Raw genomic sequence first — 128,037 nt, 5'->3', positions numbered from 1 at the left:
CTGTATAACGTTCAATTTTAAGTAATTCTATCTAATAGTTTGTTTTTTTAGCTTCTTTTTCCTTTCTTGAATGCTTGTGTGGAACTTCTTACTTCAAGATTTTGATATTTTACTGTAAAATGTTTTAATTAAAAAGAGTTGCATGGACAGATATTTTAAATATTTTCCAGTGATTTTCTTTTTAAGATTATATTATTTTCTTGTTTTTAGGGTTACCGTTACCTCTTTTTTCACCATACTACATTTGGTCTCAAGTCAGAACTTTTTGCTTTCCTTTGGCACTTTGAGGTAATCCATTTAAACATGGGACCAAATATCACTTCCTCACATCAGCATCAAGCCAGGTTTCCACAGGTTCCTATTTCTATGTAACCCTTGTGCTATCCTAGGCACTTTAACATTGGGAGTTGGGTCATCTATACCCACTAGACAGTGCTCTGAACCTTTTTTATTCAATGATTTGTGATCTTCACTGGTGTTCATGGATTACATGAAATCCTCTTCACCTTTATCCACCTGTGTTATGGTAGGGATAACACGTCAAAGTAAGGATCGGGTCAGCTGGACCCCATAGGATAGCACAAGGGTTAAGATGTATTCATGTGTCTTTTTATGTCTCGTTTTGTTGAGGGAGAGGTCAGGAGGGTGAAAGGGATTCTGTGTGTTTCACAATTTTGTTTTGAATTGTTTTAAATATTTGGGTATATTTTTGCAGGTCCGGATTTTCTGTAATGTAGTCTGTGGACCACCTTAAATTGTATTAGTTATTTTGCATGTGAAGGAAGAACAAAGAAAAATCCGGTTTTAAAAATGATGCCAAGAATAGATGCAGGTGTCCTGAGATTCATTTTAAAAGTTAATAAATGTAGTTTTGTGTAATTCAGGATTACTTGACAAATAAATCTAGTTTTGCAAAATGAAGTTTCATTAGTTTGTTGCAAATATTGGGGTCTCCACTGGGTTTCCTTAGTACTTTATTTAACTGTAGTGCTTTATTTGTTTTGCATGGTTTGTTGCAATGCCTTCATACTGGACACTCTGTGTCAATAAGATAAATTTTTTTTTTCAATCGTGGCTCTTTTGCTAATGCACACACAGGTAAAGGAAGTACTCTATTTGAGGTGCCACAATATCAAATATTTTTAACAGTCAGACAAAAAAAGATTTCATTTTGGTTCTATTAGCCTAAAAGCTTTTATGTTGTTTCTATGTATTTATGAACAGTTAATGCTTTTAAGAATGAAATGTCTGACGCACCTTTTCTTTTGTTTTGTTCTGTAAAATGTCAGTTTTTTACTTTGCCAGTTTAAATGCAGCACTGCTGTTTAATAGGACATACCTTTGGCTGACATTTCTCAACAATGGATGATGAAATGTCCAAGCAGTTGAAAAACAAACATTCATTTTTTTACCCTCAAAACATGTTTTCTAAATGTTCCAGTGAAAGTGGTGAATGTCTTCCACAAAAATGCATTTAGTTTCCAGATACTTAGCGTCTCTGTGGGTTCTATAACACTTAAGGCCCGACAAAGACATATTTTTGTTGAAAAGGTGTTATAAACTGGAAAAGACAAAATTGTTTGGCAGCATCTAAATTTATGCCTGAAATTCTGTGGCAGTTAATATTGATGAGTTGAGGATTTCATCTTTTACAATCCCAGTGATTCAATAAAGGTTATAAAAATTACATGTATTTGAATGTCAAATTACAGATTGCTTCTATTTAAGTGTAAAAATATTTCTAAAGTTGGAAGAACATAACACAGATGTTGACTTGTACAAGCAGGCTTTTCCTTTTGATATTTATTGATCTTACTTTAAATTGTGCATTGATTGTTTGCAGTCAGTTGGTCAATTATTCTGGAGTGTAAATTTGTTTTTATCCATTTCTGAAAATATACCTGCTTGTTTTTTGTGTGACAGTCTTGCACTTCTGTCTGTCGGTGTTTGCAGCCCACGGCTCTGTCTACTGCAGGTTAACTCCAGGCCTCCTCATGCCCCAGAGGTTGTTTAAGTGTCCCTATCGGACCACAGTGGAGAGGAACAGCAGATTAACCATGATCCTATCTGCTCGCCACTAGCCCCTTCATACGCTCTGTTACACTGGTTTTAAAAAGAGGTGGGGGTGCCATTCAGACCTGTGATATGAGTCCCAGACATGGGGGACAAGAACAGAGCTTTCAGCGCCGTTTCACAGAAGACAGACCCTATTCTGACACCCTCTAATTCTGTTGCTATGGGCTTCTGGGCTCAATGGCAGACTCCCGTTGTGTGGGCACAAAGCCCCTCAGTCAACCGGCAATGGTTGCTAGGGGAAGCAGAATGTGTGGGGAGGGACGGGCCACCGACGTCCCAGACGAAATGTCTCTCTTAAAGCTGGCGGGATGTGGTGATTGACAGGAGGCTACACGCTCCACTGCAAATCACCCGGGAGGTCCATGAGGCCTGGTCTCTGAGTGCATGACTGCCTGTGTGTCTTTGAAGGCGGCGCATTTTCATACCTGTAGAGGAAGCAACTTCTGCAGACATCATAGACCCTGGAGGTCCTGGAGAACCCACAAGAGAAAAGAGTAACACAAACTTAAGAAAATTTAGCAAAAAGCTTCTCCTTTTTCTCATCGAGATTTTTAAAGGTGTTTGTTTTTTGTTTTTTTAACTTTAGATATGGATGCATTTTTTAGTAGAAAAACAAGACAATTTTAAAGCGTTCAAAAATTCTATATCTACTGTCAATAAATAAATAAAAACTTTTTTGCCACATGTAATTTTGGGGCTTTTTGCACAAATAACAGTACAGAAGTATAAAAAAAAGGATATCTAATATACTATTATATTATATTATATTATATTTATACTATTTTATTTTTATAAAAATAAGAAATGAAACGGGACAGTTTCAAGAGCTTCACTTGTACAAAAGTTTTAGAAAAAACCCCAAGAACAATATCCTGATATAACATATATGGAATATGGAATGTGGTTAAAAGCTTGAGCCATCGCTGAGCTGGTCTGTCTAGGCGTCAGTGGCTTCATTCCTCCCTCCAGGGCCAAAGAGGCAATGGGGGGAACAAAAAAAGGGGATCGAGCATGACACGGGGTCCCCTTCCCTAGACGTCTGGGACTGTCTGGATTCTACACTCCCAGACAGGAATCCTTTCCACCCATCAGATGCTGTCCTGCTGATCCACCCCCACCACCCACATCCACTTAACCTTGACTTTGTCACCACAGCCCTGCAGACGGTCAGGGGTCAAACATTGAACTCTAAAATCCGAGTGTCGTGGAATGTGCTTCTCTTAGAGGTGAAAGACTTGCTGTAAAATATGCAAATAATTACAAATATTTTTACCTACATTTTTTATTAAATTTAACTTCTAATAATTCAAAAAAGATCCAAAATATTTTCTTTTACTTTGTAGAAATTGATCCAGTTTTCACCTTTTACCTTTGACTGATGACGCGCTCCTCCCTTCACCAATCACAATCCCGCCGCTGCATCAGGGTCACGTGGTCTCTTGAAAGAAGCCACTTCACGGGGCTCCGACAGCAAACACGTGCCCAGTTTATGATAGAGTGTCTATTCCTGAATTTTTGTTTCTCTTTTATTCTTATGTCTACGTGCCGTTTTTTTTTTTGTGCTTTTTTTTCCCTTAAAAACCGATCTACTTTTTTGTTGTTTTGTTCTCTCAGAGTTCTGGTCCAAACGTTTTTTTGGTTTGTTTCTTTTTTTGTTTTATTGGTGAACATTTTGTGATCCAAAAGTTTTTCTTCTCTGACCTGAATCTTTTAAAAAACAAAGACACATACACATCTGCAGAAATTCAGCATGCACAAAAGACTTAGAGGTTTAAATCAAATTATCCTTGAAGTAGTGGAAAAGGTATCATTTATTCATTTGAATTGATTTTAATTAATATATTTTTGATCCAAAGGTAAACATAATTTTGTAAATGTAAAAGGGAAAATTTTATTTTTAATCTTCTTAAATTAAATCTTTCTATTGTAACGAGAATGGTAGACTACAGACCACTCAATTTATCATCCTTTTTTCAATAATGAAAGAGTCGAATTTTCTTCAAATTTGGTCTATAAGTAAAGAAAAGAGGAAAAAATTAGCAGTTTAAGTTTTAATTCATTCTTTTCCGGGCTCAACCTGATGTTTTATGAAGCAATTCTGTTTTTGGTGGACTGACAGAAACGTGTGTCTCTTCTGCAAAGCGACAATACAGTTAATAAACATTTAATACACGACCGTGTAATAATGACTGCTGTCCGAAGGCGCGGCGCGCTGTGCACTGACGCTGACGGCAAAGCGAAGCTTCTGCTGCAAGCATGCAAAGAAAAGTAGATACTAAAAAAATCACCATCCGCTATAGCAATATATTATTTGGTTTAAAAAAATCTTACATTGTTTCCTCTTTCAATCAGCAAATTATTCTCCTGGAATATTTTTTAACTATTAAGCAGCCCGAAAAAAAGCTAAAAGTGTAAATAAAAACCTCTATATGAGGCGGATTTCTATAAACTAAAACCAAGACTATAAAAATAAATTACAAAATGCTAAAAGACTAAAATCCATAGGCTTTTGCAGTAATTTTCACAATTTCTGCTTGGCGCTGTCCTTTCAGCACCCCTTGATCTGAATTTACACAGAAGTCCAAATAGCTTCACATTTTTTGGGGTTCATTTAAATTATTTATTTTCATGGTTGTTTTTCAAACATAAAAGAAAATATGTGCTGCTTTAATCTATTTTTTTCATTTGATAATACCATTGGAACGTTAAGTTCCACGTTAAGTTACATAACTTTAAACAGTCATTTAAAACTATTTTATTTGTTTGGCAAATCATTTATTTAGCAAAAAGATTTACAGAAACATAATATTCACTTTTGTACTGTTTGCTGCCTCCAAGTCTGGATTAAGCACCAACTCCTTTGAGGAGGAACCAATTGATTATAAAGAGACCCAGACTGTGTGGAATGAAAGAGGCTCCCTGTTGTTTCAAACCAGCTTCTGGGTTCTGAAAGTGCAGGAGGCCCAGACTCGAGCTGAGTGGCTGCAGTGAAAGGCTGCACGGTGACTCTTCTGAAGCAACGGTGGGCTGGCTGATGAGAAGAGACTTGTAGGATGCATTAAATCAGCCTGATTAGAAGTGTAGGCGAGGGCAAGTCTCAGGTCTGTCTGAAAGGCCGTCGGGCAGCCCTTGAGTGATACTATTCACATCCTGGGAGAGAGGGGTCAGTGTCAGAGGAGTTCACAGGCCCCCATCTCCATTCTTATGCTAAATTATCATGCACATACAGGCTAATACCCTTTCAGGAGAGACATACACGGCTCATGCCCTCAACTTCTTTCCCTCCAAAATATTTGAATTCCAAAGCTCTGCTTTTCTGTTTCTTGAAGAAAGCCTAACTTTATTTTACTGATGGAAAATCCAAATATCACGTAATTTGCCCCATACATAAATAAATATAACTCAAACCTGCTTATCTTTTAACCATAAACACCCTTAAAACTCATCAGTTTGCTTTATATTCTCCCTTCTAGCATCTACTGTTCTAAACATTTTTCCAACTCAAGCAAGTTGATTAACTCGTTTTAAACAGTCTTCTCAGTGTATTTACTTGTCTCTCTTTGAATGCAATGGTCACTTGGGAATAGCAGGAAATCGCCACTTAATTAGCCGCTCTTGACCTCTGGTTCAAGCTCTGGCTGCATTTGACCTTTGCATCGCTCTGTCCTCTTTATTGTCCTCAGGGGAACTGTCCACCTCAGGACCTCTGGCCCCACTGCCGACCGGGGATCCCACCAACAGGCTGCCCACCGCAACGAGACATTCATCAAATTTTTTACCTCAACTGAAGCAACTGAAGGGTGTCAGAATGCAGGGAAAAGGGTGCCATATTTGTTATTGCACCACTTGTGTTTGTTTTCAGATGGAAACATGTGCTAAGCTTACATTTATGGAGCTCATGGAGGAAAACCAACAGAAACAGGTTTTAATGATGAAGATCACAGCAGTGTAACAGTTTTTACAACATCATTGGAACATTTAGGCTTTCCTTCCAAGCCAGCTTTACGGAGGCTGATCCTACTAATTGGTTTCCTTTCATCCAAAGAGGAGAACTAATCACTGGAATCAGCTGCTGCGATATTTGGTTGGATTAAAAACATGCTGACTCCTGTGTGGGCCTTCATAAGTAAGGGTGATTTTTGATTTGAGGACCAAAAATGCACACTTGAACTGCTTCTACTTCATCGACTGCAAATTTCTTTTATTCAGGCGAGCGCGTTAACCCTTTCTTTAACCTCTTTCTTTATGCCATGTTTGTAAGGTGACAAACCTTTCTGTTAATGTTCTGTTTCTCTTGCTCTCATGGCGATTAAACTGGAAGGTTTAGGTTGATTAAAAATACTAATTTTTAGACTTGGTATGATACTAAACATTATACATAATTAAATATCTATATTATATGCTGACCCACATAGGCCATAAGTAATTGTAACATCTCAAAAATCTAAAAAAAAACTCACACCACCACCAATTTATCCATTGAAGAGATGAAAATAATTTTCATTTAAAAGTGTGTGTACCAACTCTAAAATAGTCTAAAATTCTGATTATGTTAAGCAAGGCCCTAGTGTGCCAAAAAATGGGATGTTTTTAAATGTTAAACATTTTCTGCACCTATTATTTCTTTTTATTTTATTACAGCTAAATTAAGTCTATAATAGTTTTTTTTACATTTTCCCTATTAAACAAAACATAGTAAAAACATTGGTATACAGTACATCCAACAAGAATAGTGTGGATAAGGTTTCTTTTGGTTTGTTTATCCAAACTGTTTATCACAGATTATTTTATCAGTTCCTACATCAGGTAAAAGTGCTTTATTATGTCAATCTGTGCAACACAATAGAAATAACACACAATTGTCATGAGGGCAAACATAGTTTATTTTGTTTCATTTAGAAAAACAAAATGCAGATTTTTGCACATTTAGGCCAAGACAACAAAAAAAATACATTGAAATAAAATCAGTTAAATTGTAAAACAAACTAAAGACAGTGTCACAATGGTGATTTACTTAGCTTATTAAAATATGAGGATTTTATCACAAAACATTTGTTTGGAATTAAACATTCCTTCAAAAGGCATAATCCCTGCAATAATACATATTTTTAATCCGGTTTTGCTTTGTGCTTTAAAATAAGTCATGACTAACAGGATTACTGTTCAGTATAATAAAATAAAAATCCATGGTTAGTTTTAAACAAACAGGGAGCTCCTGATGCCGGTTTATATTTCTCTATTACAGAACCTCAACATGAATAGTTTTTTAGGTGACACATCCTGGGTTACACATTCAGAGTGCTGTCAAGTTTGATGTTTTTTCCAGTTGGTCCTTGACATCCCAAATTAGAGAAGCGGAGATGGTCACATGGTTTGATCCATCCTAAAAGAAAAAGGGGCAATCATCAGAAATACGAACAAATCCTACATGTTTGGGAAGAGGAAGAGTGAACTTAAAGTCTGAATGGATGAAGATGACAAGCTTTATTGTTATCTTATTATTATCTTTGTATGCGGACCTGTTTTATAAACAGATAATGTGCAGAAAAATTGCGTCAAACATGTTTGCTAAATAACAAGAAACAATAAACTCAAATCAAAGATATTTTTGCACGCCAAGCTTTTTTTTCTGTTTTCTTTGCACTGGTGGCTCTGTTTTTGTGTGAGTACATTTGTTGATGTCCATGATTCCTCCCTCCATGCATAAGATGCTGGAGGAAGTGTCTCACAAAAACAAACTTCCTTTTCATGCACTGTAAAAAAAAAAAAAAGAAGGAAAAAAAGGCCCCTGTGCTCGGCATGTTGTACTTCTCCTCCATTTTCAGGCTGTGCGCACAGACAGATCATAAAGCTTTCATCCCCACAGGGAACCAGCTCCAACTCTTTCTCTGTCAATTTTCACCCACTCCCCAATTCAGATGAACCTGTTCTCCCACCGAGCCCACAATGAAGGATTTGTCCTCGTTCTCTTTGTCTACCTCTGATATCTTTTTTTTTTTTTTTTTTTGACTGCTCCCTCTATGCAGACGGCATGCAGCGTATGCAAATACGCGCTCTTTTATGCGCGAGACCCCTCCCCTGAATGAATGCAGCCTTAAATGAGGCCACACTCACACCCGTTTACACAGGGGCCAGGGAACATGCACAAATTACAATCGGTGGATTTGCATGCCCACTCTCACACGCCCTCAGTCAAACATCAAACGCTCAGCAGCTGAAGGAAGAAGACACAGAAGCACGTGGTTCACTGGTGTTACAGTTTATCATCCAAAGGTTTGGGAAAGTGGAAGGATGTGATAAAGCAAAAATAAAGAATTTATGAAATCCATTTTTCAAAATAAAATTCTGTGTTCATTTAAAATTATGTCAATCCTATTTAATCTTCTGAATTACTCATACAAATGTAAAATACTACAATTTAGGGACTACTTTTAGTTAAATCGTTTTAAACATATTAGATATCAAAGGACAGACCTTTTTTTAAATATTAATTTTCCTTTTTTAAAGCGGTTTTCTGCATGTTGTGATAGACCCAAGCCCATGCAGTTGGTGAGAATAAGTAAGGCAAGCAGCAGAATCCACTGAAGAAGAGTTCCACGGTTCATCCAAAGTCTGGATGAGTTGCAGCAGACTGATGAGCAGAAAGAGCTCTAACATTTCCAAGCTGGCCCGTGCCATCTGTGAGCATGTGTGAATAGTTTGTGTGTGTGTGCTGGAAGGAGGTTTGAAGCCTGCAGGACAGCTCTGGCCTTTTCAAACTTAGATTGCTGCACCTACCGGCCTCTCTCCCATAGCAACCCCAGCAGAGGTCAAAGGCTATGTACTCTTCACACACATCCACCACCACCACCCTGAACTCCGTGACAGGCTGCAGACACACTATGAACATGAACTTGACTCTACCGAAGCAAATCGTGGGGAAAGTGAATAGTAACATCCCTACTGCATACCACTATGTTTACATTGTGTCAAACTAAATTTAAGTGGGATTTATTTTTTATTGTTTGATTATATTACACCAGGCTTAATATGAGACAACTGAGAGGTTTTTCTCCATTGTTACCTCCTCATCAGAAAATTTGAAAATTTACTTTTCTAATTTTTTAGTTTTTTTGTTGTTGGTAACCATAACCCAAACATGGAGGTTTGAACCAAATGAAAGTGAACTGCTGTATCCCTAACACATAGCCAGGAGGTCACTCAGGAGATGAACATTTCATCGCTACCATGGATACCAAGCTGCACCCACACAGAGTGAGAAGCATTAGCTTATACGGTATAAATTATTAGCGCTTAAGATTCATAAAAAGCAAAGAAAAACGTTTTCTCCTGACATACCCTTCCTTTCAAATTAAAAGCACCCAGGTACTGAGAGCTGACTTTGGTGGTTGAATTGGAAGTTCAGGCGTTGTCAAAGCTGCTGACCTCTGACTTCTGTCAGTCTGGTTTCAGACTACGTTGACTGAAGATCATTATAGTCTCAGAGCAAACATACCAGAGGAATTTCTTTTGTTTACCCCTTTAGTTACGTAAGACACGTGTATTTCCCTACTATGTATCACAAGACTTTCAGTTGGGAATTTATGCAAGTCACTGTTTTTTCATCATCATATCTGAAGGAGGAATTTATTTTCCTGACAAATCAGATCTGTCTTTGACCGTGTCTGTTTGCATGCGTAGCTGCAGTCAACACACACACACTCTCCATGCTCAGCGCCATGCAGATGGATTCAGGGTGCACAAGCTAGCTCAGACAGCACGGCGGCTGAAACATGGCTGCCCATGTGCTACACCTGCCGTCTCCTTTCCACCCACATTTTCTACCTTTAACCCTTTCTTCACAGGCAAGAGTTTCAAATACAACGACATGCAACTCCTTTTTTCTCTGCAGGTGTGGCAAAATTAAGTCTCTACCTTAAGTGTTTGAGCTTTTTTTATATTTTCTTCCCTTTGTCCAACCAGCTGGAAGCTGTGCGCTTCATCACAGATGAGCCAAACAAATGCAATAAGGAATATAGCTCAGGCTTTCTTCTGTGAATGAATGTTCCTTTGACATGTCATCTGCACATGCCTAACACATCTGGTGAAAGAACTTACACAGTATAAGATTCATTAATAATCATTAAATGCGGGTTATGTCATTGAGCTTGGAGGTGTAGTCGCTGAGTCATTCCCTGTAAAACAGTGTGCCATCAGTTATTTTCTTGGGTTTTTATTACGCTTTTGTTTCCTTTAAGAAAGAGGGGGGGAAAAAAAATCACAATTAAACTATTGGAGTGCATGACAGATGATGTACTGTCTGCCATCAGACAGTTTGCTTTCAAATGCATGTGTGCATGCATGTCTAATGGATGGGTTTTAATTCCTGGGAAATCCCTGTCGTTTAGCTGAAAACGAAGCATCTCCCTGATTTTCAGACATAGGCAAAGCAGCCTGAAAGGACTAATGAACGATCAGGTGGTGCTCCGGGAGCTAGACGTCGACCCCTCCCACTGCACTCATACGCCAACATGCACAGACTCGCACATTAAACTCAGAGGCTCGCCCAACCCTGGTGATCCACACGACAGTCTTATGTCTCAGGCATCTGCTCATGTCTAGTCTGGAGGGTCTTTCCCACCCTGCCCCCCAGTTAGAGCCTGCCACATCACCCACCAGTTCCCACAATAGTGGGAAAGGAGGCTTTTGGAGGGGAAAAGGGTGGGTTGGGAGGGGGTTGATGGGCAGACAGCTATTAAAGACGGGGTGTGGGGGGAGTCAGAGGGTACAGGGCTGAATGATAATGTGAAAACGCACGGCGCTGTTCATTAACGCACAAGCGGTGCAGCTGCATGTTGGTCTTGGACACACGTGTTCCTGACAGGCTTGGTGCTGGAAGAAATTTGAATGGTTTGCACGTTTTAGCATCATTGACTTTGAGAGATGGTGACAATTTTTGGCTGCGTCACGGCAAAAGTTTTAATAAAACTTGATGCAAAGAGATCTGGCTATGCTGGAACAGTTAAAGTCTCACTCCAGTCTTCTTTTAATCTATTGTTAAAACGTTCCCATTGGTCTTTTAATAATGATTACGGTATGCCTTTTGTAGCCAAAATAAACAAAAACTTGTCATTTTCTAGGACATAATTTCTGCAGACCGCCAGTAGTCTATTAGAAATATGCCTGTTGGTACAAAGTAAGCCTGCCTTTATTTACCATCATCTCTCTCCTGCTAGCTTACAGTCACTCAAAAACCCCAACTTAACATTACTGCTGCTACAAAAATGGCGAGCAATATTGGAGCTATCCAGCCGTACAGTTTAGAGCCAGATGCCAGCTCAGACGAGAAAAACAAAGACGTAGATGGATCTACAGTGTATTTGTCTCCATCAGAATGGAGCAGAGCAGGGAGCTCGAGGCTTGTTGATTGTAGTTTCTATGTAACAACCTTTTTCAAATGTCTTTTTTTTTGTCTGCTCCTGATGAACAACTTGTATAAAGATATTCTCTTTATTCAAATTTTAATCATAATGTTGGTCTTTAAAAATGTGCATTCAGGCTGTACTTGTCACAAAACTTACACAAAGAAGTGCACACGTGTAGCTGCAAGCTGTGCTTCAACGGAAATATTAAATTTAGCCTCAAGGAGCAGCTTTGCAAACCAAAAATCATACGAGTTTGCATTGAAAAATCAAGAGATCCCGGTGCTTCCTTGTGTTACTCAGTGATTCTGTGTAATAGCACACTTTGAGGTGATGAACTAAATGTCACAACTTCACGACAAACGCAGTTTTGCATGAATTAATCGATGAAGTTTGTCAGGTGGAAACGACGCCAGTGCCTGGTGTGCATCAGCGAGTAAAGAAGTACCATGATAAGAGAGGGTGGCAGATTTCCTTCAACCGGTGCCAGCTCATTAATTTTGTTTGCTGCCTCCCCACATCACCACCACCACCACCACTAACCATCACCACCCATTGTCCCCCCTCCTCCCCTCCCTCACATCACCCCTTAACTGCTAATTAGCAGAAGCAGAAGAAAAACGAGGGGCCATGTGTGACTGGGGAGGAAATGGGAAAGACTTCTCTCCCTTGTCATCCCTTCCCCCATCGCACAGCCTCACCTCCCAGCCACCAGCCAACCCTGCCACCCCAACAGAAACACCGTCACGCAGCTCACCTCGAGTGCCAGCCCAGCCATTTTGGGTGTCGCAGCAAACATCTTCCCAAGATGGCTCCTGCGAGTGCGGCCATCCTTCAGGGATCTGGGGAGGCTCTTTGTCTGACTCCTGGCACGGGCAGAGAGCCTCCGCTGGCAACGCAGATGGCATTGGTGGCTCTGAAACGGGCGAGGGTGGGAGGAGGCGGTAAATCCGGACCGAGCGTTTTTCCCTCCTCTCTTCTTGTTTTTCAATGACGCCTCTGTTCAGAAATCGCAGACCTTTCAATGTTAGCAGGAAGGCTGCTGCAGGAGCGGAAAAGAGAAAACAAGCCAGTAAAAAAGTGCATTGTACATGTTAATGCATTATTCTAGCAAAGAAATTGCTCCTATTTGTAAAAAGAAATCCTTTTTTTTTTAAAGAGACCCAAACATTCTCACATCAAAATGTTAAAACCGCCAGAGAGCAATGGCCTTCAGTGTGTTTCTCAGCAAATAACTGAGTGTTTTTGCTGAAATAAAAGCGCCAAGAGAATCGGGAGGGCTACAAAGGTTAAACGGACCGTCCCATTCAAAAAAAGTTCAAGTGTTTTTACTTCCATTCGTTAAGGAGGCACGCCAGGTTCACACACAGGAAAGCTTAGAGGAAAAAAAAGAAAATATCCGAGCGCGGCCTTTTCACACAGCCAATATCTGACTGTGAAACGAAGCAATTAGCCTGGCTTGACAGAGAACTCGACTGCAGTAGGTAGTTAACAGAATGAATAAAACTCATCTCACTTTGGCACTCTTTAGGCTTTAATGGCATTCTCTGAGCTGAGTGTGTGCAGCGTATAGCGCTGAAGTACCAAGTTGAAAAGTTCAGCTTCTGCCTGCATTGAGCGGAGACACAATGTAAACCAAAGGCCTCAGGATGTGCTGCCGCCTTAAATACACACGCCAACTTCAGTTTTTCTTCACTTTAGCTCACCTGCATTATTAGAGATTCCATCAAGACTGAACAAAGACTGTTAGTTTGCTTTTTTTTTGTCTCTGCACCGTTACAGGAGACACTAAATATAGAAAATTGCAGTAAAGCAAATTAAGGTGATAGAGAAACGAGCTGTTGAATTCATTTTATATTTAACCAAGACTCGTTTTTTTTAACAGTAAGTTAGAATAGTGTTCCTTTTTTTTAGGTATGAAAGAAAGAAAGAAAGAAAAAAGCAAAGAAGATTTAAATCCTTATATCTAGCACATTTAATTTATTTATTTAAGTAGTTCCTATTATATATTTCCATCATCTTCTGCTTCTGATTTTAAAAAATTAGTCAAATAAAACTACGCACTGCAAAAACTGAATCTTAAGAAACTAAAGTTGTCTTGTTTAAAAAAAGGTCTTATTTTCTGTTCAAGAAGAAAATTAATCATACAAAGAACGTTTTTCAAAAGCAAAATAACATTAGTATAACACTAAATGAGTAGATTTTTCCCCCTAAAATAGATTTTTGGCAGAATTTTTGTTTATTTAAAGAACTTTTGACTTATTTCTAGGGTACAAGTTTATGGCAATGCACCACTTTTTCAGCATGAAAAACTTTTTCTTACCTTTTTTCAAAATAAAATCTTTCTGAAGATCTTCCCCCTCAGGAATGAGAAATATAGTAAAAGTCATTTCTACTTTCGGTTATCTAGCTTTATGACAGGTATTTAACACTCATACAGCTAGATAACCAAAGACAAAAACGACCTCCTTCATTCTCACGTGCACGCATGCACGCATGCACGCTGCAGCCCTGCAGCCCGGAGCGATGCTGACCTGCGGGGAGGCAATCAGCGTCAGGAGGCCGCAACTACACACCTGCACACATTCTTTGTTACGAAACGAAAGGTGTTGTTTACGCATAACACAAAATGACAGAATAACACGATTGTGTTATTATGGCCGCTTATGGAAGGTAAATTATGGCTTTAATATCCTACAGTTTGGGCGAGATTGGAATTTATGCTGTAAAATTAAGATCAATTTCAAGTAAATAAATAAAAAAGCACGATTAGGGTTAATCTGAAAACATGAATTTCCTTTGCTACATAACACGTGGGGTGGCAATTTTATCCCGTGACACATTACAGATTAGATATAATTTAGGTTAAATAAATGACGGTGGGGATGGTTGGATTTCTTCACCTTAACTGTTTTTGTGTCTTTTAACCTAAATTGAATTTTTTAAAAACATAACCGATCTACTAAATAGGAAGGTAGTTTTTCAAAGTAAAAGACGCAAAGTGTTGCGTTTGACATTTCAACGTTTCCAAATAAAGGTTATTTTTTAATACATTTTTTAAGGAATTTGAGATCTGATTAGCTGACTATGGTGCAACATCAGCACGCCGACTCGAAAATAACCAAAACTAAGAAAACTATTCTCTTCTAAACTGAAGTAAGTGGCTTTTAGTCGCTCTTCTGTTCTCCTTGGGGCAAATTATAATTGGAATTGCGATTGTCCCACTTTTTTTTAAGTGTCACATAAATAGGAATATCGCGCACAAAGCTATTACAGAAACTCATTTGTTCCTCATCACAACAGGAGGCCGTAGAGTCAGAAGCCTCTAACATCCAGATCATCTTAGATAAAGGTTTTTTCCCCCCCAATAAAAGACCTGTTTTCCGCCATCTTTTACTGCTCTTATAAACAAACTATTAATCAATATATATCACATATATATTTGCATTTATACATATGCGTATTTTGGACACATCCAAAGCTGGTTAAATGGGATGCTGTTCATGCAATAATAAGCTCCATTTTGAGAGGCGTTTCTCACCTGAGTGGTAGAACCTTGATTCTTGTCGTCCCTGGTTTTTGATCGAGCCGAATTATTCGGGTTATTGATTATGTCTTTTCCCGCCGTCATGTTTTGGGCCCCGTGGAGAAAGTTGGTGTCGTCGCTCCCACGCGCCTCCGGCAGCATCTTCGATCCTCCAGCGTCTGTCTCATCCGGAGCCTGCACGCCTCCTCACAACAGCTCTCGCGTTGACGTCACAAGGGGACCAGGGCGGCCTCTCGACCAATCAGAGTCCACCGAATCTACAAAGATTGTGCAGCAAGACGTCTTACTCCTAACCCATATTACTGCATTATCAATGTTTTAAATAACTATTTTTCATTGTAGACGCGGCTATGAGTGGAATAACTTTATATTTTACAGTAAACAGATGCCTGCAAAAAAATCGTTTTTTGTTCCGGCACAAATTGTGTGTCTTTAATTTTCTAATTTTCATCACCTAAAATTTTTTAAATTAGAAATTTAGATACAAAAACCCAAACTATGTTATCTTATCTCTAAATGAGATTAAATGTATTCTTCATTTACAATTTCCTTAAAAAAAAGATTGATTTTCAGATATCAGAAAGTATGGAACGAAAAACATAGTAGTTTCATCTCCCACAAAAACGCCACCCGCCATTGGTAGAAACAAAATTAAGAAATTATCAATGTGAAAACAAATCTTATCTCATTATTTGTTAGTCGTACAATTCTTGCAATCTTTGCCAGGGAAAATCAAATATTTGTTAATCAAGTTATCATATTTGGCCTTTTTTTATCACAAAGATTGTTTTGATAGATATATGGAGTCAAGTTGTGATCAATAAACCCTTTTTGCTACAAATTTTGACATTTTGATTATTTTAAAACCTTTGCATGCCATAATAAACTAATCTGAACTCTGATTGTTTCTTTTTTTGGAGAGGAGGGGTGATCTTTCCCGCCAAATAAAGGATCTTTGAGATGTCCCGCTCTCTAAAAGTCTGACATTCTCCAAATCATAATGAATGAAACGGAAAAGTTAGCCCGGTGCATAATAATACTCATCTGTTATCAAGAATAAGACGTTTGTCACAGAGTGAACTGGAGCTTCAGTGGCAAAATGAATAAATATAAAATCGTCTCTTACTTCTAGTCTAATTTTATTTTATAACTGTTCAATTTTCACATATTTCCCCTGAAAGATTTCTCGAAGTTTTTGATCTATTTCAACAGTTTTGACTTTACAACAGTTTGAAAAGAGACAAAGAAGGTGAGAACAAAACTGCACTTCAGCTTCACTTCAAGTGTTTTACATGTAAAATTTCCAAACCAAATAAGAGATAAGCCAAGCAATTAAAAAGTACACACCGGAAAAAAAACACAAAAAGAATAGGAAGGACAAACACTGCACAAAATTAATGTTTAAAATCTTTAAACGATTGAAATTATTTTAGTATATGATGAATAAATAAAAAATAAAAAACACACAAAAGCTTCTCTTGTGCTTATGATTTATTGACTTTATTGCTGTTTGACAATTGATGTTAAAGTACAACAAATATCCTGAAGTCATGGCAGCTTTGAATCCTACAAATGGCCACCTGCTGGTCCAAATGCAGCAGAAGGTTTTCACAGGAATCCAAAAAGGATGTTCGGCTAAATAAGGTTGGTAAAAAAAAAATCATTTCTCAACATCATAAAACGAGGATAAATGACGGTGAACGGCAGAAACTCACACGTTGAAGGAAGAGATCTTGTGTATTGGAGCTTTGACATGTAAGCTGACCGTTCTGTTCTCCAGCTTTACAGCGCAAATAACAATGGAGGTTGACCACTTGGAGGGAAAAGCATGGAATCACGAGTAACTGCAAGCAGATTTATTCCACAGTATTTGTAGGACTACTACGTTTTTCCCAGTGGACAAACGTACTACACGTTTTGGGATGAGACTGGGTTGTATGTGATGCATGCATCTGCAGAGCAGGCACAAGCCTCACCAGCCATTCAATCTTCAACGAGAAGAGAGCGGTGAAGAAGAAGATTGTCCAGATCAGGGGACAGATGATGAGGCCCAGCCAAAATATTCTTGCTTCTGTTTGTGTCCCAGTGTTTGGGGATCTCTGAATAAATGCACAAACATTAAAGTTAAACCCTTCAAAATTAACGTGAACTCTTTCAAAATGATACTTACTTTTTTGGCCTCAAATACCCAAAAACTATTCCCATCCTCGTCTATCTGATTCCACCAGTGCAGCCCCACCAGCAGTCGGCCACTTACATTCTGAAACGACAGGACTGTGAACAATCCACATCAGCAAAATCAAACAAAAAAGGAACTAAAATGTGTGTGGAAAAAGTAAAACAAAATGTGCCTTTAAAATGATTTCTTACCTTGACGTACCAAAAGTCTAAAGACAACAGACCAATGATGGTAAAAAAACAGGATTCAAAGTTCTTGCCATCCCAGTCACACAGCAGATACATGACAAGGGCAACCAGACGAAAGAACAAGTGGAGAAATGAGGCCAGGGGCTGCCTGGAGACAAAGGAGTTGAAATAATGGCTCATCAATATATTTGGTTTCAGCATAAAATCAAAGTTTGCCACTAAAAGCACAAAAAGGATCAACAGAAAGAATTTTACTGAGACAAAGGGACATTTTTGATGAAAAAAAATGGCTTTTGAAACTCTTTTTATTCAGAACAAAAGCATCACAGAAATTTCTACAAAACTCATAATGACTAGTTTGGTCATACTTTTACAATTTTTCCTTTAAAAACAGTATTGCTGCTGTCCCTACAAACATTTTAACTTTTACATGTAATTTTCTTTCATGCAAAAAAGATTATTTTTAAAGAACTATAACCAAAAAACAAAGAAATACAAGCCAATATTTTAGTTTTGACTTGACATCACAGGAAAAAAGGAGTCATGCTGGGTGTGTTTAGATTACAATCATTCTGCACACCTGCATGCAGTTTGCAATTCAAATGGAACATTAATTTCAACATAAGAAATTAATCAGATTCAATGTTTGAAAAATCTGGGGCATTAAAAATAAAGTAGCTTGAAATGACAGAGGTTTTGGTGATCATTTTTATGTCGCTTTGTAAGCTGTCCGGCAAACACCTGAAGACGGCTCCTCTCCGAGCGATTTCCTGCTCCTCATCATCGGTATCCAAATTCAATTCAACTTCAACTGTGTCGTCCGCCATCCACTGTTCGATAAAATACAACTGTAAACACACTGCAGCCAAGCGAATGATGAAGGAATTACCAGCAAAAGTTAGGGTTAGGACAGTTTTATCTCGGGCCCAAAAGCATGCGCAGCGTCTTGAGTGTAATCGACAGCGACTGTTTCATCTTCATTAACACGCAAAAAGTAAAACGCGCAAGCTTGCAAAAAATTCGACCGCGGCAGGACTCGAACCTGCAATCTTCTGATCCGAAGTCAGACGCCTTATCCACGGAAAATGGTTAAGCTTAACTCTCTTAACTTTTCTCATTCATTCTCTATGGTAGTTCTTAACACTACGGATGTAATATACTTTTCCACCACTAGCGGGATTTTGGGGGCGCTGTTTCCACATCGCCTTAGTAGTAAGGATTTTACAGGAAGAGCAGACAGGAAGAGAAAACAACAACAATCCTGCGGCCAGATTTGATCCGATCGCTGTTAAAACACAAGAGCACAACAAGTTAAAGTCAAGTTAAAGTCTGATGTAAGTAAAAAAAAAAAATACAGGACAAAGTTTCTAATTTGAAGACATTTCTCTTTCCGTCATTTTTCGAACATGAAACTCCAGCGGTGAGGATAACAGCTGGATAAGAAGAATGTCTAACTAGAAACTTTGAGCAGTTAAGTGTCTGTGTGTGTGTTTTCAAAACCTTTTTCATTTTACCAAAGGTAATGTGGAGGTGAACAGGGGTTACATTACATTTTCTATGCTATTTTTAATATGCATCACAGGGGTTACAGTATTTTATGATGCATTTAATGGATTATATACATGCAGATATATTGTATGGCAGGAATATGCAAAGTCAAAGATTTGAGGAACTATTTAGCTGAAAGATCAGCGGAGCCACCTACAAGTAGTGAGGACAACCAGCTGGTTGGATTTGGTGTGCATTCTAAGAAAACCTGGAGGGATGTCTGAGAGAAAAGAGAACATGGATATGCATCATTTATCCTCATGAAACAGTGTGTTTCAGGCAGCAATATGTTCCTGCTCGAGCAGTACCTGAAGAGGAAAGAGGCTCAGACTCAGAGTTTTTCAGCTCCTCTTTTCTTCTAGTCCTCCAGGTCTGTGGCAGACTAGACGTTCATGCTGACGTTCATGAAAACGTTATTAAAGATGGTAAAAATGATGTTTCCCATCTTTTCAGTGTCTTTCTTAGAAATGGAAGATGATGAAGAGTTGGAGATAATGATGCTCTCTGTCTCTCTATCCAAACTCCTCCCTTTCCAAGGTAAAACTAAATCACACACAAGTACACACTGAGTGTTAATTACTACATCTAATTCAAACCTTTTTTCTTATTTTTTTTTACTAAAGAGCAGGGACATGTAGTGAAGAAGATGACAGGCCCAACGTATTTACCAACAATCCCAACCCAACCAAGTAAGCAGCACCAACATGCATCATGTGTTGATTATGTTTCTGTATGCAGAATAGTAGTACTAGTTGTTGAAAAAACTGATATTAGACTACATGTTAGTCTTAGATCAGTCCTTTCTTTACACTCAGCACTTTTAAATGTGTCTGTTCAAATAGAAGAATATTCATATGTTTGCTTTATTTTCTTTCAGGTTCACTGAGTACAGGTCTAGCTGCCGCCGCTGCCGCTGCTACCTGATGGTTCTGTCATAAACCAGGATCACCTTTTCCTATCTGCTGTTTGCTGGTTGGCCACGTTCAGGCCTGTTCTAATGCAGGTGTTTTGTGTGATTGCTTTTGTGATGCTGAAAGTATTCATTGTTCGTCATTGAGGGTAAATTCAGAAATATTTTATTTGCATGGGTTTGGTATGAAAATGATTGAAAGAAGCCAGTCTTAAAAAGCAGAATTACAACAAAAGTACATGCCTTAACACGTCAGAGTAAAGTGGTTACACATGGATTATTACATCATAATGGTCCCTTTCCTGGTCAATCAAAATATAAAAACAGGAAAATAATTATTCATTTATTGATTTTCATACCACACCTGTTCTATTAAGCAAGTTTTCTTAGATGGTTTTGAGTGTTTTGCACAATTACTAACAAAGAACTGTAAATAGTGATGGATATTTGTGTTTATCTGAATCCAGACCAGCCTGAGAGGTCCAGCTGTGCTGCTGCTACACATGCAGGTGAGTGTTGAGGATCATTTGTCAGCTTTCCTCTGCTGCAGCGTCCTGTCTGTTTCTGACTGTCTTTTTTTATCAGTTTCTTTTGCTCCAGTGAAGACTCCTCTGCCAGTACCACCAGAGTTCCTCGCTTTGGAACTGCCTCAAAGTGTCCAGGATAAAACCTACAGTCAGTGCATTAAGTTTGACTAAAATTCAAAGTACTGTATTCATTTGGACTTAATGAAAATATTTTATTTAACAACAACTCGTGTTATTTTTGCAGCAGTTGTTGGAAGACCCTCAGCTCTTTCTGCAGCTCCTCCTCCTGCTCACTTTCAGCCAACGCCTGCTGCTTCACCACTTCCATGCTATGACCAAGATGTCAGCAGCTGGAACTGCTCTCCCCAGCAGAAGGTCTGGATAAAAACAGAGATGGAAGCCTTAGGACTGTGGCCTGGGTGTCCACCTGTGAGACCTGCAATGAATATGATCTCCTTGTGGCGAATCCCACCTCAGAACATCATTTACCGTAAAACCTATGAAGACCCAGCAGCTGTGGTATGAACTCACTCAAGGAAGTGAAACTGTTACTGTGCCAGTTGTGACTCTCCCTCATGCTTAAACCAGAAGAAGCTCCTATAACTAAGACTGACGTTGAAAAAACGGTGAAGGAGATTGTAGTTTAGCAGCAACAAGAGCAGAAACCAGGGAAAAAGATGACACACAACTGTGTTGCTTGTGGGCAGCCTTGTTACCTTGAGGATGGATCTTCTGTTCATTTCTTTTATCAGTCTGGGGATGTGAAATACTTCTACATCTCTCAAAAAGTACACCAGATCTATGCAGCAGAAGGCCTTACCAACCCCAGGATGCCATTTGCAGATTTTGCTGCCACGCCATATTTTGACCGAGTTAAAGACTGCATTCATGGTCACACACTGATTATGATGAGACTCCTGATGTTATCCTTCAATGTGAAGATATTTGTAATTTAGTTTGTGAAATCTATTATGTGAAGACAATTTTCTTACAGTTTTGTTCTTGAACTGTTAAGTTTTGATAGAAAAAGCAACAATATTTACTTCTACCTCAATTCATTATACATCTTTAAATTACTTGTATTAATTTTTGCATATTTAATTCCTAATGCCCTTTAATTGTAAATACGTGGTTGAACACTTTGTGTTAAATACTGTTTATTTATTTATTGCATGTTAATATCTTAATAAAGCATGGTTGAAATTGAAATGAGCAACAGATCATGACTGTTTTTTGGCACAAGGAAAGACAGAAGTAGAAAACAATAATTATGAAATGTCATATTCAGTTTAACAAAAACATTTATTATACCACAACTTCTGACTGACATCACTCTAACCGGGGTTCGAACTGGAGACCAAAGGATTTCATCAGCTTGGACAGCGCTACACAAGCCACAGTTTGATTGGCTGACTATGCTGCAGCAGCTGCAATTTGATTGGCTGTTCCGTGTTACAGGTATATACGGCTGGCCTTCGCGGGCCACGCGGCCGATGACAATGTCACATTGCCGTACTTACGACTAGGTATTTCACTACTTATATATTTTGTGGACTGACAGGGAGCGCATGGGTTTGTTGTGTAGGGAAATCGATCCGATGTTTAAGATTTTTGATGGAACATTTAAAAGATAACACAAAATACCTGATTATACAGTCCTCAGATGCTGTGATCATCCAGACCGCGTGATGTCGCTGCAGTATTGTTTGGCTCTGTGTCTGTGAAGGCTACTCACTTCCTGATGTAGCTGCATGCAAATGCGTTTAGTTACTGGACAGAATCTACCTTTTAAAGATTTTTTTAATGGAAGCACGAAATGCACGTGCTGAAAACTAATGAAATGGAATTAAAGATAAAGAAGATAGACGGCACAGAAAATAAACGTTTACTCTGTTTTCAAAGTTAGCATGTGCAAGTTTTAGTGTTCACAAAACATTCACGTGTTTGGTGGTGCAGCAGCTACAAAAACCTGCAAAACTACGGTAACTTTTTATCTTTTTTATTTTTACAACCCTTCCTATATTAGAACATAACTTTTAGTTAGACGTGCTAAACGTTAGTTGTCAAGAGGACACATGATGATCAGAAAAGGAAAATAGCTCTGTAGTTCTTTTTTTCACTTAAACCTCTTGTTTGTTGTTATTGATTGTAAAGAAAAGTAAGAAGTGTTTCTTGTTTTATCTTTATCTTCCAGCTCTGTTGAGAAATCCTCATGTGGTGATGCAGTCTTTATTATTACGCTGCTCTCTGCAGAGGACTCTGTTCTCTCTTCGATGGAGGAATCCACAATATTGCTTCTCCACCAAACCTCACTCCATCCAGGGCGAGGACTCTGTTGAGACCCGTTTGAACCCCCTCAAAATTCAGATGCTGTCAAAAAATCTCCATGAGCAGATCTTCCGTGGGGTAGTGCCAGAGTACAGTGAGGAGGCTGTTGAGCGCAGCATAAAGCACTTGCAGAAGCACCAGCTGTGGGGGAAGGAAACGTCCCTGTTGCCTGACGTTGAGCTTAAACTCCCCCAAATGTATGGCAAAAACATCGACGAGCACTTCCGCATTTTGGCTGAGAAGCAGAGCCTTCCTTACCTTGAAGCTGTCACCAAGCTGCTCCAGGCGGAGCTGCCATCCATGCCTCAGGAGTGGAGTTGGGAGGTGGGCTGGACTCGCTATGGCCCCAATGGGGGGACTCAGAAAGTTGATTTCCCAGATGAATCTGCTCTAGTGTTTGATGTGGAGGTGTGCATGACAGAGGGGCGGTGTCCTACGCTGGCCGTCGCTTTGTCTCCCACAAACTGGTGAGAAATGGGGCAAAATTAGAACATGTAAAGTGGGAGAGATGTGTTACTCAAAATACCAAATGGAATTCTGGGAAGGAGCATGATTGCAGCTGTCTGTCTTCTTAGGTATTCCTGGTGCAGTAAACGTTTACTAGAGGAACGATACTCCTGGTCAAACCAGCTAAGTCTGGCTGAGCTTATTCCTCTGGAAACACCTTTAAACTCATCTCGTCCTCCAGGCGGTCAGTGGAAGGAGAGGCTCATAGTGGGCCATAACGTCAGTTTTGATAGATCCCACATCAAGGAGCAATACCTTTTAAAAGTTAATAAAAGTCTTTTATCAGTTTTTTTCTTTTTTTTTACTTCAAAGCCTGTCTGTTTTTTTATGGAGCCCAGGACATGACATTAAGAAAACAACCAAATGGTTTCCTAAATTAATAATTTGTGTCTACAAATTAGTATTTTGTCGCCACGAATTAGCATTTAATGAGTTTTTACACAAAATATGAATTTGTCCCCACAGAAGACTAATAAAATACTCATTTGTGGTGACAAAAATACTAAATTGTGGCTACGAAAGTGCTAATTTGTGTGCACTAAATACTGATTTATGAGCACAAATTAATAATTAGAGGGGAAAAGTGTTTCATGTTGTGTCCAGGACTCAGCAGTTTTTTGTCTCTGTTGTATAAATCAGTTGACTATTCTCTGGCCAGGGTTCAATTGTGCGCTTCCTGGACACCATGAGCCTTCACATGGCCATCTCAGGGCTGACAGGGTTCCAGCGCACACTGTGGATGGCCAACAAGTTGGGGAAAAAAAGGGGTCTACAAGAGGTCAAGGAACACATTAAGAAAACGGGCCAGAAAAGAGACGGACCAGTGGTTTGTACACTTCACTCTTGGACATTGGATTCTTAGGTTTCAGAAAAATAAAATCTGTCTTTTTTATTTTTTGATTTTACTAAAAAGCCTTTTTTGTGCATAGATTGGCTCTTGGGACTGGGTAAATATCAGCAGCATTAACAATCTGGCTGATGTCTATGATCTGTATGTGGGGGGTCCACCTCTGCAGAAAGAGGCCAGAGAGATCTTCATCAAAGGCAACATGACAGATGTGCGGAACAATTTTCAGGTTAGAGGGGTTCTCTCCCATGAAAAGCATTTCTCTCTCAGTTGCCACGTAAAACAATACGTACAGCTCAAGGTGCTGTACATAAAACAAGAATGCAGAAAACACCAATCCCCATGTAGTGATGAGTTTGCTTTTGCCTCCCCCTACAGGAGCTGATGCAGTACTGCGCTCTGGATGTGGAGGCCACACACCAGGTGTTCACAGAACAGATGCCTCTCTTCATGGAGAGGTTTGGACATTCCATCCCACGGTCACGGTCAGTATGTTTTTGCTGTATATGAAACCGTTCTTCTGTTCGTAAAAGGTGCCCCCATCCGGTGACGTTTGCCGGAATGCTCGAGATGGGCGTGAGCTACCTCCCTGTCAATCAGAACTGGCATCGATACCTGGAAGACTGTCAGGATGTTTACGATGATCTCCAGAGAGAGATGAAGAAGTCACTGATGACTCTAGCAGACGATGCTTGCCAACTCTTGCAGGATGCCAGGTCAGACAGCGGACATTTTCCTCGTTCTTGACTGTTATGGTTTGTTCTACGATTTGTTCAAGATCTTCATGCTTGATGCTTTAGTCTACACTTGTGATTTGTGTGTTTTTTTAGATACAAAGAAGACCCCTGGCTTTGGGATCTCGAGTGGGATGTGCAGGAATTTAAGCAGAAAAAAGTGCCAACTAGTAAGAAGAAACCAGCTAAAAAAACAGCTGAAGCCCAAGTGTCCACCCCTCTTCCAGACTGGGAGGATGGTAAAGGCCCAGAAGCCTGTGGAGAACTTATGTGGAACAGATGAACAACAATGCAAATGGATGTTAATCAATCATTTGCGTTATTGCCATTTTTAGATCCAGGTCCACCATCTGAGGAGGAAACGGAGGGGCTCTGCCCCAGCAGGCTCGCTGTTGAAAAACTAAAAGAAACAGTAAATCGACTTCCTAAAAGAAGACAGCATTTGCCCGGACATCCGGGGTAAATCTCCACCAAGAAGATCCACTTCATGTCAAAGACTTCCTGTGTTTTTATATCAAAATGCGATTGCATCATCTTTGCCCTGATTCCTTCCGTTGCAGGTGGTATCGTAAGCTTTGTGAGAAAATGTCGCAGGAGGACGGCTGGTCACCAGGAGCCAGCCTCATCAGTCTGCAGATGAGACTGACACCCAAACTCATGGGTCTGATGTGGGACGGCTTTCCCCTCCATTACACAGAGAAGCATGGGTGGGGCTATTTGGTTCCTGGGCGGAAGGATAATTTAAGTCCCGCAGGAGAAAACACTGACCCTGTATGCCCACACAGGTACTTTGCTGTAGCATTACACTTTGGTGAAAATAGAACTTAACAGATATTTAAGCCATGCTATCTTTACAGATCCATCGAGAGGATTTACAAAGAGTATTGTGAGCAGAACAGGAAGGTGCAGCCTAAGTCTTTGGATTCTGGTGACTCTGATGATCTTATATGGACTGACAGTTCAGTGTGGGAAAAGGTGCTCAAACCCTAAAATATTGGTGTGTTTAAAGCATTTTCTTTATGGAGTTGATTAGATGAAAACTAAATATTAAAATTCGAACAATTTCCAGGTCCTTGAGGCTTTCAGTTCTATAAAAAGGATAGATCCTTTAGAGATATGTGGATTTTATTCATATCTTAAACAAAAAAAAACACATATTTGTGGTTTGGAGTCTGATTTGTGTCACCCCGTGGTGAAACGTTAAGCTCCTTAGTACGGCTGGGTTTAAAATTTTGAGTCATTGAAGTAAATCCATTTTCCACTCAGAACATATCATTTTGTAAAATCAATGTTTTTGTTTTCTTTTAAAGGAGTTTTAGTTTTTGTCAGAAGAATGACATTTAATGGGGAAATGTCCACCTTTTGATTAGTTTTTTTAGTTCTTTTTTTTAACTGTAATTCCCTTGTCGTGAAACTGTTTTCATAAGCAAACAAAATGACTTTGAAATGCAAACTAAAAAAAGAAAAATTACTATTTAATTTTGTTGAATTGAGTTGTGAAGTTTTAATCTGAAATCAAATTCATTCAGTATTCCGGTGGTGATACTCAGCCGCATTTCCAAGATCTTACACACTGTTTGTCATCTATGAAAGGTGGAGGAAATGAGTTCTTTGGAGAACCTGTCAGATGAAAACGGCATTGGAACAGTTCAAAGTGACACGAAGAGGAGGAAGGTGAGCATCTTTGGAATTATATTGAAACTGTTTGTGGTTAGGTTTTCAAAAAGTTTATGCTTTTTTTTTCTTTTTACACGTCCTTAAAAGTCTCCAGATCCACTGTTGTTTCCAGAGGAAAGTCACTGCCATTATCACCATGGAAATGGTCCCTACAATGATATAAACATTCCAGGTTGCTGGTTCTTCAAATTGCCCCATAAGGTGGAGAGAAGGTTTCGTTTTACCCCTGGGAGCCTCTGGAGTATTTCTTTTTCTTGACTTCCTACTTCTGCTCACAGGATGGTAACCACAACAATGTCGGCAGTCCCTTTTCAAAGGACTTTTTGGTGAAGATGGAAGATGGCACTCTTAGAGCAGGAAGAGGCGGCACCAACGCAACCCTAGCCCTGGAAATTAACAAAATGATGTCCTTCTGGAGGAACGCACACAAACGCATAAGGTCAGTTACCTCCACTGTAACCTTCCTCGTCTTTGATGAAGCTGAAAGTACATTCCTCCTTTTGCTTCAGCTCCCAGATGGTGGTGTGGTTGAGGAAGGGAGAGCTTCCTCGTAACGTCAGCAGGTTTGAAGCACTGATTATTAATGGAAATGTAACTCTTAATTAAGTTCTTTTTGCATGTGTAATCAAGACTTTGTCTCCCACAGACACAAAGATTTTGATGAAGAGGGCCAGTATGGTGCTATATTACCTCAGGTTGTCACTGCGGGGACTGTAACTCGGAGGGCCGTGGAGCCAACATGGCTGACTGCTAGCAATGCTCGGGTAAATGTGTGATTTCATATCTCGTTCAGCTTGACTTATAATAGTTTATAAAGTTGAGAAATGTAATTTTCATGTCATGTTTGGTCAGAGAGATCGAGTTGGCAGTGAGCTGAAGGCCATGGTGCAGGTGCCTCCTGGATATCACCTGGTAGGAGCAGACGTGGACTCTCAGGAGCTGTGGATTGCAGCAGTGCTTGGAGAGGCTCATTTTGCTGGCATGCACGGTAATGTCCACCCCTTCCAACTGGTTGCATCATCAATATTGACCAGCATCTACATGTGAGGTGTCTGTGGTTCAGGTTGTACGGCGTTTGGCTGGATGACCCTTCAAGGGAAGAAGAGTCAGGGCACAGACCTTCACAGTCGCACTGCCGATGCCGTGGGCATCAGCAGGGAGCATGCAAAGGTCTTCAACTACGGACGCATCTACGGTGCTGGACAGCCCTTTGCTGAGAGGCTGCTGATGCAATTCAACCATCGGCTCAATCAGATGGAAGCTGCCAGTAAGGCCAGGCAGATGTACGCCTTAACCAAGGGGATACGAAGGTCAGCTCAACGAGTAGATGTGTTTTATTCATGTAATCAGTGGAGCACTTGGTCTGCATTTCAGTATTTCCCTTTTTTATTTAGATATCATCTGTCAGAGGAGGGCGAATGGCTGGTGAATGAACTAGGAATTGATGTGCAGAGGGAGGAGGATGGAAGCGTCTCTCTGCAGGAGTTGCGGAGGATTTCTAAAGTGGCCTCACACTCGTAAGTTTGCAAACAAAATAAAACAAACTCCTTTTTTTTTTTTTTTTAAACAATTTTTGAGTTATTTACCTTTTTAACTTCCTCTCTGGGCACTACAAGGTCCCGGCGGAAGAAGTGGGATATTGTTGGTAAACGCGTCTGGGCTGGAGGCACAGAGTCAGATATGTTCAACAAGCTGGAAAGCATCGCTCAGTCAGCCCAGCCAGCCACTCCCGTCTTACACTGCAGGATCAGCAGAGCTCTGGAGCCTAAGGCTGTTAGAAACGAGGTGAGAGATTTTCAGCAGTAGAGCTGTAGCGATTGATTGATTAACCCACGATTTGACTTAGATTCCTATGATCCAACTAGATTGATCCGATCAGAGGCAAGTTTTTATTCAAATTGACCTGCACTGTTCAGTGCCCAGGTGTTTGTCTCTGAGTCACACTGGTTGAATTTTCGGCTAAAGATCTAATGGATCAATTTTAGGTCAGTGAATCGGAAGGTTTAAAATGAACCAACGACTATAAATCGTTTCAGTAACTAGTAATAATTTGAATCGAATCGTTAATCGCTATTCAGCAGCATAACTGTTTAAGGACTGAGTGTCCTTAAACAGTTACTGATCATTTAGGATGTGGATGATATAGTTTATGTAATTACAGCTTTGCAGTTAATTCAAGTGACCTTCGTGTTTGTTCAGTTCATCACCAGCAGAGTTAACTGGGTGGTTCAAAGCTCTGCAGTGGATTACCTGCATCTGATGTTGGTGGCCATGAAGTGGCTCTTTGAAGAGCACAACATCGATGGCCGTTTCTGCATCAGCATCCACGATGAGGTGCGCTACCTGGTCCGGAGCGAGGACCGTTACCGGGCAGCGCTGGCTCTTCAAATCACAAACCTGCTCACCAGGTTGGATTTGAGCGTCATGCATGGTCCCTTAAATCTAAGTGAGACTGACGTGTATTTGCTTGTTTTTCTCCTGCAGGAGCGTGTTCGCACATGCTTTAGGCCTGCAGGACCTGCCCCAGTCTGTGGCTTTTTTCAGCTCAGTGGACGTCGACCAGTGCCTGAGGAAGGAGGTCATCATGGACTGTGTGACTCCATCCAACCCCACAGGACTGGAGCGGAGATACGGCCTTCCGCCCGGTGAGTTCTGGGTCCTTTTTTTTCAAAGCAGAGCTGGTTTGAACCTCTTTGCTATCCTCTTCATCACGTTATGCATCTTCCCTGTACTTCAGTCTCCCAAAAAGTAGAAAAATAGCAACTATATTAAAATGTGAAGTGCCACTATGAAGCAAAAGAACAAACAATCCCGTTTGGTTTGAAGAAATGTTTAATTAAGTGAGAAATACAGAAGAAAATAAAAATGTTTGATACAGAAAGTGCACAAAAATGTTAAAGTTTTGTAGTCATGAATATTTAAACTAACCCTGACAGTTTTGCTTTTCATCTCATTGGTCACATGTGGGCGGAAATGACCTGCAGTCAGGCTGCTAAACGGAAGACATTTATGTCTGTGAGCAAAACAGGAAATAATCGAAAACACAAGAGTTATATAATGATAAAACAAACAATTAAAAGCATATTTTTACATTTTAGGATGAAAAGCTTTTTCATGACACCCTGTTAAAATGTGGACAGGAAATAACAGAATCCTCCTTCAGAACAAAGATGTCATTCTAATTGTGTTGCATGAGATGAAAAATGTGTGCACCTTTCAACAGGTGAGGCGCTGGACATCTACCAGATCATCAACATTACTGACGGCTCTCTGCACAAAGGAAGATAGGAGCATCTAAACAAACAGAACACAGAACTGCAATAACCCCGTTCAATCCTTGAGTCAGCTCAGACTTTTCTTTTCTTCTTTTTGGGTTCCTGGGTTCCCTCTCCGTTTTGTGTCTCTGTCGTCTGAAGGATGAGAAGAAATGGGACATGAGGAGCACAAGAAAGAAAAGACATTTAATGCATCACACATGAGGAGCCATGTTATTTATTTATTTTTGTAAGCTCATCTGATTTCTGGGCAAAGTTCTGATATTATTTTTAGGTTAAAAAGAGCAAAGCAACTGTGTGAGAAACATCTTTTAGGCTCTGACCTCCTGGCTGTGGTCCTGCTCCTGCAGAGCTGCCTCCAGAGTCGTAGCATTGATGCGGAAATCTCTTGAAGTGCTGAGCTTCATGTATTGCATCAAATTCACCTGGATGAACATTTGTACAGAGTCATGGAACAGGTGACGGCATATTTTGCATAAAGATTGTCTCATGTGATGTAGCAGTTGAGGTGTACCTTTGACTTCTTTGAGAGTGTAATAAGATATTTCTCATACTGTTCAATACTGAAGATCAAGTTTGGGGTGGCTTTTGTCTCACGCAAAAGCTTTGCCTGAAAGGAAGGAAGGTTACGGTGTATTCCAAATAAAAGTTTTTTAAACCGTTTTTGACCTTTTTAAAGTCCTTACAGAAGCAGCGGTGTTCACGTCATTCTTTCTCTTTTTCTTCTTCTCATCTCCTTCGGCGGTTTCTCCACTCTACCCCCCCCAAAAAACAAGGAACAAGCTCTTCAAAACTAGAAAGGAGAAGGTCTTAACAGATACGGTTTGAGAGTCTGGATGCCGGCTCTACCTGTACGTAGGTAATAAAGGCGTAGCACTGTGGTGTTAGGTGGGAGCCAGACAACTTGACCTGCAAACAAATCATTAAATTCAAGCCATGAGCAATGTTGCTATCCGCCCCCGCCACTCCCTTATGACCCCTTAGTGGTGAAGTGTCTGCTACATGCCCCTCACTCCCCCGTGTCTGCCTCTGGCAGCTGCACAAACTCAGGAAAAAACAGCACTTTTTTTTCCAAAGTGGCTGCTTTTCTGAAAACGTTTTTTCCATAGCAACCATTTTGTTTTTTGTCCACCTGGGGGTGACGAACAGGTCTGTGTGAATTTTAGAAGAATTGGATTTTTGGATTTCCTTTGGCAACAGAAGTTTTTTCTTAATCCCGCCCACACTACTGATGTCTTCATATGGTGATATCATTTTGTTCAGTTTGAGCGATTCTTGTATAACATTTTCACATTCTGGTCAGATTTGTGTGAGGGACAGGGAAATGCCACTTTTGCGAGCTTGCTGTGCTAACGCCGTTCAAAATCTACAAATTTTAAAAACAATTTTTTTTTTCCCAGGTAGCTTCCAAATGATGCTCCAGGAGTTATAGGGTGATAGCTCAAAATCCCTAGCAGGAGTTTTAGATTTTGTTGTTTTTTTATTCAAGATGGCTGACTCTTCCTGAGGTCAAAGTTCAACTAAACGTCTGTTGGGATTTCAGACTTAATCTGGCGGACTGTGTATGAAATTCACAATGAAAGATTGAACAAACTAAAGTTTTCTTTTCCTATTTTGAGCAAAAAATTTCACACTTTGCTGCACATCGCCAAGCCATAAGTCATGTGGCCATCCCATAATAATTGTAAAACCAATTTTGGACAAGTGAGTTTTTGAGTATAAGACAGGAGAACATTTTTTCGCTCCAACGTGCAGCAAGAAAGAAGAAAAGAAGAAAAAAATAGTAATAAATGGTCCTTGGCGTCCAGGACTGCTGTGGTCCATAATTAAAGCCACATTACGAGATAACAGGAAGAGAAATAACAACCTGGACTCACCAGTTTCTCAAAACGAGCTGGAAGTGCACTGTGCTGACTCGTACACACCTGGATGTACTAATAAAGTGAGATAAACAAATGCCTTAATATTGGAGGGTGTCAAACATTCTCAGAGGGATTTTTGTTCAGGCGGCGACTCACGTATTTGACTAGAGTTGCGAGGATGCTGTAGGTGCGACTCAGCACTCTCAGCAGAGTGATGGTGCAGTTTCCCGGCTGGAGAGACGTCTGGACCAGTTCGTTTAACGCCGTCACAAGCGTTCCCAGCTGCAGCGTCACTGCCTTCTCCACCGGATCCTGCTGGCCTGCAGACTGAGTGTCCTCACCTACGTGACAACCCCGAGGGTTTGGCTCAACTGGTAGCACTACTCCTCCTCCTCCGCTCTAGTTCCATATAAGAGGTTTCTGTCTTACCGCAGTTGAGTTTATCAGAGGCCGCCTGACTTTTCTTTTGGGCAATAAGCCACTCCACTTCATCCAGAATTTTCTCTACTTGGGAAAGCACAAACACCTGGAACAAGACAGAAGAAGATTGTAAATGCGTTAGTCAAAAGGTTTTGGTTGCAGCAAATCAGAGGACAGATAGTGTATTTGGCTTTGTCTTGAAAAAAAGTGGAACATTTGTAATACTTACAGCTGCATTTGAAGCCGTTTTCATGTTAATAATGGCGAAGATATTCTGCTTTTCCACTTCCACATCCTGATATGAAAAAAAACTGACTCAGACTCAGGTATAAACGTTAACTAATGAAAAGACTGTCGCAAAATAACATTAAAGATAATGTTTTATCTTTTTATAGCAACACCACATAAGATTCATTTTTTGTTAAACAATATCATCTCAAGCTTTCTTTTCTTTAGATACTTTTCTAATTCAAAGATAAACAGACATTTTGGGTGTTTTCTGAGTTTAAATGTAATAAGTAGGATTTACTCCCCCCCCACTTTTACTATATACATTTTGGTAATAGATCTTGAATGAAATTAAAGGCAGAAATATTTAAAACAAAGCTTTGTTTGAAAATGTTCCCTAAAAACAGAATTAGAATTTCCTTTTATGTCACTGTACGCACGACAAAAGTTGTGAGGCTCTCCAGGTTTTTAAAAGAATATCTTGAAGTCAGGTTTGAAAATAAAAATACATTTTAAATGTAAAATATAAAAAAATCTATATATACATCAATTGGACCTTTCTGAACTGAATATTGGCCATGGTGGTAACATTTTAGTGTTTTTTAGAGATAGTATAAATAAGGCCTATAAGGCCCTACAAACTACAAGTCACTTGAGATGTTAAAATTTACATTTTTCCTTATTTTTTTTTAAGTTTAGCTCATCCATCAGAAATGATTATTTTAGGCCTAAAGAGCAGTTCATGTTTTTAATTACGTAAATCTTACGCACACTTCATTTAACTGATCTTTAAGTAAAAATAAGAATTGCTGACTAATGTACCTCATCAATATCTCCCAGCTGGCTGTGAATGTCTTGGCAGAGTTCAAGCAGCAGGCCGACAGGAGACTTGTAGAGAACATGGAGGTTAAACAGGAGAGAGAGCATCCCCTTAGAGAATGCAGAATCCTCTAAAAAATACAAATAAAAACACACATTAACCATCACAAACGATCGCTCAAGACAAATTCAAAGATACTTCAGCAGCAGCATAAAGTTACAGAAAAATGTGCCTCACCAAAACTTGTCTCCTTGCAGATTTTCACTGTCCATGTGATCATCTGTACAAACTGTTTAAAATGAAATACAGAGAAGTTGGGGGAGACATCCTTCATTGTAATGAATAATGAATATCAGTGAATTTCACCTGTTTGGAGGAGGGATTCAGCTGCCGTGAGAGCACGCTCAAAATGCTGACCAGCAGCTGAGCCTCTCTACTGTTGAAATCCTCCTCACCTCCACTTAACTTAGTGAACAGCGCCCTCTGTTGGCAAGTCAAAGATGGTATTTTAGTCCAAAAAGTTTCCAGTCACGAACGTTTAATATTAAAGGAGAAAAAGAACATCCCTGTCTGTACCTGAAACTGTCGGATGTAAAAGTAATTCATCTCTGTAGCGTCCTCTTGCTCTGCTTCATCCTCTGCAACGTCTGCAAAAAAAAAAAAAAAAAAAAATCTACATTGAATTTTTTGGTACTTCTTCCGTTTTTAGATGGTCCAGCTTTCAGAGTCCAACCCATGGTGGAGAGGAGCTGGGCCATCTTGTCTGGGTAGCGCAGCTGGCAGGTGGTGAAAATCCTGAGCAGACCCTCCAAACAAAGCTGGGACAGGCTGCAGCGCTTGTCTTTCCTCCCTGCCTCCTCCACCGCACTGGGAATGTTTGTGTACCGCCACATCAGCACGCTGGGACGACATTTAGACAACAGTCACCTCCTGCTGCTCACTCAGTCACAGAGAAGAAAACCCATGAGGGGGACCGAAGGAGACTTCAACCTTGTCATGTCACAAAGAAAACGGAATGTCTTTTCTGCACTCTGTCCATCCGGACCATCCGTTTGTCCACTTTCCTCCAGTTGCTGGATCTTCTGCACAACTACGCTTAACGCATAACGTACAAATTCTGCATTGGAGCGAAGCACAGAGAGGGCTTCCTCCCTGCTTTGGCTGTTGTCTCTTTAATGGGGAGAAAAGAAAAGCAATTTATTTAGTTAAAAGTCATCAAGGAAGAATATTTTACTTAAAAATGTTCATTTAAATATGTAGAACTAAATGCAAACTACAAATACTCTAGAGAGCTTTACTTGAACAGAACAGTGATGAGAGTTGATGCGAAACCCATGGAGAGCAGACTGCGGGGCGTCTTGTGTGACGGAGCTCTGACTTTCCCCGATTTCTCTTTCAGGATCTCTGACAGCTTGTTGTAGCAGTTGAACAGACCAATAAGCTCCTCGAAGTGGCTCTTACTGCAAGACAGAGGTGACATCTAAAAATGTACACGTTCTTTAGCAGCACACATTTAGATGCTGAAGGTCGATGCGAGGTGCTAACTGAAACATGGGCATACATATCCCTTGATCACAGGTAGACCGCTCTACCTCTGTGCCAAACATGTATGCTAAACCATAACAAAGGTTGATACACACAGACCGTCTTACTTGTATTTGGCTTTGATGAAGTTGTACTCGATCAGAACCTCGTAGACTCCCATCACCAGCACGGCGTAGATGTTATTCTTCACTCCAACACTGGATCCCATTGAAAACTCAGCAGACTTGTCCTGATCATAAAAACATGCCCTTACAGAGGAAGATTCCACTCTACAGACACACGGTTTACAGATGAAAATTGTGTTTTTAACATGTTCGTGTAACATTTTTCTCAGGATGGAGGACAGAAAATTAAGCTTAAAATTGCATTTTTGAATATTTCTTGATTCAAATTGTTGTGAATCAGGAGCAAAAGAAATAATGCTAGGTTAAGGTTGTGAGGGGCTGTAAGCTAGCGGGATATCGGAATATACAGGCGGGTTTACTCCACGCCAACAATCCCGCTCACAGGCAAATTTCTAAAGAACTCCTCGGCAGAAACTATGTCCTAGAAAACGACAGTGTTTTTTTTTTGGGACTAAAAACGACATAATCATCATAAAAACGCTTCTACAATAGATCCAAAGATGATTGGACTGGGACTTTAGGAACTAACAAGAATAGAAAGATGGAGGAGGACCCACTCAAGAGAGCAGTTTCTGATCTGAACTCCATACCAGCTCAAAGTCCTCCAGTTCACTCTTGACCATGCGCCGGGTCACGCTCTCCAGCATCGTCTGCAGGTGAGACTGATACCCCTCTCCCTCTTCCTCATCGTCGTCGCTGTCGTCAGCGCTGTGATTGGCCGACTGTTGCGTGTTCTGCAGCCACAGCAGGCACTGCACCGTGCAGCTCACCAGATGAGCCTAAAAACACTACAGGTTTAGCTTAAAGCACACACCAACAGGTGCACCTGTATTCATGGGAGCAAAGGAAGCACCAGGGGCTCCTGAAGGTAGACTTGGTCTCCGTGAGCAGTGATGCAAGGCTCCAGTTTGACCGGAGGCAGCAGGTCTTGTTCTGGCTCGTAATACCGCGTCAGCTAGAAATATATTTTTAAAAAAACGTCAAATACATTCTGATCTAAACAGTTTGCTTAGAACATGGAGGGTGTACACATGCATACGTGTGAGAGGAGGGTCTGCATGATGGAGCTCGCTAGTTGAGAATTGCGGCGAAGAACATCATAGAATCCCTGAAAGAAAGAAATAACTTAAATCTTTTTAAATAAATGTAAAAAAAAAAAAAAAGTTGAAAAAGATTTGAGAGGAAATGAAAAAAAAAAAAAAAGATTTTTAGGCTTTCCAGCAACCCCGTGACCCTGAAAGTGCTTGAACTGGTTCTGCAGAAGGACGGATGGATCCTTGTGATAAAATTTGTCACTAAACCGCTTTGACCGGAACTTTCAACAAAAATCAGTGGGACCTGTCATGCAAAAAGCAATGCTTATGCCTTTTTAGTGTGGAGATACACATGTCTGCAATCAGAGAACAAAGAATGACCTCTGACCTCGTAAAGCATCAGGCGAACATCTGCTTGTTGGCCCAGGCAGCGGCGTAAGCTGCTGAGGATCTCCAGGCAGAACGCCTCGTTGGCAGCAGAGTTGTAGCGAGAATGAACATCCACTTGGACCTACACGGGAAACACGGTTAAACAAAGTTGAACAGATGAGGTTTAATGAATCATCTTTAAGTTATTAATGTTCTCCAAAAAGGACCTGGCTGGAGGAGACTGCCTGGCTGCACTGACTTGAAGCCAAGCTGCCCAGAACTTTGAAATTCTTCAGCAGCAACAGGAAACCAGCCACTGCAGACTTTCTTCCATCCAGCTGGCTAGTTTTTTCATAAAAAAAGGAGAAGTAAAGCAAATATGTAAGATTTGTATTTGTTTTGACCCAAAACTCATCTTTCTTCTGAAGAAAGGCACAGAGGGACAGACCTGGAAAACATGGCCTTCCGAAGAACCAGAATTAAAGCATCTTTTAAAGAGATGCTGACTTTGAGGAGGGGCTGCAGATTGAACAGAATAAAAACAGTGAACAACAGAAGTATTCCCTTTAAACTTTTCCTGAATCCAGGTGTCTGATACCTGAACAGCCTTCAGAAGACCCTGGACCGTGGCTAAAGGCAGACACGACAGATGGTCAAACGTCTCTATAACCTTGGACGACGACTCAAGGAGGATCATCGGAGCGGAGACCACGATGTCTGAGAAAAGATCTGATAAAGCAGAAACATCACTGGATGGTTTCGCAAAAAAATAATAATAAACTGAAAGTCCAGTGTAAAAGCTTGTGTTACCTAAATAATGACTGACAGGCGAAGCCGTCTTTGTGACCAGACGATTCAGCACCTGCTCAAGGATCTCTCCTCTGATTGGCTCGTGTATCTGGACACATGCAGCGAGGAGGAACCGCGTAAACATGAAGTCACGCTCTGCGAAAACTGATGGAAGAAGAGGCGCGTTACCTTAAAGCCATATAAGAGGACCTGACCCCCCAGCTTACAGGCCTGCTGAGTGGGGGTTCGGGTTGTACCAACAGGTCCCTCTGTGGTTTTGCCAAATGGTCCCGGTTTGGGTCCAAATGTGTCCATGAGGAAGAATCCCAGCTGAACCAGACCCTGGGTGACGTGATCCCACCCAAAAACACTGCAAAACAAGAAATCAATCCGCATCAAAAGTTGCATTAAAACATTTGTTTGCACTAAAAAATTGCTTTAGATTTAAGGTCATCAGAAATCTGTCAACTGATACAAACAGTTACAATTCTCTATCCTTATTAGTTCTAAAGCCAACTTCACGTTTGCAGGGAGAAACCAGAGCAAACATTCAGCTGTCACACAAAACAATAATAACTACCAAACACTTTTTTGGGGCAGCAAACCTGTTCTTGACGGTGTCCAGAATCATGTGAGCGACACTGCAGTGCCTCGGCAGCAGGTCCTGTAGGAACTTTGACCCTTGCTGAAGATGCTCGTCCTTGTAGCTTTTGATCACTGCACCTTTCAAAAGGTCAAACACCTGCACCAAGACAGGAAGTCACCAAAAGAAAAACAAAGCATCAGAGAAAGTTTTTTCATTATTTGTTACAAGAAAAAAAAGCAACTTTTCCCACCTGCTCTTCATAACGCTGGATACGAGCCACTGACAGCAAAAGGGCAACACTGAAAGGACACATGTCTGCGTAGGAAGTCTGCAGAGCACAAAGGCAATTTCAGATCGATGGCGCAGGTTAAATAAATCTGAGAAGAAACAAATATCATCTGAATAACCTTGAAGCTTTTAAGAAATTCTCTGCCAAGTTCGTGGTCCAGCCGAATGGCAAAGACGATGTGCAGAATGACTGTCCCCTCCACATGCCTCAGCTGGTCCTGAGGGATGGACTGAACTTCTAGATCCATGTCTCTGAAAAGGGAAGGGACTTTAAGATTCAACAATAAACAGTAAAGATAAAATATCTTAGCTAAGTAACATCAACCACTTACTCCCCACAATTCTGCTCCTCTTCCTGCCGTACGTCCTGCTCTTTGAAGTAACTAATGATTCCATCTAGGACTTGTTTCTTAGAGCCCTGACACATTTGTGAAAAATATGCATTTAGCCATCTATACCATAGAGTGAGTGAAGACTGCAGGGCCGTGGCTCACTTTAGCAGACAAAAGCAGCAGCTGGTAAACAAGCGGTGGGATTTCCTGCAGATCCAGTTTGGTGAACATCCTCAGTGTCTTCTCCACCAGGAATTTTAGTTCGTCCGAGGACAAGGGGACATCTCTAAACGGAGACACACATTGATCAATCTGAAGCACAGAGAAGAAGAAAAATGTGTTTTTAATAATTGTCTGGAAGAGTTTACCTGAACATAGTTGTCAGATGAATTACACACTGCGGGTCCCATCTCCAAAAAAAAAAAGGAAAGAAAACCAAAACTATTAGAATCACAATCCCCGCCTGTAAAATTAGTACATAAATGGTAAAGCATTGATGTTTAATTGTTTCAAAATTAAAATTCCTCACCTGCTTGAGCACAAACTGTTAATCAGCTGTTTTTTATATTCTTCACCACTGAGTTCACCTAAAATAAATACCATAACCTTCAAAATGTTCAAGTTGCAAACGCCCACGTTTTATCTCTATTAACTTCAATCGAATCCATATTCTGTAGCTGCAGGAATGACACGTTACCTTTTCCGTATGACAAGGCCTCACATGCGGCAAGGGCAGTGAGAATAGTTGGAAAAAGCTCCAGAGATTTTCCACTTCCCATTTTACCCACTTTGATGGAATCAACATATAGATTTGCCAGCTGTGCAAGAGACGGCCCGGACAGCGTGTGAGTCTGCAAATGAAAAGAAACGCAGAGACAAACCAAGAATTAAACAAGGATTTTGGTGCATCAGCAAAGCAAACTCTACCTAAATCTGAGGAAAAATGATTGAAAAATAACTCAAATCCCTCTGAGATGTTACAGATGTGAGCATTGGAAAGTACAGAGAATATGATCCGTGTTTTTATTCTATGTATATGGTTTTACCTCCAGCATGAGAAGTCCAATAATATCAGCTGCCACTTCAGTCTGAAGGTCTCCGGACTCACACAAAGGTATGCAGTGTTGATACACAGCAAGCCTGCGATTGGACCCCTCACTGCAATTGGGAGGAGAACCTAAAGAAGCAAATTATAATTATCAATGTGAATAAGTATGATCGTAATGGTGATGGTATGATGATAATAACAATAACACTAATACTAACCTTTTAATATGCCTTTAATCAGGGTAAGGACGTTTTTGCCCTTTAGGGCACTATTGGTTATAACAGTAATAAGCTGGAAATGAAGGAGAAAATGATCTTTAAACACGTGACTTTATTTTAACAACAAACCAAAGAAGTTCATCAAATAGTATTACTTACTTGGTCATTTGTCAGAGAGGACAGGTACTTCTGAAGTTCGGTTGTAGTGTCCTTGTCTGACAGGAGCACAATTTTATCCACCTCTTTCATAGTTAAAACTAAACTAACTAAACTAGCCAATAAAATGTAGGTAGGTCGAAACTCCGTTCAGTGTGTTGCCAACTCCAACGAATTTAGCTGCTTTTGAGGCGTCTAACAATAGCATAAATTAGACATTCGCTGTAAATAAACGTATCTGACGCCGTTTCAAAAGCGACTTAGGTAACGTTTTCGGTTTTCCCGCCAGGGAAAACTTCCTGTTTAGTTTTGAGGTTGCCATGTTCGTCCCCGAGAACAAATTTAAGCGGAATTAGTGAATTCTCAGTGAATGGTTTTGTTTAACAGTGATCCCCTCAGTTCTTCCGAACATATAGTAAGCAATAATTTAACTAGAAAGAATAGGCTATTCAATAATATATAAATAATTATTTATAAATAAAATCTGGTATGCAATCAGGTTTTCTCCGATCCCTGCTTAATTCTTTCAAACCTGACAACCACGAATCTGGAACGCCCAGGTACACCTCAGGAGGTTGGCCTTTTCCTCGTCCTTTGCCCCCGTTGCTAAAGCTTACTAACTTTTAATAATAATGGCCTAAGATATCTATCTCAATAATTAATTTCGGGGAACAAAAAAATCGCTTACATATTATGTATCTCACATGCTCTGCTTCATGTTTCGGATCCACACATTTTGTGAAAAGGTATTCAATTGTAAGATAACTGTGACAGACTCAGACTACGTTTTTTATTATGTCTGACATAGTATAAAGATTTAATATATTTATTGAGTCCATTCTAAAGAAAAACCAACATCTTCTAAGAAGCGCTTGGGATTCGAACACGAGAACTTGACGATCGGTAATGGTCTTTACAGATGTAAGCTCAAGAGCTCATTGGTGGGGATGTGCAATTCTTGTTGGTCCTGGTAGCAGGGAGTGTTTTGATTGGATGGCCACCACATAAGCGTCGAATCCTAGCAGTAATTGGAAGGTAGTATTTGAAGAAGAATCTGTCGGCGGTGTGGTCCTCGGCGGGCTAGTGGCGCAATGGATAACGCGTCTGACTACGGATCAGAAGATTCTAGGTTCGACTCCTGGCTAGCTCGTTACACTTTTTTTTAGTCTGACCACGGATCAAAAGATTACAAGTTCGTTTTATTTATTTTTATTTTGACTATGGATCAGAAGATTCTACGTTCGACTCCTGGCTAGCTCGTTACACTTTTTTTATTTCTTATTTTGACTACGGATCAGAAGCTTCTATGTTCGACTCGTGGCTAGCTCGTTACACTTTAAAAAAAAACAATATTTTGACTACGGATCAGAAGATTCTAGGTTCTACTCGTGGCTAGCTCGTTAGAATTTCTTTTTAGTCTGACCACGAAACAAAAGATTACAAGTTCGTTTTATTTTATTTTTTATTTTGACTATGGATCAGAAGATTCTAGTTTCGACTCATGTCTAACTCGTTACACTTTTTTTTGAGTCTGACTACGGATCAGAAGATTCTAAGTTCGAGTCCTGGCTGGCTCGTTACACGTTTTTTTTTAATCTATCGTTTCTTTTTCAAAATGTCTGAGCCTACAAGACCCAAAAAAGTAACAAGGGTTTCTGTAGTCCAGTAATTGTAATTAATTAATTTGTAATAAATAAATGTGTACTTTCTATGCACCCATCTTCATTTATTATTTGAATAATTTGTTTCTGAAATAAACATTAACGGCTTTATATTAGTTTTATATGTTTTCTACACAATAACTCAGATAAGGCAGGAAAAGTTAACAATACCACATTCACATTTTTTGTATAGTTCTCATTTCCAGGAGGTAATTTTTTGTTTCCCTATATTTATGTAGTCACTGAGTCCATGTGTGGTTGCTGTGTGTATGTTGTCTTATACTGAGACATTGTGCCCAGGAACTTTAACCTGATTCTGGCAAACAAAACGTGTATTTAGTAGCAGATTTAACCATATTGGTCCTCCCAAATAATTAAACACATTAACACAATAAAAACATCAAATGTAAGGTGTGTCTTATGAGTTGACATATTTTATAACAATGCTTTGGAGAAACAGCCAATGTGTTTTAGCCCATCTATCAACTACACTCCCCACTGTCCTTTTTTATCTATGACATAATATAGGGCTTACACTCTAACTTGACGTAATCCTCCGACGGCACCTTAAATCCACGTGGCTTGGGAATGCAAGAGGGAAGTGAAAAGTTTTAATGTGGCAATGTAGGATAGAGGTCAGGCACTCTAAAATTTTTTATGCAGACTCACACAAGGGACAGATGCAGTTTCAACTATTAAAGTTAGTTTTCCTAAATTATATAAATATAACAGAGAGCAAGAATAAAACCTGATAACAACAAATAACATAGAGTTCATGCTTAAGCAGATGTGGAGGGGTGAAACCAATGAGCCCCCCACTCATGTGCACCTAACCCACACAAGCAATGAAAGGAGGGAAGCACATGCTGGCTCTACGTGAAAGGAAAGCATAGTTTCGAAACACAAAGTTTTTTAAAAGAAATTGCACCCTACAACAAAGAATCCTGGTTGGAATGCCCAACTGACAGGGCAGAAGTCCAGACAGGTGGAAGCTCTTGCAGCTCCAGCACCACCACCCAAGCAATCATCACTCAAGAGATTTACAGCACCTGCACCTCAGGCAAAATCAATTCAGGCCAAACAGAGGAGAAAAGTCACGCCTACTTTGGTTTGAGAGACTCTCCTTGAGAAAAAGGCTGCACCCAGTGAATCAGTGGCTTCACCAAAACCTAAAGGTCTGACTTTTTTCATGAGAAAGCTGCACCTTTTCAGAGTTTTCATTTCACTGTCACATTATTGTTGGTAAATAAATAATAATTTAATGACAGGACTTTTACATTTAATGGATTCAGAGTGTTATGTATTGCATGTATAAGTACAAATGTGTCTATTTAGTATTAGAAGTAATTCTAATGGCATAATTTGCATGTGCATGTGGCTATTGTGTCAACATCTGCAACACACAAATGTATATATATATATATACATGTGTGTGGGCGCGTGTGCATTGTGTCAATATGTATATTGACACATTTTTTTATTTTCCAATCACGTCATTATTAATCCTCCAAAGTTTGATAGATTTGCTAATTATCTCTCTGTTTTTGTTTTCTTTAGTATTTTGTTTTGACTGACTAAAATAAACCAATTTTGATTCATATTCTAAGTTCAATAAAAATAGTCTATGCATGCACATCAGTCAGACAGACACATACACAGACAGACAGACAGACAGACAGACAGACTTTATTTATTTATCCCACAAAGAGGACATTTATTTTTTACTTAAATTTGTAAATGTAGAACGCTTTGACAGTCCCAAAAAGTCAGTTAAAAATAACTAACAAAGTACAGCAGCTTGTACTAGGAACTATACAGTACCTTTATTTATTTATTTGTATTATTAGTATTATTATATTATTATTATTATTTGTAGTAGTAGTATTTTGTCTTTGTTACTTGGATATCAAAATGGAACCTTTTTATTTAGCTGTGCGTCCAGAAATATAATGTTGTTAATGCGCACACTGTCAGTCTGTTAAGTCCTTTATACTCCATCACTAATTTAAGTCAGAACATTTCTTACATCCAGATGTGCATGTGAGCCTTTCCTCCTGCTTCTCTTTGTGTTTTTTTAACTTGCATGGTATTTTACGCAAACCTTAACACTGCATGCATTCACAAGGGGGCTGCGACTCCACAGCCAATAGGAGAGGATAGACAAGAAAAAATGACCTCATATCCTGTAGATAAATAGTTATTGTAACGTTTTGTTTTGCATCATACAGACCTCTGTGAAGCTCTGTTGAAGGTGGAGCCATTTTTGTTGCACTTTGCTCTCCTTCCCTGCAGTCTCTCCACAGTTCTCTCTGAAGCGAAGACCATGGCGCTCCGTGCAGGACACATCGAACTCTTTCTGCTGCTTTCAGTCCTCAGTGTGGCTGCAGATCGACATGGTTTGTATCCATACATTCATTTATTCATTCATTAGTTCAGTATGGGCTCTGAACTTAGTCAAAGGAAACTCCTTTCGTCTTCTTGTGTTTTGTTTTTGCTGTTGCTTTTCTAAATGTGTTACGTTCAAGAACAAACTGGACAAAGCAAAACTTTTCTAAAGCCTTGTCTGTGTCTGTGAAACAGAAATAGGTTACTTTGGTGTAACCTAATCCAATTCAGGGCATTAACACTGGTTACCTTTTACCTAAATTGTAATTAAGGCCAAGGGTGACTGTTACCGTTTATGATTATATGACTAGTCATTATTCCACATCATCATCAGGGTGTAACGATTCATTTTAATGATGATTCGATCAATATCATGATTTGTGATTATCGATACAATTCATAGTCGATTTTGGGTCGTTTTGAAAGATTCAATGCACTGACCTAAAATGGATCCACGACATCTTTACCCAAAACTCAACTAAACTTCAACCAGTGAGACTCAGAGAAAAATACCTGGTACTGAAACGTGCAGGTCAAGTTCTCCAGATAACCATGCATGGTGGGATCGTAGTGGATTAATCGTTACACACCTAACATATACAAATGTTAATTGCGAATTGTTCTAGACATGTACTTTTCATAGAACTTTTTTTTATCCGTTTTAAATCTTCATACAAAAATCCTTTTATTATTACTCTTCTACTTGTTTCTTTCAATTAAAATCAGGTATTAACTTGAGATACTTCTGATGTGTGTCTTGATATCCTGACACCTCCTGAAGTCCACACAAAGCTTGGCAGTCTCAGAGGGAAGTATGTGAGCGTAAAGGGGAAGGAGTCCGGGGCCCATGCCTTCCTCGGTGTCCCGTTTGCCAAGCCCCCTGTTGGCCCCTCCCTAAGAATGGCCGCACCACAACCTGTAGAGGGATGGAACCGCATGAGAGATGCAACCAAGCAACCCTTCATGTAAATGGAAACTGATTCTCTGAAGAAAAATCTAATAAAAAAGATTCTGGTGTTTGTTTCCTTAAATTTTAAACAATAAAAGAAAAACTTAGCCACTGAAAGTGTTGGTACAAATGAATTTGATCAGGTAAAGTAGACCATCTTAATCTTTAAAACAGAAACCTTTATTCAGATTTAGCTTGTTTTAGTTTCAACCTTGTTGATTTGCTAGGAATATTTTGGAAAGTTGATGAAGAAAAGTTCCCTTTTTAATGAGTAATACTCAGATTTGTTCTGGTTTGCAGGTGCATTCAAAGCAAAGACATTGTCGTGGACCTCCTGAAGAAACTTGGTGACCTGATGGTAGAAATCCCCGATATTTCAGAAGACTGTCTGTACCTCAACATTTATGCTCCTGCAAACCGAGCTCAAAATGCCAAGCTCCCAGTAAGCAGCCTCCGCTCGGTGTTCAAATATTGACATGCAGCTTTTAAAAAGATCAAGAACGGGTTTGAGGTAACTTCAACGTCTGTACATTTTTAAAAAACATTTTCCAGGTCATGGTGTGGATCCACGGCGGAGGCCTCAGTATGGGTTCTGCTTCAATGTATGATGGTTCTGCCTTGGCTGTCTATCAGGATGTGATTGTGGTTCTGATCCAGTACCGACTAGGTGTTTTGGGGTTTCTAAGGTAGAAATGCTTGTATGCTTTAGCCCAGTTCCTTATTAGCCTGTTTTAGAAATAATTCTGACTTCTTTTGTGCAGCACTGGAGATGAGCATTTGCCTGGGAACTTTGGTCTGCTGGATCAGATTATGGCTCTGAGGTGGGTCAAGGAGCACATCAGCAGTTTTGGAGGAGACCCAAACTCAGTCACTGTTTTTGGGGAGTCAGCTGGTGGAGTGAGTGTATCTCTTCTGGTAAGTGGGGACACTTCATGATTTTTTGTTGTTGTTGCAGAAATGTCTTCTAACCTCAAAATCTTTTTCTTTTATCCACAGCTTGTCTCTCCATTGGCTAAAGGTCTGATTCATCGAGGGATTGCTCAGAGTGGAACTGCTGCAATGGACATCCTTGTGGTTGATCAACCTTTACCAGCTATGCAGGTTTGCTTTCTTTTATTTTTCTGAGTATTTTAAAAAATTAAAATACTTGCACCACACATTTGTCCTCAGATGGTAGCAAATGCATCAGGCTGCAGCCTTGAAAGTACAAAGATGATCGCTGATTGCATGAAACGGGTGGACCTTGATACTCTGATTTCATTTACAAGCGTGAGATTCTCTAAAAAATGCTGACCTATTATTAGTTTTAATTTTGATCTATTTGACCAGTGTTTGTCATTTAATGCAATTAACTCTCTTAATGTATTCTAGAATCTAAATTTAAGACTTCCCGTCAATGTTGACGGACACTTCCTGAGAAAAACTGTGCAAGAGCTGTACCAGAAAGGTGAAGTCCTCAATGTGCCGTTCATGACCGGTGTAAACAATCATGAAGCAGGGTGGTTGCTTTCCAGTGTGAGTGCTACAGATTTTGTAAGTATTCCTTATGAAATTTAATTAGAACATAACTTGCAATTTGTCCATTTTTACTTAGATCTATGCTCCTCAAAATTGGACAGAAGGCATGGACAGAGAGCAGATCGTGAACATCGTATCCATGTTCTACTCTGACGTAAGGCTCTTGCTGCTTGATACTTCATTAGTGCTTTAAGACTTCTAAACAGACATGTCTTTTTCTCTAAAGCCTAAAGATGCCTATATCAGAGATTTGATAGTGAATGAGTATACTGGAAGTGGAGAAGATCGAGTCAGAAACCGAGATGGATTCACAGAAATGCTTGGAGATTTGTTTTTCACCATTCCTGCCATTAAATCTGCAAACGCACACAGAGGTATGTTTCTCCTTATAATAATCTAACATGTCCCACTGGGCGGCGGCCCCGGGGAAGACCCAGGACACGCTGGAGAGATTACGTCTCTCGGCTGGCCTGGGAACGCCTCGGGGTCCCCCCAGAGGAGCTGGAGGAAGTGGCTGGGGCGAGGGAAGTCTGGGCATCTCTGCTTAGACTGCTGCCCCCGCGACTCGGTCCCGGATAAGCGGAGGAAGATGGATGGAGATGGATGGATCTCACATGTACAGAAAACTGAATATTTTTTACTGTTGACAGATTCGGGCGTGCCTGTGTATCTGTACGAGTACCAGTACCCTCCCTCCTTCCTGCAGAAGACCAGGCCTAGCTTTGTCAAGTGTGACCATGGAGACGAGCTCTTCACAGTCCTGGGATTTTGCTTCACAACCACTGATGTCAAGATAAATGGTTGGTGTGATGTACATGCAGAATATTTACCAATGTTGTAACTCCCTAAAAAAAAGAAGAACAATTCTCAATAAAAATGAACATTTAACTAGACATATACCAACATGAATAAAAGAGGCAACTGTTTTCCGAATTGATCTAAAATCTTGTAAAAGGCCTTCCGAAAAGATCTAAAGCTTCATTGGAGAGAAACTTCCCTTTAAGGTCTTGGTTTTTATCATCTTAAAATAAACTCTACTTTAAAATCTTTGTAAGTCTAACAACCTTCCTTTGATTATTTTTTTTCTTTTTTAAGTATAGTACCTGAGTAGTTTTTTTTGTCATTTCAGCAAAATGCACCTCAGAGGAAGAAGAGCTGAGCAAACTCATGATGAACTACTGGGGCAACTTTGCACGTACAGGGTAAGAATTGGTGTTTATTAAAGAAATAAAAGTTATATTGTGCACAAAGGATCTCATTTATTTTATATATTTAGGTCTCCTAATGCCAAAAATCTTGCCCACTGGCCGAAGTATGGAGCAGATGAGGAGTACCTGATCATTGCTTTGAATAAGCAGACGGTTGATCAGTCTCTGAAGAAAGAGCGCTTTCTTTTTGCCACAGAGGTCCTACCAGAGAAGATTCGCCAGCATAAAGGGAACGAAGAGCGCAGCGAGCTTTAACTGTGCTTATACACCGAGCCAACGAAGGGAATTGGGATTATAATTACAAGGGCCATGAAAAAAATCGTCAGATTCTGTAGCAAAAGCTGATTCCAATAGAACCATAAATGCCACACAGTTCCCATTTATGCCATATTTATAATGGAACATTGAAACTAAACTTGGAACATAAATGCATGCACTTACAAGACAATTGGGAATACTACTTGGCTTCTTATAGCTCCACCCCTGATGAAATTGTACTAAACTGGTGAAAAAATTCTAAACTGGTGTCTGAATATGAAGCACAGTGAAGCTCCTTACAATAAACTGATGTGACAAAAGGCTTTGCTCATTTTTTTATTATTATTGAGAACAGTACTTAAGCTGAAAGTTCCCTGAAGATCAATGTGAGCAGTGCAACTGGATTAACATACATACTCCATGAAATCAGGCATATGGCATTTACACTGACCAAAAAATATAAACGCAACACTTTTGTTATTGCTCTCATTTTTTATGGTATGAACTCAAAGATGTGAAACATTTTCCACATACACAAAATAACTAGTTCTCTGAATTATTGTTCACATATCTGTCTAAATCTGTAATAGTGATCACTTCTCCTTTGCCAAGACAATCCATCCCACCTCGCAGGTGTGCCATATCAAGATGCTGATTAGACAGCATGATTATGGCACAGGTGTGCCTTAGACTGGCCACAAGAAAAGGCCACTCTGAAATCTTCAGTTGTATCACACAGCACAATGCCACAGATGTCGCAAGTTTTGAGGGAGCGTGCAATTGGCATGCTGATATCAGGAATGTCCACCAGAGCTGTTGCTAGGGAATTGAATGTCCATTTCTCCACCAGTAGCCGTCTCCAAAGGCGTTCCCGAGAATTTGGCAGCACATCCAACCGGCCTCACAACCGCAGACCACGTGTAACCACACCAGCCCAAGACCTCCACATCCAGCATGTCCACCTCCAAGATCGTCTGAGACCAGCCACTCGGACAGCTGCTGAAACAATCGGTTTGCATAACCACAGAATTTCTGCACAAACTGTCAGAAACCGTCTCAGGGAAGCTGCATGCTTGTCGTCCTCATCGAGGTCTCGACCTCACTCCAGTTCGTCGTCGTAACCGACTTGAGTGGGCAAATGCTCACATACGATGGCGTCTGGCACGTTGGAGATGTGTTCTCTTCACGGATGAATCCCGGGTTACACTGTTCAGGGCAGATGGCAGACAGCGTGTGTGGCGTCGTGTGGGTGAGCGGTTTTCTAATGTCAATGATGTGGATTGAGTAGCCCATGGTGGTGGTGGGGTTATGGTATGGGCAGGCATATGTTATGGGTGAAGAACACAGGTGCATTTCATTGATGGCATTTTGAATGCACAGAGATACCGTGACGAGATCCTGGGGCCCATTGTTGTGCCGTACATCCAACAACATCACCTCATGTTGCAGCATGATAATGCACGGCCCCATGTTGCAAGGATCTGTACACAATTCTTGGAAGCTGAAAACATCCCAGTTCTTGCATGGCCAGCATACTCACTGGACATGTCACCCATTGAGCATGTTTGGGATGCTCTGGATCGGCGTATACGACAGCGTGTTCCAGTTCCTTCCAATATCCAGCAACTTCGCACAGCCATTGAAGAAGAGTGGACCAACATTCCACAGGCCACAATAGACAACCTGATCAACTCTATGCGAAGGAGATGTGCACTTCATGAGGCAAATGGTGGTCACACCAGATACTGACTGGTTGTCTGAGTCCCTGACCCCCTCAATAAAACAAAACTGAAGATTTCAGAGTGGCCTTTTCTTGTGGCCAGTCTAAGGCACACCTGTGCAATAATCATGCTGTCTAATCAGCATCTTGATATGGCACACCTGTGAGGTGGGATGGATTGTCTTGGCAAAGGAGAAGTGCTCACTATCACAGATTTAGACAGATTTGTGAACAATATTTCAGAGAACTGGTTGTTTTGTGTATGTGGAAAATGTTTAACATCTTTGAGTTCATACCATAAAAAATGGGAGCAATAACAAAAGTGTTGCGTTTATATTTTTTGGTCAGTGTATAATAGCATAAAGCAAAACTTTTAACAGCCAAATGATTTAAATAAATGGTTTCACAGAATTTCACAGCTAGTATGGTATAAATAAAATGTCTGATAAATCAAAGTTGCCCTATTTATTTTATTTTATTTTCTTAATTTATGTTGCAGATGTCAGAAAAGCTGCAGTCTGATATAAAAGTGCTGGCCGTTGGTTTGATTCCCTAAACTGCCCAGGAAAGTGCACTTGGAGTTGGAAAACTACTGGGCAACACTTTCAGGCCATGATGAGACAACAGATGCTAACTTTGTACCTTTGAGATGGTAAAAGAGGTTATGTTTGACAAATGATCAGGAGAACTGGATTCACGCCTGCTTTGGCTTGTGGGACTCAAGAAAAGGCTACACCCAGTGAGTCAGTGGCTTTTTTCAAGAGAAATCTGCACCTTTTCAGACTTTTTTTTTCACTTTTGCATTATTGTTGGTGGCCCATCCAAATTTGAAGACAGGACTTTTACATTTAATGGATTCAGTGTGTCATGTATAGCATGTATAAGTACAAATATGTCTATTTATTATTACAAGTCATTCTAATGGCATAATTTGTATGTGAATGTGGCTATTGTGTCAACATCCACATGCACACAGACACACACACGCCCACACTCATACAACACATGCGTATAAATATTTATATATATATATATATATATATATATATATATATATATATATATATATATATATATATATATATATATATATATATATATATATATATATATATATATATATATATATATATATAGACACATTTTTTTTATTTTCTAATCAAGTCATGATTAATCCTCCAAAGTTTGATAGATACGCTAATTATCACTCTGTTTTTGTTTTCTTTTGTATTTTGTTTTGATTGACTGAAATAAACCAATTTTGAATCATATTCAAAGTTAAATAGAATTAGTCTATCAGGGGGCCCTAAGCAAAATTTAATTTGTGGGCCCCCTAACTGATCAGCAGCACCAACAAACGCAACTGTTGTTTTAATATAAATGAGATGTCTCTATTAATATATTTTGTGACTGTATTATTGTTGCTGCCGAAGAATTGAATACAGTATATTGCCTGCATGTTGGATGCACATTTAGTGGTTACAACCCAATTTGAAAATTGAAAAGAAAAAAAATATGAATGATAAATGTATATATATATATATATATATATATATATATATATATATATATATATATATATATATATATATATATATATATATATATATATATATATATATATATATATATATTTAATGTAACATTGGGCACTCAACAAATGACATTCACATAACTCCAACTTATTAAAAACAGCAACTTAATAGCAAATCATATAACTATAAAACAATCCAAATTAAAGAACACAACAAGAGCTCAATGAGGGTGATTTTGGAAAGTCAAAGTCTTTATCAGTCTGAAAAGGACCTCTTTGCACCAAATCCATTCTTACTGGATCAGAGTGTGGTTGGCCATTCAGCTGGACCAATTGGATTGGAGGTTGGTGGAATTTTGAATCCAGTCGGCTCCTCTTCCATAAACACCTCTCTTGGAGCCTCTGGAACATAATATACATAACTTCAACAAAAGCAAACAGTGAAAAGTCAAACAGTCTAATCAAATCTACATAACAGTTGCTGTGACGCTGGAAGCAGAATGTTAGAAAGAAGTGCCTTCACTTGTGTGTGTGTGTGTGCAAATGTTTGACTATTTTTCAAGTAATAATGAAACAATAAGTTTTATATAGGTTCCATATTGGCTAGATTTGAACTTAGCAGCAGCAGCATTAACATTTTCCCTTTCAACAGAAGATGTGGTGATAGGAGTTTCTTATGCAGCTAAAAAAAAATATATTATTACACAATAATCAATGATAAAGCTAATAAAACAACTATAGCAGAATACTACTAATAGTTTAGTGGCTCCTTTAAAATCTGTGTGCAGGTTTTTCATAATGTCCTGATCTTTTATATATTTATGAGAGATTTATTGGTTTATTGTGTATTTGCACAAGGTCATATTTGTTTATTTAAATATGAACAATTTGGGGCTCCGTACTCTTCAGCTGATGTTTATGAAAAAACGGGGCTATGCAAGCTATTTAAATGACCTGAGATGACATCTTCAGTGATGTCAGGAACATCTTGGCATGTGGGTGCTGCACCACCTCCAATACTTTTTGAGAGCAGAAGAAACTGTCGACTGGGAAGAAACGGTGCAAAACATCATCACTATGTAAAACCAAAACTGCAAAATACAAATAAGAAATAAACGTACCCATTTATGAATAATAAATGTGAACAATATATTTGAGTATAAGTGGAATTATAAGCATTTACACACTTCTTTATCTATTATTTTGTATGTTCATAATTTTAAAATTAGTACATTTATTTTGTTTGCCATTTATAAATGAGAACCTTTATTTCCTATTTGTATTTGGCAGTTTTGATTCTCCATATTTCATGCCAATGCAAGATTCTAAGATACACTCATTGTTGAAAAAGTCTGACTACCTACTGGTGTCAAGCCAGCCCTCTCTCGTCACACGGCTGTCAAGTGAGCCCTCTCTTAAAAACAGTGTGCCGCTTTCTTCTGTGCATTACGGTGAGAGCAAAAAGTACTATTTTTAAAAAGTAAAAACATAGTGTAAGAACTGTCATTACATGTATATGTATATTCAAGCACGCCCCCCCCCTTATAAATATATAGCTATACATATATTTAAAAAGTCTGATGAGTTGATTAAAAATAAAAGGCAATTAAAATCATGAATTGAGGAGTAGCTATAATATTCACATGTCTAAAAAAAAACTGCTAGTTTTCAGAGAGTCATTTCACTTCTCACTGATAATGTCCCACCTGGTGACAACACATAATAAGTTTGAGACAGATCTGATATGGAATTTCAAAATAAAACCCGATTGAAATCTGATATAAATGTGTTTTCGCCATATGTTCAAATATGTCTAAGAAAAAATCTGCTAGTTTTCAGAGAGTCATTTGTCTTCTCACTGATAATGTCCCACCTGGTGACGACACATAATAAGTTTGAGACAGATCTGATGTGGAATTTCAAAATAAAACCCAATTGAAATCTGCTAAATATGTGGGGGTTTTTTTGTCTAACAGATAAACAGCAGTTTTTATACTGACATAAATGCAGAACGCACTAAATACGTGTTTGTTAGCAAAACAATTTAATACGATAAGGTGAATTCAAACATTTATCAGCCACCATACCATTATTATCATTTTACTTTTCTCTACTGCTCTCTACTGCTGTCCGACCTCATCTTAGAAACTTGGGTACCAGAATTATTTTCGAGTTTTCCATTGGAAATTTAATTACGACAAAAATGGGGTCGGTTATGTGCAAACTTTACCTCGAATCGATTAGTATGTTACGCAAATCGCGCAGCTGCACAGAAAGGCAGGATCATGTAAAAATGTGACCCCAACATCCTGCAAACTTACCTTGTAATTGATGTTTAAGTTCTTCATCTTTTTCCTTTTTTCTTTTTTCAGCGCCTGGTGGATAAAGTCTATTTGGCATGATGTTCTCTTGTAGTCGCTTTGATCAATGTCACAAAAGGCGCTCGTAAATGCACACTGTGCCAGGCTCAAATGCAATTATGTTGACAAATCGTTGCTAAGAGGGGCGTAATTATTTGGGTTACCTGATTGGTTCAGGTGTGTTGAAGGGGTGATCATTAAAGTGCAGGCAACATTCTTTTTCACAACATTTAAAGCGCACGTTGGTGAGAAAGTGCTAGTATGAAATGGGTTGCCAGGTTTGGGGTCTTTTTTTTCACCACTTCGGGGCCCTGGTGGTTCGAAATTCGCGGATAGGGAGGGCCGGCCATGACTCTATGCATGTCTGTACATTTTCAATTATTATAACCTTTTTAATTAGCTGTGCGTGTAGAAACACAACGGCGTGAATGCGCACACTGTCAGTCTGTGAAGTCCTTTATACTCCATCAGTAATTTAAGTCAGAACATTTCTTACATCCAGATGTGCATGTGAGCCTTTCCTCCTGCTTCTCTTTGTGTTTTTTTAACTTGCATAGTATTTTACGCAAACGAATGCTGCACGTATTCACAAGGGGGCTGCAACTCCACAGCCAATAGGAGAGGATAGACAAGAAAAAATGACCTCATATCCTGTAGATAAATAGTTATTGTAACGTTTTGTTTTGCATCATACAGACCTCTGTGAAGCTCTGTTGAAGGTGGAGCCATTTTTGTTGCACTTTGCTCTCCTTTCCAGCAGTCTCTCAACAGTTCTCTCTGAAGCAAAGACCATGGCGCTCCGTGCAGGACACATCGAACTCTTTCTGCTGCTTTCAGTCCTCAGTGTGGCTGCAGATCAACATGGTTTGTATCCATACATTCATTTATTCGTTCATTAGTACAGTATGGGCTCTGAACTTAGTCAATGGAAACTCCTTTCGTCTTCTTGTGTCTTGTTTTTGCTTTTGCTTTTCTAAATGTGTTACGTTCAAGTACAAACTGGACAAAGCAAAACTTTTCTAAAGCCTTGTCTGTGTCTGTGAAACAGAAATAGGTTACTTTGGTCTAGTTCAGGCCATTAACCCTGTTACTTTTTACCTAAATTGTAAGTAAGGCCATGGGTGACTGTTACCATTTTATGATTATATGACTACTGATTATTCTAAATTGAGACATTCATATCTCAGGGTGTAACGATTAATTTCAATGACGATTCGATCAATATTATGATTTGTGATTATCGATATGATTTATAGTCGATTTTGGTTCGTTTTGAAAGATCCAATGCACTAACCTAAAATGGATCCAGGACATCTTTACCCAAAACTTCAACCAGTGTCTCTAATCTGGGTTTTAAACTGGACAGTCATTTTAAACTGGATCAGCATATAAGCTCAGTGGTGAAGTCAAGCATTTTCATCTTCACCAACTTGCTAAGTTAAAACCTTTTTTAACCGCTGCACATTTTGAAACAGTAATCCACGCGTTCATCACGTCCCGGCTGGATTACTGTAATTCTCTGTATGTTGGACTCAGCCAGTCGTCTCTCTCAAGTCTCCAACGTGTTCAAAATGCAGCTGCCCGTCTTCTGGTTGGAGGTCATAAGAGAGATCACATTTCGCCAATTTTGGCATCGCTCCACTGGCTGCCTGTGCATTTTAGAGTTCACTTAAAGATTCTTTTACTTGTTTTTAAATCGTTACATGGTCTTGCCCCGCTGTACCTCTCTGAACTTCTCTTTCCTTACTCGCCAGCCCGGTGCCTCAGATCAGCTGATCAGCTACTTCTGGGGGTACCGAGGTCCAGACTGAAGCTCAGACGGGACAGAGCTTTTGCTGCTCCAAAGCTTAGGAACTTTCTGCCACTATCCATAAGAGAAGCTCCATCACTGCCCATTTTTTAAACCCGCCTGAAAACCTTTTTTTATGCTCTGGCTTTTAATACAACATGAGACTTCTGTTATTGCTGTGTTGCTGTACCGGTTTTATTATTTTATCTCTCTATATTTAATCTTGTGTTTTAACATGTTATAGTGTTTGTTTTCTTTATTTCCTGTGTTCAGTACTTTGTGTCGGCTGCTGTTGATTAAAAGTGCTATATGTATAAAGATGAGTTGAGAGTGTGACTCGGAGATAAATGCCTGGAACTGAACCGTGCAGGTCAAGTTTTCCAGATTCCTTGAAAGTTAATTTAGTGTAAATTAAATATGTAGAATTAATAGCAAATCCATTCACATTTTAGTTTCCTAAAGTTCACCCCACTGTTGTTTTTCCACATCAAAATGATACAAATGGAACATTATTAGAACATTCTACCACACTATATGGTCACGTCTTTGCAAAATTTGCAATTTGCAAAATTAGCATTGGACTGGAATGATTGGCTTTACCATTTTTTGCTGACATCCCATGTTGTCTGCTGAGATTGCACTCTACGTCATGGTAAAATAAACCTAGAGTGCCTCAATATCAATTTTAATCAGTTTATTTCTTTTTGAAATTATTTTTTTAATGGTCGATTCAATCATTATCTTGCCATAGACAGATATATATCGTAGACCCTCAATCGTTACACCCCTAACATATACAAATGTTCATTAGGAATTACTCCAGACATGTAATTTTAAAATAACTTTTTTTGATCTATTGTAAACCTTCATCCAAAAATCCTTTCATTATTACTTTTTCTTTTTGTGTCTTCCAATTAAAATCAGGCTCTTAGTAATAAATTGAGATACTTCTGATGTGTGTCTTGATATCCTGACAGCTCCTGAAGTCCACACAAAGCTTGGCAGTCTCAGAGGGAAGTATGTGAGCGTAAAGGGGAAGGAGTCCGGGGCCCATGCCTTCCTCGGTGTCCCGTTTGCCAAGCCCCCTGTTGGCCCCTCCCTAAGAATGGCCGCACCACAACCTGTAGAGGGATGGAACCGCATGAGAGATGCAACCAAGCAACCCTTCATGTAAATGGAAACTGATTCTCTGAAGAAAAATCTAAAGATTAAAGTCACAGCTAACAGATATTCTGGTTTGCAGGTGCATTCAAAGCAAAGATATTGTCATGGACCTCCTGAAGAAACTTGGTGACCTGATGGTAGAAATCCCCGATATTTCAGAAGACTGTCTGTACCTCAACATTTATGCTCCTGCAAACCAAGCTCAAAATGCCAAGCTCCCAGTAAGCAGCCTCCGCTCGGTGTTCAAATATTGACATGCAGCTTTTAAAAAGATCAAGAACGGGTTTGAGGTGACTTCAACGTCTGTACATTTTTAAAAAACATTTTCCAGGTCATGGTGTGGATCCACGGTGGAGGCTTCAGTTTGGGTTCTGCTTCAATGTATGATGGTTCTGCCTTGGCTGTCTATCAGGATGTGATTGTGGTTCTGATCCAGTACCGACTAGGTGTTTTGGGGTTTCTAAGGTAGAAATGCTTACACTGTATATGCTTTAGCCCAGTTCCTTATTAGCCTGTTTTAGAAATAATTCTGACTTCTCCTTTTGTGCAGCACTGGAGATGAGCATTTGCCTGGGAACTTTGGTCTGCTGGATCAGATTGAGGCTCTGAGGTGGGTCAAGGAGCACATCAGCAGTTTTGGAGGAGACCCAAACTCAGTCACTGTTTTTGGGGAGTCAGCTGGTGGAGTGAGTGTATCTCTTCTGGTAAGTGGGGACACTTCATTATTTTTTGTGGTTGTTGCAGAAATGTCTTCTTACCTCAAAACCTTTTTCTTTTATCCACAGCTTGTCTCTCCATTGGCTAAAGGTCTGATTCATCGAGGGATTGCTCAGAGTGGAACTGCTGCAATGGACATGGTTGTGGTTGATCAACCTTTACCAGCTATGCAGGTTTGCTTTCTTTTATTTTTCTGAGTATTTTAAAAAGTACATTTGTTCCAGTTTTAAAATACTTGCACTAAAAATTTGTCTTCAGATGGTAGCAAATGCATCAGGCTGCAGCCTTGAAAGTACAAAGATGATCGCTGATTGCATGAAACGGGTGGACCTTGATACTCTGATTTCATTAACAAGCGTGAGTTTCTCTGAAAAATGTTGACCTATTATTAGTCTTCATTTTAATTTATTTTACCAGTGTTTGTAATTTAATGCAATGAAATCTCTTTTTTTCTTCAAGAATCTAAACTTAAGACTTTCCGTCAATGTTGACGGACACTTCCTTAGGAAAACTGTGCAAGAGCTGTACCAGAAACGTGAAGTCCTCAATGTGCCGTTCATGACCGGTATAAACAATCATGAAGCAGGGTGGATGCTTTCTAGTGTGAGTGCTCAAGGGTTTTTCCCCATTTTGTAAATGATTGATTTTTAAATGTAATTAGAACTTGCAGTTTTTTCATTTTTACTTAGTTCTTTGCTCCTCAAAATTGGACAGAAGGCATGGACAGAGAGCAGATCGTGAACATCGTATCGATGTTCTACTCTGACGTAAGGCTCTTGCTGCTTGATACTTCATTAGTGCTTTAAGACTTCTAAACAGACATGTATTTTTCTCTAAAGCCTAAAGATGCCTACATCAGAGATTTGATAGTGAATGAGTATACTGGAAGTGGAGGAGATCGAGTCAAAAACCGAGATGGATTCACAGAAATGCTTGGAGATTTGTTTTTCACCATTCCTGCCATTAAATCTGCAAAAGCACACAGAGGTATGTTTCTACTTATAATATAATGATCTAACATGTACAGAAAACTGAATCTTTTTCACTGTTGACAGATTCAGGCGTGCCTGTGTATCTGTACGAGTACCAGTACCCTCCCTCCTTCCTGCAGAAGACCAGGCCTAGCTTTGTCAAGTGTGACCATGGAGACGAGCTCTTCACAGTCCTGGGATTTTGCTTCACAACCACTGATGTCAAGATAAATGGTTGGTGTGATGTACATGCAGAATATTTACCAATGTTGTAACTCCCTAAAAAAAAGAATAACAATTCTCAATAAAAATGAAGATTTAACTAGACATATACCAACATGAATAAAAGAGGCAACTGTTGGCAGAATTGATCTAAAATCTTGTAAAAGGCCTTCCGAAAAGATCTAAAGCTTCATAGGAGAGAAACTGTCAGGTAGTGAGGGCTGGTGAGCATGAAAGACTGTGGGCATAGCATGTATACAAAGCAGAAGAGAGTCGGGGAAGAGATGTTAATGGACCTGGGGCCTGTTTCAGAAAGGAGGTTAAGTGTAAACTCTGAGTGCGTTAACCCTGAAATCAGGGAAACCCTGGGTTTTCTGTTTCAGAATGGGAGGTTTGTTAAACCAGAGAAAACAGAGTAAGTCAAACCCGTTTCTGAAAGAGAGGTAACTTATACTCGGAGTCAGTGTCCATGGTTACTTATGCTGTGAACCTAACCTGGTCGGGAGCAGGTTTTATTCTCCAAACTCAAAGTTTCTGCCGGTCCCCTCCCCTTTTTAAAGACGAAGCGGTATTTTTCGCTTTAACCTTCATTGTCCAAATTTCCGTCACACAGAGACAAGTGACAAGAATAGCTTGTCCTTTTTTGGAGGACCCAATAGACCAGTGTTTTTCAACCTTTTCTGAGCCACGGCACACTTTAACCCTGACAAAAATCCCGCGGCACACGCATCCAAAAAAAAAAAACAGAAATTCATGGTCGGTATTGATCGACAGCCCCCCCCCCCCCCCCGCAATCTCACGTGGATTTGTATGATAATTGTGGCAGAAAAAGCAGGAAGTTGCGGCTGTTTTTTTCTAAGAGATGAACCAGTAAACTGTGAACAGTAAACTTAAAGCTTTGAGACTGAAGATATGCTTTCTCTCAATGAATTTTTTTTTACATTTGTTTTTACTGGAGTTTTTTTTATTTAAACAAAATAATATGCCGAAAGACGAGCTTTAGCTGGTATTTTTGTTAGAACTGAGCAACAAGGAAGTGAAGACTTTAACCACTTCTGATTGGTCAGACTGATGACATGTGATTAAGCCTTCAAGAATGATTGGCGGAGACAGTTAAAGGGGCGGGACTTTTCTTTACACACTTATAGCTGCAGCTAAATCGCGGTACCGTGATTCTTATCAAAATGTCTTTAATAGAATCAAATAAACACAAAGAAAAAGTAATTTTAAGATATTTTATATTCTTAACTACTCAGTGTTTTATCAGGGCCTGTTTGGATGAACACAGAGCTGATATCCTGGAGATGGAAAATGTTTTTAGATCAGTGAATGAGGGCAATTTCCCACGGCGCACTTGACCATCTCCCACGGCACACTAGTGTGCCGTGGCACACTGGTTGAAAAACACTGCACTAGCGGCACACTGGTTGAAAAACACTGCTCTAAACATTACCGACGTTAAATGCATTTTTCCCCCAGATTGGTTCTGTACACTATGCAGCATTTCATGCATTTACACCAGGAATAACACTTCAAAAGTACACCTAAATATCGCCATTTTTTATTTCACTCCTTACGCTATTTAGAAAGTTATTACAGTCAATATTTTATAACAATGATTTAAATGCAAACTTGCGCATTAACTTGAGCAGCTATGTTTTCCCACGCTAACTGTCTCTGTTTTGCAGATGCAGCGGTGTTGCTTTTCTTCCGGAATATGTGCTCATATTCACTGTAACTCTGCAGCAGCACGTCAACTTCAGCTGGCGAAAAATATGCAGACCTCTTTTTTTCACGGTTGCCATGGTGACTCGTGATATCTGCGCTCCATTGATAATGGCTTCTTATAGTCGCGGTGCGCACGCTTAACTCCGAATCAGTCCACTCAGAGTTGATTGACCTAACTCCGATCAGCTTCTCTGAAACAGAAAACTCAGAGTGGTTAATCTCCCGATTGACCAACTCAGAGTTCAAGTTCAACCTCAGAGTTGGTTGAACCTCCTTTCTGAAACAGGCCCCAGCACAAGAGGAAAGCAGAGACAAGACTTAAATACAAACAGGAATGACAAGACACAGGTGAACATGATCAGAAGAGATTGGGAAGGAAGTAAAAACTCAAAAGCATGACAATACAGGAAACCTTTCAAAATAAAACAGGAAACAGAACTCAAACATGACAGAACAAGATAGAAAGCAAAAACCAATACAAAGGAACCCAAAACATGAAAGAAACTTCACTTTAAGACCTTGGTTTTTATCATCATCTTAAAATAAACTGTACTTTAAAATCTTTGTTATTCTAACAATTCATTTGATTATTTTTTTCTTTCTTAAGTACAGTACCTGAGTATTTTTTTTTTTTTGTCATTTCAGCAAAATGCACCTCAGAGGAAGAAGAGCTGAGCAAACTCATGATGAACTACTGGGGCAACTTTGCACGTACAGGGTAAGAATTGGTGTTTATTAAAGAAATAAAAGTTATATTGTGCACAAATGACCTCATTTATTTTATATATTTAGGTCTCCTAATGCCAAAAATCTTGCCCACTGGCCGAAGTATGGAGCAGATGAGGAGTACCTGATCATTGCTTTGAATAAGCAGACGGTTGATCAGTCTCTGAAGAAAGAGCGCTTTCTTTTTGCCACAGAGGTCCTACCAGAGAAGATTCGCCAGCATAAAGGGAACGAAGAGCGCAGCGAGCTTTAACTGTGCTTATACACCGAGCCAACAAAGGGAATTGGGACTATAATTACAAGGGCCATGAAAAAAATCGTGAGATTCTGTAGCAAAAGCTGATTCCAAAAGAACCATAAGGGCCACACAGTTCCCATTTATGCCATATTTATAATGGAACACTCACGCTAAACTTGGAGCATAAATGCATGCACTTACAAGAGCCTTGAAATGGGAATACTCCTTGGCTGCCTATAGCTCCACCCCTCATTAAATTGTACAAAACTGGTGAAAATTCTAAACTGGTGTCTGAATATGAAGCACAGTGAAGCTCCTTATAATAAAGTGATGTGACAAAAGGCTTTGCTCATTTTTTTTTTATTATTACTGAGAACAGTACTTAAGCGGAAAGTTCCCTGAAGATCGATGTGAGCAGTGCAACTGGATTAACATACATACTCCATGAAATCAGGCATATGGCATTTATAATAGCATAAAGCAAAACTTTTAACAGCCAAATGATTAAAATAAATGGTTTCACAGAATGTCACAGCTAGAATGGTATAAATAAAATGTCTGATAAATCAAAGATGCCTATTTTCTTTTCTTTTTTCATTTATTTTGCAGATGTCAGTAAAGCTGCAGTCTGATATAAAAGTGCTGGCCGTTGGTTTCTGAATAATTCCCTAAACTGCCCAGGAAAGTGCACTTGGAGTAGGAAAACTACTGGGCATCACTTTTAGGCCATGATGAGACAACAGATGCTAACTTTGTACCTTTGAGATGGTAAAAGAGGTTATGTTTGACAGATGATCAGGAGAACTGGATTAAGTGGCTTTTGCAAATAAAATAGCCTGGAAAAGACTAAGCCAGCCAAAAAGTATGGAAAAAAATGTGTCAGGTGAGACAGAAAAATAGCATAGGAACATCAAAACAATTCAGAAACCTAAAAAAATTCCAGCCGGCGCTTGTATAGGTAAGCTTGTCTTCTATTGCAAATATCTCTCCAGCTCATATCATAGCCTAAAATGCTAGGTGTGGTAACAGTAAGTTTGCCAGATAAAGAACCATAAACCCAAGCATATCACTGGAAAAAGCTGACCCTTATGTTCAAAGGGCAACTGCCTGGTGTAACTGCAGAATAATGAGTTTGCAATCATGTTAACAAATTGCCAAACTGTAAAAATTAATTGTATTTCTGCGGGGCTAATGACAACTTTATTAATATGTATATATATATATATATTAAGATATATTTTTAAATATATATAAATATCATATATATCTCGATATATATATATATCGAGATATATATACATAATGTGTTCGCTCCCGTTTTAACTCACTTTTGGCCAAGAGAAACACCTGAGATGCCCTTAAATACACATCTTATGCCTCAACAATACACACACAAAAAAACGTACAAAGCAAAACATGCTGCTCAAAGAACAAATGTGTAAATAGTGGTTGTGAGTGAAATGTGCGAAGATTTAAATAACTGCAGCATGCACTTAAATAAGTTGGGCACTGAATTTGTATGATACTATTATATAGTAAAATACATTGGACACTTATTTGCTTCAAGCATGATCCAGTACAGACATGGTTTAGGAATCACAGGCACATACAGCTTGATCCTTAATAAGTAGTATGAGCGGCATCATTCTTTTTTTTCTTTTTGTTCCTTTTTTAGCCAGCAGGGATTACATAACTTGTGATGTGACCCCTTATCATGTTGCACTGGTGGATTAGGGTCATATTGAGGCGAGGGGATCAACGGTGGAGGGCCTTCTGAGCGCATGTGTGGTAACAGATACAGGAATTTATCGAGGCAGGGCGTGACATGAAGAGCTAAAGTTAAATGGTTTAACCCCGTATAGGACAGTCATAGACACAATCTGGAGGTTTGAGGTCAACACCTATCAGGATGTCCACTGCAGAACGGATTCATATTTAAACACTCTTTTTCCTTTATTGTGTGAGGGGGGACTTAAAGCTTGGAGAATCAGGATGTCCAGGACTGCATGTTACGTAGCATGGCCTCAAATCGCTCCATGTTTGGGGCGTGAGCGTGGGGTAGATGGTCCGTCAGGCGACTGTACAGACTGAAAGACTTTAACTCCAGCCAGATGAAACCGAAACGGTCCTCGTCGAAAAGCACGAAAAGTCCAGGGGTGCGCTCTGGACTTGTAAAGCCATGCCCTGCAATCAGGCCCGTCCCATAGAAGCTGCAACACATTACATCAGGAATTAATCAATAGGTAAAATTACTTTTTAGTTTTTAATCTTGTTTATGAGAAAGGGTTATTTTTATCGCCGTCTAAAAGTTCATGTACCATTTAATTGTTTTGCATTCTGCTGCACATTGAACCTTGTTCCATACTGAGTGATGAAAGCCTTACCACTTCCTGCAAGTGCGAGGATACACCTCATTGCGAGCCATGACACCCAAAGGCAACACAAATGGCTGAGCTTCTGGAGGACTACTGCTCCTGCTGGGGCCGGGCTGGCAGCTGTCTGAACAGGCACCGTGGTCACCCTCTTCTGGTTCTGGCCCGCTGGTACCACCACAAGCCCCCTCCTCCTCTGCAGATTTAACTGTGGGAGGAGCTACACTGTCGTGCTGTCCCGCATCACCCTGCACCTCCTCGTGTATCCTGAGTACAAGCCGAGACAGCTCCTCAATGTTACGCTGCTGCTCCAAGTCTGGCAGGACCACCGGCCTTCTCAGGTCGATGTCCAGTGTGAGCTGCCCGGCAGGAACATTAGGATCTCCCTGCAGGAATGAGCATAGACACAGTCAGGGGGCAATGCTCCTACCTTTGTAGTGGAAGTATAAAAATGGATCTCCTTCGCCTTTTATAACCTCTAATCAAGGAATTGATGCAAAAAAAATCCTTTACATTAATCGTTTAAAAAAAATCTCACAGTCTGATGATAATAATTTATAAACTTACTGTAAGTTTGGTGGCTCTTGCAGACGAACCATGAAAACTGAGCATGACAATCTCCAGGCCATGACTGCCATAGGTGCCTTTGAAAAGGCCTGGCTGCAGCAGGTCTGACGGCCTCGCAGGAGGCAGGTAGATCCGTCGGTACGTTAAACAGTTACTGGGATAAAAAACAAAACAAAGTTTTGAGAGAGTACTCATCGAGCCTTGACAGAGTTATGACTACGTAGCAATCTCTGTGGCATCAAAATTCCCAATCAGGTTTTTTTTTTGGATATGATCCAATTCTGAGTCATTTGATTTTCTGCCAAAAAATCAAGTCCTGATCTGATACTTATGTAAAACATAAAAAATGAATAACAAATGCCAGATAAACAGATCAATGCCGGCCCTTATTTTTATTTTATTAACCTTATTTTATAGTTTAACAGTTACACAGAGCACGTCTTAAACAATCAAGCAAAAACAGTGCAACCGTCAACTAGGAAAAATACTAAACTATTAACTAGAGCAAATAGGTAAAAACTACGGTAATCCAAATTTGGTGACTGTAGTTTTAGCATCTTCAGAGCTATTGAATGTTTTTTTAATATGTGATTCATATTGCCGTTGAAAAATTAAATAAATAAAAACAATGACTTTCTTTCAAAATCTTTTTTTTTTAAATCACTTTTTCCCGCTTCGTTGTAAACATTCCCTTGGCAGCCGTCTCACTGCGTCACTCCGTTTAACTTTCATTAAAAAAAATATAAATAAACTTTTGACTTTTTTATAGGCCTTAATAGGTATTTGTTATGACAAACTGAAACGAACTTTACTGAACTGTCTTTGTGCGCCTGCAGCTCAAAATAGGCCAGTTTTCTGTTGCACTTTATGGCAATAAAAATGTTCATGATATGCCCCCTTCTTATAGATTATTTATCTGTAATAGGATTGAAATATATAGCGCTGATCATAACGACGAGAATAAATCATCTATCCGATCCCCAATCAGGATGCAACATCCAATTGCGATCGAGTCTGGAACTACGTGAGCGAGCCCAATTTCCGATCCTGTGAACGGATCGAGACGTCTCTTACCAAAACTCTGTGCATTTTTCTTGTTTTATAAGCATAAAGATGCTGTACTGAAAGGGAGTCATACTCGTATTGACTGGTGTAAATAAACTTCATCAGGATCAGCTCCTGCATGTGCTCATGGAAAATTTCTTCCAGTGTTCGACCCCATTCTTCCTCCAGCCAAGTCCTGAATTCCTAGGTAACAGCAAAACCAATCACAGCAATTATTATTGAGCATTCCGATTTCTAACAAGCTAGATTAAAAATGTGAGAATTGTCGCCCTTTGGTTCACCTCTTGTCTGCCTCCAGGCATCCGGTGATGATCAGTCTGGTTACATTTTGTGGAAAATTCATCCTTTTTTACAGTCTGAAAAAAGAAAACACCTCCATTTGAGTTTAATTATGGTTATCACGATCTATTTTTTAGTATTCCAAAACTCTGGGGTTTTTAAAAAACCTACCGGTATATAATAATTACATGTGCATAAGTCTTTTCTGCTGCCCTCACCTGTATGTCTCCTTTGTGGGGGCCTTTGTGTCCATACATACACTCTACTGTGGCCTTTTTGCTCTCCAATAAGTGGATGCGAAAGAGTGGCCGTCTCCTCATGGGATCTTCCACCCGGGGGTCGTGAGGTGGCAAATACATCCAGCCAATGATGAATAACCCGTCCACCTAGGGAAAAGCAGAAGACGATGATCATAAAAGGACTCAGAACAGACCGCAGTCACTCTTCCGTCTTGCGCTACAGCAACAGTACAAGATGCACTTACCACAACATTGAGCAATCCCCCATAAGGCCCTATGTCAGGCTGCCACAGCCCCAAGATATGCCTGTATGGGTGAAGCACTGCAACACAAGAGCACAATAGAAAATAATAACTTTTTGCAAGCTGCACGTCTGCTTCAGCATGAATAACGACAACTCACTCACTTTTTTGCCTTAGATATAAACCCAAAAGGAATTAATCATTCACAGATTAAGAAAGGTTTCTAAATGACGAGCCACATAGCCCTCACCTTTCAGAGTTAGTTTACAAGCATCAACGGCGCCAATGCAAAACAAATGAACTGAAGAGAAGATGCATTCCACTGCAAAAGTGGACTCACAAATGAACTCTCCCACACAAAAACGGTCATGCGGAAGCTGTCTACTTTGTGTGTCGTTTACATACAGTGTGTGTACACGTCTCTATAGTCCATGTGCTCGTAGTCCGGGAGGAGCTTCATAAAGCGCCCTGACTTGACCCGTGGGTTGACACCTGCACAGGCACAACACAGGCGTGGGTGGAGCAGGCGGGCTCAGTCAAACCCAGCGCCATGATGAAGCCGACTCATTGGTGTTTTCAACACCTTCTTGTAGCATTTTCTTGATAATGGAGGATGTTTAGTAGAAAAATTTAGCTAAAAACTTTGTGAGTATTTCTTTATAGAAATATTTGTGAAAAAAATGCAGTTTGAAAAACAGCTTATTTGTGACTCAGTAAGTAGACTGGGCGGGCCAGAAGTTCCCTACTCTGCTCCATTCTGATGCATCCACTTGCAGACGACTAGATCCGTGTAAATATTTGATTTCCTCATACGAGCTGGTATCTGGCTCAAAACTGTACCGCTGGATAGCTTCAATATTGCTCGTCATTTTTGTTGCACCAATAATTTTAGGTTGGGGGTGTGAGGAGCTGTAATGGGGAGGGGACTTTGGTTGGGGTTACTCCATGCCAACAGTTCTGCTCACAATTTCTATTGAACTCCTGACAATCTGCTGAATCTGTCAAAAAAAGGTAGAGGTTTCTCCTGATTTTGGCTAAAAACGGCATAATCATAACTAAAAGTCCACTGGGAACACTTTTCAAATAGATCAAAAGAAGATCAGAATGGGTCTTTGAGGGGCAACAGTTGCTGCCCAGTGCTGCTCACTCCCTAATCTGTTCTGTGAGAGCCGACATTAAACATGAATGTTGTTGGTATATTTGCTTCCAAGCAATTAGGAAACAATGGGAGCAGTGTAATTATAATAATGAAAACCAGAGTGCTTTCCATTTCCTGTCAGCTATGGTGACTTTTTCTTCCTAGTGAGTGAACATAGCATATTTGTGCAGACAAACAGCCAAAAAGAGGAAGAACAAACTAAATCTCTGAAAGAAGTAAAAGGCATGAGAGCTAGAAAGAGAGCTAGAAAACTGACGCTTGACATAGAGGTCCTGGCTGCACACGCCTCCTGCTTCCATCTTCCTCAGATCCTCGTTCATGCCAAACTCTGCAGAGCAAAAACAGGAGATGGATCCGTTAGATTTTTAGTCACAACAAGAATGCATTCAAAAAGAAACCTTTTGGAAAGTTGACATAATCTTTGCTAAATCAGGTGGGAATTGGACATCATTGCTTTGAGGAGCTCTAACTAAAAATGTTGGCAGCCAGAGGCAGACAGTCCATTGAAAATCAAGTCAGATGACTCAGGAGTGATCTGATCACAGTTGATTCCATGTGTATAGTCTTAAGTGTCTTCGCATGGATCTGCGGCCAAAATTGGTGAAATAAATTGTCACAAAATATGGAATGCTAGTATACTAACTACTGGTGTTTAAAAAACCTTGTAATGCATACTCCGCTTTGTTTAGTACTAGACCTAATTAATATGCCAGAAAAATGGTAGTTACCGGTACACTCAGTGACTGCACCCAAACGCACCATCTAATGATGGTGCCATCAGATAGAAAGGAAAAACTGCAACAAAAGAACCCCATAAAAACAAGCAAACAAAAACCCACAAAACACAACCCAATAGATAAAATAAAACAGAAAAAAACAGGATTACCAAACGGACAGACAAACTAATAGACAGACATGAAAACAAAATTAAAAAAACGAGATAAGTGTAGCCTAAAAAGAGCACAAACTAATGTCCTGCCTGTGCCTGTCCCAAGTCTGGGAATGCAGAGGGCAGTGTCAGGAAGAGCATCCAACTTCTTATTATACATATCAAATAGATCAAAGGAGAAAATAGATATAAGGCTAGATGAACTGGTATGATGATAGATTGATTTTCTTGGCATTTTGAAGGGATAAGACACCCAGACTTGCCCCCCCCTGCACCCCATAGTGGCTACATCCCTGCCTTGCTACACTTAACTGGGTGCAGGTTTACTTACAATTTTTCCTTAATAAATTGGAAAAAGACCTTAAAACTACTTGCACATAAACAAAAATGTATATTACAATATTATGCATACTTGTACTTTTAAAGGCAGGAAAAAGGGCATTTCTCTTTTGCCTCACGTGTACCCTATTGTAATGTCTTTAGATTAAAAAAAATATGTTAGAAACGTTAAGCTCCTAAAATAAATATATCATGGTGCACTTTGCCTCAAATTTAAACAGCTCTACGGCAAATAAAAGAGGACAAACATCAGTGAAAGACCGATCTATTTTTATGCATCTGACGTAGTATTGGGTCCCTCCTGAAGGTAATCGAATTTATTTAGGTGTCTCCATGTAAAACCAAGCAGATGTTTAAGTTTTGGTGAAGCTTTGCTCGTAAATTAGAGGGTTTTTTGTGGCAAGTTTTACCTTCCATGCATCGCTTTCTCCAGATGGTTTCTGTGTTGAGGATTTGTCTGAATTTCTTACAGACTAGGGCCACATTTGGCAGAACAGTTCCGGGAAGCAGCGAGAAGATTTCCACTAAAAGCTCCGGCGGTAAATCCGCTAAAGACTGCGGAGGTCTCGGGTTGCCTCGAGAAGAAGCTGCTGTGTTGACATGACCGCTGCCGTCTTCGCCAGCGTCACTCGGCCCTGCGGAGGCGACGGCGCTGTCCGGGCCTCCGGAGCAGCCCGCCTCGGCTCTCCTCTGAGTCTGACCCACGATCCGCTCGCCTTCTTCCTCGTCCATGTCGGAATCGCTTCCCTGATCTTGCTGTTCGTTCCGCTGTCGCCTCCTGCACCTCCGAGACTGACCCACTCCGCACAGCCGGGCGCAAACAGCCATCCGTAGTCATCAAACTGGCAACATTACATCACTACAAACATGCATTAGCTGCAGTGTAGCTCATCCCCCTTTCGGTCCTCGCCAGCGCAACAGACGCTTCTTGTGACGTCACGCAAAGAGTGGTACCATTCTGGTTAATGTTGGTTTCGTCAAACAATCGCCTGAAACGTTGTCGTTATTGCACTGGTAGATAAACACATGAAAAGATTTAGTAGAAAACTATATTTGAAGTTCTTTGAATTTCATTTTGAAATTATCCCCAAAAAGCACATGCAAAATTCAGAACTACCAATGTTTCCCATGCTGTACCAGATGTTGGGAGTTTACATTGCAAAAATAGAAGTTGTTCCAATGCGTCAATATAAAAAAATAGCAATGGACAAATACATAAATACCTGGGTACTGAAAAGTGCAAGCGACGTTTTACAGATTCCTTTTATTTTTTGCACAATAATCAAATGTAAATTAAATATGTTTACAAACAAACAGGAATTGATAGGAAATCCATTCACATTTTAATTTCCTAAAGTTTTTCACATACAAATAACACAAACATAACATTATTAGACAGAGAAGTTTAAGGTGGAGATCACATCACGGCTCAGCACTCAGCCCCTTCATGTTTGCAATGGTGATGGACAGGCTGACAGATGATGTTAGACAGGAATCACCATGGACAGTGGTGTTTGCAGACGATATTGTGATTTTTAGCGAGAGCAGCAAAGAGGCGGAGGAGAAGCTAGATAGATGGAGGTTTGCCCTGGAAAGGAGAGGATGGAAGGTTAGCCACAGAAAGACGGAGTACCTGTGCATAAATGAGAGGGACCCAAGAGAAAGAGTGAGGTTATAGGAAGAAGAGATAAAGAAGGAGATGGAGCATTTTAAGCATCCAGAGTCAACAGTACAGAGTAATGGACAGTGTGGAAAAGAAGTGAAGAAGCGAGTGCAGCCAGGTTGGAATGGGTGGGAAAAAGTACCAGGTGTAATGTGTGATAGTATGAGGTTCAATTGGACCAAAGACATAGACAGTGGGCACAAAAACATGTTTTTGGCACAAATGGAACCTCATATTTTTCTGGCAACGTGCGTTTGCAGGAATATCAATAAAATGTATTTAAAGAAAACGTGTTTGTCATGGTTAACGCTAGCGCCGGCTTTAATAAACCTTTTTTTTGTTTCGTTCCGTGGTAGTACAGGAAACAATTAACCGACCGTACAAAGGACTTTTCTGACGACGAAAGACAAATGCAAAGTTTTAAACATAACGCATGAACCAAAGGTCAATGAACTCGTTCAGTAGACATAGACAAGGGACCAAAGACATAGACAGTGGACACAAAAACATATTTTTGGCACAAATGGAACCTCATATGATAGAAGAGTTTCAGCTCAAATCAAAGGAAAGTGGCACTGAGGAAAAGACAGGAAAAGGGCTGGAGGTTGCAGAAATGAAGATGCTGAGGTTTTTCTTGGGAGTGAACAGGATGGATTAGATAAGGAATGAGTACATCTGAGGGACAGCACATGTTAAAGGTTTTAGAGATCAAGTCGAGAGACCTAACTGAGATGGTTTGGACCATAGTGTCCAGAAGAGAGGCAGTGAGTAAGTATATTGATGGAAGGATGATGAGTCTAGAGCTGCCAGGCAAGAGGTGGATGCAGTGAACGAAAACGTGACAGTTTTTGGTGTTAGAGTAGAGGATGCAGAAGACAGGGTTAGAGGGAGGAAGGTGATTTGCTGTGGCGACCCCTGAAGGGAAAAGTCCAAAAGGAAAGAAAATGATTAGAACATTATGCCATATGATCACGTGTCTTTGCAAAATTCAAAGGGGGGTTTCAATACATTGAAGTGAAGAAGCAATAGCTTGATGTCTTGATCCTGTTTTGGTGCCTTCCCGTGTGTTGCCTGCTGTGATGGCATTTGGTCGTTTTTATGTTATAGTAAAATAAACCTTCTGTGCCTCAATCCAAATGGTATTTCCCAATATCAATATAATCAATTTATTTCATTTTGAAAAAAGTTTATGATGGTATATTGATTCAGTTACCAAATTGCCTCAGACAGATTGATCTGGTTGGATTGTAGAAAAATAAATGGATTCATCAATTCAACTATTTACAAATACGGCCTCCTTCACTTGATTACAATTTGGCTAATGCAGGACTGAAGGGCTTCATACAACACCTAAATAAATTAATAAATAAAATACATAAACAAAACATGGATAAAGAACAAACGTGTATTAACACACGTTGAATCACAAACATGGCAACAAGAGTGTCTCTCTAACAATTAAATTAAAAAAATGTTTTTAAATGACTGGTTTTGCAGATCTTTAATATATAAAGATCTGCATATATATATATATAATATTTGTATAATTTCTTTTTAAATAATTTGTGTGTTGTCTTAAATGTTGATGGTGTGTCATTTTCTCTATTTTCCCTCACTGTTCAAATCAGAACACAGAGTATCTGAAACTATCTCGAAATTGTTCAGCTGATAACAGTTTTATACTTTGTTCTTTAAATAGTTTCCCCCTGCAGTTGTTACACGAGATATTGCTGGTAGCGTTGATTTTTCTGCTCAAATCGTTGGCTTAAAAAATAACGAAAGACATCCATGTGCAGGATCCTTTGTTTATTTTTTAGTTTGTGAGGAAGTAATCCTAAAAACAAACTTAAATTTGATAGTTCAGTAAACATCCGCTCATATAAAGGAGCATTTCTTTAATCATAAGATTTTAAGGCGGTCGGTAGTTTTGAGCAAAGTGTCAAAGTGTTTTTCTAAAAGAAAACTTTACACCCTGACGCTGATCTCATATCTAATGAAGAGTCGGCACGTTCCCCCTACAGGCTGTCTCGGCGGTCGCAGCCAGTCGGCGGAGGAGCACAGGAAGGCACGAGCTCATCTCTCGCGAGGAACGACGCCGTTATCGGAATCTCTAGAAACAACACGAGAATTCGTCATTCACACGGTAATATAAGCCCACTCTTACACCGTGCAATTGACGTGTGTGAGCAATGGTCTACGAATCCAAGTCAAAATCATCTTTCATTTTATTTTAATTTTTTACGTTTTAGCAAATACTTCGTTGCGTTTCAGCGGCCTGTAGGCCTAACTAGCATGCTAACGACTAAGCTAGCTGAAATAGCGCTCTGTTTGCGTTGCTTAGCTCTCAAATCGGATTGTGCTAACTTTAGCCATTGCCAGTACATCACTGCTCTGTGCTAATCGAAACTTGTTATAATGCACAGCTGTGATCTCATGCAGTTGTAATAAACTGTACTTTTCCTGAAAAACAATAATCAACATCTATCAGGACCTATGTTCCTTCAATTGTTTAGTTCATTAATTTAAATCTCCTCCCATTTACTGATACTGATAGCATACAGTTAAATAACTGCATCGTTACTAGCAAGGCAAAGATGAAATATATTTAGTGGAATGAAAGGTAGAAGGCTTGAACAAAGTCTGGCTTTATCATTATTAAGATAAACCACCAGTTTACAAATAGTAAGGCATTTCTGGTCGTTTTTTTTAAACTATCACATCTTAATTGCTTTGAAACAAATTCATACATTGACATGTGTATGAATGTGAAAGTATTTCTCAAAGTGCATCAACTAATGTCATAAAATTGCCAGTCTGATCTACTTTTGCCCCAATCCATATACAAAAAAAGTACATTTGATTAAATTATACATCCAAATTAGTATTTGCTAAAAGTGACGTAAACAAATCTATTTGTATTTTGATTTAATTAAAAAATTAAATGGGGAGACTTGAGTTTAACTGTTATGCCATTTAGCCACAGCTTGTAAAGAAAAATACAGCAATGCCAAGCACACATGCTTTGTTTAGAAGGTGGTCATTAGCCTTAGTGATAATTGTTTTACATAAACATAAAATTGTGTTTTAATTAAATTTTTACTTTAAAATAACCATTTATTGGAAAAACAAACAATCTTCCAATACTGTCATTTACATTGGACTTTAATTCATATACACTGTTTTAAAATTAGTTGAATCAGGAAAATAAAATACTTTTAACTACTCTCGCCTTTGCAGGCTTTTAATTATGACACAGATTTATGGTATTGGGGAAACATTTTAGATATAAAGGACTTGGGAAAACAAAACAAAACAAGAATTATAAGTATTTTGACCATAAATAATGCGTAAATAGGTTAAAAGAAACGAGTACCACAATAAAAATGTTCCTAAACGTGAAAACACTTCAGCAAATATTAACTATTGTATTTATTTATGAAATTTGGGGAAGTTTAAATGTCCACTCATTTTTTGGACTTATCATTTAAAAACAGTAATTTTTATCAAGAACCGTTTCCAAAACTATGTTTCATGACTATATGACACATGAAAAGCAGATTTTGAATTTTAGCTGCAGTTTAGTCACATGAAGCAGAAAGTGTGCCATTCTATGTTTAACTTGCTAGTGATGAACATGTAATAAATCCTCAAACTTAAATGCTTTAAAAATGTCATAGAACTCATTATAATTGCATACTCAACACATGCATTGACTTCAAAGCATTTATGTACAACTGTTGTCAAACACAATTTCATAACTGGTATTAAGCTAATAGGATTTGCTTGAAAACCAGTTAAATTTGATTTGTTTCCTCAATTATGGAGTTTGCAATATGTGTGGAAAAAGGCCCAATATTAAATGCATTGGCAATAATCTCTGCAAGTATTTGATTTGGCCCAATAAGGTAATCAAGCTTTTTTCAGGCTGTGTAGTTATTAGTCAAAAGCGCTAAGGCTCAAAATCATACAATAAAGACCTTGTCCAGTTTGGTGTGGATGCACAAAGCCACTCTTGATGCTCTGGAATGTACAGGTTTCAATCGGTGATACTTTTTCTTAAAGTTCAGTCCTACAGGAAACAAAAACAGTGGCTTACAAGGGTCGCTTCCTGTTATCCTTTCCAACAAGCCTGTTTGAAATGGTATGGTTGCCAGGAGCACACATTCCCTCTATGAAAGGAATTTTTGCAAGTTACAATTGTGGAAAGCTCTGAAGATTTCTTTAACAAAAGACAAATAATGCCCCACTTTTTGAAAAATTAAACACAAGAATTTATCGTTGTGTAAATGAGACCAGAGTCCACTTCAATGAATGTAGTCTTAAAGTTCTGTTTATTTTTTAAAGTCAAATGCAAAGATCTGTTTGTTAACTGCATTTTGTTTTAAACAGCAAAAACGGAGTCTTAAGGAAGTGAAAAAGACCCTTCTTTCCTGAAAAATGTGTCTTATTTTCTGTCTTTCCATCCATTTTCTTAACCTACTCTATCTTTTTTGGGGTCTCGGGGCTCCCGGAGCCTAAACTGGGTCATTTTGGGCAAGGGTAGGGTACACCCTGCAGGGCCACACAATTACACACACACCGAGTCGCACCTTGGGATGTGACCGATGAAGCGCGTCTATGGATGAAGGTCGATTGCCTGGAGAAAATCCACACATGCACAGGGAAAACATGCAAACTCTTCACAGAAAGGACCCAGTTTGGATTTGAACCAGAGCCTTCTCATTGAGAGGTGAAGGCAGCAACCTATTCTTTCTTGTCTTGCAAGAAAAAGTTTTTCTAGTAGCAAATGAAACTTTGTTTAAGAAAGCATGCCCAAGTGACATCTAAAGAACATTTTTGAAATTTTAAGTAGTTTTGATGAACTTTATAGTGGACTGTGGTCTGAGGCACAGCAGCGCATTTAGAATAGATTAAAGAAAAAAAGAAGTTGTTCAAGTCAGTCAATGAACGGCAGTCAATGAACTGCAGTTAAATTGCCAAACCCCGCCCCCTAATAAAAAGCAAAACTAAAAAACAAGTGGAAGTTTCTCTAAAATGACAGGGGAGGTAATGTTCATGCACACAAGTCATAAAAACATTTTCTTCTGAATGTACATTTATAACTTCTTAATAATCATTTTGGTTTTTATAAAAAAATTACCATTTTCTTCTTCATGTGTTTCTTGGTTTTAACATATATAAACATCTTGAGGTAAAAGATGACTGTTATTTTATGTCGCGTAAAGGCGCGTGGCAGCTCATTTTTCCTCCCCATGTCTCTTTTCAGTTATGAATGATGTCTGAACAAGAGTTAGATGACATCGTGCAAATAACAGTGGAGGACTTTACACACCAAGACCGCACTGGTGAGTTTTGCCAAAGGAGTTTAAAAAAATTAACCATAAGAAACATATTTTTTCTCTATCTTTTATAGACCTTTTATTTGTTGGATATCCGCACTAATAATTAATGGACATTTTCATTTAAGACTTTAAGTCCAGCTATTTTAACTACTCTTTACCTAAGGCAAGAAAATATATTCTATGTTGAGTGTGTCTTTTTTTTTTAAGTATAATTTTATATTTCAATGTGTCAGAAATGCTTGACAATCATGAGGACGACGAAGAAAGGCCACAGAAGAAAAAGAGAAAATTGAGCCAGAGCCAGGACAACAACAACAACAACAATCAAGATTTATCTTTTATTAAGGTACCAGCTGTTCACAAAATGCTTTCCAAAATCTTCCACATCTCTTTCAAAGTTGGGTGCTATTTTTGAGTGAACTATTATGTCGTATTATTTTTGTTTCCAGAATCTTTTGGTTTCGTTTACTGGATCAATCAGCCAACGTCTGGATGGAATTGAATCAAAGCTACAGGCCTTGGATGCCACATGCAAAGCTCTTGGACGCAAACTTGACAGCATGTCTCCTTGTTCCAAGAGTCCAATCCAGGTTCCTATGGTTGCAGGATCACCACAGGGTGCTACTCAGACTTGGAACAAAGTGCGATGGTATGGCTCACATATTTTAACCATTTAGTCAACAGGATTAATTTTTGAATATCCTGTTTCAACCGTTTTAAACACTATTAAGGAAAAAATATATGCTTGTTTTTAAGATTTTTTTTTGTTCTTTCAGTGTTGTTCCACAAACAAATGTAATAGTCAACAGGGATCATCCAAAGACCCCAGGCCAAGAAGATTCTCCATTGGAAAACCTTCTCAGCAAGTGAGTTGCTTACCTTTAAAGTATACTCTAACACCATTAAAGCTATCGACCAATGCCAAAAAATCTTCACAGCTTCTTACTTGCTGAAGCTCTGATGATACTGTCACGTGTAGATCTGCTTTCATTGTCATATCTGCTAGAGTTTGCTCTAAACACAGCGCTTGTGTTTCAGCACAGTGACCAGGAAGCGCCAGAACACAATTGTGGTCAAAGTTCCGGCTGGGGAAGAAAGCCAGGAGGAGCAGGAAAGCGGCTCAGAGGCCAGTGACTCCATTTCTAATAGCGGTCACTCGAGTGGCGCCCAGAATGGACAAAACGTCACTCTCATCACACTTAACGCAGAAGGTACAACCAAGTTGCCGTTGATGCTAAAATTGAAAGGCATATAAGAGTGTTTATACTGTGTTTTTGTTTAAACAAGTTTATAAACTCTGTGGCTTTGTTGAAGATAAGAATATTAGGATTTTTTGTTCGTATGGGAGGAAGTTGTTGCATTTCTTACTTCTCTGAAACTTATATTTGTGATGTAGCTGCAGGCAGAGAGACAAAAGATAAAGAAAACACTTCTTACTTTACAATTTTTATATTACAGAAACCACAAGTATTTACTGGCAGGTTTTTCAAGAAAACTTGAGCAACATAGAAATGCACAGACTATGTTCTTCAGGCCCATTTGTGTTAGCTTTAAAATGCTTAAAGCAGTCGTAGTTAATTTAGAACTTTAAACAACTGTTTAAAGGCTACAGTTTTGTTAAGAGAACAAATATTTCATATAGATTAGATTATCTCTACTGATCAGCCCCAGATGGCAGGGCAGACTGTTTAGACTTGTTTTGAATAGGCTGTCTCTGGCTGGTTTTTAGAACAGAATAGCAGATTTTTATTTGCGCCAACCCAAATGAAATCCACATTGTTTGTTGTGTGTGATTTCATTGGTCGGGTAATTGTTAATGGAGGGGAAGTTGTTTTTCCCAAATGCAAAGTGTTATTGTGTTAGCATGGCAGAACTGTGGTCGTCAGCATAATGGTGTTCTTGTGCATCGTTTATGCGGTACATTTAACAGGTAACAAATGCTGCGGGCAGACAAGACCAAACGCTTTAGTCCTGAACCTTTTCACTACTCCTTCTTTGCCACATGAGGGCGCTATTGTGTCACAACCATTATCTCACAGTCTACTGTCTGTGTTGGTCACTAAGTGTATTAAATAAAGCTTTGGAATTTATGATTGGCTTTTCCTTTTGGAAACAGACTGTTAATGTTTTCAAACGGACTAAATATCAGACAAATGACTGTCTTTCTATTTCTTTCAGAGGATTATCCTGAGGGCTCCTGGTTGGGAGATGAGAATAACCCAGAGATGCGCGTTCGTTGTCCAGTGTCGTCGGCCGACATGCTTCACATCAGCACAAACTGTCGCACAGCAGAGAAGATGGCCCTGACCCTATTGGATTACCTCTTCCACCGCGAGGTTCAGGCCATGTCGAACCTTTCTGGTCAAGGAAAACATGGAAAAAAGCAGCTTGACCCACTCATGATCTACGGCATTCGCTGTGAGTTTGAAAAACTATGAACGTCTGTTTTGGTTCATTTTTGTCCCTTCCGATTGAGATAGATAAACTTAATGAAATTCATTACACTCTGAAAAGTACTTTTCATGCCCACATGCCATTAATGATAAAGTCATCAAGGTTTATTGACATGAAAACATGTCTGCTTGTAAGTTTTTTAGGAGCTGTCAAAGCTGCAAGTGGATCTCAGTGAGATAAAGTTGTCAGTTTTAGTGGCTGAACTGGCAAATTGACAGTGTTGTAAATGCTAAATCAGTGCCTGGCGACCATTAATGTTTACTGCACAATTTCTGCACTGCCAAAATATATGTATAAATGTTATTTAGTAACTGAACTTTCCAAGACCTTCATACTTTTCATCCTAATTCCATTACAAAGCAGCGTTCAATAAGACACAGAAATAGATTGCAGTCTGTATTCCCAAGGTGGCCTATAACAACATGCATTCATCATTGCTCTCACATTAATGTGTAACACATTTGACTACATTCCAGACTCTAAATGACATGCACATGTGCGGTAGAAATATCTTAATGGAGTCACTCGAAATTCAGTCAACTTTGATTTCTGATCAAAAAGTCTGGACTTGAATAGATTCATCGGTAAACAAATCCTTTGGCCATATAATGTACATTGATATGGTTTTTGTGGCAGTTTAAAAGTTCATGGTGTATCCCACTTGGGTTTGGTTTTAGTAAATCTTACCCGGTAACACATGTGGGATTAAAGTTCTTTCTGAAGTGCATGTCTAATGGTTGGGTAGCGATGCATATTTCTGGCTCTTTTACTCTTCAACACTGGGTAGCGGGAGGCTGTATGTTTTTGATTCAAAACTAAATCTGTCTTTCACACTAACTTCATAGCAGTGGATCAGCTGTGCTGAGGTTGAAAGAAGAGTTCAAGCATAGTATGTCCTTCCACCATTTGTTCACATTTAACTGGAGATGCTGTAACAGGATACAAACTCATAATTCTGAATGTCTTTTTCAAAGGACTTTTGTTAAAGTCCACCCACATATTAAAAAAAAAAAACACAGTGAGACATTTTAGAAATTAGCGAAAAAATCAAATGAATTGATATCTGAAAAACAAATAAGCCTTTTTTTCTTGGTAGTTTGTGTTTGTGGTTGCAGGCACGTGTAGAGACTGCAGTAGAAACAGGGTTACTTTTGTAGGATCTAATTGCCTCGCCCAAAAAAAAAAAAAGGAAAGAAAAAGGGATTGAAGGTGCACCTGCTTTGCTTGCCTCTGCAGGACCCATCATGTGCAAACAAATGCTGCTATATAATTTGATTCCAGAAGCTTCAGATCCCTCAGCTCTCCTTTTGTTTCAGTTTTCTAGCCTCAGGTTGGAAATGCTGTGCTTTGCCATAGCTTACATAGAAATGAGCTGTCAAGCAGTTCAGGTTAAAAGGGTGATGCAGGACAGTCAGGCCTGTGCTAACTTGCCGGCAGGTGTGAAAGGTGAAGATGATTCATTTTTACTGTTAGGTGAATTGTATTATTTTTGTTATTATTAAGAATAATTATTTTTTAACATTTGGGCAATTTGATTGTTTTCATACATAGCCTTTCCCAGAGTCTCCTTAGCAATAATATAACTAAACTGAATTACATTTATTTAATCAATTTATTTTCATAGCACAATGCTATTCTATTTATAAAATTCTCAGATGAGCTTAAAAAAAAGGTAATTTTATGAAAATGCAACAGAAAAATGCTGTTGCTGTAAATTTCTTTAAAGTCAACGTTAAGAATTGAAATGATTTTCGTAATGAATGCCATAACATTCCTTAGTTGAAACGACTAGATCTGTGAAAACTCTTTCAAAATCAAAATTCCAAATAAATCAGAGATTCAATGAATTAAATCAAATCAAATCAAATGATGACCCTTTAAACCTCTAATGAAAGTAGAAATCATTAGAGAAATGATAGAATAACAATAGTTTTCAAACATATCATCAGAAATGGAAAGGTTTTGATCGGGGGAGCAGGAACATGAATTCTTGCAATAAAATCCAGGCTTTGTCAAACTGCTGTCTGACTCCTTTTGTGTTTCCAAGCTGGAAACTGGAAAACATTCAGCACTAAGACCTACATGTGCAGCTATCGTTTCTGCAAAACTAAATCTCTGATGATGCCGAGAGGATTACTGCGGCTGCAGTTTCTGCTAGAAAGGGTCGCCAGCAGTGAAACAAATGCCGGTGCGCTCTCCAGACACAGCTTTAGCAATTAATCTTAAGCAGTCTTTCCTCCAACGTCCCATCCAGAACTTCCTCAAATCTCCACAGCCAGGTGTTTCCAGACAACAGAACAATCCACATAAGTCAAATCTTTATTTTTTCTTTGTTGCGCTTCCCTCATGTATTTATAGTTAATTTTATATTTTTTCTGCCTATTATATTTAAACTGTATCTGTAATTCTATCATGTCTCCATTTCTCTACAGGCCACTTATTCCATAAATTTGGCATCTCTGAATCGGACTGGTACCGGATCAAGCAGAGCATTGATTCAAAATGTCGCACTGCTTGGAGACGTAAGCAGCGTGGTCAGAGTTTGGCGGTCAAGAGCTTCTCCAAACGCACGCCTCGTAATTCGGCTGCAGGTAAAAGAGATTATTAGGAAACTTTAGCATGAATATCCTAGAAAACGGTCTTTGACAGTTTGTTAGACCAACTAAAGTGTGTAAAGGGGAATTTAATTTGACTTTTTTTTTAAATCTTAAGGTTTTACGTACAGCTAAATAACATCATTTTTAGTATGGATATTAAAAAAAAAAATACCACCCGACATGTTACTTGGTCTAAAATCATCTTACAAAAACATTATAAAATGTAGTTTTTTTTTGTCATCCAACGACACACCACTAGGTTCAGCATCACCGTAGATCCTGTCGAAACCTCCTTTTCCTTTTGCAGCTAAGAAAAGCCACCTTTTCCCTACAAAAAGAAGTCATTTCTTTCCAGACCGCCCAAGTTGGGAACCTTTTTTCTTCTTACAACCAGTTCTTTTAGGCAGGAAGTGAGCTTTTGTCTTACCTCATCTGCTATATGAAAGCAATTTCTGAATCCTAACCTAAGTGCAGTCTGTTACAGCCTGGATGAGTGCAGATGTTTGTAATCTACACACAATGCTCTCTGTCCTTCCCTCCCAGTGAGGTGTCACCTTTCACCTCTGATCACGGAAATGAAGAAACTCGCAAATCCTGTGAACACACACACACACACAATGGGGTGCATTTGTCAGGTCTTTTCATTCCACAAATGTTAGTTCACATGGTGCATCTATCAACGTGTCAATCACACACGTGCATTCTGTATTCAGTGAAGTAGAATGTTAATATCGCATTAAGAGGCACTCCTTATGCTTTCCAAACCCCTATTTATTAGCAAACTGTCAGGTTGAGTCTACATGAACCACCTGGCACATCCTTCATTATCTGGTAAATGAAAGTCCTAATAGTTATTTACATAATATGGTACACAGCTGTAACAATGAAAGATGAGAGAAAGTCTTACTTTGAAAATCAACATCTGATGAATGTTCTTTATTACTCGGAAACAAAGTCTGCATTCTGCTGTCTCGCTCAAAGTTGTCTGTTTACTTCTTTTTGGGATTTGAAACAAATCTGTCCAAAAAGCCTTCCTAAGGTTTTTTGTTTTTTTTGGGTATTGAAATCCTAAAAGCAAACATTTGAAATTGTGCTTATGTGTTTGAGGATAATATCTTCTTTGTGGGTTTTCAGGCATGGGGTGATGAGAGGCCTCTGCAAACTTGGTTAGTGGGTTGGCGCACAAAGCGCAGAAATTTAGCTGAGCTGCTTCACGTTAGGTGTGATGGCACGAATGTTTTCATTTTCTTTGTGCACATTTTCCCCCCTTTTATTTAATTTTTTTTTTTTTTACAAAGACTACAGTTCCCAATTTAATGTAACAATTAAATGCAACAATGACTGTTTTGTTTTTGTGCAGATGAAAGCCTCTCAGAGGAAACTCCCCACATTGAGGCAACCACCCAGCAGACCTTGCACTACACGTTAGCCAATCAGCAGGTCCAGTTCCACCGCATCAGTGAAGATGGGCAAGTTCAAGTGGTGTGTGTCATTCTTATCCATAGAGACACCTTTAAAAATAATCTTTAAATTATTGTGTGCTGTAACAGTCCAGGCAGTTTTTAGTCAGCTTTCGCATTTTCCCAAAGTTTCCCAAAGAAATGAACTGGAGAGCCACTTTGCCAACCAAGAAAATGTAATTATAACACACAGTTGACTGTACAAATAAGAAAAAGCTCTGATTCATGTTTCTCTCATGTGTAATGGCAGTGCCACACTCGTATCATTACATTTTTGGGCGTTTCTGTCCTTGGATAGCAGTCGCATGATTCATGTGTTTTGACAGTCCTGAGAAAAAGCCAAAATGTAAGAAAACAGGAAAAAAAAAATGGTGGAGATTAACCTAAAAAACAGAAATCAGTTAGATGGATTCAGCTCTGTAACTTTGTTTGTTAAGTCGCATTTTGCTGCTTTATTACAATATCAACAGTTTTAAAAAAAAGCTTTGCAAAAATGTTGTGCTTTATTTTTTTTAATTCAAAATAATTTATTGTTGGTAAAGTTTATTCCTCGGCTTAAAGGGAAAAAAGTCACAACTTTCAAACAGAAACATTATTTATATAGGTGTACACAATCATTGATGCTTTGTTGTTTGCTGGATTACTTTCCTAATCACACAAGTTCAGTAAATATATATCCCATCCAAAGCAGATGTGGGTTTGAGTGATTAAAGCAAAGGTTTACAGTCCTTTAATACCTGTAAACAAGAATCTGAGAAGCTTAGAAAATCAAAAGTGACATTCAGATTTAAATGCTTAAATAAAAGAAATAATTCAAAATGTAATGTTATTGCCAGAATTCACCCATTTTATAATTATTTTGCAGCAAAATATCAGGGTTTGAACAGATTGTTGAAACCCTTGGAAGGTATATGCAAATATATGTATATCTAAATTTTACTTTGAAAGTTTCAAAGGTTCTTAGTTTGTGGGTGAAGTGCTTACATAAGCATTCAATTGTATGTGCAATTATTTAAAAACCAAAGACTTTAATTTAATGAAGCCATAATTAAAAGAAAATCAAATTTCCCGTTCATTCTTTGTGTGACCAGTATTTAAACCAAACATTTAGATTTTTAAAACCTAGAACCTGTTTTAATCCACAAAGATAGCCTTCTTTTATTACGGGAGCATATATTTGTGAAGGTAAATGTCCCAGCTGTTTGAAGGTCCTGGTAAGGCTCTTTACGTGACAACAAAAACAAAAAGGCTTTAAAGTGTTTGAGTTTACCAGGAAAATTGATATATGTCCTGATAAATATATATATAAAAAACCTGTATTTGCATCTTTCTGTACTTGTAGGTTCAGTGGTTGTTTCTGTGTTGCAGATCCCACAGGGACAGCTACACATTGCCCAGGTGCCCCAAGGAGAGGAGGTCCAAATCACGCAAGACAGTGAGGTAAGTGTCTGAGAAATGCAGAAACACTAAGGCTGTGTCCCAATTCCTTCACTACTCACCATTTAATGCACTCTATAGGACAGTCACCATTTTTACAGAAAAACAAGTGGTGAGCATGTGTCTGAATGATGTTAAAATCCAGGGCCCTAGATAGTCCTGGTCGATGAAGACTTTTAGGGGTTAGGGACTAGTGAGTGAAGTTTGACATGGCCTAGATGGGTTTTCTCAAGTCCTTAGCTGATATCTCATAGAGAAGAATGTAGCTCTAAACGGAACAGAGCTCATTCTTCATGAAAAATGTGTGGTTTTAAAACAAAAAAAAAAGGTCAACATTGTTGCGGCATTACCAGTTTATGAATGGTTTGTAATTTTTTTTAATTTATGAGTTTATTTTGACTGGCATTGTTTGACTTGCTGTTCTGAATTATCTGCAGTATTTAGATGAGCTTGAAGATTAATGTCTAACCTCTGAAAGAAAAATAGCTTTTTGCTAGTAAAATGAGTACCACAGCCAGGTTATTCCCAAGTCCAACCCCACTTTTTAAATGCTACTTAACCCAAAGTGGCGAGGCCTTTTAGCAAAGCCAGCACCGTGTTTCCAAGATAGATTAACCGATGATGAAGCACATGCACCCATAGGAGTGATTGGTGTCATTAGGCAGCTATTGCCATTTTCCAGTAGCCACTCAAATTTACCAATGCCGCACATACATTAAGCACTCAGGAAGTCTGCTTTTAAAGTGATCAAAACTCAGCTGTGTTAGCCGGACAGGGCTCATTGACAAACACGTATGCACCCTTTGAGCCTTTTCCTTTCTTATTGAAGCCCAAGCAAGCAGCGTTTGTTCGCCTTAAGCAGTGATCGGCAGCAGCTTGACGCCAGCGCATATTATTGTTTATACAATACATTGAACAGCTTTTGCAGAGGGCCATGTTTCCACATAATTCTCAGGTGACTCATGTCCCCATCAGACGTTGCTGCACGCACATGCAGGCTGCCAGTTACATTTCTAAACTTTACTCCCAAACCACAGTGTGTTCTTAGGAGGAATTCCTGCATCAGCATCGGGGCTAATGATTTTTCAAGGAAGTGGGGGAGATTTATTTCAAGGCGCCAGTCTACTTACACACTCATTCATGTAATCAAATATTGTACATGATCTATATAGTCCATGCCTGATAGCTTGACATTTAGAAATTAACACCTTAAGCAAGTGGTTTTCTCATTTCCTAGCCAGTGTTGGCACTGAAGCACGTTTAAGAGTTAAGTGACACAGCTTGTTCTCTGGAACATTTTTCTTCTTCTTACTATTTCATTTATGTATTTTTTTTATTAGTATTTTTTTGTTGTTGGCTGATTTTCTTTTTTACTTTAAAGCTTACTAACAAAATCCCCTATTAACCAGATGCCCCTCCCAGAACATGTTTCCATCAGCAGCTGCTGATCACTGGTTTTAGGAAGCTGCTATAGGAGTCTGCTTTAACCATCTCAGAAATCCTTTCCTCATCTGTTTGCAAGCTCAGAGTGCATTGTGTGTGTGTGTGTGTGTGTGTGTCTGTGCATGAAATATAATTGTCAGAAAGAAAAAATGTTCAATTAAATGAGGTAGATGTGGTTTGTCAGATGCAAATATTGATGATTTGCAAACTAGCATTGCGAGTGTTTAAGGGTTTTTAACTTGATATGATTTATGTAAAGCCAGTGATCACTGAGCATTCAAAGATTAGCTAAAACAGTTTAGAAAACAATTTTTAATGAACATTGTAAATAGCTTAGCACTGTTTTCTGACTTAAATCACCTTGTGGGGAGGTTCTTTAGTATTTTTGATGACTTTATGTTCTTTCATGTGAAACATATGAAAATAGTCTGCTGAATTGTCTGTGTTCTTTCCCTTTTAGGGAAATCTTCAGATTCATCAGGTGCACGTTGGCCAGGATGGACAGGTAGGAAAGGATTTATTTTGCTCCCACCTGCATTTATGTATAGCCGCAAACAAGCACTGTCTGAAAACGTCTTTCAAAATGGCGAATTACAGCATTCAAACTGCATGGCTGTCAGTCTGCAGTCCTAACTTTCTACATGGATTTAGATTCTGCGCTTTTACTCTTTTCTTTGGCGTGTGAAATGCTAGCACAGTACATAGGGTGTATGTACCCTTTCATGAATTGTGTTTTTTTTTTTTTTTGTGCAGTCCTCCTGTCTCCCCCATTTTGACTTTGGAGTTGGGGCATTTCCCTTTTTCTCCTAAATTTCTGTTAGCGTTGATCAAAGCAGAACTGGTCTTTTGTCTGGTCATTGCAGTTCACAGACGGATTCCTGATTTCCCTTTTTCATGATTTATTTTTATTTGCTTAGAAAGGAAGCTTTAGGAAAGGAAAGTTTTTCTAGTTTTTTTTCTTAAAGGCTCTTTCAAACAAGTGTCAAAAACGTGTTTTCCATGAATGGCTTTACTAACACAATTAGACCAGTAGTGTTCATTTAAAAAAAAAAAAAAAAAAAGAGAAACAAAACTATTTTTTTTGTTCCATGTCTGACTCAGAAATCCAGAAAGGTTTTCCTAAACATGACCTTTCTTTGTTGCTCTCTTCAAAGTTAGACATTTACCTAAATTAAATTAACTGTGATTTTAAACAGCTTGGAGATTTCCACATCCTGATGCTTTGGCTATAAAAGTTTCTAATAACTGATGTAGTTTGATTAAAAAGGAGGCCCATCTGTGGATGTATTTTGGGGCTCACCCTCAACTCCAGACCCTCAGTGCATTCTTTCAAGGGGGAAAGATAACAACCATCAGAAGTCTGCTTCAACCTTGAGTACAATTTTCTTCTGTTTAAATAATCATACACGAGTATAAACACTATGGTTACACGCAATAATAGTAAAAAAAATGCCAGCTGATGATTCAACTTAAGCTTTAAGGTGACAAAGGAAAGAGAGGAATGTTTTACTTTTTGGAAACAGGTTTGCTGAGGTTTGATAAAGCAAAAATCTGGCTATTATGATCTTTAATATATTTTGCAGAAGGGGTATAAACTTTGGGGGCGTCAGCTCTATTCTGTGGAGCTACAGGAGGGAGTAGTGGCCTTTCATAAAATGGTCAACATTGTGAGGAAAGAGATTTCTGTGGCTTTAGTGAAACATTATATCAACACATCAACCAAATAGTTGAAGCTTGAATCTTCATCAGCTCTTAAAATAGACTGAGAATGACAAGTGGCCATTATAAAGTTTTATATTGAAGCTATCAAAATATATATTGTTTATGTTGGCTGATAAGGAAAATATGTAAAAGGAAAAGAAAAACAATTCCACGAAAAATTAAATGACTATTTTTTTTAATTTGACCATAGAAATTGTAGAAAAATGGTTCACAATTCATTTTAGTCTAGTAATAAATGAATAATTTAAGGTCTGAAACAAAACAAAATGTAAGAAAAAAGAATGATTAGTTCGATTTCTTGGTAAGTATTGTGTAACCATGATATTTTACTAATTAAAAAGGAAAATAAAAGAAAAAAAAGTGGTCTTTTTTAACATTATGCAAACTTTAGTGTTCCCTGTGAGCATTATTGCAAAGGAATGGAAAGTTTCATGTATTATTCAGGATGACTCATTTCAAGATGGTTAAGTGCTTGGGATATTTGCTCCGCTCTTAGTTTTATTTTGCGTCTTTTACAAGCTTGGGGCCACTGGGCATTTGAAACGATCACCCTATAAAAACACATTATAATGTATACGGCATTTGTGCATGGAAGGGACATTTCAGATCAAACAATTATGTGGACTTACTGTTAAGCTTAAATTAAGAGAAAATGTTCTCATTGTTCACATTCAGATCTTTTTTATCTGATTGGCCACAACAGGATTGCACTAGTTTTTATTTTTAAATTAATTTCTTTAAACTCCGATGTTTGACAAAAACCTCAAGTTGACTCTCATTGAAAATATTTAGAAATATGCTGTGGAACGGGAGTGGCGAGCCACCCACTGTTTTGAACTAAGTTCCCTTTACTTCTCTGTGCTTTATATTCTGATAAAGATCTTAGTCGTTAGGTTTTTCTTATGGATTCAAGATGCTCTTTGTGACTGTTTGTGTTGTTGTTTGTATTGTTTCATTGCCTGTTAAGCTCTGCGTGGGTTTTAAATCGATTTGAGGTAGTTGCTGTGAATCCTCAACACCCGCAATTCCCAGCAGCATACTGGTGTCCTCAGATGGCCTGCTGGCGGGGCCTGATATCTGCATTCCTCTGTGTCTCTCGCAAGGATCTTAAATAAGTTCTGGCTCCGGTTTAGATTCAGCTCTGCAACAGATTTCCAGAAGTTATTCCTTTTGAGTTCATGAACTACTCTTTTCTGTACAATGGAACAACATGCATGCAGAACACTGCTTTGAACACGACTTTTTTAGTTGTTCTGTGAACAATCACCATCCTCTTTAAAATTACATGAACAAAAATATAGCAAAAAAAACCAAACAAACAATCAAAAAGGTTCCTTATGCAATATCTAGAAATTTGGCCCACATGAAAAGCATATCTGAAACCTTTCAACATGGTGTTTGCTTGGGCATTCTTTTGATACATTAGCATATTCTTTGATCTTCATGATTCAGGCCAAAACTTGCCAGTTCTATGTTCTGAAGTGGAACGACAATTCTGTCATGTGTTCCAAGAAAAGATGGTTACATTTCCAATAAATACTCAAATGTCCGTTTGACATTACAAAGAACCCCTAAAGGAGAGGATGGATAAGAATGATTATTGCATCATTAGCACCTGTTCCAGGGGGGGTTTTATTTGTACACAAATCTGATAAGAGGCACAGAAATCCTGCATTATCCACCAACTATGAGTATCTTGGAAGAAAATTCATTAATAACAATTGACAGGCATTATGTCTGTTGACATAGATAAAGGCTAAGATTAAACTGACTATCCATTATGTCAGTGTTTTTGTAATCCGGTGCAATATCACCAACTATGTTAGCATAACCTAGTCTAGGCAGTTCATTGGATCCCCCTGCTCTCCTTGCTGCTCCTCTCTGAGGGAGCCTCCTTCTCCTCATTTCATTTTCCCTGTGTGGCGAGGCTGTGGTTACACTTGTTTTTTAAAGGCCACCTGCCACATCCAGTTGCTCCAAGTTACGTTAACTGTGAGATGTTTACACTGTCGGGTCAAATCCCGCTGCTTTCTCAGGCTTTGACTTTTAACAGCTAACATATGTTTTCACATCCAACTCCTTCAGGGATATTCCAAGATGGAAGTGTATTATTGTCAGAATGTTTTTATTTTTCATTTTTTTTTGCATTTACCGGTATATAAAGTGTTTAAAATGTGCATTGTTTGTCTGGTATTTCTCCATCTTCTCCCTATTTCTTTTTGTTTGTGGGCATACTGTAAGTTGTGTCTAACCCCAGCATCAACCCTTGAGGATTCATTGTCAAGCTCTGTAAGAAGCTCACAAGAGGAATTTCAGAATCTTCTGTCTTGAGTTTATCAGGACAAAAGATTCTGAACCTTGTGCTGGCGATGGATACAAGTAATTGCTCGTTTAATTAGTTGTGTTGAAGCCAAATCTCTTCTTTTATTCCTGTGTAAACAAATTCCACATGTTTTGAGTTCACGCTTTAGGCTGTTTGTCAAAAGACAAAACCCATCTTCCGAAATGATTTAGGTAATTTTGTTTTTGCCTGCAAAAATACCATCAAAAACAATGGAAGACGTGTGCATTGAGGTGTTGTTTTATAAGATCGTTTAGTTTATAGGTCAGGCTGCCTTTCCAAAATTAGCTTTTCTTTAAATAATGTTTAGTTTTTTGCGTAACTTTTAATTTGCTTTATGTTGAAGGAAAACCCCCTAGTTGTTTTTGTTCCGTTAAAACGGTGTTAAAAGCAAACTGGATGTACAGATTCAACCAGTACCAATTATTTATTTATTGTTTTAAACTTCCAGACCAAATTCAAAGCTATTTCCCCCCAAAATTTGCAAATACATTTAGGACTTAAAAAAAGTACAATAGGTTAAATCATTTTTCCTGCTTTATAGAAGAAAAAGCTGTTTTCGTTCTGAGACGTGCTGTATTAAAATGTTGACAAGGCTACGCACTGACCCTTGAATTCCCTCTGTCCATCAATCGTCCTCTGAATTTCCACTAGAGACCTTCTGCATGCACCAGCAGCATGCGAAATGCATCTTGCTTTTCCCTTTGTATGTTTATCTAACGGCTCATGTGCACAATCATTTTAAATTCACTGTATAGTTCCAGTTGGAGCACAGATTTATTGCTTTCAATTCAGAGGATTGCACATCTGTTTCCTTGTTAATCGGGGCCACTTAAGCTCTGAACTCAAGGTGACCGTGCCAGTTGAAAGTCATAGCAATGCGAATAGAAAGGGGTCCAAAATCCCCCATAAAAACCTTTTCATGCAGACAGACGAGGAAAGACAGAGCCATGAAACTACAAAATAACAAGTCCTTTACTGCACACACTCACAGTCTCCAGCCTCTTATCTAGTGCCCTCCTTCCTCTGTGCTGTGATCTTACCCTGAACTGATGCAGACCAAATGGGAGCCTGGATGATGAAAGGAGTGACTGATGAGAAAGAGAAGGAGGGAAAGGGAAGGAAACGGCAGAAAGGAAACAGGGAGACAGAAGCAAATAAAAAAAAAAAAAAGGAGGAGACCATCTGGAAGACACATTTTTGTCCAATTGATTCTTAAAAGTTGACACCAACTGAGCTGGGAATCACACAACAAATAAGGGTGTTACCAGGTTCAAAACCATGGAGAGGAGCACTATCCCGTTGGAACAATGACCTCAGATAAAGTCTTCTGCTCTAGCATGAGGTCTCTCTAGTCCTTAATAATGGAGCAAGGTTGTGTAGGGGGTGCAGTGGAGCACCCACCAAGGTAATCAAAGTTGTGTTCCTTTCCAAGTATGTCAAGAATGACAAATGAGGTCCTCTAGTAGTTCTGTTTATCAGTTATTATAAAATACAATTCACATTATTGAGGAGTGAAAACACAGCTTATCTTAAAAAGGGCTTGATATGTCTTTTAAAAGCACACATTTGATTTTAATCTATTTAATTAATAAAAAAATGTTATCGGTACAAAATGCATTTTTAATGGTTTTGTGAATGATTTTGTTAGGTTTACATTAATAATTTGCATATTTATTTAAAAAAAACTATAGAAAAATGATCTAGCTTTAATAATTCAAGCTTTTTTTGGGGTAGTTCTTAAAATGTACATTCTGTTTCAGGGTTTCTGCTGTACACTGTCATATTTTCTCTTCTTTTAACATTCTCTTGGCAACCCCTAGGTCACTATTGAGTTAAAAAAAGAACTGGGTTTAAGCTAGCTCATCTGCCAGATCTTGTTGTTCATGACTTAGCCTGTCTTTCCTTGCCTGGAATGCTGACGGAACTTCTTGGACCTTTCATTCGCCCAAAACTACCCTGTGAGATGCAGCCACCGTGACAGTTCTCTCGGTGTTACGTGGGTTTTTACCTTTGTAATGTGCAGTATCTAGTGTTTGCCAGACATTCTGTTTGGAGTTGTTTTCCAGAGTTCAGATCTGTATTTGCCATGTTCTGTCAGTGACATCTGGCTAACTGTCTGCACTGTCATGATGTGCATAGCGCTTTTTGTGCCTGCCTTACAAAGTGGAACAGTTCCATTCTTCCAGAGAAGTTGTGGATCTGCTCTAAAGTGGCAGAGATGTTGGTTACCTCTCTGACAAAAAGCTTCCCTGTAGGATTACTCGTGGGCCAAATCTTTGCGGTTCCAAACTTCTTCCATTTCACAATATGATTCTGGGAAAAAAAAGAATTAGTTCCTTTCTTGAAACTTTCTACATGGCTTCTTGTCCATTTGGTAAGCTTTCACAACCTGGCAGAGTTTCCATTATTGGCATTGGGAATTTTATACAGAAATGTCATTTCCTTTCAATCTTACTTTGCTTACTTTGACTCTCCAAATGTAATGTTTAGGTGTCTTTTGCAAGTTATAAAACTTTCAATTTTCCCACAGAATGTTTCCTACTAATAAGGTGCTTCTGATAAACATATTTGCAACATGACTGTAGTGCTGTGCTACATGAGGAAAAACAACAGAGCCAAAATGAGATGATGGGAAAAAGCTCGATCCATAGAGAAATAGTTTGACTCATTCTCCCGCTGTTGTCCTAAAGTTTCATGAATCACTTGATGTTGCCGATGAGAAAGGAACAAAAAAAAAACTGTTCATCACTATCACAATTTCTTATAACCTTCTGTCTTCTTTCTTAACCCTTTACTTCATTTCTTCTAATGAGGATTACAAGTCGTGCTTGACTCTTATCTGAGCTCCCTGAAGAAAAGGGACGCCCTGGACAAGCTACCAGACTTTCCAAATGGATTTAACTTGATATATTTTTTGTTTTGTTTTTACCTCTATTGCTTATGTTGTGTTTATCCTCGTTTAGTTTGGTTCAACAGGAGTTTAGATATTAGGTTGATAATATGAAAATCAATTGTCTTTTAATCTTCCATCAAATTAAGTGAGTGAAATGTAGTCTGATGGACAAAACTGGTATTTGACTTTTTTTTCCTGTCTATTCTAGCCTGGAATGACTGAAATGAATGTGATGAATCTTGCAGAGTAGCAGCAAATCCACTGTTGAGCAGGCCAGTAGATGTGAAAGGACTCTCAACATCAGAAATCATTAAACCTTACCATGACTGTCTGAAGAATCCAGCACATCTCAAGAGGACTATGAAGCCTTGCAAAAGTCAGTGATTCTGTCATCGGCCTGCATCGTTTATCGATGATGGACTTGACTGCTGGCCATCGTGGCTTTTAGATGTGTTTCTCCAAAGTCTCAACCCATTTCCCCTGCTTCTTTCCCCCCTCCTCACAGTTAAATCCTTGCCATCTTTTCTTGTCAGCGAGTTTCTGTGCACCTGTTGGATCTTCCCAAGCGACATTGTTCACAGTCAGTGTGGGAAATGAGTCGCAGAGCAGAGGCCAGCTTGGCAGCGGTCCTTCTGCTCTTGCTGCCAGGACCTGGAAGACGGCACCAGGAAGAAAAATAGAGAACATGATTGCTGTAATTACAGATTAAAGAGAGGGAAAGGAAGACAAATGTTGAAGAAGTTTAACTTTTCAAACAGACTCGAGTGTTCTTTTGTTCATCTTTGTATGGCAAAAGCCACGGACGGCCTCTTTTGATACACGTCGGCATGAGACGGGTCTGCTTTGTAAATTCTAATAGCAAAGAGGATGATCAGGGTAGGTTTAACCTTACAGAACCTGGGTGCTAGAGTCGTCTGGCAGGCTGTAAGCTTGAGTAACTTATGCGTCTCTGCTTGAAAAAAATCCTTTCTTTTCTAGGTTTTTTTTCCCTGATGCCTGTGAATTACAGTGCTAGGGAAGGACAAAAATTAGAGGATAAGATAACGACAAAATGTTTTATGACCTATCTTTACAATACGCTTGATCTACGTAAACTTTTTGAGATTTAGAGGCCTGGTGGTGGATCGTATTTCAAAGGAGCAGTGCTCTGTGTTATATCCTGAAGGCATTTTGGCCTGGAGGTGAAGGAAGAAAGACAGGGAAATGATTTTAGTCCCGAATGTGAGCTTTTGTGTCTAACGGGGTATAGCATCCCCCCGTCCATGTTATTTATCTTTTGTTTGCAGGTTTCTGTCTTGACAGAGGAACACATTAGATGTGGGTATACATAAAAGTGTCCTTCACTTGAATGGGAATAAAGAAAAGTGACTGCTATTATCATGGAAGAGTATTTTATAACATTAATCTGTGCCAAAGGTTGTTTTTTAACGTTAGCATCGTCTAAATGTTTATGTGACAACTAAGCAAGTGATAAGTACAAAGAGATAGTATGAAATTAATGGGAATGGGAGTAAACCAAGCATTATTTACCTGTTTAAAGTGTAATAGAAGTAGTAAAGTTGAATTTTCCTTAAAGATGTCTGTCCTTGATGTGTTCAACAATGGGCTTACACAATGTTTTTAGTATGATGGCGTGCGTCATCTGTGGATTCAAACCGGATTCAGCCTCGCAGCTGTTTTGATTCCAAGGTGTCGGGTGTGTTTGTCTTTTTGACAACAGCATTTTGATGGCTTCAATCACAGGTCATCTGAACGTGTTTGGTTCTCAGATTTTACAACCTTTCTCTTGGTACCTAATTTCTAAGGCAGTAAAACTGCAAACAGAAGATTCTTCAGCTCTGGTATGTTTGGAAAAGAATATTTCTTTTAAGAAACGTCTTGGCCTCATTTCTGTGTTTTTAAATTTTGGCGTAAGCTAAATTGATTTGTTATGATGTGTGTCTTAGTGTGATATTTTGTAAGTAGAGTCTTACAACCTGTGTATATCATCTCCTCTGGCTCCGTCCAATCAAACAGGATAATTGGAAACATGATAAAGGCAACATCTTAAATCCTAAAAATTTACTGACGTCGTAAAAATGCCTTCGTCATTCTGGCGCGCCAAGTTTGTTTTTGAAATGGAGAACAGATAAAACCTTAAATGACTTTGTTTTACTTTTTGCTTTTTAGGCAGCCCTGTTGTCATCTTCACTTATTATTTATGTCATCAGCACTCTCCTGTTTTTGTGGTCGGAGATCAGAGGTCAAGTTAAGCTACAGTTGAAAACCTTTGTAAACTCTACTGCAGTGTGACTCCCTCTTAGCTGGTGGGAGTTATGAAGCCAAGGAGGGGTTTGATTGGTTGCATGTGTTGAGCTGTTTGCTCATTTCCAGACTCAGGGTTTTTGGGGGAAAATTGTAAATTTTTAGGTCACAAGGTCATTTATAACATTTGAAGCAAAGAATTATATTATCAGTGAGAATTGAGAAGTGACTGTGTTGACTATTTTAGTGTTTATCTGCAAATAGGTGAAATAATCTTTAGCAGAATCACAAAGTCAATGATTTCTCTTTAATCATTTACATTATGTGACAAGACCCAGGCTTAATATAAAGAGAGGCAATGGTTGTCTAACTAAGAGACTTACTGACTCCAATGAAGCAGATTTATCCAGATTTTTTCCAGATCCAGACAAAACAATGTGTAGGACAAATGTGGATCTTCCCAGCCAATTTGCAGACCAGCCTCAGTTTTCTCACTCCTTGGCTCTGACCCCACCTAGCCACCCGGAGCTAGTGTTTCTGCTCGGACATCTGTCCAGTGTTGGCAACCTCGGATGTTGTTGACAGCAGCTGAACCGAGAGGAAGTTCCAGGCACTCCAAAGTCCAAATGTTTCTTTTTTGGTTTCCGTGTTTTTTTCCCTCTTACATCTGAAAGAAGAACTGGTGTTTCTTTAAGTATGATAGAAACCAGCTTTAAGTGGCTTTATTTGATATAGCCTGAAATGTGTATTAAAAGTCAGATTCAGGTGCGTTTTCGTACAAAGATCATTGATCCTTTAGATCAGCGTTTTGATCTAGTGTTCCGTGAAAGATGGTCAGGTGTGCCGCGGGAAATTATTAATTTTCAGCTATCTAAAAACATTTATGATCACCAGAATATCAGCTCTGTGTTCATCAAAAAAGGCACAGGTTTCACACCGAGTATTTTGCTGACTGCTTTCTGGAGCTGTTCAAAATAAATACACCGGATCTCTCATCATCTTCCTCTCTTTCATAAGGATTTTAAGAAAAACTTTTGATGGTAGCTCCACCCACACGCGTCAGGAGCGTCAGGTTTCTAAACACACTTTTGGACAAATGTCCAGCTGCGACTTTGACACGGGTTAAAAAACAAAGGCGAGAGGACGCAAATTTGATGCGCAAATTGTGTTCATTGTGAACAAACAAATGATGGGGAAAGAGAATGGGGGAGGGAGGGCAATGTGCAGAACCGGGGCTCATATAGATTTAGGATCATCCATTCCCTCCATGGAATCTGGTGTCAGATCGTGTAAAAAGTGAACAAAATAATGAAGCTCAGATAAGTAAGTCAGTCCGGCATCAGCGCCACTGCTTTTCACTACATTTCCCATGTTGCATTGGTGTGACAGAATCTCTTACTGTGCTGCTTGCTGTTAACTGTCATGAAGCACAACAAAAGAAAACATCTGTTCTAACAGTTTGCAAAGCTTCTTGATGAAATCAGAGATAAACAGTTTATTTCTCCTTCAAGGTTTGTGTTGGAGAACAAACGAGTTAAAGTCAGAGATTCCAGTGTTTGGTCCAAGTTATCTTTATAAAAGAAAGAACTGCTCTTTAATCATGTTTGTTTGAAGGACAAATCCCATTTCAGACTTTATTCACTTTTTGAAAAACTTGAAGTTAAGTTTAAATATAAGAAATAACAAAATAAAAGAAAATCAAAGAAACAGGACTACAGACACAATTAAACTAAACTGAAACAATTTATTCACCCCAAAAATAAATAAAATATTTTGTTAATGTTCCATCTTTGATTTAAATAAAAGAAAAACTAATGAAACACCAGCTTGTTCACTTTTTGTGTAGTTACAACTGAACTTATAAGCATTAATATAATGTTGATCTTTGTTTGTCTAAAATGCATCAAGCATGCTGTGATAATATATTACAGTTGCTTTAGCACAAACATAAAAAAATAGGCTTATTTAATAACTAAATTACCGTTTGGAAAGAGTGTCATTTTATTTGTTTTTTGTGAGATTTACATGAAATTCTATTTTAATAAACTGGAGGGAAAAACAAATTATTTTTGAAATAATTATTACTAAAGTATTAGAAATTTATTAAAAGGTATTGCAACTCTTAGGAAAAACAGCTGAAAATTTAAACTTTTTGTGCCTCAAATATTACAAAAAATGCATGCGGAAGGACTGTAGATCAATACAGACTACAGAGTTTCTCTTTTTAAAAACGTTTTGGTTGCTGGTGTGCCACAGGATATTTGCCAAGGAAAAAGTGTACCTTTGGTCAAAAAAGGTGGAAAAACACTGCTTTAGATTATTTAAAAAAACTGAGTCAGTCAAGGAGTACAATTAAAAAAAACATACAACATTCAGCTCAGATCTCCTTTTGAAGACCCACTCTGATCCTCTTTAGATCTATTGTAAAAGCATTCCCAGTTGTCTTTTAATTCTGATTATGCCTTTTTAGCCAAAATTCAAAAACTTGAGTCGTTTTCTTGGCCATAGTTCCAACAGAGAAGCAGGAGTTTAATAGTAATTCACGTCTGAGTTAGCGTGAAGTAAGCCTTCCCCCATTTCCCATCATCTCTTCGCTTGCACTCTCTCCCACTAGATTGCTGCCCCTCACAACCCCAACCTAACCTTATAGGCGCAACCGAAAAGGAGAGTAACATATGAGCTATCCAGCCGTAGAGTTTTGAGCCAGGGGTTGGGCAATTTAAATAAAGAAATACTCAGAAATGCAATTAAACACTTAATTTGCTTTATAAATGTCCCCTTATGAGAAAAAGGCTACAAGAACATGTTAAAAACACCAAAAACACCATTTTTATCAAAGTCTGTCTTATGTTTGCACCTTTCTGTGTATCAAATTAGGACTTTTTAAAAGATTGTATTTTTCTACAAACTGTCTTACAGTTCTCATGATTCCGTTCTTTTCTGTAACGTGAAAGGAAACTAGTTTAAATTGAAGCTTCTCTGACAAGCAGAGATGGATTTTCGGTTTAAACTTTTCCCTATCCTTTGGGTTAGTTTTCTTCTGTCAGTGAAACATGCTCTTTCACTTTAAGCACTTTAAGCTGCTGTATTTCTTTTTCATGCATCTGTCGTCTCTTACCCATTGCTTTACATCTTTAGGGTTTTAAATCTATAGAATTATTATCATTATTGTTTTTTTTTTTGCATTTTAGTTTTTACTTATTATTTTTTACTTTTTTCCCCCTCCAGGCTAGATCTGCTAAAAAGCCACCAGGGAATTTCCGATCTTCTAGGTTATTCCATGTTCTTTTTCCCCCAAAATGTACTATGTAACAGTGTAACAGCTCTTTATTCCTGCCTGTCTAAACTGCTCTGTGGTCTTCCAGCTCTCTTCTGGCCAACAATCTGATTAGTTAAAGGTGTCGGCCACTAAAATCTGGAGGTCAGAAGACACCCTAAAGTGCCGCAGATGGTCTTTTGGGTGATTAAGTAGTGTTCAAAGGTTTGTGCGTTTGAACTTTTTAGTTCTTGTAATTGTCTGGCCTTTTTTTTGACAATAAAACATTTCAGATTTATTTTTTACCTCATCAAGACTTTTCTAAACCCATTATAATCATTTCAAATAAATTGTTTCCAGTGAGCCTAATGATAATTATGCTCTATTGACAAAATGAGAGGTAATTAGTATCATTTGAAACCCCATTACTGATAGGTTTTAACACGAGTAAATGTATAAAAACAAGTTTTTTGTGACACTATCTTCATTTCTTGATTGTACATTCAGTTCTGATTGATTTTCTCTGGCTTACGCTTTAAAGCCATGTGTAAAATTGTTAAACTGAAAAAGAGGAGGCCAGTTGTTCTGTCAAAAAAAGTCGTGGGACAGGATGTAGCGGCAAAAAGTTCCTGTGTAATGACTGCAGAGATCTCATAGTCTGTTCCAACTCTGTAAATGCTTTAGCGAGCCTCTGTGTGCTGCTCCTCACAGCTGAGAATGCAAACTGCTCACAAATGAAAGTAGCGACTGTTTGAGGGAGACGAGTGTTAACTATTCTTGCGTAGGATCCCTAAAAACCCCACCTCGCCAAAGCATTGTGTTTGCTCTTTAATGGGACTTAGTTTGAAGCTAAATCAGCTTTTTGAGTAAAAGAAAAGAAATGAGTCAGACGAGAAGATGCCTCTTTATGGAAGTGTTTTGTAAAGAAATATTTAGCCAACTTGCTTTTAGGTTCTCTTTGTTCCCAATAAGTTGTCTGAGTCAGCATTGTTTGGGTGGGTTCAGCCTTCAAAAGCCCTGATGTTCGTGATTTTTGCCTGACAACTTTATCATGGTCTGGTTACCAAATATTGCCAGGTGTTTATATCCATCTAGCAGTTTCCCAGCCTTTGGTAAGAAATGTGGCTGCTGGCAGAGACTCGCTGCATTGATATTCTCCTTAAACTCCTGGCAGGATGGCAGACCCGAGTGTTTCTTAACATGGTGACTTATTTCTTAATAGAATACTGTTTACAGCATCCCTCCAGGGTATGTTCCACATGATTGTGTTTTATGGGCCACCAAACGCTGGTTTTCATTTAGGCACAGCTGTTGGAATCCTCAGTGATATCAAAAGATGAGCACAGTCAACCCCAATCCAGTCGCTTCTTGAAGTGGCCTTGCTGTGTAATGGGATGAGTCAGGCTCAACTCGTACACTAATGGCTTCCATCAGGCCTGAATGGGCCTGGCACACTGTGGCGATGAGGCAGCAGAAATTGTGGTGAAGCTGGCAAAGTGTCTCTTTGGTGAATTCAGAATGAACTTCTGAGGCTCATTTCCAGCTCAGAACATCAAAGTCGCAGTCAGGCTCAGGGTTTCGAGACCCCGTGGGTTATAGGGCAACAAATATCGTCTGAGGCCTGTGAGGTTTAGACTTTTCCACATATTTAAACAAAAATGTTTATTGTCTGTTAAAGATGTCTCAGTCGGTTTAAGCATTGAGCACAGCTGGAACAAGACAAAGTGGCAACAGAGACCTCCCACCACAAGATCCACGCAAACAATTGTAAACTTAGGATGTTCGAAAAGATTCAAGGATAAAAAAAAAAAACTCATCAACAAATAGCCCACTTCAAAAATAAGTAATGGCCACCCTCTGGGAAACTTATGGTTAAAAAGACTGAGGCCACACTTGAATGATTCATTGTTGTCTGTCTGATTAAAATGAACATGCTTTCGCTCAAAGCTAAGTGAATGTTTCCCCTCCATCCATCTTTCTGTGTCTTTGTGTTGACAAGATGATTGCATGTTGATTAGTATGTGTCTTGTCACATGGGTGTTAAGTCTTTCAGATTTACAGCAGTACCCCACTCATCTCGCAGCAGTTGTGCCTGAATATTTGAAAGAGGACATGTGCAACCATAAAAATTCACATGGCATTTATCTTTGTGTAGTCACAGTCTGGACGGCCCTGCAACACGACAAAGTTGTAGAAATGACTAATATTGCTCCTGCTGTACCCCAGTGTTATTCAGTTGGTGCATTAAAACTCAGCTCAAAGCAACAGTGGGATATTATAATCACTTAACCTTTTTTTTTGTTTAGTTTTGAAGAACAACTCTGATGAAAATCCCTTTTTTTGTGTTTTTAACATTTCCTCTCATGATCGTGTATAAAGAAAATTGAGCTTAAGATTTTATATCTTTATTCAAATAATTGTGAATCAGGAGCAAACAAAATACGCCATTGGAGAAAGTTTGTCTCTGTGATGCAGAAGCTACATTTGGCAGGTCACAAGCTCCCTGCTCTGCTTCATTGTGATGCATCTGCTTGTAGACAAATAGATCCAATTATGTCTTTGTTTTCCTCGTCTGAACTGATATCTGGCTCAAAACAGTTTGGACGGTTTTCCCAGGTGAACAGAATGACTTACTACAAAGAGAAAAGGCTGAAATGGTCATAGTCCTAACTTGCCGTTCTCTTTTCTCTTTCCTGACTACCTCAGGTGCTGCGTGGTGCTCAGCTGATCGCTGTTGCGTCTGCGGATGGAGCAGCCACTGCAGTGGAAGGCTCCGCCCTCCCGCCTGATATCCAAGTGCAGTACGTCCAACTGGCACCTGTAACAGATCACGCTGCAGCTGTCCAGGTAAACCCTCTCTTTTCACATGTCACACTGTAGTACACTCACTGAAAGGAAAACAAAAAACACAAAGAAACATCAGCCCTCCACTAAACACAAAGTGTTACTGCGATGTGTTCCAGCTGCCAAATATGAAAGCAACTATCGGTAGTAATGGGAATCTACTTTACACATTTGTTCTCTGGCCAGCCTATAATAGAGGGCTAAAGTAAAAGCATATCAGTAATCATGTCAATCAGATTAAGTTATGCACCATAATCTGACTGGAAGAAAATCTACACTGAAATGCTTTCACTTCTTTTTGGTTTTATGGTGTAAAAAGTTGCAACTGATTCACTGTTGATACTTCCAAAAATGCATAGCATCATTGGTGTGAATATTAAATGTAAAGATCTAAACCAAATTTGATGATAATACTTCAAACATGTTTTCTCATCCTAATATGTTTGATTTAAAAAAAAAAATTATTATATTACTAAATGATAATGATGAGATTACTCTTTTTGTCTTCTTATCTGTATAAGTGATCTTTCATTATGATTTGTGTCAAAACTTCAAATATTTTACAAAGGTATTAGAAGACAACAAAACAAAAGTCTTTGCCTTTTCAGTTTGACGGTTCTTAATTTACATTTGTCTAAGTTATTGAACTGTCTGAGATGAGCATTGTCCTTTTCATTGCGTTCTTTGGGTGTGATTCACCGAAAAATGACGATGATCGTGTTTAATTATTCTTTGTTTTTTTTGCAATCAACTGTTTGTTTACTCAACTGATTAGTTTGAAGGGAATTTTTGGTTTGAAAAGATCTCATTTAGTGCTTGGAGTTTGATTGTACACAGAGCTCAGCAAAGTCAACAAAGCTGACGTAGGTTTGATCAGTCACTGCCGTACGGTTCAGAGCAGATGGAGTTCAGTACGGCTATTTGGTTTGGGTTGCTGGGACAATAGATAGAAATAGCAACAATGGGTAACAATGAACAACAACATAAAAGCAATGTTGGAAAAACCAGACCCCAAAACTGCATCTAGTCTGCTTTAACCACTTAAAACCTCTCCAAGGAAGTTTAAATGGTAAAAAAATAAAGAAATAAAAAGTTAAAAAAAAAAAACAAGACCCAGGAAGAAACATGCTCATGCTACCTGGTGCAGTGTTTTCCTTTAACAAATATAGCTTTTAAACTCGCTTCTACCATTTACTGTCTGTCAGGTCAAAGTTTACAGAAAGGTCAGTGCTGATCTTGTTTCACTCTTTTGGAATCATATCTTACAAAGAGACCTGTTCTCATCAGTTTCCAGACATGTGGTAGCATTTAAACAAATCCTTGAAACATTACTGGGTCCAATCTATTTATTTGGTTCGGCATTTCCCTTTCTTTTTTATTTAATTGTTTCCATTACCAGATTAAGTAGGGGCTAGCACAAAGGGATATCTTTTGCTTTCCAACAAGCATTTTTTGCGAGCTCTGGGTGCTCTTAGGCTTCACTTATCATTAGTTTGAGCCATAAAATTTAAATCCACATTTTTCAATAAAAGTTACTAATTTATTTCACTGAAGGTCGTAACAAATGTGTGGTTTGAGACTGGGCAGATAGAGAAATGTTTTTTTTTTTTGTACTCCTACTGATTTTAGACATTTTCAGCATAAAGGCAGCACCAATAAAGCTCCTATGAAGAATAAAAAGCACATTCTTGCACGCTACCAACAGTGTTCACCTGCTTGTCTGTATGACAGTTGCTTAAAAGTGAACGTCAAATTCTCAGATAATAATTTTTATTTTCCTTTAACGTTTTTTTAAGCCCTGCTACACCCACTGAAGAAAATACGTTTAGAAGGGAAGGCTGGTAGGAAAATTCTAATGGCCGAGCATTCCACTGGTATTTAAACGCAGAACTTACGGACGAATTTGTGAGACGTGAAAACAGTCTCACGGTAGATCCGTGCGTAACTTTGGCTTGGTGTGTGCGTAACAAGGAATTCGTGCATGTTTTTCAAAGATGTGTGTGTGTAAGTAGTTTCAAGCTGTTGTAATCTTAATTTGTGCATACGTAAATTGCATTTTGTATTTTTTTCATTTTATATAATTTTAACTTATACACAAAACGTATTATGTGAGTAACAAATCACGCACAAATCCAAATTTATGCATAAATCCTAATTTACGCACACACAAAGCAAGAATATGCATACACAAATCCTAATTTACGCACAAATCAAGAATTACGCACGCACAAATCCGACTGAGTCTAATTTCTCTCCATATTGATCTATTGTAAAAGTGTTCCTTTTATAATAGAGGTCTTTAGAGGTCAATAGAGGTCTTTTAATTACAATTATGCCATTCTTAGCCAAAATCAGTAAACCTGTGTTGTTTTCTAGGACATCATTTCTGCAGAGCGGCAGTAGCTAAGCAGAAATTTCTTTTTGAGTTGTTGGTGGGACTGTTGGCGCGGAGTAAGCCCCCCCCGTTCCCGTCAACTATCTGTTTACACAGTCTCTTGCTAGCCCTTCACGACCTCAACCTAACATTACCGGTGAAAGAAAAATGGCGAGCAATATTGGAGCCATCCAGCTGTTCAAAGACGTACATCGATCTATTTGTCTGCAGGTGGATGCATCAGAATGCAGCGGGCTTGTCGCCTGCCAATTGTAGCTTCTAGGTCACAACTACAAGCTTCTTCCTTCTGCGTTGTTTTCGTCTGTTGCTAATTTACAACGATTTGAATAAAGAAATACTCAGAAATGCAAAGGAGGACATTTTCTATATGTCCTCCATCATCAAAAAAACGTTTCCAGGACATGTTAAAAACTCTAAAAACACAACTGGGGGTTTTTAACATTTCTTAATAATAGATTAGCTGTAATTTTATTTTCAAAATTGATTTAAAACCAGTTCCAACCCAATTCCGATTCCAAAATCTTGGCAGTTACTTGTAACAAATGACAAAAATTGTCTTTTATATCGATTCTAATCAATGCACTAACTTTTACTCTTTTTCTTTTTTTTCCTCCTAGCTTTTTCAACCAAAATCAATATTTGCTTTGCAACGTTGCGATTGAATTCCTACAGAAAAGCCTGATGTTTACTTGGCTTCCGTTAAGCCAACGTTTGCTTGATTGTTGGATTGTTCTTTTAGCCGGGTCCAGCTGTTCTCCATTCAGAGCTGTTGTGTAGTGACAGCATGCTGGGCTGCAGGGAGGGTTACATGCTGCAGGTGTCTTTGAAGGAACCTCTGGCATGTATTTCAGGAAGGAGTGAGTCATTCTTCATAGTCATCATCTGAGTCACAAACCTCTCTTTCTTAGGTTTTTTAGCTGCACAAACTCACTGTGTCATCAACCATGAGGGAAGTCTATTTAAACACAATGAGTTGTTTTTTTTGTCAAGCTTTTCTCTGCCTCGTTTCTTCCCCACATTCTTTCATCTTTAGTTTTGTCTCAGTTGTACACATGGACTAAGTGAAATGCTTCACAATAACCACGCATGTTTTAAGCACAACTAATTAATTAGTTTTTTGTTGTGCTACTTTTTTGCTGATGATCTACTAGTCTATTGTCCCAAGAGGGCAGCCATGCTTTTATTAGCTAAAGTTTCATTTTTATGGAATAAATCATTTCTGTTTTGGTTTTATTCAGAATGGTTTGGTCATTTTTACAACAACAGTGCTCAGTCTTTGAGGAAAAATTGAAGAAACCTTAGTGTTTTTTTCTTAAACAACCAACAAGTTCATGTGTTTTAGCGAAAATATTTTTGAGGGTGTGAGTCTTTGGATGTTACTGCTTTTTCCTAGGTACTCTTGAGGCACTGATAGCGCAGCAATGACTAAAACTGGTTTAAAGGAAAGACTGAAAGACCTTGGAATGATGATCCTAATAAAAATTGGACATACTTTCTTTTTCAGTACAGTTCATTATAAGAGAATCAATCATGTTAGACTATTTGAGCTGATAATTGCCTCAGATACGCATGGGAACTTTGAAAAATTGCGTTTGTCACATTTAATGGTGAGTTCAAGAGAGAAGGTTTGATGATTTCTCTATTTTCCTTTCATGGTCCTCTTTGCAGGCTGCTGAGTTGGCCCCCGCCCTGCAGGCTGACATCGAGGTGAAAGAGGCCATCCAAGGTGCCATCCATGGAGGCAGCGGCGAGGTTGTCCAGATTGTCACCTCTGTTGCCACCTGAGATCTTATTGTGTTCGAATCTTATCTCTTCCTTTCAGTTTGGTTTGATAAACTTCTAAACAGTCCGACAAGCACACAACTTCAAAAGTCTGAAGAAATATTAAAGGTCACTGATGAAACGGAGGGATAACTTTTATTTTTTTTATTTTTTTTTGTTTTGTTTGATTTTCCTGGCAAATGTCTCACTTCATTGCCAGACAGATTTTGCAGTGTGGGAATATTCACAGATCTTTAAAAGACTTTTGTGCTCCATCATCATGAAAAAGGTCTTTCTGCGCTGCAAAAAACGTATCTTTATGCGGAGCGTCGTCCTGCCTCAACATCAGCTCCAATTCTTCTGCACATGGAGATATTTGTACTAAATCTGTACAGAAACTTGCACTGGAAAGTGGATTTAGAGAAGAAATGCTAACCTCCGTTGTTTTTAAGAGAGTTCTTTTTGTTACAACAGCTCAGTCCATAATTTGTCTCCCAGCTATTAGCTTAACCCTCTTTTACTGTGTTCAGCTTGTTTACATAGTTGTTCAGTCCCACAGTTTAGTTTGTTTTATTTATGTAATTGCAAGATGATATGAATTGAATGTGGAAAGCTTTAACTTCAGAAGGGCACGAATTAAAGAGATGGTGCCAGTGGTAGGCAGAACTAGATGCTTTTCGGCGGACAAAAAACCCCTAAAAGATGTTCGTCTCCTCCAATTTTGCCTGTGTGACTGATCCGTTCGTGTGAATAAACATGTTTGTGGTTACCATAAAAGGGTGCTTTTATTTTAGTTCTCAAAAAAGAGGATTTATGACTGTCTGAAACGATCATTTCTATTTGAGGCTGTGGAGGTTGTTAAAACAATCATACAAACTTGCTACTGGGCTGTCAGCAAAAGGGAAAAATAAAAGCCAAACTTTTGGGGCTTGTAATCAATCTTTTTGCTTTTAAACCCCATCGTGTTCGAAACGTTTTTCTTTTTACTTCTATGGACCGGAGGCATGTCGTGCGAGAGTAATGCTTCATTAACAATGGGTTTCAGAGAAGTCAGAAAAAAGATAAGCATGACACTGACTGAGACACCCTGAGAATGGATGTGTTGGGTTGGATGTTTTTCCCATGCTCAAAGTGATGTAATAGTGTATTTTGTAGTGAAGATAACAACCAGGCAACAAAAAAAAAACTTGATAAATCAACATCCACGGTCTTGGCCGCTTCTTCTTGTTTCCTTTAAGTCTGTCATTGCTGTTTCTGACTCCTTTTAAACAGGCTCTTCTTGTTGTAAATTTGTCTCACTGGGCTTCCGATGTTTATTTTTTTAAACTCTTTGAACTTGCGTTAACCTTTTTTTTTATTTTCCTTGCTTGACCTACAAAAAACTATTTTCTCCCACTTAAAATGCTCATCAGTTCTGGGTTGTAAAATGTATTTACTCTCTTATGATTTCCGATGTTATCACCCTTCCAGTGAGCCTCTTACATGTGTAGAAATTTAGAAGGGAAAGGACCGTATCATTCACTTCTACAAATATGAGCTCCACCCAAAAGGGGGATTTGTCACTATGGCAACATGCCGTTTTTTTGCTCAGTATTGGGATTTCACCAAAAAATCCTTCGACGTAATCTGTTGATCACTTACATAAACTGTTACAGTTGGAACAATCTGTCCTTACTGGAATCTTCTGAACTTACTTGAATCACTATATTTAATAAAACTCCTGACGTTTTTGCTTTTTTGTGTAATGCTCAGCCTCAGTTGTAAACTTACTCCCTATAAAGAAATGGATAAATTATGTAAAACTCTTTTTTTGTAAGAGCCGTGGACACTGTAAAACTCAAACAAACATTTTTATATAAAATATTAAAGTTGTTAGGTATGCTATGTTGCAGAAAGAGGGAAAATTCCTTGGAGGTAAAATAACAATTCCAAAAAAGATGAGAAGTTGCTTCATTGTCCAGACTGCAGAAGGTTCTGTGTTTATGTGGAGGCGATACTTTGCTTGGTAGCTTCTGTTAAGATGTCCAAAGCAGACATCCCCGGGTTTGTTGGTGTTTGAATATTTTGAAGACATTGTCCAAACTTTTGTCCAGGCAATGTCTGGGGCACATATTCTCCAATAAATCTGGTCGAGAAGAATCTGACGACAGAACACAAATCAGACACTAGTGATTGTTAAGCTACAGGTAAGTCTTTGTAGATCCAGAAAGTATGTAAAGACTCCGTTATTAGGGAAGGTCATCATAGAACTGCACATTAGGGCAGGAAAGTCATAGTACTGTGATGTCTTGTTAAAAATATCATTTATCCAAAAATAATCCATTTTATTGTAAGGTAGGGGACCAGATCTGGTCCTCAAGCTGTATGTTGCCCACATTTGTAGTGTGTTCACTCTCTTTCCAGCACCATATAAAATGTTTTAAAAATCTTTTTCTGCTATACGGTGGTTCGATCCATGCCGACTGAACTTGGGGTGAATTTCTTTTTTTCAGACCTCCAAGAAGGGCTGTGGCTATTTAAAAGTTCCACTCCTGCCATCTTTTAATCTATTTTAAAAGCCTTCCCAATGGTCTATTAATTATGATTATGCCATTTTTAGGGGGGAAAAAAACTGTCGGTTTCTAAAACGGTTTCTCAGGGGAGGCAGGAGTTCATTAGAAATTTGCCACCGACATTTGGGCCTTTGATCGTCTTTAATTCAATTCAATTTTATTTATATAGCCCAATATTACAGCAATAGTCGTCTCCATGGGCTTTCTTCTGTAAAGATGATCTATGAATCCACAGCTTTTCCTGCCTGCATTTATTTTCAGCAAGGAAATAAATGCAATTCAATCTTTTCCAGGTCAGAGATTCTATTTTTAATTTTGGACTTAAGAAATTGTGTAGTTCAACTGGTTTAAGTATCTTAAACCTAAAAAAAGAGCTCAAAACTAACAATCCCTCTTGTTCAGTCTAATTCAAAGCTATTTGTTGTATTTTCTTACAGCACACATGCAGACAAAACTTGACTGCATTTGCCAGAAGTTCAAGATGAAAACTTGCATCCCAAATTAGAATTATTCATGTTATGACATATTTTATTTACAGGCTGATAACGTACCACAGCTGCTTTTTATTGGGATTTTTTTCCCATCGTAAGACTGATATGGTAATTGAGTACATTTATTTTAAAACGGCAATAAGCTACCTAAACAGAACAAAAAACCCAATCTGTATTTTGCTTGGCAACTTGCCACTTGTTATTAAAATTGGCTGCTCTGTCCAATTCCCAATGCAATCCTGAAATTGAATGACAAATTAATTTGTGTGGGTGGAATTAAGTCTGTTGCTCTAATGGCTTCAGTGCCGTGCTGCTTGTTAAAATCTGTAGAGATTTGCTCAAGAGCAATAACCGTCTTGAAATAATTCCTGTCGAACAGTAATATTTCCAGTCAACTTGAAGTCTCAGGCACTGTACTGGCTAGTGACTACAGGCCAGTCAGGGCCAAGATTTGTATTAAGTAAGAGATGCTCTGTCCTCCACAGAATGCCAGGAGTTCCTTCAAAATAATATTACTCAACCAAAAATAAAGAATTGTCATCTAATGATTTACTTATAAACCCACTAATAAATATTGTGTTTTTAACATGATCTTGTAGCATTTTTCCTCATGCTATAGGACATATTTTAAGACAATTGAGATATTTCTGTGGGGGTGGGTGTAATCTGTGCCAATGGTCCCACCCACAACTCAGAGACAACATTCTAATGTCCTAAAAAAACAACGTAGGCTTTTGGATTTTAGCTAAAAACTATAATCATTATTAAAAGACCACTGGGAAGGCTTTTAATATTGATCTAACTAAAGATGATTGGAGTGGGAATTTAGGTCAACATTTAAAACAGGAACAGGTGCTGCTCAAACTCTACAAATGAGATTTACTGTCTGAAAATTCTTCAGTTCATCTTATTTCTGAAGCTCTAAATTACAAGCCAAACATCATGCCGTGTGGTTCACTCACTGCTTCTCCTCATCAGCTGGTTCTGGTTGAGGTAATCCCTGTCTTATCAGATGCACCTGTGAGATGCTCTTTATACACAGCCTGTTTCTGTCAGATTGTTTCAGTAAATTATCAATCAAACCAAGCTGGGTTCTTTCTCACCAGTCTACCTGTTTCTGCCCTAAACAAGTTTCTGCCCCACACTTTGACTTTTGGATTAAGGATTGGATTAATGCCTCTTTGGATGTATGTTTGTTATGACCCCCTGGCATATTTTTTGGATCCTGCCGTCCTGCACTGGCATAAGTTCCACCTCTGCATGTCATCAGTCTCCTGCTCAGACATCATCCTCATGCTCACTGGATTCACCTCTGTCAAGAATCCCCTTCATTGACTGTTGTTCCTAGTGGTAAGGCCTAATTCCATCTCTTATAGAACTACATGCACACTGGGAATTAGATGTGTGTTTAGTCCTTGGTGTTTACAGTGGACATGCAGGGAGGGGCTTCTTCTTCTTCTTTTTTTTTTTCCACTGTTTGTCAGTGCATGTCTGCACCTCCAGTTGAAAGAGGCTTGGTGCAAAATGTTGACGTGGTGCAAATGTAGTGATTTGGGTACATAATGGAAATGGTTCAGTTCAATGCTAGCGTCCTTGTAATGGTGGATATGGATTACCATCATGTCAGGAGAGTGGGCCTGGTTTATCTTTATTCGACCTGCAAAAAACGGACGTCGTCAGGCTCATCGCTGTGTCTGAGTTCACCAGCTAAACCAAATCCATACATCACTACCAAATCGGAGTCCCTAATTTTGACCTGGTTTAACAGTCAGTATGTTGTCCATCGCCACAGGTTTTGTACGTTGAGCCTGAAAATGGTTGTAGAAACTTGCGTAGTTACACGTGAAGACGAAAGTTTTGAACGCAGAAGCCTGAAATGCGTTTACGCAGAATTTTCATTGGAAGTGGCCGCTTGAACATGCACTGTCGAGGGCGCTGTGAACGCAGCTTTTGAAATTCACTACTTGCTTTCTGCCGAGTTTGTCTTTTCTGGAGCTTTAGCACCAGAACATAACAAGCCAAACAAAAAAAACAAATGGTGCCCTATATCAGGGTCAGCCTACCGCCAGTCTTACCATGAGGCTTTGCCCCGCCCACCATAGCAACCATAGACCAATCAAATCATTTTTTACATGTCAAGTACTATGGCAACAGTTTGAATTTATTTGCATTCATTGCCTGTTAAGTTTTAAAGAGCTGAGATTTTATCTGATGGCCCAACTTAGTTATCTTTTTATTTTTCTTCCAAATAATTCAAGAATTATTAATGACATAATTAATGAGATTTCATTTTTGTATAGACAGAAATACAAAATGAAGTAATTAAAAAAAGGATTTACAAGTTATATTGAATAACAAATGAATTTAAATTACAGAACAAAATATAATGGCCCATTTTAACTGTTGATCGGTGTTGTGCAATAAAATTACTCCAACAGTTTTGCCTAAAATCTACAGTACTTAAGTCATTTCTGCCCACCTTTAACACTTAAACTGTTTTCAGAAGGAATAGCATCAATCTGCTGTTCCGGTTGCTGGATCAATTACCAGCCTTAACAATGGATTCGTGCGTCTTTGGCACACCGCGTAACCCTCCGCTGCGCTCCTCTCTTTTGGATCAAAGCCTCCGCTGACTACATGGAAGTGGGCTGAGGAACATCACACATGAAAAGTTTGCTTGTGCAGCTTTGATAATCCACGCAGACAGCGGAGGGAATCCCTCGCCTTGTCAAAAGTTGTAAAAACTCAGAGGAGGGCGCGCGGTGTCCAGCTGCGGCAGCCTGGATGAGGAGGAGGAGGAGGTGCTGCTTCAGTTTGGGGACCAGATGTGAGAGAAGAGGGGTACAGTGTTGCAGACAGCGGTCCAAAACGGTTCTTTAAAGGCAAACCGGGATGTGACGGCTCAGACTCGGGCGAATCCGGCAGCGTTGATCGTCTGTGCGTGGTGAGTGGGAGACTCTTTGAATCATTCATTGAAATGTTTTATTGGTTGGATTCTTTCATTCAAAGGAGGACACAGCTTGGTTTACTTTTGCGTTTCTTTATGTCTTCCCCTTATTTTAGAAGCTTTCCTTGTAGTTTTATAAATCATTTGGGCAAACACACCTCACATGACTGTCTCTGCATCCAACAAGTGCACCACGTCATGGACTCCATTTACAAGAATAGGAAGTGTCAACACATAAACAAGCAAATATTTAGACCTTAATCTGGTTTTTGGCCACAAAGTATTTTTTTTCCCCCAAGAGGCTTTACTTTGAGGTTTTGCAACATGCAAAAATTATTTATTTCAAAGATATGAATATGTTTGGGTATGTGTGATAAGGAGGGATTGCGAGAAATCATGTCTGGGATGCTGGGAGGCCTAGACATTTTTATGGACCACAGCGGGATAAACATCTAATCTTCCTGGCAGACAGTAAGTGTAAGGCATTCAGTCAGTGTGTGGGTCAGTTGAAGCAAGCCACCTTACTTCAAATGTTGGGAAATATTTGTCAGATCCTTTATGGTACTGTCAAAATTTGTATAAAGATCTACTTTGAACCGATGTCCGTTCTTTCTGACGGACAGGGGTGAGGGATGAAATGACATTCTGATGTGTGCTTTCGTTCTGGACAAGCCGGAATAGTCTTTTGTTTGCAGACACATTAGAGACTTTGCAAGGTCGCCCAGTTTGGACCGAGGCCATCTCTTGATTCCATGGGAGACCGACAGCTTGTTTGTTAACGCCGGCAATTCTCACGTGATGAAAGGAAACTCCACAAGTATGATTCTTATTAAGGAGTTTAAATACTTGCAGAAAGAATTGGTTTTTCCTCCTCTTATCTTTGTTTTGGTTCCAAATATGATTATGCCAGATGTGGCATGCAGTGCAGTGCTTTGTTTGGAGCCATACATGGCTGATCTCTCAGAGCATGTTTTCCCCTGGTCCAGCCGTACCAGGAGGTCAGCCCAGGAAAACAGGAACTCCGAGGTCTCTGGATCTGCTGAACACCACTGTCTGACACTACATGGCCGTATTCACTCATGAACTCATCATTACTCCCACAGATCCAATTTGTGAGAGTCAGTCAGTGTTTGCTGCTAAGCAGTTAACACAACTTTAACGTTTGGGTATAATTAGCAGAGGCATCACTTCTTCTTTTTCTGAACTTGATTATTTACTCGCCTCCAGAACGAACAAGCTTTCGAGCAGAAGGGATCCTTGTTTGTTGCAAATGCAGAATCTGAAGTTAAATAATGTTTTAATCTTGGCATGAAACCAAAGTCAATGGAGACGAGAAATTCTTGGGTGAGGCTTTCACATCTGAGTTTTCACATTCATAGAAAGTCAAGATATGGAGCAATTATCACGATTTAGTCAGTCATGTGTGATTTAGATGATTGCCTCCAGTCCCAGCTCCTTCAATCTTGTGAAATAAAGTCAGATTATAATGGTGTTAAAGATCACACCAAGATAAAATTATTTAGTTTGGGGTAATCATCTATTGTAAAACCAACTTTGGCAGATTTGATAGAGGTATTTATGACAAGTTGTGAAGTAGAAAAGAGTTTAAAATTAAGAAATGTTCTTCACTTAACTTCCATTTTAAACCAATAATATCTATTTCAGAGACGTGCCTATAAAGTGGTTCTTGTTCTGTTTCACACAAACAGGCAGATGGTGAACTTTTTTGTTAATGCCATTTATCAGACTTCTCTATAAACTCATTCTGATTAATACAAACTGCAGAGGTAAAGAAACAAGTGAAATGTGATTATCCTTTGAATCAACAGGAAACGCACTGAGTACTAGGGTTTAGGAAATGGATGGATTTTCACCGCTTTTCCACACCTGCCCAAGTCCCCCACTCCTTTGTGCTCCACTGAATTGACAGTCACGGTGTCTTGGTCTTCTACAGGGCAGAGATGAGTCATGATGGCTAAAAAACACCGTTCATTTTTTTGGTGCCTCACACTTAATGTCTGCAAGGAAAATTGGATTACTAACCTCTAAAAAGTTGAGATGTTTTCTGTGTTAACAAACCCATTGACCTACTACAGAAGGAGTGATTCTATCCATCCATTTTTCTAACAGGTGCATCCCTTTCAGGGTCACAGGGCTTGTCTGTCTTATGTCTTAATATTAATTCCAGCTTCATTTAGGACGAGAAGCTTGTTAAAAAGTGAAGCTCAAATCCTCAACCTCTTTCATTTTTTTTAAAGGAAGGGTACAGGTTACAAGGCTTTTGCCAGCAGCGTCCATCAAGAGTGAGAAACATGTAGTCCATGTAAAAACAGAGGACAACAGTCTAAAAAAGCTTCTTGGCAAACTTTGGAATGTGAACCATTCAAACTCAAAATTCCTGTTTTATGGTGTCACAATTATCTTGTTGGTAATACCAAAACACTAGACAGATTAATGCACACTCACCATTTGCAGGCATGTATTAAGGATAGATGACTTCACATTTTCTGGATTTGTAAATCTTTCCTTTTATTGCCCAACATTGTTGCTTGAGTTCAGGTGTGATCCATGTTAATCCAAAATCCAACTTCTTAAAGTTATTATGTTATTATTTTTTTGAAGCAGTATTGATGTGCACCACTGTCGTGTTGTATGGCTGTGTGACCTGGTGTCCCAATTTATCCCATGTTATTTTGAGCCACATTGCATGAATTGTAAAGAGCGTGTACTTCTGAAATTCGTTGTAATGTGTCTGTGGGAGTGATTTTAAATAAAATAAATTAATTAATTGATAAATTACAGAATCTTCTCTGCCAACCTTCATTATCTGCAGTCAAAGGCTGTTTGGATGGTTTAATTCTGGAAAAACAAGACACTATTGTGTGGAATAATCATACAGTCACACAAGGCTGCCACCCCACTTTTATGTTACACTACAACAGTATGGCATCTCATTCTTCAGCTGCAAATCAGCCAACGTCGTTATTTTAATTATTATTTTGCAAACCACACACCCAAACTGATCCCACAAGTGGGTTTATCAGGGTTAAGGCCAGGACTGCTGGCTGCACATTTTATCTTTTTCATGTCTGAATGGAGTCTCTGATGACCCTTGCTCTTTGTCATCTTAAAAGAAAAGGTCTGGTCCCCAACTGTAGAGGTGAGATTATCAAAATTTATTGCAAAACCTCTACAATATACAGCCTTTAGGCACATTGGTCAGCCGTGGTGCAGTGGTAGAGCGGTCGACTTCTGATTACAATATTGCAGATTCGATTCCCGCCTTACCTCATGTGTCGAAGTGTCCTTAGGCAAGACACTGAACCCCACCTTGCAGCGGAGCCGCCACCCTGTGTGAATGTGTGTGCAAATGGGTGAATGGCTCTGTGACTGTAAAGCGCTTTAGGCCTTCGATGAAGGTAGAAAAAGCGCTACATAAGTAAACGCCATTAACCACATCGATCGAGATGAAACTACACATTAAGACACTGCTTACACCAAAAGATGTTGCTTTTTTGTTTTCTAGAACCTTTAAGTCTAATTTTCTTCCTATAATGATTATCTTTAACATTTTGATTTTTTTTTTCTATTGGCTTCTAGAAATCAAAGCTGATTGGCAACCCTAAGCCACTTCAATCATCTTTTGATCTAATTTTAAAAGGTTCCCAGTGGTCTTTTAATTATGAATTTGCTGTATTTTTTTTTTTTTTTTTTTTGCTAAAGAATGCACCATTAACACCTTAAGTGTTAATTGAAGGCAAGAATGACTTAATTACTGTGTTGTTTCCTAGGACATAGTTTCTGTAGAGTGGCAGTAGTTCATTAGTAATTTATATCTGAGTTTGGGTGGAACTGCTGGCACGGAGTAAGCCCACCCCCACATCCCGTCATACTCTCCTGGTAGCATATAGCCTTTCCCAGTCTCAACTTAACATTACAACAAAAATGGGGAGCAATGTCAGAGCTATCCAGCCATGCAATTTAGAGCCAGATGCCTGCTCCGATGAGGATATTGAAGACGCACATGGATCTATTTGTCTACAAGTGGGTGCATCAGTATGGAGTGGAGCAGGGAGCTTGTGGCCTGCTGATTGTAGCTTCTATTTCATAACTACAAAACCTGTTCCTGATTCACAACGATTTGGATAAAGAAATACTCAAAAAATGCACCAAAAATGCAATTTTTAGCTTAATTTTCTTTATGTCCTCTATCATGAGAAAGGCCACAAGAACAAGCTAAAAACACCAAAAACACGATTTTCATCAGAGTGGGTCCTTAAAGCTGGAAAGCACAGGAAATTGACTTTCAAGGCTTAATGGTTATTGGTGTGGTTTTGTCTTGGTTAAAGGCAAACTGGTTCAGATTTTTTGCATGATGTCAGTCTTAGAAAAAACCGTAATGAGAGGAATAGTGGTATAAAGTCAGGGTGCTCTACTGTCTCATTATGTTTGCAATCAGTGCAGAACTTTTTTTCTTAGCAAGAACGCATCACTCAGCTCGGCCTGATTCGACCTAGAAAATTAGGCGCATGTTGTTCTGCCCAGCTGTGTGCTGGCACAGCAGCGCTGTAATGCAAATGGACAGTGAGAGATAAGATCAGGAAATCCACAAAGGCCATGACTAATGTGAAGAAGTGAGTGTGGCTGGCAGCGGCTCTCCAAGTCCTCTGAGAAATCACATGTGAACTTGAAGGCTTAACGAAGTTCCACTCAGGAAACTCCAAACGGAACATAACGTCAGGTTCAGGGAGTGCACTGCAGGGGCAAAGGTCAGTGGGAATCTGTTGAATGTGTTCCTGCCTCAATGATGAACATAATGCCTTTGGACAGTTTGTGCATAGGGTACACCGGAGGAGAATAATTCAATTTTATTGTAATTATGTCACATTACCAGAGATTAGTGGGAAATTGTGACTTTTTTTGTTTTGGATCTATGCAGTCCTTTCTAGCTGTGGGAGCAGAGGTGGTGTTTTTTTGTTTGCACGCTTGCTTTTGTGAGTAAACAATAGTTTTCATTTTTTTTACTGACTCTCCACCATCTGGTTTGGCTCTTTGTGATCACATGATCAGTGGGTGAAGGAATTTGGTAACAACACTCACACTCTGTTGTGTTTCCATTACTTCACAGGACATTATACTGATTTATATTCATTTCCTGCTGCTCTTGTCTTACCATAAGTGCAAATTTTCTCCATGTAACTTTAACCAATCCTTTTGTGGTCTAACTTAGATCTTTGAGCCGAAATTTAGAGATTTGGAGACTTGGGACGTTTCCAACAGTTTGACATTTAAAAGAAATGTATGTGTTAAACACACGTTCTTAAATATCACTGATAAGATTTTTCCCTTTTTCTCCCCGTTTTATCAAAAACCCTTTAACTTGTAGAAAATGTTATTAAATTGCAAAACTTGTTTGAAATGCCCATAATTAGGTCACATCCCACAACAATGCAGGGCAGATGTTTTCTGACTCATGTTGACTCATCATGTTGAAGATATTTAACAATAATTCTGTGCACACAACCAGAACAAGCCTTGTTACGATCATTACTGATCTTTTTTTGTTCGAGTTTAGTGTTTAATTACTCGTTTCATTGTGGTACCTCAAAGAATCAGTATGGCTGGTTTTGCTGTGAATCAGTCAGTTTACCACAAGATCCCCAACATCAGTGTATTTATACAGGCCTGTCATAAACGGCACTACAGTAACTATATGATGATTTGGAGGTGGAAGGGGCTTAAATCTGTGCTTAGGTTGTTTGCTGAGCTCGGCTAGAAGAAAAACGATCTCAAAGCAGTAACTGTTTTTGAAAGGATTAACTGATGTCAGAGATGAAAATGAGGATTACACGGTGAGCTCCTTCCCTTTTGTTCTGGCTCAGAAACAGCTTGTCAAGCAGAGTGCTGCCTGAAGAAACTTTGACAGAAACATGACAGGATTTTAAAAAATGCTTGTTGAAGACAACATTCCTCACACACACTTGCACTCACTCACATTTGGTTCTTTCTCTGTGGATTTTTTCAGAACAATAGTTGTTGATGCAATCTGCTGGATCTTAAGAGACTTTACCCCCCCCCCCCCCCCCCCACCCACACACACACACAGATTCTTAAATTTTATGCATTGGACCACAGTTTGAATTATTTAAAAAGGCTTGAATGATGTCTTAATAAGAAGCTTATTGATATCAAGGGTTGAAATGTATAGCTTTTTATTTCAAAAAAGTGTCCGGTTATCCCAGACACAACAGTAAATCCATGCCGAACATTTGAAGTCAGAAAAATAGTTTTTAGTAAAAAGACAAACTAAAACATTGAGTAGCATATAGAGGCACTTTTATATGTTCTATCTTAAAGTAATCACACTATAACACATGTTTGGCCTTTTTATTGATAGAATATGTAGAGCAGCTTTTCAGTAATGTTACACTTCACTGAAGTTTATTATCTGTCAGGTTCAATGAAAAATGTCCTTATTTGTTAAATCAATGGAAGTGGAGACTCAACTGTTTTAATGTTTTTTGTAAATTTTCTGGTGTGTTTTATGGATCCTCATGTGTTGTTTCAACATAATTTATTCTGCGTTGTGATTAAAGCTGGTCTGCAGTACTATGATGATTTTAACTATGAGTAAACTTGACTTGTACTTGATCAAAGGCTTTTAACTAACCTCAGATTTGGACAGATTGACTTGTGAGCGTCTTTGGATGATTGCTCTCTCCTGTTTTGTGTCATTTCACACAATGTTCAGTTAGAAGATTACAACCACATCACTTGGCATTTCATGAAAGTGGACAGCAAGACGAGCACAAAGCTTTAAACACATAAACACGTCTAAGTGATGTGGAGCTGTTTTCCATTCATGAGACTATTTTTGAGGTCTGAGCTGAGGCAGTTACCCTAAACAGTCGATGTATTGTGGCTCAAATCAATTTCCTGCCCAGCTTTTGTCAAGCATGATTCTATTTCTATTTGTTTAGTTGGTTGCTCTTAACAGGAAGAACCTTTAGTCTTACAAAATGATGTTTTCATTATAAACATTTTAGGCCACGAACTTTTCTGTCTGTCAATGTTTGTAACATTTGGTTGAATATTTTTTAAAGGATCTTAAAACCATTGTAATCAGTAAACATGCAGAACTGGTTGACCCAGTGTACCATTTGTGACTCAGTAGAAACCATGGTGGATGCAATGAATTCGGTTTAGTTGTGATGCACTTTGATAATATAAGAAGCAAACAACAATCAGAGCAGTTTTTAAAGAAATTTCATAAACCTTAATGAAAATGTTTTTTAAAACGTTGCAGGCAAACCGATTCCACCGTTTCACTTTGTTTAGTATTAGTCCATATTTACAGATTTAACTGATTATTTTTATTTTTTTAATCGTCCAGGGTCGACCTACTTCTTCCTCAGTAAGAGCTGGGACGGGTGGGAGGGGGTCTTTTCCACATTTTAGGTGCTTTTTCAGATTTTCTTAAGGCATGGGAAAACATTTTTGTGGAAAAGTAACTTTTTTATATTGGAGCAGATTATCCATAAATCTTCCTACTCTTAAATGTCTACAGGATATGAACTGAATAAAATCTCTCAACTGGAAAGCAGTGGTATTGATGTTTGACAAATCTCTAAAAAATGTACTTTTGAAGAAAATACTAAAACAAGTGGATTGATTTTTGCTTTTATATATTTACTCCTAAGATTGTCCCACATAATTTTCATTAATGTGCCTGTATTGTAATTCTAAAACTTCTTCTTGATAACATAACACGCTGTTTTACTGTGACTACCCTCAGCTGGCCCTGCGACCGACTGGCAACCTGTCCAGGGTTTCCCCGAACTTCGCTGACAAGTGGCCGGGAAAGGCTCAGATTGCCCCGTGACCCTAAAAAGGAACATCGGCTAAGAAGATGAATGAATAACCTCAGCTGACCATTTATTTATTTTGGGGAAAAAAACAAACAAACTGGAGAACATCTTTATCATTCTATTATTGGTAAATTGCTATTTGTTTTAGGACAAGTAGATTGATCTCATCCTAACAAATCAGTTTCTTATGTTTTATTTCTAAGCTGGCTAAATATTGACCTTGTTACCATGAGAGAATGGATTTGAAAATTCTGAATTGACGGCCTTTCAAAGTATCGTGAATTGATCAGTCGTACAATTTTATAGAAATAAAAAAAAATAACAAAAGTTTTTTCTTCTATTTACATCCTAATCTTTTTCGGTTTATTCTCTTTCGGGGTCACGGGGCTGCTGGAGCCTATCCCTGCCACTTTTGGGCGAAGGCAGAGGACGCCCTGGACAGGTCCCCAGTCTGTCGCAGGTGTTTACATCTTAAGAGAAATAATTTTTGACATTGAAAAATGTTTGTGCTGTACCTTTTTGACTTCCTTACAACACGGTTTATGGCAAATGAATCGACAACTTCCTACATCATGTCATTGTAATTAGTCTTTTCTATTTAATCTGCCAATGGGGCTTTTTTTGGATTAGCGACAGTGTTTCTGTGTGAACAGTAGTTTTGGCTTGAATGTGCTTTATAGTGGAAGTACTCTTGTGTAGTAAAAAAAAGACATCTGATCCCAGACTTTACTGACCTGGAACCACAGATCTGAGAGACTGACCCACGCAGCTGAAGTCACTGCTTTTGCTGAGCAACCGTATTATGATTAGGTATCAAATTTCGGTTATTACCGGTCCGTCTTTGTATTAGCTCCATATTTCATTTCATTTCTTTTCTGTCTGCTGTGATTGCTTCCACATGTAAGGCCCACACAGAGCTGCAACATTTGTAGTTGTGTGGGACTCAGAAGTCCCAAATGAGGATCACAGTTGTAGATTCCCAGCAGGTTCTTCAGAATGGATGGGCTTGGATCAAATGAGGACATTTAGTGGAGAATATTTCCGGGCAAACAAAAAGAAATGAAGATTTAAATAGACTTGGATTAGACTAAAGAAAGATGGATCACACATACTTGAGAAACCTCCAGGTAGGATACAACAACCATGTGTTGATATTTGCTTAATGTATACTAAAGGTTTTGTTAGGAGTATGTATTTTGTTTCGATTTGAGAATTTTTCCTTAAAAATGGTGTATAAGATTAGTGTATTTATTTGACAAACTGTTTTATCTGTAGAAAGCCTTGGTTGTCATTTTTACCCCAAGTGGATCGTGCATTCTTTTAAATGTACAATGAAAAACAAGAAAACCAGAAATGGGAAAAGCAGCTGCAGGTGTTTGTGAACACACAAATCAGTCTTGCCACAAATTTGCAAAGAAATACGGCTTGATCAAATGATGGAACAGTTTGGCAACTCGTTCATTCCATCTTTCTGGCCTAGCTCTTCTGGTAATGGTCCGAGGCCAGAGACATCAGGACTGAAGGAGGTCCAAACTTTAAGAGCAGGAGATGACAGGGTCAGGGGATAACTACTTAGTGACATCATTCTTGAGAGGGCGCAAACTTGGAGTCCAAAGAACCATCGCTCTGTGTTTTTAGTCTGGTTCTGGATTCGGTAAAGAAACATTGCACATTGCAGCTATAAACCACAATCTGATTTTCTTATAGTCACATGTTCCTAGCATAATGCAGAACACTGGCTGGCACCGTTTTTGTTTTGAATTTGTTAAGATCCAAGATAATTTTAGAAATATTATGTATTTTTTTTACCAGGATTTTGATGGATTGGCAGAGGATTCTGCACCAAACTTGGATAACTGCCTTCAGAAATCACTCAGACAGCATGTGAAATTGTCACCCACACGTATTTTAAGATATGAGTATCCGATTTCCTGGGTGAAAGGGGAAAACAAAAAGTTTGGAGTGTTGGAATAAATATTTTTGCCACAGCCGTTCATGGTAATGTGAGAATGATGTTCATGGCGATTTGTTAAAGACAAATCACATCCCCATGTGCTTCCTGTGTGCGTGCCAGTTTTTGATCTTTTCTAGAGATGCAGATCTATGCTTGGCAGAGTTATGTAATTAGCATTTTTTATTTTTAAATGCATCAAACCTGATTTGGGAGGGGGGAAACTACAGCTTGTTTGTCATTTTGTATTACACATGTGAGTAATTCAGCGTTTTTTGAAGCTGATTCATTTCTATTCACATTTTCTAACAAAACCCTGAAGGACAAATAGAGTCTGTTTGTTCCAGGGCTCATACAGCTCAAGGACAATTAGTGTTTTTTTCCCTTTCCTACATGTGTAAAAAGCACAATACATTAATAAGATCTTAAATCATTAACAGCTGGCTTCTTCCATCCACCACAGATGCTTTGGCTTCAGTGGAGTTTATTGACAGGAACAACTTGGGGAGATGAGTAAATTGTGGGAAATCGACTGGATATTTAAACGCTTTTCGTATGTCTTAGTGTTTCCTCTTCATCTGTTAGTGATCTGTTGCATGTCTCAGGCTAATCAGTCCTGGGTATTGGCAAAGAGATCCAAGTTTGCACTAACCTTTTCTTTGGCAGCATTCATGCACCTATGCACACTTGGGCTTTTCCTGTATACATGTTGCTCTTCTTGTATAAAATTGTCTCAACTACTGTACCTTAATTGTTATGAATACCTTCCATGTGTTGCTGTCTTACTCCAACATTGCATCGTTCCTTTCTGGAAAATCCCCTTGAGAATATCAGATATGTTGGTTTTCAATTTTATTAAAAAAAAGGAGCATTGTAATGGGCATTACAATGCATTCACTAAAAAAATACAAACATTCAAAACACTGTTGTCCCCAGTTTATGGAATCTTTTTCTGAGAATTTGTGGTTACTGCGGTAACCTAGGCTCCTTGAAAACAGAATTGTGTATCTCTATAGAGGATGGAGATTCTGGTGTGACCAAATCAAAACATCTTTCATGCTAATAAAAACACTATCAGAACAAGTGTGAACGTTTTTTTATATCATTTTTCCCACAACAGTTGCTTATAATTGATGCATGAAATATGTGCCATTAAAAAGCAGCTGTTCACACTGAACAAATGATCAGAGCCACATTGAAACCAATTGAAAAAGACAAATCTGAAAGATTTTTTACATACAGCTCTACCTCTAAAATCCCATTTAACTTCTTCGGAAATTTTCATTTCCAGTTACCTTATTATAAAGTCACGTTTTTTTTGTAAAGTTTGGCTGAGAGTGCGACTTAGTCAGGTGCAACTTATATTATTTTTTTCTTTTTCTTTTAAGATGTGTAATGATCAACAAAAAGAGGGCACTGTAGGTGTGTTTATCAGTATTTGCTAATTGTGTTTATCAGTATTTGCTAATGACAGCAATGCAGAAGAAGTGTCGTTAGTCTGACACTGGGCTTGGAGGAATTGTTCCCAATAAATAAAATTCAATGCATTTGGTGATTTGGAGTGATACGAAGAGTTTAATTGATTTGTTTGCATGTTCAGAAAATTTTTGTATTTTATTTCAACCTTGACTTGCATGTATTCTTGAAACAATTAAACAGCATCAGAATGTTAGTTGCGCAACAATGACAATAAAAGGATTTTTTTATTTAAATTTCTCCAAAAAGTTTGACTTGGGGTGTATTTAGACTGGAAAAGTCAGTTGGTCCGGACCAAGTCTGCTTAGTTTGATCCGGCTCGAGTCCTGAATTTTGCATTTGGTATTCAAACCGCCGTCAACCGAATATTTCTGTTCTGGTCCAAAGCTTGTAAACAAAACCACATGACTAAAGATCACTTCAGTCATTGGCCAGGAATTACGAGGGTGGGGTAAAGGAACAAGTGAAAAAGGATAATGGAAGTCCTGCGCCTTGCCATCCTTGTTGATATAGTTCACTTATTCAAACTTTGGATTTAGTTGACCAATTTTGAACATCTGTTTCAACGTCAGGTACAACACTTTTTACTTTGGTGTGGCAGAGGCATGCTGCAAGGTGGTTACTGAGGAGAGGGCTATGAAGGGACGCTGATAAGTGTTTGACGTTTAGATTGTCGGGAAACAGTGTGAGAAGCAATGTGTATCGTGTTAAAGTTGAAAGTTAAAAATGACCCTGCATTAAGCCGACCACATTTCTATAAGTTGCTGTGTCTTATTATCATGGCTGCTACGTACCTACCCTGTTTACATTCCATGATGCCTGGTTACAGTGGCCAATTTGGTCCAGTTGTTCTGCCCCGAGCATGGAGCCTATTCAGGTAGAGGAAACTCGGAGTGAAGGGGAGCTCAGTCCCATTGGAAACAAACCAAGCCCACCTGGAAATTTGGGTCCAAGACTGGTACCTGGTCCCAGACCAGGGTCCGCTATGGTATATTTTTTTTTTATTTATTTTTATTTTTTTTAACTTGTCCTGTCCAACAGCTGGGCAGACAGATGAGAGCTGAGGGCCTCTTGTGTTGGACATATTTTACTTTAACAAGAGGGGTTATTAATCTTCAGACAGACCAAAGGTATGTCTGAATAAACCCCTTTTGTAATTGAGGCCAAACTTTATTGATTTCAATCATGTCTGAAAATCTTTGGTGTTGGACCGGACGGAAAAGGAAAGAGGGGAAGAAGAGAGAGGAACGTTAGAGAGAGGGGGGGTAGGGGGTGATAATAGGAGGGGAAGGGGGATAAGACCATGAAGCAGCATAAAGCAACAAGTTTACTGGTTGTTAATCATTATGGTAAGGTTCAAATGTAGTACAAAAAGGGCGGGGCCTGTCCACACACACACTCAAATGTTATAAACACACCTGCTAGCTGCAAAAATGTCCACCTGTCGACATGTACACAAAACAGATAGTGTTCACACGCATACCTATGCCTTAAAACCAACTAGTGTGAAATATTTCAGTCATTCAGTCATGCAAACTGTTAGTGCAAAGGTGAGCTAACACCAGTGCTCAGGTGAGTGTTTATGTTCTTCTAAAATGGATGGTGGAACGTGAAAAGAAGGAGGGAGAGTGCCCAGCCATCCCCACCCCAAGACCCCCACCGCAGCAGCAGCAGCGGCAGCCGGAATCCCCCCAACGCCACACGGGAACCGGCAGGGAACAACCGCCGCCCGGGCGACCAAGCCCGCCACCCAGGCCAGGGCCAGCAGGGCCGCCGCAAGGCCCCCAGAGCCAGAGGCCAGGGAGGCACGGAGGGAAAGAGAGCGCCGCCCCAGCCCAACCAGGAGAGCAGCCCCCCCGCCGCGCCGGGAGAACCCAACGCAGGGCCCCACCGGAGAAGGACGCCCACAGCCCCAAACCAGCACCCCACCACCACCCAGGAGTTCCGGGCATCCCCCCGCCCCAACCCCAGGTACGAGCCAGGACCCCCCAAGGGAGACCCGCCCCGCACTCCAGGCAGCCACCCGCCCGGCCCACGGTTGGTCCAGGGAGGAGCGAGGCAGGGGGCCCGCCGCCCCCGCCCAGGAGGGGGGAACCCCGGGGAAAAAAGGAGGGCCCACAAGGGGTGTTGTAAATATGGCCCGACCAGGCTCGGCCACAGTTGGAAATATGGCGGGGCCCAGCACCCAGGAGCAAGGACCAGAACCCACCCCCCAGGGACCAGACACCCCCGGCTCAGATGTAATGTGAACCCCCCCACCGCGCGGAGAGAGCACCGCCGGGCCCAGGAAGCCGGCACCCCGGGGACACGGCCGCCGTTGCAAAGGGGCCCGTACCCCCCACCAGGGAAGAGGCATTACGCTATGGTATATTTAAACGGAAAACTTGTTGCGGTTTATCAGGGCAAACAAACTCTGGTTCACTTAAACTCTGGCATTATTTTTTTTGCTCCTGGCTTTTTTTAATTTATTTTTTTGCTCCTGCGACTTATACTCTGGAACAATTTATAGCCCAAAAAAATACTGTATGTACAAAATATATAAAAGAAATGTGATTAAATGATATGGCATATGGTGTGAAGGGGTTCAGGCTCTTGGTCTGTGCTCAGCTGTGGAGATGTGTTTACATCCAGGTTGCAGAACCTCCTTTTGTACACTTTCCAACACAGTTTGTATCTCAAATAACACACATGCCAAAACCTTTTATCGCTCGTCCGAACAGCTGCTTCTGAGATGGAGTTTCTCTCAATAAGCCCCAAAGCTTTAAGGTTTATAGAAAACTGCCAACAGCATGCATCCCCACATAAAACATGCAAGTTACATATTTAGGAGCCAGCAACTGGAAAGACGGCTAAGCTTGTCTGGGAGCTGGAAAATGATTTGTAAATCCAATGAGGGGACAAGAAACTGAAACTGCCATCCATGTTTCCTGCTTATTATGAACTTCATCAGGATTTGCTGTCCTGCCTCTGCACCACTAAAACCTGCATAACATCAGTCTGTGAGGCGTTGGTTTCTGAAAGCCAACTGAATCTGACAAAGCCTAGCTGGAATTGAAAAATACTTTAAAAACAAACCTAGAACAGGTTGTTTAAAAAAAAAATGGCAGCTTGTTTTTCCAAATGGTCCCTATCACTCTCTGGGGGAGAAACACTCATTCAGCTTTAGCCTCTCACTTGCCAAGCCCAAAGCGCAAAATGCTTTGGGTTTGACCACGTGCCTTTGACGGTAACGACCCATTCCCATGCTCTTCAGTCTCACCCTGTTCAAGCGGAGGATTTTGCTGTTCAGCCAACACAGATGGGGTTGCATACGGTCCTCCAAAAAGTTTGCGCCAACAGGAGGCTGAAAACAAGAAGTGCTTAAACCTTACCAAAGATCCGAATCAGTTTCCATCCTGTCATCCCCATCATGTCAACCAAGAGGTCGGGCCTTATGTCAGCCGACTGGTTTTAGTACACCTTCTTGTTCTTGGCTGCAAATGTGTAGTTTGGGCACCTGGATGTAACCTCTGCCTGTGGTTTGATTGAAGTTTTCTTGCTTCTTTTCTACAAAACAGTGAAGTACACAATGTATCCATGTATAGATTTAACAGATTGAAGTTGTCTTCCTAATTTAAGCTCAACCATTGAGTGAAAGCCAAACTGTGTTAAGTGAAGTTGTCAATATTTCTGCAAATGGATAATGGATAATTCAGTGCGTTCAAGAACGCACTGAATGTGGATTCTTGAACGCACTTTTAACATACGGTGTTCACACTGGAATGTTGCTAACTCACAGTTAGAAGTGGCTAGGAGTGAAAAGTCAAAGCGGTGCAAATCTTACGGACCTTTCTCCGGGCTTTTTCTTTCACAGCTCTGTGAAAACCACAATTATTAACATGATCAATTTGTCCTCCACGATCAATGGTTGGCACTTCTACGAATAAAAGGGGACGTCATCCATCTGTTAACACCAAATCTGAGTTCCTGATTGGTCAAAGTTCAACCTGGTTTAACTTTCAACGCTCGTTCAATAGCTGTACTTTTTTTACATTTGGCCATTAAATGGCTGACATAAACTTGTGTAGCAATGCGTGAATGCAGGTGTTTTAAACATGGAGGCCCGAAACGTGCATTTACACATGGTTTCATTGAAAGTGGTTGCTTCAAACGCTCAAGTGTGAACGTAGCACTAAGGGAAGGTTTTCATTCACCTTAGGCCTTCACTTAAATGAGAAGTTTCTGTGCTGTTCTGCACGTTGGTGAATCTCTGTATCCTGCTGCAGTTTTTATAGCAAGCAATAAAAGATGCTATGCAGCCTATATGTCTACTGGATAGTTTATCTTGATGTAAACCAGTGGATAAATAAAAAACAGAAGTTAAAAAAATAAAAAACAAAACAATCCTTCGCCGCTCCTCTAATTTGTAGAATTGGCAGAAATTCAGAGCAAATGGTGCGAGTCATCATTTTGAGCCCCTTTTGTTTTCACTGGCTCCCTCACACTTTGAGGAGTTCTTGGGTTTGACAGGCTCTGTTTAGTGCCGTTACTTAATGCTCTGTTCCAAAGCAGCTCAAGCTTTGGCGCTGAGATGAATGTTGAACATGGAAGTCATGTTTAGTTCATTAGCCGTCTTTTGGCACATTGCTCACATTAACCTTTTTATGTCTTATCGAGAAGGATTTCAATTAATTTTTGGCTTTCAGTTTTCTTTGGCTGAAGTGCCAAAAATGTTCAGCATTAAACCATTTGTTTTTCAAATTTGATTAAGATCGATTAACAAGATTTCATGGTTGGTCGGTGAGTTTTTTTTTTATGCACTATTTGAAAACTAATGTAGTTCTAAATACCTGCTTCTTTTTATTATTTGATAGTCCATAAGGGGGGGTCTTTTCCTTAAGGTTTTTGTGTGCACTCATGGTCCTGTACCCACATGTGCAAATGCATTTAATGATATTCAAACTTTTTTTACTATTCATTTTTTTCGTTTGTATTTAAAAAAAAACAATCTTTTGTTTGCTCCATTGGATGGTGTGCCTAAGCAACAGGCAGCAGATTCATAAAGAAAACTTGATGAGATATACAGAAGTATCAAAGTTACCTTATATCATATGATATAATGTGTACATATAAATAACCTTATTGTTGTTCTGTCGCAGATCCATAGCATTCACATAAATGTAAAACCTCTCTATCATTTTTGATAAAGAAAAAAGGAAATGTCTGCAAGTTGTTTTGAATACAGATGCTTTTGCTACTTTTAAAAAAGTAGGATTATTTTCAAATTAAGAGTCAAGATGTGATTTAATGCCAAGATATGCTTTCCCATAAAGTTAGGCAGATCTGATATTCCTCAGCTGGGAAGTGTTTTTGATTGTAAACTGTAATAACTCTCCAGTTTGAGATAACCTTTTTAATCTCAGGTTTGCTCAGTAATGATTAAAGATCTCATACATTTTCATTGGCGATGTTTTGAGATCTGCCATAAATCACATTTATGTTTCCAGATGGGGACTTTCTTAAGTCTGTAACAAGGCAATACAAAAAAAAAAAAAAAAACAGGCAAATATTTTTCTAAAATATTTATGAAAGAAATATGTTCTCCTGATTCAAAATATTCCATTTGTCAAACCATTTTCTCGGTTCTATATTTTGTAACCTTTTTTTTTCTAAATGTATTGTTGCTGTTTTTTGTCACACAAAGTATTAGCCAAAAAACTTCAATCATGAGGTCTACTTTTACTTTTTTATGACCTGTTTTTTTGTCTTTCTATCTCACAAAAATAAAAAGAACTTCTGCTTCCAATCAAGCTTAAGGCCTTTTATGTTTCTCAATTTGAAAAAAATATCCATGGTTATTTTTGTTCCATTTGAGAAACATAAAAACAATGTGATCCCGCTCATAAATTTAGGGATTTAAGTTAAAAAAATCTCCTTAATAGGGGTTGTGGAAAGTGTCTTTTAAATTTTTTTATTTTGTCATAATTTCAGTTTATTCTGAAAACGATGAGCTCATATTTCCAATATTACCAAAGGTTGGATTACAGTTTTGTATTACTTTATGGAAACTGAGCGATACAGACCTTTTTTTTAGCATGATGAAGAAAATAAAGTTGTACTTGATTAAATGATACAGACTGTAGTCACGGTGTTGTCAAAATCAAAAACATAAATAATCAGCCATCCGACAGCAGAGAGGCTTCTTCTCGTCTTTGTTATCTTACTTTTCTTGAATGCTCATGAATCCCCTTCACTGATGAAAACTGAAGTCTGCATTCCAGAACCAAACACGAGCAATTCATGTTGTTGATGAGGAGCTGTGGGGTTTTGCTGAAGACTTTCTGCATTTTATCATCTCACAGCTTCAGTGTCGGCGCAGCTCCACAACCCTCCAGAGTATTTTTTACATACAGTTCCCTTTCGGTGCATATAGACACAATCTTATCTCAACCTAAACAAAAACGGAAGCAGATGCATTTGACCACTTCTGCAACAGAGCAGGGCTGTGAAAGAGATCTCAGCCCTAAAACTTCCACTAGGAGGCAATGTTACATGCTTTTTTTATGACTCTGGCATCAAACATACAGGTTTTAAACTGCTGTGTATGAGTGACAAAATCACAGCAATTTTGCTAATCTCTTTTTAAACTTTAGGTTTTGAGACACGTCTTTACAAAAATACTCACAATAACTCATTTATCTTAAGCGCAATAAATGTATCAAAGATATGAAATGTGTGGACACATGTTCAGGTAACTAAAACTTAAGCAGGAAATCCACTTTCAAAAAAAGCTGTGGTTTAAACCATTTCATCTTTCAACAGGCTAAAACCTGTCTTTATGTTAGCAAATTATACTGTTAAGTGTGCAAAAATATGAAATATTTATATTAAAAGCATTATGAGTAACTTTTCTTCAAGGAGGAAATTTTACTTTGAGGTCAGACGAAAAGTATTTGGATATCCTATGTCATGATGAAATGGCTTGTAACATAATGGCTACCTGGGCTTGAACAGTATTTATTTATAAAGAACCACTACAATGAAAATGGTGTTTG

General features: G+C 39.0%; 7 protein-coding genes, 1 long non-coding RNA gene and 2 other non-coding genes across 16 annotated transcripts; 6 read left to right on the top strand and 4 right to left on the bottom strand.

Moving 5' to 3' along the window:
* Positions 1–13,849: 13,849 nt before the first annotated feature.
* mir9a-3 (microRNA 9a-3) lies at positions 13,850–13,953 on the bottom strand. The gene has a single exon (NR_107097.1). It is a non-coding gene; the product is annotated as a microRNA 9a-3 (primary transcript).
* A 2,547-nt stretch (positions 13,954–16,500) lies between these two features.
* On the bottom strand, positions 16,501–22,102 carry LOC101167614 (Golgi apparatus membrane protein TVP23 homolog A). Of its 2 annotated transcripts, none has more exons than XM_011476292.2 (6): positions 22,021–22,102; positions 17,395–17,539; positions 17,195–17,284; positions 17,001–17,123; positions 16,740–16,868; positions 16,501–16,659 (listed from the first exon to the last, which is right to left on the bottom strand). In XM_011476292.2, the coding sequence occupies exons 1-6, from the start codon at positions 22,050–22,052 to the stop codon at positions 16,633–16,635; spliced, it is 546 nt and encodes a 181-aa protein (XP_011474594.1). In that variant the 5' UTR covers positions 22,053–22,102; the 3' UTR covers positions 16,501–16,632. The 2 variants fall into 2 exon arrangements, with proteins under 2 accessions (XP_011474594.1, XP_004069768.1); XM_004069720.4 differs by lacking the exon at positions 22,021–22,102 and adding an exon at positions 18,133–18,434.
* polg (DNA polymerase gamma, catalytic subunit) lies at positions 18,089–30,407 on the top strand. Of its 3 annotated transcripts, none has more exons than XM_020704135.2 (23): positions 18,089–18,177; positions 22,571–23,171; positions 23,280–23,475; positions 23,870–24,037; positions 24,141–24,287; positions 24,437–24,516; positions 24,592–24,774; positions 24,889–25,031; positions 25,128–25,251; positions 25,353–25,577; positions 25,650–25,767; positions 26,386–26,466; positions 26,557–26,670; positions 26,748–26,908; positions 26,979–27,032; positions 27,116–27,233; positions 27,322–27,457; positions 27,533–27,779; positions 27,864–27,986; positions 28,086–28,254; positions 28,669–28,877; positions 28,954–29,114; positions 29,693–30,407. In XM_020704135.2, the coding sequence occupies exons 2-23, from the start codon at positions 22,597–22,599 to the stop codon at positions 29,755–29,757; spliced, it is 3,597 nt and encodes a 1,198-aa protein (XP_020559794.1). In that variant the 5' UTR covers positions 18,089–18,177; positions 22,571–22,596; the 3' UTR covers positions 29,758–30,407. The 3 variants fall into 3 exon arrangements, with proteins under 3 accessions (XP_020559794.1, XP_004070139.1, XP_020559795.1); XM_004070091.4 differs by lacking the exon at positions 18,089–18,177 and adding an exon at positions 22,243–22,358; XM_020704136.2 differs by lacking the exons at positions 18,089–18,177; positions 26,557–26,670 and adding an exon at positions 22,243–22,358.
* fanci (Fanconi anemia complementation group I) lies at positions 29,749–39,866 on the bottom strand. Its single transcript, XM_023955932.1, has 37 exons — positions 39,568–39,866; positions 39,409–39,481; positions 39,189–39,319; positions 38,840–38,993; positions 38,672–38,729; positions 38,511–38,552; positions 38,305–38,428; positions 38,143–38,228; positions 37,930–38,062; positions 37,773–37,850; positions 37,542–37,678; positions 37,126–37,306; positions 36,958–37,045; positions 36,746–36,876; positions 36,596–36,666; positions 36,375–36,489; positions 36,167–36,289; positions 35,784–35,852; positions 35,598–35,699; positions 35,335–35,523; positions 34,727–34,848; positions 34,373–34,534; positions 34,065–34,244; positions 33,808–33,974; positions 33,651–33,721; positions 33,441–33,557; positions 33,312–33,363; positions 33,077–33,204; positions 32,256–32,321; positions 32,036–32,132; positions 31,763–31,947; positions 31,622–31,678; positions 30,594–30,653; positions 30,431–30,499; positions 30,259–30,354; positions 30,068–30,169; positions 29,749–29,879 (listed from the first exon to the last, which is right to left on the bottom strand). Exons 1-37 carry the CDS (start codon positions 39,655–39,657, stop codon positions 29,817–29,819), a joined length of 3,969 nt encoding a protein of 1,322 aa, XP_023811700.1. The 5' UTR covers positions 39,658–39,866; the 3' UTR covers positions 29,749–29,816.
* A 775-nt stretch (positions 39,867–40,641) lies between these two features.
* Positions 40,642–40,714, top strand: trnar-acg. The gene has a single exon. It is a non-coding gene; the product is annotated as a tRNA-Arg (tRNA).
* Positions 40,715–43,456: 2,742 nt separating this feature from the next.
* LOC105353536 (pyrethroid hydrolase Ces2e) lies at positions 43,457–47,865 on the top strand. 3 transcript variants are annotated; one of them, XM_020704140.1, is made up of 13 exons: positions 43,457–43,621; positions 44,392–44,575; positions 44,860–45,001; positions 45,112–45,245; positions 45,321–45,474; positions 45,556–45,660; positions 45,730–45,828; positions 45,931–46,074; positions 46,154–46,231; positions 46,304–46,451; positions 46,728–46,877; positions 47,207–47,279; positions 47,354–47,865. In XM_020704140.1, the coding sequence occupies exons 1-13, from the start codon at positions 43,549–43,551 to the stop codon at positions 47,538–47,540; spliced, it is 1,671 nt and encodes a 556-aa protein (XP_020559799.1). In that variant the 5' UTR covers positions 43,457–43,548; the 3' UTR covers positions 47,541–47,865. The 3 variants fall into 3 exon arrangements, with proteins under 3 accessions (XP_020559799.1, XP_020559800.1, XP_011474592.1); XM_011476290.3 differs by having other exon boundaries at positions 43,496–43,621; positions 44,383–44,575; XM_020704141.2 differs by lacking the exon at positions 45,730–45,828 and having other exon boundaries at positions 43,494–43,621; positions 44,383–44,575.
* Positions 47,866–49,851: 1,986 nt separating this feature from the next.
* LOC111947543 lies at positions 49,852–61,611 on the top strand. Its single transcript, XR_002873417.1, has 2 exons — positions 49,852–49,924; positions 61,490–61,611. It is a non-coding gene; the product is annotated as an uncharacterized LOC111947543 (long non-coding RNA).
* LOC101156406 (pyrethroid hydrolase Ces2e-like) lies at positions 53,850–61,488 on the top strand. The gene is made up of 13 exons (XM_011476291.3): positions 53,850–54,021; positions 55,924–56,116; positions 56,190–56,331; positions 56,442–56,575; positions 56,661–56,814; positions 56,896–57,000; positions 57,086–57,184; positions 57,287–57,430; positions 57,517–57,594; positions 57,667–57,814; positions 57,883–58,032; positions 60,394–60,466; positions 60,541–61,488. Exons 1-13 carry the CDS (start codon positions 53,949–53,951, stop codon positions 60,725–60,727), a joined length of 1,680 nt encoding a protein of 559 aa, XP_011474593.1. The 5' UTR covers positions 53,850–53,948; the 3' UTR covers positions 60,728–61,488.
* Positions 61,612–62,109: 498 nt separating the features above from the next.
* Positions 62,110–69,879, bottom strand: fbxo31 (F-box protein 31). 2 transcript variants are annotated; one of them, XM_011476289.3, is made up of 10 exons: positions 68,274–69,879; positions 66,892–66,963; positions 65,882–65,968; positions 65,480–65,556; positions 65,214–65,381; positions 64,998–65,072; positions 64,790–64,899; positions 63,652–63,805; positions 63,097–63,470; positions 62,110–62,922 (listed from the first exon to the last, which is right to left on the bottom strand). In XM_011476289.3, the coding sequence occupies exons 1-10, from the start codon at positions 68,689–68,691 to the stop codon at positions 62,700–62,702; spliced, it is 1,758 nt and encodes a 585-aa protein (XP_011474591.1). In that variant the 5' UTR covers positions 68,692–69,879; the 3' UTR covers positions 62,110–62,699. The 2 variants fall into 2 exon arrangements, with proteins under 2 accessions (XP_011474591.1, XP_004069767.1); XM_004069719.4 differs by lacking the exon at positions 65,882–65,968 and having other exon boundaries at positions 68,274–69,873.
* Positions 69,880–71,188: 1,309 nt separating this feature from the next.
* On the top strand, positions 71,189–104,626 carry banp (BTG3 associated nuclear protein). Its single transcript, XM_011476288.2, has 13 exons — positions 71,189–71,669; positions 74,793–74,871; positions 75,102–75,214; positions 75,318–75,517; positions 75,645–75,734; positions 75,907–76,079; positions 77,047–77,286; positions 79,755–79,913; positions 81,280–81,401; positions 82,748–82,819; positions 84,720–84,764; positions 99,425–99,565; positions 103,626–104,626. The coding sequence occupies exons 2-13, from the start codon at positions 74,799–74,801 to the stop codon at positions 103,740–103,742; spliced, it is 1,545 nt and encodes a 514-aa protein (XP_011474590.1). The 5' UTR covers positions 71,189–71,669; positions 74,793–74,798; the 3' UTR covers positions 103,743–104,626.
* The last annotated feature ends 23,411 nt before the right edge of the window (positions 104,627–128,037 follow it).

The sequence above is a fragment of the Oryzias latipes genome, chromosome 6, assembly GCF_002234675.1.
Source record: "Oryzias latipes chromosome 6, ASM223467v1".
NCBI lineage: Eukaryota > Metazoa > Chordata > Actinopteri > Beloniformes > Adrianichthyidae > Oryzias > Oryzias latipes.
Note: the sequence above shows the minus strand (reverse complement) of the source record. Positions and strands in the feature narration are given on the sequence as shown.

Excerpts from the sequence above, each read along its gene's own strand:
- LOC101167614 (XM_004069720.4), bottom strand. The coding sequence starts at position 18,218 with ATGGCGGACGACACAGTTGAAGTTGAATTGAATTTGGATACCGATGAT. Across the intron at positions 17,124-17,194 it reads GGGTATTTGAGGCCAAAAAA|AGATCCCCAAACACTGGGAC; the intron begins GTAAGTATCATT and ends GCATTTATTCAG. Across the intron at positions 16,869-17,000 it reads CGTTGAAGATTGAATGGCTG|TTACTCGTGATTCCATGCTT; the intron begins GTGAGGCTTGTG and ends ATCTGCTTGCAG.
- polg (XM_020704135.2), top strand. The coding sequence starts at position 22,597 with ATGCAGTCTTTATTATTACGCTGCTCTCTGCAGAGGACTCTGTTCTCT. Across the intron at positions 26,671-26,747 it reads TCTTCAAATTGCCCCATAAG|GATGGTAACCACAACAATGT; the intron begins GTGGAGAGAAGG and ends TTCTGCTCACAG. Across the intron at positions 28,255-28,668 it reads CTAAGGCTGTTAGAAACGAG|TTCATCACCAGCAGAGTTAA; the intron begins GTGAGAGATTTT and ends GTGTTTGTTCAG.
- fanci (XM_023955932.1), bottom strand. The coding sequence starts at position 39,657 with ATGAAAGAGGTGGATAAAATTGTGCTCCTGTCAGACAAGGACACTACA. Across the intron at positions 38,730-38,839 it reads GGCCTTGTCATACGGAAAAG|GTGAACTCAGTGGTGAAGAA; the intron begins GTAACGTGTCAT and ends TATTTATTTTAG. Across the intron at positions 36,667-36,745 it reads GTCTTCTGAAGGCTGTTCAG|CCCCTCCTCAAAGTCAGCAT; the intron begins GTATCAGACACC and ends TTCAATCTGCAG.
- LOC105353536 (XM_011476290.3), top strand. The coding sequence starts at position 43,549 with ATGGCGCTCCGTGCAGGACACATCGAACTCTTTCTGCTGCTTTCAGTC. Across the intron at positions 43,622-44,382 it reads TGTGGCTGCAGATCGACATG|CTCCTGAAGTCCACACAAAG; the intron begins GTTTGTATCCAT and ends ATATCCTGACAC. Across the intron at positions 45,661-45,729 it reads AACCTTTACCAGCTATGCAG|ATGGTAGCAAATGCATCAGG; the intron begins GTTTGCTTTCTT and ends ATTTGTCCTCAG.
- LOC101156406 (XM_011476291.3), top strand. The coding sequence starts at position 53,949 with ATGGCGCTCCGTGCAGGACACATCGAACTCTTTCTGCTGCTTTCAGTC. Across the intron at positions 56,332-56,441 it reads CTCAAAATGCCAAGCTCCCA|GTCATGGTGTGGATCCACGG; the intron begins GTAAGCAGCCTC and ends AACATTTTCCAG. Across the intron at positions 57,595-57,666 it reads TATCGATGTTCTACTCTGAC|CCTAAAGATGCCTACATCAG; the intron begins GTAAGGCTCTTG and ends TTTTCTCTAAAG.
- fbxo31 (XM_011476289.3), bottom strand. The coding sequence starts at position 68,691 with ATGGCTGTTTGCGCCCGGCTGTGCGGAGTGGGTCAGTCTCGGAGGTGC. Across the intron at positions 65,382-65,479 it reads GGGGATTGCTCAATGTTGTG|GTGGACGGGTTATTCATCAT; the intron begins GTAAGTGCATCT and ends GCTTTTCCCTAG. Across the intron at positions 63,806-64,789 it reads ATTTACACCAGTCAATACGA|TAACTGTTTAACGTACCGAC; the intron begins GTATGACTCCCT and ends TTTTTATCCCAG.
- banp (XM_011476288.2), top strand. The coding sequence starts at position 74,799 with ATGATGTCTGAACAAGAGTTAGATGACATCGTGCAAATAACAGTGGAG. Across the intron at positions 79,914-81,279 it reads GCCTCGTAATTCGGCTGCAG|ATGAAAGCCTCTCAGAGGAA; the intron begins GTAAAAGAGATT and ends GTTTTTGTGCAG. Across the intron at positions 81,402-82,747 it reads AAGATGGGCAAGTTCAAGTG|ATCCCACAGGGACAGCTACA; the intron begins GTGTGTGTCATT and ends TCTGTGTTGCAG.